General features: G+C 32.6%; 5 protein-coding genes and 1 long non-coding RNA gene across 11 annotated transcripts in view; 3 read left to right on the forward strand and 3 right to left on the reverse strand.

Moving 5' to 3' along the window:
- Positions 1-5,407: 5,407 nt before the first annotated feature.
- Positions 5,408-18,589, reverse strand: LOC127702916 (NADH dehydrogenase [ubiquinone] flavoprotein 2, mitochondrial-like). Its single transcript, XM_052207226.1, has 9 exons — positions 18,487-18,589; positions 16,640-16,696; positions 15,936-15,998; positions 14,983-15,070; positions 13,722-13,821; positions 11,675-11,778; positions 9,959-10,068; positions 8,352-8,428; positions 5,408-5,582 (listed from the first exon to the last, which is right to left on the reverse strand). The coding sequence occupies exons 1-9, from the start codon at positions 18,529-18,531 to the stop codon at positions 5,480-5,482; spliced, it is 747 nt and encodes a 248-aa protein (XP_052063186.1). The 5' UTR covers positions 18,532-18,589; the 3' UTR covers positions 5,408-5,479.
- A 164-nt stretch (positions 18,590-18,753) lies between these two features.
- Positions 18,754-45,871, forward strand: LOC127702912 (ankyrin repeat domain-containing protein 60-like). Of its 4 annotated transcripts, XM_052207218.1 has the most exons (10): positions 18,754-19,054; positions 20,931-21,055; positions 30,673-30,838; positions 35,037-35,135; positions 35,637-36,014; positions 36,733-36,784; positions 37,397-37,423; positions 40,948-41,061; positions 42,645-42,656; positions 45,472-45,871. In XM_052207218.1, exons 1-10 carry the CDS (start codon positions 18,832-18,834, stop codon positions 45,725-45,727), a joined length of 1,452 nt encoding a protein of 483 aa, XP_052063178.1. In that variant the 5' UTR covers positions 18,754-18,831; the 3' UTR covers positions 45,728-45,871. The 4 variants fall into 4 exon arrangements, with proteins under 4 accessions (XP_052063178.1, XP_052063179.1, XP_052063180.1 ...); XM_052207219.1 differs by lacking the exon at positions 42,645-42,656; XM_052207220.1 differs by lacking the exon at positions 37,397-37,423.
- A 1,759-nt stretch (positions 45,872-47,630) lies between these two features.
- On the reverse strand, positions 47,631-51,312 carry LOC127702925 (uncharacterized). Its single transcript, XR_007982572.1, has 2 exons — positions 49,372-51,312; positions 47,631-48,848 (listed from the first exon to the last, which is right to left on the reverse strand). It is a non-coding gene; the product is annotated as an uncharacterized LOC127702925 (long non-coding RNA).
- A 1,055-nt stretch (positions 51,313-52,367) lies between these two features.
- On the reverse strand, positions 52,368-79,128 carry LOC127702909 (protein unc-93 homolog A-like). 3 transcript variants are annotated; one of them, XM_052207212.1, is made up of 5 exons: positions 79,024-79,128; positions 61,634-62,806; positions 60,615-60,750; positions 57,800-57,931; positions 52,368-52,705 (listed from the first exon to the last, which is right to left on the reverse strand). In XM_052207212.1, exons 2-5 carry the CDS (start codon positions 62,750-62,752, stop codon positions 52,479-52,481), a joined length of 1,614 nt encoding a protein of 537 aa, XP_052063172.1. In that variant the 5' UTR covers positions 62,753-62,806; positions 79,024-79,128; the 3' UTR covers positions 52,368-52,478. The 3 variants fall into 3 exon arrangements, with proteins under 3 accessions (XP_052063172.1, XP_052063174.1, XP_052063173.1); XM_052207214.1 differs by lacking the exon at positions 79,024-79,128 and adding an exon at positions 68,196-68,345; XM_052207213.1 differs by lacking the exon at positions 79,024-79,128 and adding an exon at positions 67,429-67,489.
- An 8,272-nt stretch (positions 79,129-87,400) lies between these two features.
- Positions 87,401-125,011, forward strand: LOC127702910 (b(0,+)-type amino acid transporter 1-like). Its single transcript, XM_052207216.1, has 13 exons — positions 87,401-87,486; positions 106,323-106,481; positions 107,126-107,227; positions 108,972-109,211; positions 111,632-111,757; positions 117,363-117,462; positions 119,011-119,055; positions 119,419-119,542; positions 120,177-120,280; positions 120,997-121,093; positions 122,040-122,189; positions 122,556-122,724; positions 123,600-125,011. Exons 1-13 carry the CDS (start codon positions 87,465-87,467, stop codon positions 123,668-123,670), a joined length of 1,509 nt encoding a protein of 502 aa, XP_052063176.1. The 5' UTR covers positions 87,401-87,464; the 3' UTR covers positions 123,671-125,011.
- Positions 125,012-126,398: 1,387 nt separating this feature from the next.
- LOC127702911 (b(0,+)-type amino acid transporter 1-like) overlaps positions 126,399-144,179 on the forward strand; it is a 30,041-nt gene continuing 12,260 nt past the window's right edge. Inside the window, exons 1-6 of the mRNA XM_052207217.1 lie at positions 126,399-126,523; positions 137,596-137,739; positions 139,097-139,198; positions 141,608-141,847; positions 142,258-142,383; positions 143,762-143,861. Of these exons, the coding sequence (XP_052063177.1) occupies positions 126,502-126,523; positions 137,596-137,739; positions 139,097-139,198; positions 141,608-141,847; positions 142,258-142,383; positions 143,762-143,861 (734 nt within the window). The 5' untranslated portion in view covers positions 126,399-126,501. The remainder of the gene's footprint in view (positions 126,524-137,595; positions 137,740-139,096; positions 139,199-141,607; positions 141,848-142,257; positions 142,384-143,761; positions 143,862-144,179) is intronic.

Genomic DNA, 144,179 nt, shown 5'->3' on the forward strand with positions numbered 1-144,179 from the left:
AAGTCATAGTGTCCATTGTGTATCTTCCGCCTCTTTTGTGATATACTGGAACTAGTACTATAAAGATAGTCTATATTGTATTAAAAAAAATAGTTTCTTTTTGAAAAACTTCATTTGGTCCGTGATATCATGAAATCAATATGATCACGGTTTATATAAGAAAATAATACAATAAACACTCAATTGTATACACAGAATAATAAGGAATAGACTGAAACAAATAGAATCTATACATTTTAAACTGTATTGATTGTTGTCTTTTGTATATTTATTGTCACTCCTGATATCTTCATGCAATTCCTGCTCATTTTGCAATTGACGATTTTTGTCGGCACATGTTTCATTGCAATGTTCTCCTGTTAACCCTCTGGGAGGCACAACTTGGTTTTTCTTGCCTTTCCGTTGCTGTTTAGAACATGAATTACGATACGCACAACTCATTTGCAGTAAAAAGTGTGGGAAAATATCATGTGTATAATTTTCGGCGAATCTGTGATGCAAAGATATGCTCCATACTGTGCAAAATGCAATCAAAACGCTGCAAAAGAGTTGAACCTCAAGAAAAATATTGAAATATGAAATTGGTTTGCATGCTGGTAGTATGTCCGTCACCATAGTTATAAAAACAATAAAAGTCAGTAATATTGTAAACGCAAGTGATCCACGTTCGCCAGACGCAACAGGAATACAGAACACCAGTAAATTTGCAAAACTGAGGAGTACAATAGGAAGAACTAGGTTCAAGAATAGAAAACTCGGATTCCTCGATAATGTTATGTTAAATCTAACTACTGAAAAAACGTTTGGAACAATTTCGCCATCTACAGAATTTGCTGTAATGCTCCATTCTGTATTTGATATGGCGAACCTAAGATCGAAAGTTTTCGTTTCTGGTTTAAGAATAACATTGCCATTTGCGTACTCTGGAAAGAGTTGAATGGAGCATGCATGTGAATCAAATGGGAAATACTTCACATCAGACGAGCAAGTTATATCCTGTGCACCACTAACATGGAACTCTGCGAAACCGTTTGCCTGATAGTTGACAAGAGATCTCCTTATTTCCATTTCATTATGATACATAAATAGACTTTTATGACGAACCATATTAATAATACTAATTTTTGGAATCCAAGTGTTTGTAATCGGCAAATTTATTGATGTAACATTTCCATATTCCGAGCTATTCCATCGTCTGACTTCGTCCCTCCAAGTCAATACGTAAGAAACGACTGGTTGTAGTGTCCCGGAAACTTCATTATAATCCAGTATTGCAGTAATATACGCCATTATGGAAACAACAACTGGGACCTTTTGGTTTAATCTCGGATTGAGGTCAGGTGAAAACTGTTTCAGTTGCCTCTCAAGATTAGAAATTTCATCATATGTTTGACCAATTACCAAGTATCTTAATGGTGTACAATAGAGGAAAATGAGTACGCTTTTAATAAAATCCATCTTTAACACAGTTGAGTTGATTTGTGTTGTGATCTAAAAATGTACCACCATTCTGTTAATTTATTTATCTTTCAATAGATTTTTATTGCTTCAAAACAAAACAAACATCGTTAACTTGTAAATGAAACAATCATTGAAATTGTCGTCGCTTTTAAGTGCATATACTGATTGATAAATTAACAGCAACATAATTGATCCGCAATTTAATTGTTATTTAAAAAAACAAATAATAATCTTTCACATAAAACAATGCAATGCTAAATATTAATCTTTTAATTGAATGTGATTATATAATAAGTTTCTATCTTCCTTCTAAAGGAAAGACAAAGTAATGATATGATTCGTGGTCCCATATCTAAATTATACTAGATATTGTTTTCAAAAGTTCTCAAAAACATTATATGCTGCCTTTCGTTAGATAGTATGAATATGTCAATAAAATGCTTTTAATAGTAAACTGGTTTTAGTGATGACAATCGTGATGATATCATTCAATATATATTATATCTCGATAGTGTTGAATCACAGGAGAGAAAAAAACAATTATAATGATGATTATACAACTTATTGAACGTGATGGGTCAAACATTAGAATACTAAAAGGGATCATTCGAATATTGAGAATGTTTATATAGTTTAAGTAATACCGCATTATTGCCACTTGAAACACGGTTTCTTATGGACGTCCGTTCCGCAAATCGACGTCCAACGTAAAGTCACGTTATCGAATTGGTCCATTGATTTTACCCTCTAATCGACGTCCAATGTGACGCCACTTGTGTAATGCTGCTTAAGGAAACCAATTATTTCCATATATCTCTATACTTTAAAAATCATAATGACTTAGTTGACATATATGAGAAGGAACAACAAAGTAGGCAACAACCCTTTCCAAATAATAAAAAAAACGCATACAAGGCTTTGGGGGTCTTGTATGCAATTGTTTTTTTTTTTTATTTTGGTTCAGTTATATGTTTCGGAGTTGAATGTGACCTTCATCTTATCTAAACTATTACACATTTTTGTTTCGGGGCCATCTGAAGCCCGCCTCCGGATGCGGGATTTTCTCGCTGTGTTAAAGACCCATTGGTGGCCTTGGGCTGTTTTCTGCTCTTTGTTCGGGTTGTTGTCTCTTCGGCACTTCCCCGTTTCATTCTAAATTTTAACATATTACATGTACAGGCATATTGATATGTTGGTGAAAGGAGTTAATTCACTCGATCTACGTTGCCTTATTCCTTTCATTATCGTGTGAATAAATGACATGGTGATAAACGACAATGATACAAAAAACCAACAACAAACTTAGGTAATCAAAAGACATCTAGAGACCAATGTATGATGGTTAATCGGGATATACACGTGCTAATACATCAAATGAACACAATTATTTGATAGACAATAATTTTGATATTTGATAGTGTGTTAAAACAAGAATGACTACAATAGCTGTAGTGACCAGATTAGCTTCTATTTTTTATGTTTATGGTAGCACTGTAGCTCAAATTGTATCAAATAAGCTTTAACAAAAACGCACCTTATTAACTAGTATTAAAATTCATATCAAAACAGTCTGATTTAACTCAAAGCAATAAAAATTACTTAGGAACAATTCTTTTAAATTGACTGTCAACACATGCTTGCTTGGGCGTCTTGGGTCGTCCATCATCTTGTCATACTGTTCGATTAAAAAATTTAATGACACACTTTAAAGTGTGCAGGGCTGTGAAAGATTTATGAAGGCAATAGTGGTACATGTGGTATAACGCTGTTCAATAGTCATAAATCGATTAAGCGAAAACAAATCCGGGCTACAAACTAAAACTGAGGGAAATACATCAACTATAAGAGGAAAACTACGGAAAACAGAAACACTGAACTTCAACAAAACCAAATGCCAACATAAATAGAAACAGACTACTTGAAAACAACTGCCCTATTCCTGACTTGGTACAGGACGTTTTAAGACAAAATGGTGGGTTGAACCTGGTTTATAGGCTATCCAAACCTCATCTTCAAACATTAAAACGTCATTCAGGCCACCATGTTCAACTGTTTTCTCTATTGGTGGCCGTCGGCTGTTTTCTGCTTTGGTTGGGTTGTTGTCTCTTTGACTCGTTCCCCATTTCAATTCTCAATTGTTTTTGTAAAATACATGTGATATACCTAAAGATAGCATTTTTGTGTTTGTCAACTAGCCTCTGAACCACGCTTTTAATCATAGGGGATCAAAAACATTTATCGTGTAGATTTTCTCAAAATCTTTATTAAAGCTATTTCAGTCATGACTGTGCAATGGGAACAAGAGGTTAAAATAGTGATTTGCATGACTAAATCATGTTAATTGTCAGGTAAACACATATTGACTGGATATTCCGTATGTGTCTGTCCAAAGTCAGGAGCCTGTAATTCAGTAAGTGTTGTTTGTTGCTGTATATTATATTTGTTTTTCGTGTAATGTGTTCTGCATAAATCAGGCTGTTGGCTTTCTCGATGGAATTGTTTTTTTATTTGTCATTTTGTGGCCTGTTATGTCTTGCTATGCGATATGAGTTTGGCACATTGCTGAAGGCTGTCAGGTGACCTATGGTTGTTACTTTTAACGTTGTTTGGTCTCTGGTGGAGAGTTGCCTCATTGGCAATCCTACCATATACCTTTTTATTCTTTTTCTGCCTTTTTTATCTCAGTTTGTCCATAATTTTATAACTTTCACATTAAATGTTCTTTTGCTACATCAAATAGTTTAGTGGTCATGCCTTTTCCTCCCCTCAAGCTCGATTTGGAAACCCTTCTAAAATTTCTTAATGAAATTATCTATAATTTTGGGACTATATATGATGTGAATATTTATAAGTGTAATTGTTCAATCTATCAAAGGTCATAGCTCGTTAACAAAAAAATTAACCAATACGTTTGGGACTTAATATTGTGTGAACATTTACATGTATAAGTGTTATTGAACAAGCTATTACAGGTCATAACTCCTTAATAGCAAAATAACATTTGTCGACACCAAACATTACCTACATCTTGTTATGAGAAACATCACATTAACATTTGAAAAGATTACTAGTGTTCTAAAGTTATCATACAGATTCGATATAAAGTGTTATTTTCCAGTCAATCAAGGACAATAAATCTTTATTGCAAAAGGGAAACATCTCAATATCAAAATCGACCACTATTTTGTCCTGAGAAAAAACAATCAAAATTTGAAAAAATATCACATCAAGCATTTTCCAACTATGGCATATCAGCCTTAAAGCGTCATTTTTCAATCAATCAAGGACCATAACTCCAACACAGTAAAAGCCAAAATTGTCAATATTGAACTTGACCTCCATTTTGAAATCAAAAACAATACTGTAAACCAACTTATATTTACGGATACTTTATTTCGAGTTTAGCCCTTTAAAGCCAACTTCGCAGCAATTTAATTTCGTGTTTTTCAAATTAACTTGATGTAGAATAGGGAAAGATTCAATAAAGGCAACAGTAGTATACCATTGTTCAAAAGTCATAAATCGATTAAAAGACAACAAATCCGTGTTACAAACTTAAACCGAGGGAAACATATCAACCAAGTTTTACCTGTTTGCGATGATTTATATTCGCATTATCTTTCTTATCGCAAAAGAAAATAAATCGCTGGCGAAAATTAGTTTTTTTACAGTCTATTTGAAAATTTGAAAAAAAACGTTGATTGAAGTGTTCTAAATATTTGGCACAGAAAAAGTCTGATTCTGCACCTTCCACACATATATTAGCATTTTGATTAACCACATGTCCATTGGAAAACACAATTAGAAATTCTTAATTTATTCCAGAGACAAATGGCTGCACATATGCATGAATTCCATTTGAATTTATCAGATTTATCAACAAACCTCAATGTTGACATTTAACCAAAATGTTACTATTATCTACATTTAATTAAAAAAACACAGGTTCTTATCAGCTGACCATTTTATTTTTAAAATACTGTACACAAATTCAACAATCTATTTTATTATATGTCTATTATAAATCACTCCTAACACCAAATCCTGGACCTGTTGGTGGTGTATTTAAGCAAGTTAGGCCACCTTTAGGTTCTGAAGCAAATCTGTTATTTTGGCCGCTTCTGTAAAATAAAAGAACAGTATAAAAACAATTTCATTGGTTCTTACTTAAAGATGTGTATTTTCACTTTTAGGCTAGCAGATGAAGGAAAATAAACTGTCTTTGAGGAGATAGTTGGAAAAGGAATGTGATGTTTTTCAATGTTATAAATGAACAACTGTAAACTCAAGCCCATTATAATTATGTTAAACTTATTGTGCTGAAAAATCAGAATTTATTGATGTATGCTCAAGTTAGGACTGTGTCAGAAGTGAAAATAAAATACTTGATGGTTGGCATCAACAGATGTTTCTTTGAAATATCATACCATAGTCTACAATTTCAATGGGCTTAGTTCACAATTTATATCACACAAATAGCACTTTAACAAAATAGTGTACTTGTAATGCAGTTCTACAAGTTCACAGCAAAATGTGTGAAGGCCCATATTGAGGATCATCATATCTCACTACCAAACATTGTGGAAAAACAGATATGTTTCTAAATCCTGATATAAGGGATTGTGCATTCAAATTTCCAATATTAGATAAAAAAACTGACATAATTTGCGATATTATGATGAAATATCTAAAGAATGAAATGGCAATGAAAAAAAACCCACTTTTCCACTGAGATTTCTAATAAATTCATCTAAGTCAATCGGTAAACATGAAAAATGCAAAAAACATCTATAAATTAATGTTTTGAAACTTCGCCAGTCCACCTTTGACTTTAAATGAACTTGTTCTAAAAAGATTAAACTTAAAAACATAGGAAATTTATCATAGCAGAAGAATCTATTTCATCCAGTTTGACATCAATCTAGGTCACAAATATGGCAGTCTCACTATAGCATAAAAGCAAAAAGCAATTGCCTTAAAAACATGTGCATAAACAAAATTTAGTATTTATTTATTGGTTAAGGAACATATTGAGTAATATCAGTTATGTTTGTTTAAGTAGTGTTTTATGGAATTATACACCGGTGTATTTATTCATTTGCATACCAGAATTTCATTTCACCCCCATCTTAGCAGACGTATATAAATAAAGTTACTTCCCTTTTACTGCCAAAGGCAAGCAAAAACAGATCATTGAAGAAAAAAATTAAAATACTATTTTGTGTACGTTTTTTTAATATAAAGATTAATATACATATTAATGTTTATAATCATGGACATTGATGTAAATATACCATTTCATATTGCTACATGTAGTTTTAAAAAGTTCTTTTTTCCCAGCCTGTGTAAATAGCTAAGATGGGGTTGGGTGTTATTTTCAACAGAGGAATGAAACAATCAATTTATAAGATTTTTGCTTCATGAGTTCATAAGAAATAAAAGTATTTTCACAATATTGAAATTGAAATAAACTACAAATCCGTCTTGGCATTTCAACAATGGCTTTTGTCTGCTAACTAACTAATGCCCAGAGGCTGATTTTTAGTTTTTCTTTTAGGGTTGGCCCAAGGTCCCCCTTAAGGAGCTACATATATGGTTTACATACATAGTGACTTGTGTAATTACAATAATGTGTCAATTAACATATTTAACATAATATATACATATACACCCGACCCAATAGGTCTATAAGTCACCTAAATATTAAAGTTCATATTCGATATTTATATAATATTTTGTGAAATAATTGTGCTTTATATGAGGTATTTGCATATAATATTATGTTTAAATTCATACATGTATAATAACGCAATATAAAATTAGGGGATGTGGTATGAACTGTCACCTAGAGACAAGGAGACCCACTGAACTAGATGTTACGAACTCATTTCTTTCCAAATAAGAACTGAACATACTGTGGATTCATAATTATTCAATGAATACTAATTTTCCTGCATTTTGTGGCTACAGTTGAATATTTAAGTGCCAATCTGCCTAAGAATCAGGCAGTGGTGAAAACATGACAAACAAAAACCCACTCAAGTTGACATTAATCCATGTTCAAATTGTATAATGGTGCACGAATATAACATTCGTTTCCTTTTCCTGTTCTGGTAATTCAAGATATAATTTGGTTGAAATGCACTAGAAATTAACAATTAAGGGGAGCTAACTCTGTAATTTACTATCATTCCAACCAAAAGTTATCAAGAGATTTCCTGAATTACCAGACAAGCAGAAACAAAAGACCTACCATTGCTAACTCAGGATGAGGGTAATTTCAAAATAGGATGGTTAGATCGGTGGGTTTTTTTTTTTGGCCATGTTTTGAAATTTTTCTAAATTGCCTGATTCTTACAAAGACTGGCACTTAAGGTGGTACATAACACTACAGGGAGATAACTCTGAAAAATCAGCGTAACGTTTTAATCACGTTCTATTGTTAAGGAAATATTAAGCTTCTTAATGATCAAAATTAGTGTTTGTCAAACTGCTATATATCCAATGAATTTTTTCTGATAAAGTGTGTGGTTCGAGTTTTTTGAAATTTTTATATTTTGTCAAAGGGTCAAGGTAAATATTTCATCAAAATTTTATGAAAATTAAACGAGCCAAATTAATTTTAGTCAAGGTGTTTGGTACCACTTTAATATATTAACATATTACACATTTTCTTTTGGTTTGTATACAGATTTTGGCAAAACAATGAAATTAAATATCCATGAAAATATAGGTTTTCTTCAATCCACTAAAATTGGTATCCACGTAAATAAATGAATCCACAGTACAATTCATTAGAAATTGAGTAGACAGGAGTTATCTGCCTTAGATGGGCAACGGGCAATGACAAAATCCCCACTAACTAAGTGTATCATTTTCTAATGACATACCTTGGACCTGCCTTTGGAACTTTTCCAGCTTTTAGATCATTTAATATACCATTTATATCATCTACGGTTAAATCTTCCTGAAAATATATAACAAAGACCTGTAAACAAACTGAACAATAAAAAAAATAATTATAGTATTTTCAGAAATAAGGAACATTTTGTGTTAGCACTAAATGCTAAAACAATGGGCATACCTACATGATTGGAAATTACAGGTCTGGTGCTTGTATTATATGCCAGCGAAGCTGGGCTAGCACTTATGGTATATAAATGCAACTAAAATAAATACTCATCCATATTGTACATACTATCAAACAGATTTTTTTCTGTCACTTTGGTTTAGTTAAGTTTTTCTTTAAATTTAAAAAAGGCTGTTATGCTACTAAAAAGACGGAATAGAAAAGCACATTAAAATAAATGGAACAGGGCAAACAGAGTAGCAGTGTTCTGTATTTTCATAGTAAATGAGAAATACAATATAAATTTTATCTGCTTATGAATACAAGAAGAAATAAATTTTGGTAAGTAATGCAGTTCACTTCAACTTTTTTGTACCACTTAATGTTGATGATAACCAAAGCATGGACTATAATAACAAGAACAAGTAACCTTTGACCTATATTACGTAACATGTCCTCTGCTTTCCCTTTCTCTCATAATACAGACAGCAGAAATCATATATCCATATCAAGATTTATCGCTTAAACACTAAATGCTTGCTTCACTAGAATTTTGAATAGCACCTGTCTCATTAAACATTTCCCTACATGTGAAAAATATGTCATCTACTTTTGAGTGATGTATAATTCATATAATGCTCACATATTTTAATATAGTACACAACAAGTTAAAGATGACTCTTTTTTCTTTTATTTTAAATTTACTTCAACACACTGTGGGATTCAGAGCTACAATTTCAAAAATTTGTTTTAAGAACAAGCCAAATCTTGTGTTTCAAATAATATTCTGTTTAAAAGAAATTCATTTTCAACTAAAGAAAAATTATTTTTTCACTCAAAGACATTTCATTCTTTCTTTTAAATGTCAAAGTAATAAATATCATTTTTGCTTCAAATTCATATATCATTATACACTTCCAAATACTGAAATATCTGAATTAACAGTATCCTGCTTAAATATGTTAAATAATAAGTGTGTGTAATCTGAACTAGTGTATCAGAAAATTCATGTACAGTGAGAGTTATAAGGCAAAAATAACATGTTTAATCTAAAAATATAAAGTTTTGGATAAAACAGATTACCATGTCTTTTTTTCAAAAGTCCAACTATCTTCTATTGCTTTAGTAATAAGTAATTTTTTTTTGTAAATGAAGGATGATAATCTAAAACATTTGTTTTTAAGTTTAATAAAACAGTAATCTTCATCTAATTTTTCAAGAAAATTTAACATCCCCCCATCAATACATGCAATATATACTTATCATGCTTATGTTGCATTCTTTGAAATTAATTACAATTAGGTCTGGAAACAGATTAGTATAAGGACAATCTGGTTTCCTTATCCCTTTGTATAATACTGCAATCATATTTTGACTGTCATGTTTTCATATGAAATATGTTTAAACTAAAGTCTTTATTAAACTTACATAATAATTGTCATTAATTTGCACCATGGGAGCATTAACACAGGCACCTAGACATTCTACTTCTATCAATGTAAACATATTGTCTTTACTTGTCTCTCCAACATTAATACCTGAAATAAGTAAAATTCTAATTTTTAACATGTTTAATAAATCATAGTTATTTATATCTAACTTAAATCAAACAAACAAAACATAAATGTATCCATAGTATGCAATTTGCTGATTCTCTGTGAAGTATGCAGTATTTAGGATTGGAAGCACATATTAGTAAGCTTAGAATATGAATAACTGAATAGGTTGTCAGTGGGTTGCTCTAGTACAAAGCAAAAAAAGTGAAAACAAATATACTATATTGATTTATACTAATGGCAATATTTGCTTTCCATTATTTGTAGGTTTTAAATGATATACAAGGTATATAATCAACAAAACTTATTTTAACAAAATGAACAATATCAACATTTAACAACATATATAACATTTGCAATTTGTTTCTTTTGAACAATTTTGAGAATATACAACTGTCATAAATTCCTACCATAAACTCAATTGCATGTCAGCTGTTCCAAAGCAAAATGCAAATATGAACTTTTAATTTGATTTGAGAGTCTATAACCATGATTATATTTGAACTGGTATTTTCTTATTCTTTGACAGTAGTTATTTCTGATCATTAAAAGAGTCAATTAAATTACTAGGAATGGGGAAATTTTCTTGCAAGTCATAATTTGGCATATTTCTTAGTCATGTAAAGTGCATGAAAGAAAACATTTTGTAGAAGGTAGCGGTATTGATGTGAAGTGCCAACTTTGATGTGGAAATTACCGCTGCATTTAAATTTTGAAAATAACCTGGGAAAAATATCAACAATGACAGTATCATATTTGTGGATTGTATTTTCAAAGTGCAACATACAGAACGGCTGATGCATTGCATGAGTGTTGTTTGGGAACTATTAAAGAGGCCTTTGCTTATTTTAGAGGACCCAGCTAACATAGTTATATAGGGTTATACTAAACTTACCCTAAAGATATTGAAAGAATCATATTACTGGACTTTTAGGTTCTTCCATTTCTTTTAAACCAACCAGTGTTTTTTGATGAGTCAATTGCTTTTACATTATAAAAAATCAAATTGTAAAAAGGGGTTATCTTGAGCTTTCATGTAAGAATTTAGAAGCATGAAGTTCCCCGAAGAAAAGTTGAAATTTTTTCAACAATGTATGAAGAAATATAAGAAGATATCAACTAACACTGCCCAGTTGGGATTTTTTCTTTTGAATAACACCCCATAGAACTACTGAGGATTTTTTTTTAGGAGGGGGGAGGGGGGTACCAATTTTCGTGGATTAAGGAAAACTTGCATATTTGTGGATATTTGATATTTGTAGTTTTGCTGAAGTCAGCTTATACATCCACTTCATTTGAACTTAGGTGGATAGTTGTCTCATTGGCAATCATACCAAATTTCCTTATTTTTATATTCCAGTATAACATTTGTTATTCGTTAAACATTTACATTTGTGGTTTCCTGTCCCAACGAAATACATGAAAATTGGTATCAAACGAGTAATAATAATTTCACAATAGGTTTTATAAATGTTGAAATTGAATAGCAGTTTTTACATTTAATTGAATGAGATTCTAATAAAGTATCATTAAATAATATTATAATTTCAAATTTTAGCATTTATCCAATTTATCAGCACTAAATTACCTAAATTCTTCTTAATTGCCTCTAAGATAAGATCTGATCCAATACCTCCTAACATACATGGTGTGGTTGTGCAGATCTGTACAAAGTATTTACCAACAGGTTGCCTGAAATCGTAATACATGTATTATAATTGAATTAAAGACATTATTAGTTTTAGTTTTATATATACATATCATATTTTCAAAACTAATTGTTTGCATTTTATAAGCTTTGTTGGTGTAACTGATTATAACTTGACTTGGATGGAGAGTTGTCTCATTGGCACTCATACCACATCTTCTTATATCTAATTACAGTGCTATAAATACAGGCATTTATTGCTATAGACAGAAGTTCTCCAAAAAACTATGATATAAACTGGTTTTAGGAACATGAAAATTTGATGAAAAAAAGATTTCGACAAATAGAAAATTTTGATAATTTGCCTGTTTCATGGTTTACCAAAATTGTTTATGGTGTAAACTGCACCCTTATGAATGTGAGGTTTTATTATCCTCAGAGACAGTTGGTGTGATCTGAGTGCAATACGAAAGTAAACTACTTCAAATTGAACATATGATATGTCCTTCCCAAGCAATTTTCGTAAAAATATCATGTAGCGTTTAAAAAAAATATTGATTGTTTTACTGTAAAAAGTTTCATATTCCTGTATTTTACACAATTCAAAGTCCCATAACTCTAAAATCTACTGACTATCATTCCTAATAATTTGGTTCAGCTTAATTTAAAATTGATCAAAGGTATACTGACCAGTCATGGGTACATTGTAATACTTAAATAAGTTTTTTTTATATACTTTAAGATGTAAGTAGTATTTATTTGTATAAGTTAATCTTTCAAATTTAAATTGTCTTTTCAATTTTTTAATTATCTCCCCTTAGGGCTATTCCATGTAAAGGGGAAAGGGGGGCAACATTTTTTAATACCCGACAACCTATAATTTTTATTCTTATTTGTAACATTATATTTGCTTCCGCCTTCTTCCCCTATTTTTCGCAGAAAAAAAATGCTGTGTCCAATGCCCCCATAGTGGCTTACATTTTTTTTTTATTTTTCAAGTTTTGGTATAAAGTCAAAATATGCTTGAAACATTTTGTTTTCATGTTTGCCATTTATTTTTTAATTATATTTTAACCATTTATCTCAGGAACTCAGCAAAAACATCTACTATGCGCAGATGTTAAGTAACTGTACAAGGCCTTAAAAATGTGTCCAAATCAGCACTTTGAAAATAACAGAAAATTCACGAGTTTTTCAATCTCCATCAAATTAAAGTTTTATAAAATGTAAAAACAATATGAAAGACAGGCAATGAAAAACTCCATTAGAACAAAGAATACCCTGGTAATTCAAGAAAGCAAGAAAGTATTGTTTTCTTACTTATGAATATTAAAAAGATCTGAATGACTAAGGGAGATAACTATACCTGTAAAATTATTTACCTTTATTATTTATTTACCAGCAAAAAAAAGTAACTTGTATAAGTATTTCTCCTTACTCCTGGAGTAATTGAGTGACATGTGTTTTCCATTTCATATCAATTAAAGTCAGATAATTATTGAACAACAAAATTGAAAATGATACAGAATTGAATAATTTAACATGTTTCATAAGATTTTAAGTAAAAATATGGTATACAATTTATGTTACTAGTACAACTGTACATCATAAATGTAAAGTGTAACAAAACATACATAAAATGAAGGTCACCTAAATACAGAAATGTACATATTTGGTTGTACAACAAACATTTGCCTTTAATTTATTCAAAATTTTGAGAAATGAAAAAAAATGTTTTACAAAGGTTTTTAAAAGTGCAAAATGCAAATGTGGACTAAATCAATTGACACATAAGAAGATTTTTTTAGAAAAGGTTTGAGAAATTTTAAAATAAATTGAGACAAACAAATTGTGAGATTAATTGGATAACAGATGATTCTGATGAATTTAAGATATAAAATCTAGATTTGAGAACTTTCAAGAATTACAGAAAAGGCAACAAATCAGTCCAAATAATATAGCAGTTGTATGGATACATCTTTCTTACCTATTGAACATTGTGTAAAATGTTGCAACTTCATAAACTCTCATTTTTGGCATTTTTAGCATATCACCAACCACATGCATAGCTGAAATGGGTAGCCATCCTAAAATAGATTTAAAAAGATGGAGACTGATACATAATACATAAACAACAATATACTTGTTAAATTATGAAATAACATTTGTAAATGGACTTAATTGTAAATGTATTGTTGGGGTTTTGCTCATTATTGAAGGCTGTACTGTGATATATAGCTAGTTGTTAACTTTTATGTCATTGGTCTCTGGTGGAGGGTTGTCTCATTGGCAATCATACCACATCTTCTTATTTTTATATTAAGAATGATTGTACTTTTTCATTCTAAATTACTGAGGGTTGTCACAGTAATAAATGTGTGATAAAGGAATGCTTTGTCATATTGTAATATGCTTCAATTTTAATCGACAATTCCTTTATTTCTTCAATGAATTCAATGACTGACCTTTAAAGAAACAAATCTCATTACATCAAATTTCTGAAATCCCTTCTAAACTCTATATAAGATTATTTCTGGAAAAGCCCTGCACAGGTGTAGAGGTTTATAACTGCATTTAATGTGAAATAATGTTTCTTATGGATGTTTGCTCCTCTTGTTTTTGAATTTTTGCCAGATATTCAGAATCCTCTGGTTTTATCCATGTAGGGCCATTGAAAAATGTGCCCGTAAACCCCTACTTTTCTTTGCATAGTTTTATTACATAAATTTTAAAAAGCTATTTTTGAAAATTTTATAAAATCCTTGTTATTTTTTCATAATTTTTGAAAGAAAAAAGGTGCCAATGTTAAATGTATGAAAAATCTAGACTAATAGAGAGAATCACTTTCCGCCAAATTTTCAATGGCTTATATCTTGAAAACAAGCACAGGGACCATTCAATTTTTTCTGCTTTTTAAGTTCCTTTATTCACATACTTTCGATTTATAACAGTCTTTTAAAAAGCATGTTATTTTGAAACAGAGTAGCAAACATCCTTAAACAACTTCTTTTTAGTTTTTTATAACCTAAACCTCAGAATATACATTAATGTCAGTCTTAAACTATATAAATTAAATTTAGCGACTTTTATTTAATTCAGGTTAAAAGCAAGAAAGCATTAACTATTTTGATGCACTCCTGAAGAATAAGTTAAATGATAACAATTTCTAGCTGTGCGTGTACTGATTTTGTGTCATGGATGGATACCCCATATCCTTTCTTTTTCTATTCTATATATATAATACTGACCATGTTGTCTCTGGGCCAAGTCTAACAGTGGAATAACTGCTGCAGCTTGATGACCAATTGGGTAATTCTTAATGATCAACTCACATCTCTGAAAAATATAATACACACTAACAGTTCATTCTGGTTAGTCTTACAGTTTAATAAGCATCTAATGTGTGTTACATATTTGGCAATAGATATTACAATTGCATTTCCTGATGAAACAAGCTTTCTTCTTTATCATTGTTGGTAAGAAATATAATCTTTATTTTTCAAAGGTGAAAAATGAATGTTTACAGAGAGAGTTCATTCAAGTCAAAGTTAATCTAGAAAGTTTCAGATCATTTCAATTATGTGCATCTTCCAGTGTCCATCACCATCTTCCGGTAGAAAAATTATAAAATATCAACTCATAAAAGTCCTCTATTAGGTGATATTTCTATCATTGAGCAATCCCTTGATTTATAAGACTCTCTTATGATATATTTCATTCATACATCTCCAAAAGTGTTATTAACTATTGAATAAGGAATGTGATGGATGAGCTCTTGATTTTTGTTTGTTCTGAAAAGTAAGTATTGTGTCCAAATTGGCATTTGGTAGAGGACACAACTCACTTTTGCTGTTGTATTGTGTATCAGACTGAATGTCTTAATATCAGTGTCATTAAATGTTTTATCTAGGAAACAATGCAATGCACATGTTTTTTATTCAATCAAAATGTTTCGTCTCATCCAATAACTTCTTCAATACAATTTAAACTTCAAAAATCACCGATCTTGTACACAGCACTGCATTATAAACTATTATACATGCATTTGTACCCTCTTAGAATAGTCAACTTTATGTTGACTACGATAATTACTTTTTCAAGTTAGACAAATTTTGATTAGAAGATTTTTTTGGTTTGTCTTTCCCTCTCTTGTCCATGATATTGATTGTCTTTCATATCTTCTAACTATTGTATTGCTTACCTTGATATTTTCAGGTGTAAAGGCAAATGGAGTGTCAGCATTGTTTTCTGGTGTATCTCTATGCTGTAAATACATCAGGCATTACAAAATTGCAAGCTAAATATCAATTTCATAAGTTCATGTCAAATAATTTGTTCAGGATCATTTCTATCAGCATTTAGTTTTCATTTAATGATGATTAAGCTCACAGTAATAAAAAGTTGAAATGGCTGTTTTTAAAATCAATCACACTTTGTATTTTTAATAAAGAAAGCAAAATATATAATGCTGACAGACAATTGCAGAAATCAGCTGAAGGGCTAAATCATGCTAAATAGAATCATCCATGTTTTGTTAAAGTTTTAATTAATGGCTGTTTTCATTTGGTCCTGTTTTATGTCACAGGTCTGTTTTAATGGCTTGAGAATGTCTGAAATGGTATGTGGCAACACAGCGGACATTGAAGCATCCGAGGCAATAAATTACTGTTTGAGGACATATAAAAAGGCCATTATATATAAGAACACCCATTACTTGATACATTTCTTAACCAACAAGGGATTACATCCATGACCTCCTGCGCTTAAGATAAGCAAGCTACCAAAAGGCAATGTAGGAGAGTTTTTCCCCTTTGACATGTTTGAGTAATCAAGTTTATGTGCATATAGCAACGAATACAACAACAATCATAACAATGAATTAACGGTTAGTATCTTTATACTTACAACATACAGCTGACCTGAACATAGTGGTGAGGCTCTGTGAAACTGCCTGACTTGAGTCTAAAATTTCAAAGAAAAGAAGTTTGTTAAATAATGTCATTTTAACTATTTTTTTCCTATTTCTAAGATACTTACATTCATGACATTGTACATGTACTTCTGAAAAAAAATTCAGGGAAGAAGAGAACATGTATTTTTGAAAAATAAAATAGTGTCATTGATTACAATATTATACTATTGGCACATGTCTCTATTTTAGGCAATCTAGTATAATAATAATGAGACCTACTTATTTTCTATATTATTGAATAGGATGGGGCAAATAAAAAAATATTTTGGGAAGCAATCTTGCACAACATTGTACAAGGAGTTGTATGCAATGAGTTTGAATGTTACCTGTGTGACAGGATTGCTTCCCTTGAATAGTTAATACTTAGTCAGCCGTAAGTGGTTGAGCTACAATGTAAGGAAGTACTACTTTAGCTCAGTCTGTTAGGGAGCTGCCTTGTAACACAGAGGTCCTGGGTTCAAGTCCGGGTGGAGACAATGTGATTTTGTATTGAAAATCATGCTCTCCAGTTACATTTTATGCCCAACTAAAAAAAACCCGTGGTTAGAGAGGATTTTTAGCCAGGGTATATGGAATTATAGTAATCTTGTACCATTGCAAACTCATACCAATAAAAGCAAACTCAAACCACTTCAAACTTCTACCATGTCTACCACTGCTAACTGGTACCACGGTAAATTTGTACCATTGCAAACTCGTACTAACTTATTTAAATGCATTCAAATGGTGTTAAATGATGAATAAATATTTAAATTTCACTAAATAACTCATAAGCATGATAAGTCTGTAAAAAGTATATTATTTGAAATCACAATGACCAATTTGTAGCTGATTGTTCCTTGGCTAATTGGATGAAGAAAACTGTAGCAGAACAAAGGATTGCATGTATTAATTAGAATGGTAAAGCAATGATACAAAATTAAAATAAAATTAAGAAATTCAAAAAAAAATTTATAAAGATTTGCAAAAACAATTCATAAAACATTCGTATATTGTATATTTTTTCAATCATGTCAATATAAAAATTCAGGAAAATCAATTAACATTTTATAAAGATTTGCAAAAACATTGCATATATATTGTATATTTTTAATGGTCAAGTTTGCAGTGACATGAGTTCGCAATGGTACAACTTTGCAGTGGTACGAGTTGACGTGGTAAGAGTTTGCAATGGTACGAGTTGACTCGCTTCCGGTTATATGTTGTAAGAGTCATAATGGTATGATGACTCTTGAGGTGGGGGAAGTGTGACAGGATTGCTTCCCTTGAATAGTAAATACTAAATATTTAGTCAGCCATAAGCGGTTGAGCTAAGCCTAAGGAAGTACTTCTTTAGCTCAGTCGGTTAGAGCGCTGCCTTGTAACACAGAGGTCCCAGTGGAGACAAAGTGATTTTGCAATAGAATCATGCCATCTGGTTACACCTGTATCATTGAGTTTATTTAACTTTTTGACTGGTCATGTTGGTTGCACACTAAATTATCAGAAACAAAAATGCATTTCTGCCCTCTGAACAGCAGCTAGGTCTAGAAGGAAATGGGAGGTTTGAAGGAGAGGAGGTGTATATTGAAAAGGTTATCAGACAGATCCTTTATATAAAAAAAAAACAGGTTTCTTCAATTGAATCTGCATAATTGCATCTTACATAATGCTAACATAAGAATTTCTGGGAAAGGTCAACTAAAAAAAGATAAAACGTCTAAATGTCAGAAATGCAAAACCCTATTTAGCATCGTCACAAAATTCTTATAATATTAGAAGATAACTTTTTTATGCATACAATTGATTTTTGTGTCAACAGCTTTCTACAGAGAGATCGAATCATGATGTTTGCCGATCACCAAAGTCTTTCTGAAAACCGGAAGTTGGTGAGTTTCATACCGCATCTGTTTATATTTAAATAAAAGTTAATATTTATTAAATATTCAAAATTCAAATTGATATGTAAATAAAAAATAAAGCAATGATATTTAACCCTTTTCTATAATTTTTTTTCGACGTTCTATTCTTATTATTTTCTGCGTATCATACAATTCCATGGTCACTAGTAAACAACATGGCGGCCTCCAGCCCTTTCTATTGTTGTCTACGAATCTCGAATAAATAAAGCCTTTTAAAGGCAAAGATGCGTCCTAAGGCCACACGCCGGGACGCAGGAGACAAGATGGGTGGTCGGGATAAAGATAAATCCAATCCTTCGTTTAATATGCGAATAAAATTGTTTACGGATGAAGTTTTTCCTTTGTATAATATCACTGCAGACATGAAGGTTGCAGATTTGAAGAAATATGTAGAGTTTGCCACTGGCATACCGGTTCATTTGCAGAGAATAAGTTATTTGGACGAAGGTAATATTGATATATTTTCAATGATTATGTACCTTAACACTCTTTTTGCTGAAGGATATCAGGTCCGTTAGCCCTAATTACATGTTCGCCCTGGGTTCTTTTGTCCATAGAGTCTGTTCGCCCTGGGTTCTTTCGCCTTATCTATGTTAAAGAATATATTAACATTTCTAGTATGTAAGTTTTATATACTTATACAGATATTTATTTGGTAAATATTAAAGACAATACATAAATATCTCAAAGTTTCCGATAAAAACGCATAAATAATTTAAAATTAATTGTTAGTTTCCAGCAATGATTGGCTTCATTGTTAAAATACATTCATTTTTCAATACATGTTACTGTTTTAAAAAAATGATGGTTAGCCTTAGGTGTAATTATGATGTCTTTTTTGTATTAATTCTATTATTGTCTTAGGTGCATGGTTAAATATTGAAAATAACATTTTTTAAAGTAAACTGAGATAACTGTAAAACAATCTCAGAAGAAAACTAGCTAGCTTGGAATGTGTAAAAACAATGCATGTAAAAATGTGCAGAATGACTAAAATATGAAAGGGGATTTTTTTTTACAACATAAATATTTAAAATTTTATCAGTCGCTTTATCATTCTCTATTCAAATAAATAAAGGCAACAGTAGTATGCCGCTGATCGAAATTCATAAATCGATTGAGAAAAAACAAATCTGGGTTACAAACTAAAACTGAGGGAAACACATTAAATATAAGAGGAGAACTACGACACAACAGAAACACAACATTAAAATGTAACACACAGAAACGAACTATAATATAACAATGGCCATTTTCCTGACTTGGTACAGGACATTTTAAGAAAAAAATGGTGGGTTGAACCTGGTTTTGTGGCTAGCCAAACCTCCCGCTTTTATGGCAATGTTAAATATAACATTAAAATGACAACATTACATGACAGGACTACAATACAAATAAATGGGAGAACTGTTATACAACCATTATACAACAAGACAACAAAATGAAATAAGAATCAGGGCGAACTGAGGCAGGGTGAACAAGTATTAAGGTAAACAGACCCAGGGTGAACTTAAATCAGGGCAAAATGACCTGGATTCCTGCATAAGGGACACATGTGTCCACAGTGGCTGTGCAGGAGGGTCACATACAATGTATCATGTCCATATATTCAATTTATGCAAGTACTTGTTCATTACGGCATCTCTTTCAAATAAAACAAAGATTATATAGTGTAATATTGTTCTTCAATGGATCTTCACTGTATCATCATCAGGGCGTGACGTCATAGTTGGAAATGTGACGTCACACACATCCAGCTGCTGTATTTCCTGGCATAAGAAATGTAATCACATTAAATTCTTGGCAGCAAGAGGGTTAACAATTTTATACCCAACATTTTCCATTTTGTATCTATGATGAAAACCATTTCGTTACCATAAATTAGGCCAATTGCATAGCCATATACCCTTTTGTACCATATAGACTAAATACAATTTTGCTGTTTTGTATCATACAATTTTAACGGTGATTTTGTAAAATACAGGTTTTTTGATAAAAAAAAAAAAGATCCTTAATGAGTTGCCTACAGTAATATAGTTGTTTTTATATTTAACGGATTACTGGTCCATTCAGCAAGGGAATTGAGATATATCATTGAGTTTTTTAAAATAAAAAAAGTGAATTTTGTGATTAAACATTTTGAGGTGAATTTAATTTTAAAAAGATATATATATATATTATAACATGTTTTCCACTAGTAGAAATTTTTCAAAGACCTATGATTGGTTTATTAATTACCAGTAATGTATCAAACCCTATTTACAAATGAATATTGCCTGATGTAGAAATAATTTATATATATGAACATTCTTTGTCAATTAAGGTGAACTACAAGACAGCGTGGATATAAGAAGTTGTGATATTGTACCAGGGGCTACTCTCCATCTTAGAGTATGGCCAACATGGAAAGAGCTAATTGAAGCAGTTACGGCCAATGATATAGACTGGGTAAGCACAAGAACATCCATTGTTATCTTTTGCAATTAAATTTCCAAGTCTAGCTTAATAAATGCATCGATATCATACAAGATTTGATTGACAATTCCAAGTACTGACTATAACAAATTGATTAAAAATGGAAGCAGTCCACATTTTCAAGGAAAAGACAAAAATTTTAGTCAAAATAATGAAAAAGTTTCCTTAGTTTTCTATGTAATGGTTTGATGAATACCTTATGTGTTTTTGTCGAGCCTTCGACTTTTGTCGAAAAAGCGAGACATAGCGATCCTACATTCCGTCGGCGTCGTCGTCGGCGGCGGCGTCCACAAATATTCACTCTGTGGTTAAAGTTTTTGAAATTTTAATAACTTTCTTAAACTATCCTGGATTTCTACCAAACTTGGACAGAAGCTTGTTTATGATCATAAGATAATATTCAAAAGTAAATTTTGTAAAAAAAAAATTCCCATTTTTTCTTTATTTTACTTATAAATGGACTAAGTTTTTCTGCCAAGAAACATTACATTCACTCTGTGGTTAAAGTTTTTGAAATTTTAATAACTTTCTTAAACTATCTTGGATTTCTACCAAACTTGGAAAGAACCTTGTTTATGATTAAAAGATAGTATCCAGAAGTAAATTTTGTAAAAAAAAAAATCCATTTTTTCCGTATTTTACTTATAAATGGACTTAGTTTTTCTGCCAGTTAACATTACATTCACTCTGTGGTTAAAGTTTTTAAAATTTTAGCAACTTTCTTAAACTATCCTGGATTTGTACCAAACTTTGACAGAAGCTTGTTTATGATTAAAAGCTAGTATCTAGAAGGAAATTTTATTAAAATTTTGTTCAATTTTTTCTGTATTTTACTTATAAATGGTCTTAGTTTTTCTTCCAGTTAACATTAAATACAGTCTGCAGTTTAAGTTTTTAAAACATTTATTAGATTCATAAACTATCCTGGATTTGTACCAAACTTGTACAGAAGCTACTTACAATCAAAAGATGGTATAGAAAGGAATATTTTTATTAATTTTTTTCCTCATTTTTGTTGAGCCTGCGATTAACAGCAAAAGTAGGCGAGACACTGGGTTCCGCGGAACCCTTACGAATTTTTCCTCTTCTTTCTGTTCCCCAGGGATCATTATTGAAATTAAGACTTAATGTGTCGTATTTATTTATGAGATAAAGTCCCAACACTCACAATACAAAACTCAAATCAAGCCATTAATACACAAGTATTCCTTTTCTGTTAAAGTGAAAAGGAGCAAGTATAAAGCTCAGGGTTCTCACTAAGGCGAACTAGTATATGAGTCCTAGACTCATGAAAATCTGTCTGGACTCACCATTTTCAAAACTGGTGAGTCCAAAGATGCATGAAGATTAAAATATTTTGTATATATAAACTTAACATACATATCATCATTTTATAGCAAAAGTATAAAAGTAGTCTGAATTTAATGTCATTTCATTGCTCTATTAGGTCATGGAGACTAACATGATAAATTATATTGCAATAAAATATCTTCTTCTTACTGTTGGACTCACCATGGCTAAAAATGATGAGTCCCTGGACTCGCCTTCAAAAGTTCTTAGTGAGAACCCTGATTTAAGCTCACACCTCTCTGCAAGTTCACAAAGGATGTTTTGAGCGAACTTTTTTGCTATTGGTGTCATTTATAATAATGCTACATTTTGATAGGCAGAACACAGATAATAGGTAAAATCAACAAACCACAGATTCTTACAATAAAATAATATATTATTTAAGAATTACTGTCATAATTTTGGTATGATTAAGTCATAAAAATTTCTATTAACTTCTTACTAAATGCTTTTGGATTAAATATTTTGAAATACATTGTACAGAACTAAAAAATAATTTATGTCGACATCTATAGAGCCTGTGTCGCTCACCTCCATCGTAAACAATGCATGCATGGCCACTTTTTAGTAATTACCTAAAAATCATCATTAAAAGGGATTTCAGTCTTATTGACTTACTGTAAACCAACTTATTTTTCGCGACTTTCGCGAGTAGAAAAATAACACGAATATAAATCCTCATGAATATGTAAAACTTGGATCTTTCCTTATTAAACTACATCAAGTAAATTAGAAAATCACGGAATTAAATAGCCGCGAAGTGGACTAGAAAGGGTAAAACACGAAATAAAGTATCGCGAAAATAAGTTGGTTTACAGTAATTGTAGATCGTGTCTTGCTGATAATTGTTTACCATATAAAGCTTCTGTCTCTCTATTATGATTGTCGTGATATAAGGCAAAAATGAAAAAAAAAATGGTTAAATTTGTCATTTAAGGACAAAACTTCTAAAAGAAGTCATCTGACAGTTTTGAAGTAAAAGAAAAGAAAGAAGATCTCATCATTTTTGTCTCGCTTGACAGAGTCAAAAAGCGAGACATAGGTATGCTGTTTCCGGGGCAGGCAGGGGCGTCAACAATGTATTAGTTTTTAGGTCTAGTTTGTGGTGAACCACAAGTTGTAGGTCAATCGTATTTGGTATACAGTTGTATTAGCATTGGCACATCTCATTTCCATAGAAATTATTTGGCCCTGCCCCCTCAGTCAAGGTCTATTGATTTTGAAACTTTTGCTTATTTTACATGTATTAGTTTGTGATTAGGTCAGTTTATGGGGAACCATAAGTGGTAGGTCAATGATATTTGGTATAAAGTTGTATAGAATTGGCACATCTCATTTCCATGGAGATTATTTGGCCCTGCCCCCTCAGTCATGGTATATTGACTTTTAAACTTTTGCTTATTTTACATGTATTAGTTTGTGATTAGGTCAGTTTATGAGGAACCATTAGTGGTAGGTCAATGATATTTGGTATGCAGTTGTATAAGCATTGGCACATCTCATTTCCATGGAAATTATTTGGCTCAGCCCCCTTAGTCATAGTCTATTGACTTTGAAAATTTTGCTTAGTTAAAATTTTGTTCAATTTTTTCTGTATTTTACTTATAAATGGTCTTAGTTTTTCTTCCAGTTAACATTAAATACAGTCTGCAGTTTAAGTTTTTAAAACATTTATTAGATTCATAAACTATCCTGGATTTGTACCAAACTTGTACAGAAGCTACTTACAATCAAAAGATGGTATAGAAAGGAATATTTTTATTAATTTTTTTCCTCATTTTTGTTGAGCCTGCGATTAACAGCAAAAGTAGGCGAGACACTGGGTTCCGCGGAACCCTTACGAATTTTTCCTCTTCTTTCTGTTCCCCAGGGATCATTATTGAAATTAAGACTTAATGTGTCGTATTTATTTATGAGATAAAGTCCCAACACTCACAATACAAAACTCAAATCAAGCCATTAATACACAAGTATTCCTTTTCTGTTAAAGTGAAAAGGAGCAAGTATAAAGCTCAGGGTTCTCACTAAGGCGAACTAGTATATGAGTCCTAGACTCATGAAAATCTGTCTGGACTCACCATTTTCAAAACTGGTGAGTCCAAAGATGCATGAAGATTAAAATATTTTGTATATATAAACTTAACATACATATCATCATTTTATAGCAAAAGTTTAAAAGTAGTCTGAATTTAATGTCATTTCATTGCTCTATTAGGTCATGGAGACTAACATGATAAATTATATTGCAATAAAATATCTTCTTCTTACTGTTGGACTCACCATGGCTAAAAATGATGAGTCCCTGGACTCGCCTTCAAAAGTTCTTAGTGAGAACCCTGATTTAAGCTCACACCTCTCTGCAAGTTCACAAAGGATGTTTTGAGCGAACTTTTTTGCTATTGGTGTCATTTATAATAATGCTACATTTTGATAGGCAGAACACAGATAATAGGTAAAATCAACAAACCACAGATTCTTACAATAAAATAATATATTATTTAAGAATTACTGTCATAATTTTGGTATGATTAAGTCATAAAAATTTCTATTAACTTCTTACTAAATGCTTTTGGATTAAATATTTTGAAATACATTGTACAGAACTAAAAAATAATTTATGTCGACATCTATAGAGCCTGTGTCGCTCACCTCCATCGTAAACAATGCATGCATGGCCACTTTTTAGTAATTACCTAAAAATCATCATTAAAAGGGATTTCAGTCTTATTGACTTACTGTAAACCAACTTATTTTTCGCGACTTTCGCGAGTAGAAAAATAACACGAATATAAATCCTCATGAATATGTAAAACTTGGATCTTTCCTTATTAAACTACATCAAGTAAATTAGAAAATCACGGAATTAAATAGCCGCGAAGTGGACTAGAAAGGGTAAAACACGAAATAAAGTATCGCGAAAATAAGTTGGTTTACAGTAATTGTAGATCGTGTCTTGCTGATAATTGTTTACCATATAAAGCTTCTGTCTCTCTATTATGATTGTCGTGATATAAGGCAAAAATGAAAAAAAAAATGGTTAAATTTGTCATTTAAGGACAAAACTTCTAAAAGAAGTCATCTGACAGTTTTGAAGTAAAAGAAAAGAAAGAAGATCTCATCATTTTTGTCTCGCTTGACAGAGTCAAAAAGCGAGACATAGGTATGCTGTTTCCGGGGCAGGCAGGGGCGTCAACAATGTATTAGTTTTTAGGTCTAGTTTGTGGTGAACCACAAGTTGTAGGTCAATCGTATTTGGTATACAGTTGTATTAGCATTGGCACATCTCATTTCCATAGAAATTATTTGGCCCTGCCCCCTCAGTCAAGGTCTATTGATTTTGAAACTTTTGCTTATTTTACATGTATTAGTTTGTGATTAGGTCAGTTTATGGGGAACCATAAGTGGTAGGTCAATGATATTTGGTATAAAGTTGTATAGAATTGGCACATCTCATTTCCATGGAGATTATTTGGCCCTGCCCCCTCAGTCATGGTATATTGACTTTTAAACTTTTGCTTATTTTACATGTATTAGTTTGTGATTAGGTCAGTTTATGAGGAACCATTAGTGGTAGGTCAATGATATTTGGTATGCAGTTGTATAAGCATTGGCACATCTCATTTCCATGGAAATTATTTGGCTCAGCCCCCTTAGTCATAGTCTATTGACTTTGAAAATTTTGCTTAGTTAAAATTTTGTTCAATTTTTTCTGTATTTTACTTATAAATGGTCTTAGTTTTTCTTCCAGTTAACATTAAATACAGTCTGCAGTTTAAGTTTTTAAAACATTTATTAGATTCATAAACTATCCTGGATTTGTACCAAACTTGTACAGAAGCTACTTACAATCAAAAGATGGTATAGAAAGGAATATTTTTATTAATTTTTTTCCTCATTTTTGTTGAGCCTGCGATTAACAGCAAAAGTAGGCGAGACACTGGGTTCCGCGGAACCCTTACGAATTTTTCCTCTTCTTTCTGTTCCCCAGGGATCATTATTGAAATTAAGACTTAATGTGTCGTATTTATTTATGAGATAAAGTCCCAACACTCACAATACAAAACTCAAATCAAGCCATTAATACACAAGTATTCCTTTTCTGTTAAAGTGAAAAGGAGCAAGTATAAAGCTCAGGGTTCTCACTAAGGCGAACTAGTATATGAGTCCTAGACTCATGAAAATCTGTCTGGACTCACCATTTTCAAAACTGGTGAGTCCAAAGATGCATGAAGATTAAAATATTTTGTATATATAAACTTAACATACATATCATCATTTTATAGCAAAAGTTTAAAAGTAGTCTGAATTTAATGTCATTTCATTGCTCTATTAGGTCATGGAGACTAACATGATAAATTATATTGCAATAAAATATCTTCTTCTTACTGTTGGACTCACCATGGCTAAAAATGATGAGTCCCTGGACTCGCCTTCAAAAGTTCTTAGTGAGAACCCTGATTTAAGCTCACACCTCTCTGCAAGTTCACAAAGGATGTTTTGAGCGAACTTTTTTGCTATTGGTGTCATTTATAATAATGCTACATTTTGATAGGCAGAACACAGATAATAGGTAAAATCAACAAACCACAGATTCTTACAATAAAATAATATATTATTTAAGAATTACTGTCATAATTTTGGTATGATTAAGTCATAAAAATTTCTATTAACTTCTTACTAAATGCTTTTGGATTAAATATTTTGAAATACATTGTACAGAACTAAAAAATAATTTATGTCGACATCTATAGAGCCTGTGTCGCTCACCTCCATCGTAAACAATGCATGCATGGCCACTTTTTAGTAATTACCTAAAAATCATCATTAAAAGGGATTTCAGTCTTATTGACTTACTGTAAACCAACTTATTTTTCGCGACTTTCGCGAGTAGAAAAATAACACGAATATAAATCCTCATGAATATGTAAAACTTGGATCTTTCCTTATTAAACTACATCAAGTAAATTAGAAAATCACGGAATTAAATAGCCGCGAAGTGGACTAGAAAGGGTAAAACACGAAATAAAGTATCGCGAAAATAAGTTGGTTTACAGTAATTGTAGATCGTGTCTTGCTGATAATTGTTTACCATATAAAGCTTCTGTCTCTCTATTATGATTGTCGTGATATAAGGCAAAAATGAAAAAAAAAATGGTTAAATTTGTCATTTAAGGACAAAACTTCTAAAAGAAGTCATCTGACAGTTTTGAAGTAAAAGAAAAGAAAGAAGATCTCATCATTTTTGTCTCGCTTGACAGAGTCAAAAAGCGAGACATAGGTATGCTGTTTCCGGGGCAGGCAGGGGCGTCAACAATGTATTAGTTTTTAGGTCTAGTTTGTGGTGAACCACAAGTTGTAGGTCAATCGTATTTGGTATACAGTTGTATTAGCATTGGCACATCTCATTTCCATAGAAATTATTTGGCCCTGCCCCCTCAGTCAAGGTCTATTGATTTTGAAACTTTTGCTTATTTTACATGTATTAGTTTGTGATTAGGTCAGTTTATGGGGAACCATAAGTGGTAGGTCAATGATATTTGGTATAAAGTTGTATAGAATTGGCACATCTCATTTCCATGGAGATTATTTGGCCCTGCCCCCTCAGTCATGGTATATTGACTTTTAAACTTTTGCTTATTTTACATGTATTAGTTTGTGATTAGGTCAGTTTATGAGGAACCATTAGTGGTAGGTCAATGATATTTGGTATGCAGTTGTATAAGCATTGGCACATCTCATTTCCATGGAAATTATTTGGCTCAGCCCCCTTAGTCATAGTCTATTGACTTTGAAAATTTTGCTTAGTTAACATGTATTAGTTTGTGATTAGGTCAGTTCAAGGGGAACCATTGGTGGTAGGCCAATATTAATTGGTATTCAGTTGTATAAGCATTAGCACATCTCATTTCAATGGAGAATATTTGGCCCCATCCCCTCAGTCATGGCCTATTGACTTTGAAACTTTTGCTTAGTTTACATGTATTAGTTTGTGATAAGATCAGATTAAGATGAACTACTAATGTTAAGTTAATGATATTTGGTATGCAAATTTATTGGCATTTGTAAGTATCGTTTCCATGGAGATTATATAGCTCCACCCCATCTTCATGGTTCATTGACTTTGAAACTTTTACATAGCTTACAAGTTAATGTTTGTGTTTAGGTTTGTTTAAAGGGAACAACTTATAATAAGTCAATGATATTTGGTATGCAGTTGTATTAGCATTGGCGCATCTCATTTACATGGAGATGGTTTAGCCATGTACCTCAGTCATTGTTCATTGACTTTGAATTTTAGCCTAACTTGTTAAGTATTGCCATTTTAATTTCAGTATTTGCATAATCAAAATTACAAAAAAGCGAGACATATCTCTGTGATAACAGGTTATTAACATATTAACACCTTTCAGATTTTCTCTATCCATAGCACATTTCAAGATAATAGACAAAATTAGCATTTTGCCCCTATATTTGATTTTTAACCATCTTGGCCATGTTTGGCCAAGTAGTTTCAGAGGTCACAATCTATGTAAAAGTTAACAGAGGATGACAACAGATGATGGATGCCAAGTGATGACAAACACTCACACTGGCCCTTTTGGCTGGGTGAGCTTAAACTGCTGCTTTATTTTTTATCTTTTCTTCTAACAACTTTAATATATATAAAAAGAATCCTAATCAGTGCTATATATATATACTTTTTTCAGTGCTTTGAAGTTATGATATAAATAATGTGACAATTAAGTTTCTGTGTTTGTGTTTTCAGTGCCAATACTATTGTTACTCTAAGATTAATATATATTACATTTATATATAGTGTCACAATATGTGTGAGATAGGAGGATTTTACAATTTGCCCTCTTTTCACCCCTTAATGTAATGTTATGTACAAGTAATTCAGTCAGTACAGTTGTGACATACTCTTATAAATGTCCACCATGAAATGGTGGCCATTAATTGGGTGTCATAATACATGGTATATTGGCCAATAAATTTAGTGTTGTCATTAACCATGAACTGGTGGTCATTCTAATTAGATTACCAGGAGAGATGCAATGATTTTTACAACTCATAGGACTACTTCAGGTGTTTAAATAACATCCTGCATCAAAACTTTACCGGTTTAGGTAAATTGTTCTTACATGCATGTATCCCAATTTAATGATAATGAAATGTTTGTTTTGATGTCATTATGTTTAAATTTGTGTATGTGTTGTCTTGTCTCTCTTGGAGAGGGCTAATGCATATATATGCTTAGCCTGTTGCCCAATCCAGTTTTATCTATGTTGAATAAAAAACATTGCTTTGATTAAACTAAATCTTGGTCAAAACCGTTATTTAATATAAAAGTTCACATTGGTTGCTTTTTATCATATTTGTTTTTCTTTAATTGTTTTTAGCATCAAAAAGGTCGCGGAGTTTCTCATTTCTGAATTGATTACAAATAATTAATTCCGAAATATCCCTTCATATAAAAAGCGAATATCTTGTATCCTTTTATTCGCTATCATACTCACTATTAATTACTATATTTTAAGCCCCTCTTAGATGCATCTTTAAGTCAAATATATACATATATTTACTATTTATAACAAAATTAAGAGCAGTAATCACAAACTGTGACAAAGTCGATAAGTAATTTCTGCATATAGTACATTTATTGAGAGATAATCAAAGACTGTCAAAATCAGGTCTAACTATTTTATTTCGATTTAAAGAAACTTATTTTGCATTTATCTCCCTGTAGATCAAACAAGTGAGTCTCTTGTTTTATAATATATATTTTTTTTCAAAATGTTCATTTCGTTTCGTTTTGTTTTTCTTTGTTTCGTTAACGTTTCGTTCCGTTTTTTATTCCGTTTCACACTTAACAGGTACATGAATTACAGTCATCCATGCCATCTTAAAATACAGAACAACCATGCAAATGAATATTTCCAAGTAGTTCCGAAATTATTAATGTTATGAAAAAGAAATTATTTAATCAATTGTGACCAAGCGAATGGAACATTTTCTCTGTTCAGTTTGGATAATTTCTTTCAGTTACAGGCAAAATCGTTTGGGATGGATAAAGCTTGAGCTTGAAATTTATTCTTTGATAAGTAGAAAACAAAAATACAATTTAGATATATACAAAATTTAGTATATAAACAAAGATACAAAACTAATTTTTTACTAAGCTATAGCAAAATGTGCGAGTTTTTTTTCGACTTTTGATTTGATAGACTTTCTTTCTGTAGGTATTCAGTCTAGGCGTTACGGCAAACACTACCTACCATACGCCCCAGAGTGATTACATGACCAAGAAACAAAGACGTCCGTGGATTGAAGAACGAGCATTCATTGCTTTATTTATAGCTAGTCACAGAGGACATGACAAATTGGTAAAAAGACTAATAGATGCTGGTATGCCAAATTTTGTTTATTATTATTGGACACAATACAATTCATAATCCATATTTGAAATTAATCACCAATTTTTTTATTGTATAGTTATACACTATATTACCATGATTATAGTCACTGTATTAGACATTTCCGTAAAATAATGAGTTATATGATAAAAAGGAACGTTAATACAATGCAATTGCAATTGTGATATAGTATGTATAGCTGTATGCACTTGCAGAATAGAATTACACACTATCAGTCGGTAATGGCAAGGCAAACGAAGTGCTTAGCTTGTTGCTATATTATAAACAAAATAGAAATGACGGCCATGCAAACACATAAAAGAAGACAGAAATGAAGATCCTGAGATCATCCCTATATTCCCGACATTCATACTTATATGATGTTTTTATAACTTTATGTGTCGGTTCAAGCTAATGGTTCATATATATCCCAATTTTAGATAAATCTATTATGTCAAATACCATAAGCAGGGAAATATCGATCGATCTGACATTATGTAATTGTCTTGGGAAAGGGGATGCATGCAGTAAACATAAAATATTGTGGTTTGACAAAACATTATGGAAAGCAAGAATTGATTTGTGATACGTAAACCAAGAAATCCAAAAAAAAAATTAATTTTGTATTTAGTTTTTCATTTTCAAAAAAAGATTAGCCTTGTGCATCATTTAACAGAATATTATTGAAATTGGCATCTATTGCAGTAACAGTGGTACCGTTCATGTTGTTACTGCAGCGGTGCCGATAATTCTGAGGGTAGTCTGTACTTCCCGAGGGTATCACCAGCAGTATAGCCAGTACTTCGGTACTGACATTAAAGTACGGATATGGTGTTATTGAAATTGGCTGTCATAGAATATGTCCACCTCGTGCGTATCTCTGTTTCCGTGAATGTCCGTGTTTGACTTTACGTTTGTTACCTTTTGGGTTTTATAAGCTCTATAAAGTTTGTGTCAGGTTTTTGATTTTCAAACTATAATTGGCCTCTTGCATTAATGAAGTGACCATAATTATCGAAATGCGCATCTGGTGTTATTACGATGGATCTGTTAATGTTACTCTTATGCCATTTTAAGCTGAGGAAAGGGGTTCTTTAGCTTTTCACCGTCTTTTGAGTAAATTGATTCTTTAAAGTGGAGGCCGAAAGGAAGATCTATCGATCACCCCACCCCACTCATATAAGCACACGTAATCCATGATCAGCTGGTGGTGATATTAAAGGGCAAACTCACGGGGTTTTTTTGTAACTGGTTTTTATGGACAAATGAATAAAATAGACCCAAATCAAATGAATAAAGAAATAAAGCAATGATGTAAAGAGTCAGTATACGCGGGTAACATACAATGAAGGTTAAACACGACGGGGCCACATGTGGAGCAGAATCTGCTCACCCTTCTGGAGCACCTGAGTACACCTTCGGTTTAAGGTAGGGTTCGTGTTGCTTAGTCTTTAGTTTTCTATGTTGTGTTTTGTGTACTGTTGTATGTCTTTTGGTATTTTGTCATGTCATTGTCAGTTTTTTTTTTCGACTTATGAGTTTGAATGTACCTCTGGTGTCTTTCGCCTCTCTTATGAATGGTAAATGAAAACCCATGCAACATATAACATCAGACCAAAATCATATTAAACTCCTGCCATACCTTCATGACAAATGTGTTGATAACCTCGTGGACGGAAACTCCGACAAATAACGTTTTTATTTTTACATTGTTTATAAATTGCTTGATAAAGGAATTAGGTATTGACAACTAATTTGGAAACCAAATATATACTCCCACGTCACTTAAGAAAGACGAAATCCTGAACTTTTTTTATGTTCATTTAGAAGAACCGAACCTTTCCTCACTATTACGGAATAACTGGATACTAAAATTACATAGGTGTCCTTACAAACAACGCTTTTGTTTCTGGGTCTGCCAATTGCGCAACTAAACCTCTTTTAGAACGATTACAATATTTTGTTAGCAATATTTTCCAGGCAAAAGAGTTACTTTCAAACTGTGAAAACTAACAAATTCCAAAGATCTGTTAGATTAAAAATAATTTAAGGGGCTCGACATGTGCAATAGTTTAAACAATTTTAACTGCCTAAATTTCCTTTTACACAAGTATTCCTCTTTCTAAATGTTTTAACAGATTATTTTGATTCACAAAAAATGGCCTTCATATATAGTTACTAAAAAACATTGTTTTAAGAACGGATAATTACACTTTGTTAAAAAAAATCTGCTTCAAACAAGTTTGAAACTAACATCATCAAGATTCTTTATTTGATTGATGCGATGTTTTCCTGTTTAAAGGCCGTGATTTTCAACCGACAATATCAGGTAACTGTTTCTTTTTGTTTCCTCTCCACACGTGGAGCATGATCTGCTTACCCTTCTGAGCACATGAGATCACCCCCGGTTTTGGTGGGGTTCGTGTTGCTCAGTCTTTATCTATTATGTTGTGTTTTCTTTACCGTTGTTTGTCTTTTTGGTCTCTCTTTTTTTTGCCATGGCGTTGTCACTTCAATTTCGACTTATAATTATGCGTTTGAATGTCCCTTTGGTATCTTTCGTCTCTCTTTTTCTAATTGCTGACCAATTTTTTATTCATATTGGCAGACTGCATACAACAGCTTCTAAAAAGAATGGGAAAACCTAGCATTATCCTTAAAACTTAAAATGTTTCTCTATATAGATGATTTCTTATCACTACCAGTTTATTATTCTGGCTTCTTTGTTTTTTGCCTGTGTCCTAACTTATTTGAAACAAAGGATACAACAGATACAGCGAAGTCTTCTTCTTTGACATTCACCTAGTTTATATATTGACAATGGGGTTCGGTTGAGATCTAAATGTTTACGACAAAAGAGATAATGTCCGTTTTTATTGTTAAATTTCTATTTCTATTTAGTGACATTCATTAAGAGCCTTCATATAGAGTGCACAAAAAAGTCATGTGCTTTTTCAAGTTGAAACGAGAGCTGCCATATCCTATCATGGTTTTCTTGATAGAGGATTGCTGCTTAAAAAGACAATTTTACGGTTACTTGATAGTAATTTTGAAGTCATCTCTTTGAAAGATTTACGGACGCCATCGTCATTGATTGACCATTGTGGAAAATAAGTGTCACGGATGTCCATGCATGAATATATTCCAATTGTCACTTTCCCGTCATCTTTTCTTCGATTGATATATCATCGAATGTGACTTATCACCGCATATATACCGAAGGATTACTAGCCATGAGTAACACGACAGGAGCCATTAGTGGGGCAGACTCTGGTTTTTTCCTGAGCACCAGATATCACCCCAGTTTGTGGCGGGGTTCGTGTTGCTCAGTCTTTAGTTTTCTGAGTAGTGTTTTGTAGACTTGTTTGTCTTTTCGTCAGTTTTCATTTTTGTTATGGTAATGTCTGTTTTCTTTGACTTGTGCCTCTTGATTGTCCCCTTGGTATCGTTTTCCTCTTTTTTAACAAATCCTACAAACCTATTCGATAGTGATGGTTCATAGCAAAGCCTTAATTAGCTGCAAGAATTAAGTGTTGATTATAAATATAGTTACTTTAGCCTTTCCTTCCGTTAGTTAAAGTCCTATGCTAAGGAAGGTTAAATTTGGCTGTGTTGAATAAATAAATACACAAGAACGTCCAGTTGGAATGGGCCCCCGGAGGTTAAGCCTGGTGGCAGTGTTCAGTGAATTAGATGGTCTATTAAAGTTGAAGAACCATTTAAATATTATTTTGGAAGTTCGTAGGTGGCCTGTTGCACGGTTTACTTTTTGTCCAGTACCAGTCAAATTTTTGCATCCATCATCCGTTTCACACTTTTTTCAAACTTTCTCGATATTTTGTTTTATCAAACCGTGTCCTGGATATGCATTAAATATTTGTCAATGGACTTTAAATTATCGCCAATTAATCAACCAATCAATATCTAAATCAGGAAGCACGAATACTAACCATATCTAATAGCTAGTATTGTTTCTAACAGCACAATTGGTTTCCGATAATTTTTAAAAGTATTCTTACTATATGCAATTTAAACTAAAGGAAGTAACCAGACGTCTGAATCTAACGGACATTAAAAAAGAATGGACAATTTCGTTTGCATCTTACTTTCTTAGCTACGTTGATGAAACTTTCAATTTTGAAGGAGTGCTAATAATTTTTTATCTTTATATACTTTTTTTATTTTCACAGGTGCTAGTTTGAGTGCTACAACACCTGCCGGTAGAACGGCTCTCCATGTTGCGTCAGCTCAAGGTCAATCGAAGATTGTCGACGTTCTTTTAGAAAGTGGTATGTGTTCTTAAGAAAGCGACTAATGTTGCTAAACGTTCAGTTGACAACTAATTAGTTATGTCTTGACTATGGAAGTGTGAAATTTGATTGGCGCTTGCTTCTCAAAATTACTAGATTTATTCTGTTAAAGTAGCATGCTAAATTGTTGTATGATAATGTTGCTATTTCGAGCAAAAAGTTCTAGTACATTTATGAACACGAACGGATACGAAAATCGGGAAATCAAGGATTATCAGTCAAAGATTTTATATTTTTCTTTGCAAACTAGATTAAAGATAGTCTTGAGTATGCCTATGGTATTGATAAATGAAAGTTTAACTACTAATTATTTACCAGTTTGTATGGAAGTAATTATAACTTCTTTAACTTTCTGGGGATGTTGGAATGTTCTTTTAACATGTAACTGACGTTGAAAGCCCCTAAGCAGAGTATTTGATATTTGTATTTATACTACTAGTATTTGCACTCTTAAGAAGTTGCAATTTCTTTTGCCAACAGGGTCGGACATCGGAGCAAGAGATGTTGATGGTAACGACGCTTTAGGCATTGCTGCAAAATACAACCAAGACAAAACATGTGAACGTCATTTATTTTTGTTTCGATGGCAACAGAGAGCAAAACAAACGAAAAAGAGCGCAGAACCAGAAAGAATGGCTCACCAATTTAACGATTCAGCTTTCCCAGTTTGGTTAAAGGGACAACAATGTCAGCTTTACTTTTCAAACATCCTGCCACCCTCCGAGTATGAAGGAACAAGGATGAACTCCCCAAGACGAAAAGCACACCCTCGTGAATTAACCAGGGAAAGATTGTATGGTAGCGGAGAACCACAAGAAGAGGAGTATGAAATTGTAGAAGATGAAGATGGCGAAGAAGGTAAACTAAAGCATAGATAAACTTATGATGATATTTTTCAAATGTTGAGGTATATCTAAGCTTATCATTGTAATTTCGCAGGAAGCGTAAAAATGGAGTCTTATAATCCATTATAAACAATAAGTAGAAGCTAGATATTAGACACACTCATAATTGAAGGATTTATATCTGGGCAATATCCAGGAGATCAAAACTCTGTCAAATTCATCGTCAAGAAACCTTGTCAGTTGGCCATGTTTGAAGTCGTCCTCTTTGCTTATTCATGACCAATTATGTAGGTATCATTTGAGATCACCAGGGCACAATTAAGCAGCCACAGTAGACAAAGGAAAGCCAGTAACTTAATACTTTTCCATTGGAATTAAATGTCATTACCAATATCAACCTCTGGATGTTAAGTAACCAATGCATCAGAATCAATTGCATGTATATAAAGAAGAAGAAAAAACCGGCAGTTAAAACATGTATTTTATTATTTTATTTCAGAATAACCATTTTATTTTCAAATTCTTAAAGTGACAATTATGTGTTGTCATATCAGTTTCAAGTAATACAGTTTCACTTATTAAAGGATATACACAATTTACAAAGAAATAAGAACAACTAGCTGTTCTATATGCTTGCATTTACATTTATGTTTATACAAAGTTCTTCAATGTTTATTAAATCTGGAAGTCCTTTAACAAATCTGTATCTTTATGAAATAAAACGTTTTCAGGTTCATTGAGACTGCCAGTTATAAAAGAAGAAAGGGCTAAACCTAGATCTGGGTATGTATTCTACGTTTATATGAATGGAAGAACAGTTAAAGTTACTAGCACTGATTCGATACCACGGAGTCCTCGAGGGTATTATCAGCTTTGATACGGATATGATTTGTAACACACTTTTCTTAAAACTACCTGTTGATAAATTTAGAAATGATTACGAAATGAGGTACAGCTCTCTCGTGTAAAGTTGACCTAAGATGAAGTCCCTTTTGGTCAGCTCGTAGCGTTTCTACAAATATATATGCACACCTTGCTGTACTGTAAATTCAGAAATTATTGCGATGTTTTTATTATTGCGAAAAATGCGACAGGGTTATAATCGCAATAATTTAAACTCGCATTTTGAAATTTTTTATATGAATTAAACAAGATTTTTCTCAATATCGCAAAAATTTAAATCGCATTTTAGTCTAAAATGCCAAAATCGCAATAATAAATGCACGCAATAATTTCTGAATTTACAGTATTTGAGAGCTCATTTACAAAGATACTATGACCTTTGTGTCAGTTCAATACAAATCGGAAGTTCAATACTAAACCAGTATTATTTTTCATGGAATGAATGCTGACCATTATTTTAGAGGTGTATTTTATTAAAATGATATATTTCAGTCATAGACATTCTAGACACAGTAGAAAGTAAGTAGCATGCACAGGGAATTTGGTTCTGATGTTTTTTAGATATTGCATGAAATGTTATTTCAAATTATTTTCCCTGTTTAACTTTATAACCATGAACTTAATGCTCTGTACGACGATATTAATCACTCAGTGCACTTAACTTCTCCCATTTCACAACTTATAAACCCCAATGATGGAGCTCATCAGGACAATTTAGGTGTCCAATTTCACATGGTAGCACACCATGAATGATAGCACTTGAATACATCACTTTTATTGCACATTTGTTTACACAGTAAACGTTTGAATTCAATTTGAAATAGGTATTGTTACTTCCATAGTCAATCTATGTGATACTGGTAATCAATATTGTATTATTTGAATGAAAAAGACAACTAATGTAACCAACTGAAGAATAATCCATTACCTGTCAATTTTACCATGACACTAAACATGCTAAACATATAGATGTATTAGTACAACACGTGACTAAAAAAACACATTTTCCAAATATTATATCACGTTATTATAATTACCTTATCGTTTTTCATTCTAATTTGCTCCAATTACTTTTTCATTACGTAACTTCAATAGGTCAGATTTTATTTTTATTTCATTCAATGGTTCGTTGTATGTACATGGATTTAGTTCATCAAAATAATATATTGTCTTTAATAATACTATAAGAGAGGTTAGTCCAACTTTCTCGGAATTTATTTACATAATGACCATTTCCAATAGTATTTTAACATGAACACAAAAATTCTAGACATATCATCAAATTATAAATACACAACATAACAGTGGCTAAAATCGGCAATTTTGAAAAATGTTCACAAATTGTAAGTATCTATGCCGAAAAAAGTAAATAAGGATATTTTTAACCACACATAAATCCAAATTACTATTGAAATACATGTTGTAGAGAAGACTTGTGATAAATTTTTTGGTTTGGTTTTGGCAACTTTTAAATACAGATTAAGATGATGGTGTCGATATTGTCAAGCTAGGATTTGTCAACTTAGATCGGAGCTCTACCCATTCCAATGCATTATTTGTTTCCTAATTAGCTTAAGTGAATCAACTGTTAGTAATACATTATCAACAAATGTACTTAGTAGCCTGTGGCAAACGCCGTAATAGGGTGCAGTGAAATAATTACCGTTAGGGAGCTACCATTTGATTTTTACGGGGGGGGGGGGGGGGGGGTGAGTAAAAAAAAAGGCAGGATGGATGAGCAACTTGGCCAAAAAAAAGGCAGGATGACAATTTATGTAAAAAAAGGTCAGGATAAACTAATAAAAAAGGCAGGACCGAATAGCGTGAAAAATAAAAAGGCAGGACAGAGATTACAACTAAAAAAAAATGCATGACAAAAATTTTCATCCTAGCCCCCCTCCCTTCATGTTACTACAAGGTATAACTTATCTAAAAGATATTGAGGAAAGAATCAGTATATATTTCAAATAGTAATTTTAATTTGACGAAATATGACATGTTTAACAGGAAAGATTTAGTAAGATCAAATGTGTCTACTTAGATTCAATACTCATACTGTTCAGACAAATCACTTGTTTGATAGGTCATACACTGACAATCACTTTTCAGAACATTTATCATGTAGATGTAAGGCTTATGTTGATTGATTAATTTCTTTTCTCGTTAAATAATCACGAAAAATTAATGATCTGATTTTAACTGCAAGTATAATGATATTTTATTCAGCGGAAATATCCGAACATCGTAGATTGCTTTCTCTTTTTAAGTATGTATGCTGTTCGTGTTGGTCGTCCTGATTTCATTATTTGAAATTCTTTAATTTTTAGGATGTAATAGCAAACGAAATTTTATTGATTAACCCTACTTTTCCGTTTATAATTTCATTAAATACATCTGAAACTACATTACTTCAAAGGATGGAATAATCCATGTTATTCCTAAAAGATTTTTACAGTGCAAATAACTTGCATTGGACACAAATCCTTGGTACAAGCTTTCTTCTTTATCATTTCTTGCGTTGCAGTAAGCGAACTTTTAACAGACGTAAATCCTGATTATAAGCTTTACTTGGTTTTCAAAAATCAAGATAATGTTTTTAAATTTTAAAGTGCAATACCAAACTAATCGTGTCCAGTTGCATTAAAGATCATCTGAAAGTTGTTTTGAAATCTTTGTATTTTGAGTCAGTTGTACACACTTTGTGGATGCACAGCACTTCTTTTCTGTGGAAATTTGCATAATTGTTAATTTTACTGGAATATGATAACATGAACAAATGTGAAAAATATGTTTATGGCAATATACTATAAAACCTTGTTGAACTCGCACAAAATATGTTAAGTGGTAAAATAGTGCACTTAATAGGTAAATTGTGAGCTTAATATGTTAAGTTTTTCTTTAGAGACGTAAAATGGTTTCTCAAAATGAAGTCATTTCGAAATTTGGGTCTTCAATGCTCTTCAACTTTGTTCTTTGTTTGGCCTTTCTTATTTTTTTTTATTTGCGCGTCAATGACGAGTCTCGCAGAAGAAACGCTCGTCTGGCGTACACGATTTTAAGCCTGGTATCTTTGATAAGTTTATATACACCTGGAACCCTTCGGTAATATAATCTTTCCAAAATCATTGTCCCTGGAGAATATGCGTAAATGAGGTGTATTATAATGCAACATTAAAGATTTTAAGTTTTGCGGATGAGATCAAGATTAGCACTCACTCGGTATTTAAAGTCGTTTGCTCGATATTTCATGTCATAGTCTCCAGATCTTATATCATTAGGTTTAGATATAAAGTTGTACATACGTTTAAATGTAACGAGACTCCTGCTTTCAACACATGGAATTGTAGTGGGGTGCCTGACATATAAAGACATGTCAGATTTTTCACACTGATACACAAAATAGATCGTGTGATTAAGATCTTGAGTTTCCATCATCACAACATATTGTCTACAACCGTCATAGGGAATAGGAAATAGAAAACCTGCATTTAAACGATAAGTCTTTCACCTTGTACTCAGTCATGACAAGAGTGGGTTATTATGCGACAATGCAGTAACGAAAAAAACCTATGCGTACAGTAGTAGAACTTGGAGCTTAAAATTTACGGTGAGGGCGTTTGACACACAACATGAATTTACAATGCACAGCTTTACAGCTCTAGCATGTCTAGTGTACGTCTTAACGACAATCGATCTCATTCGCATACAGGACTTTACATTTTGTATTTGTAAATTCCAACTTTTAATGAGGTTATTTGTTAAATACTGTTTTTTTGAAATTTAAATATGAAAACATGATATAATGAACTGATATGGTAAGATTACTCATTCCAACAAATCGTATTGGTAGTAGTATACATTTGCTAAATATCATTTTCAGTATTTGTTGCTATATCTTAAGTCTTTACAATTATGTTAGAACTGTTCTTTCGGCTGTTGTCTGCTCTATGGTCGGGTCGTTGTCTCTTTGACAAATTCCCCATTTCCATTCTCAATTTTATTTATATTCCAATGGATCAGTATCATTTTCTTATGTATTGTAGTAAACAGCCTTTCTCCTATGATGAATGGATTGGGAAAAAGAAAGCACGGGAACAAAAATCATTAGACGTAGTAAAGGCAAAGAAAGAGAAAGAAAAGGCGGAGGAAAACGAAAGGTAATGTATTTTACTTTCTAAAATTCTTTTTTTCGGAGTTGGAAATTATGAGTGACAGTATAATAGAAATGAAATAAACTATTAAAATAATTGCATGATGTTAAATTATATATTTCTAGTTCCTATTCATGAACTCTTCTGGCTGAAAAACGTAATTTAAAAACAAAGTTTTGATTCGGGTTATATAGTACTTCAATTAAATTGAATGCTCATGCAATTCTCTTATATCCCTATGTCGAAAGAGGGAGCTAAACTATTTTATCCCTTTATGTCCGTTCACCCCACCGTCCGTCTAATGAAATTTATGTTATTCTCAGTAACTACAAACTCTTTTTGTCGAATACTTATATTATCGTACACACAAAGGCCATGTATGAAATTTTCTGAAGTTTGGTATCAAGCTTCTTGTGAACATGTTATATCTTTTGATGTTTTCATTGTCCTCGCTCATCAACTTCCTCATTGCCTTTTCCTTTAATATTCTTACACAAAATGGCCATTTATGAAATTCGCAGGAATAATGAATCAGAACACCCTGAAATTTTGTATCAAACTTCATTTGACCATATTTTACCCTGTGGTGCGTTTTCACCATGGCCATGGCGTTGTCAGTTTATTTTCGATCTATGAGTTTGACTGTCCCTCTGGTATCTTTCGTCCCTCTTTCACATTAATTGCTCATTGACTCCATGATAAATGAATACTTATAGCGAGGTTATCATGGAAAGTTGTCTCATTGGCACTCATACCACATCTTCTTATATCTAATAAGTGAGCAATTAATCACAATTCAACTTGTTACCTCTTTGAAGTTGATGAGCTTACTATTTCTTCAGAGAGAAAAAGAAAGGTCTTGGGTAAGTTGTGCCTCATATGTTTGTTGTTGCATTATATTTTATTGTTTAATTATATAACGTATACAAATGTTTTATTTTAGATCAAAAGAGTAAACATAGTCCTTTAAAAACATTTTATAACAGAAGTTTTAATATAAACATAGTTCATATAAATCCCTGTTGTTTTCTTTGTGTTTATTTGTCATTTTAGACCTTAACTGAATCAAGAATTATCTTGTTTAAAATTACGTAGACTTAATAGCCTATATTGCATTTTCAGCCTTGCAGACAGGAATGTAAATCTTTATTGAACTGTCACAAATAGTCTTAGATCTAGTTTTCATACATGGTGATAGGTAAACTCCATTTGTGACAGTAATAACTACAAATTTACTACTGGAAAGCTTAAAATAAAGTTATATCCTACATATTTTACTGTTGGTACATTTTTACTCTCAGACTTTTTAAGAAAACAAACATAATTTAGTCTGACAGGACAACTGATTATTATTAAGAATCATAGCAGAAGACTTTGTAAATCTAGCATTCAGTTTGATTGGATAAAGGCAAAATTTTCAGAGCATCAATTCCACGATTGATGATATATATATTTTTTGTTGCGTAGACATCATTTTAAAAGATAATTAAATAATACATTCAAAAGATCCAGTAATTCTATTCTTAAAAGGTCAGCTTTGAACACTTTTTATGCTAAATGTTTTGTTTCTATATTTCATGCCTACACAGAAAATTGGATGAGTAAGTAATTTCATGGTTCTCATCCTTCATCTTTTATTCACCATTTATCTTTCTTTTTTAGCTTATTTACATACTAAATTTCTTATTTGTCTAACCGTAACCATGGTAACCCATACGCTCAATTACATAGTACTTTTAAATTTATACAAATTCTTGACATCTCTTCTAATATTATTTACCTAACATATTAGATATATATTAACTTCTATCAAAATGCATGTAAAAGACAAGAAAGAAGTTCTCCTTTTTATGAATGGGTGAATTCTGTCATTATTGTAAGACTTGGTACGATTATCACAATTATACCTAAGTAATCAGCTTTCATTGGGAGGTTTATAAATGAGTTGCCTATGATTAAAGGAAATTTCATAATGCATAGTTCATTGCAAAATTGATGCAATAACTTCAAATTAACTGAATGGGGTCTCAAAACACAAAGGAACAAATTATGTAACATTAACATTTTAAGTTAAACTTTTAAATTCTGAATTTTGGGAGAAACCACCAAATGAAGATCAACATTTTGCAATATAGATAGTTTTAAAAAACGGTAGAAAAATCATGATTTAAGTGAGAAGAATAAATCATTTCTAACAATATTATACTGACCACTTAATTAACTGGTATTACAAATTTAGACTTAGAATATACACATGTTTGCAAAAACGACTGTTGCTAGTTGCTTTTATAACAAATATAGTTCTTCATATTATATTTTTAGTTTTATGCTGAAACCTTGTTAAGAAAGAAAGGAAATAAAAAAAACAAAACAAATACGTACACATTTATATTCATGTAGATGGATACACTTGTTTTACTCTTTGGTGGCCTTTCGTTAACTTTATTCATGGAATTGTGTATGCTTATGGTGATTTAGAGAATGACTAATAGATTTCAATATTGTTAAGACACTTTTCTTTTCTTAAAGATGGTATGTTGACCTCTAGATGTCGTTTTGTTTTTGCGTTTAGTATTGTAACATTGACATATACCCCTAATTTCCTTTAATTCATACTAATATCTTATTTCTATATCGTAAATGCCTGTCAATCCTTCAATTTTTTTAAATGTCTATATTGGTATAAACAAACATTGTATTAGACCGTTGGTTTAACCGTTTGAATGGTTTTACACTAGTAATTTTTTGGGGCCCTTTATAGCTTGCTGTCCGGTGTGAGCAAATGCTCCGTATTGAAGGCCGTACCTTGACCTATAATGGTTTACTTTTATAAATTGTAACTTGGATGGAGAGTTGTCTCATTGGCACTCATACCACATCTTCCTATATCTATTGTCCTTATATTATTTGTGTACAACACTTTGTTCTGACATTCTATTTCCCCTACATATAGTTAACACACTATGTATTCAGACTTATTCAATGTTAAAGTCATTCGCATTTAATGTTGAACAAAGGACAGGCTTTCCTTGGTTAAATTTAATTGTAAACGCTCGGAGAAGAAATTTAAGAGAAAGGAAGAAGTATGTTTTTTTTTACAAAATTATTGAAAGGGATATTAGAAAATATATAACGTAATCTATTGTCGCCTTTGTGTTAAAAATTGTTGAAACTGATTTTGGTTAAATAAAAATTGTGAAATGAGAGTTTATCAAAATGAACCTTACATGATTAAGAATTCATAAAATATAGCTTTTGTAAAGCAGAACAATTTAAAGTGTGAAATGACAGTTCATCAACATAAAACTAAGAATTCATGATGAATTAAACTTTATGGGTTTTCTTATAGAAAGTTGGTGTTTATGTCTTCGATATTTGTAAATAAAAGGTTGGGTGTTTCTGAGATAAGAGTTAAAAGATTACTTACTCTAAGGGAATGAATATTTTTTACATGCATAAATAAGGCTTTTTTTTCTCTTAGATTATTAGTGTTTTATGATATTTCTAAACGCAATTAACATGCTTAAAACTCTAACGTAATATGCCAGAGTGTATTAGTCATTTTAAAACGTTCATGTCTGTATTATTAATGCCATCACTTTATATTAGCATACATAGAAAGTAACGCTAGGTCTGTTTTATGACACGCCAAGGCCCAAAAAGTCAACATAAACCTTTTTCTGTAACATTCTGATATAGATTAGGGTAAGATCAGAAACCATGTCTTGATTTGACTTTTTAAATTTTTTTTTTTTGTTTGAGCGTCACTGATGAGTCTTTTGTAGACAAAACACGCATCTGGCGTACACAATTATAAGCCTGGTACCTTTAAAGACTTTTTAATCACATGTATTCATGCATACTATCGTGTTAGCTAGATAAAATTAAGTCTGACTGTGAGCTTGCTGTCTGCTAATCAAATTGAAAGCAAAACATATATCGCTTCCATGAATCCAAATGTTTATATTTTTCAACACATCACAGATCAATATTTTTAACTTATAAATTTGCTCGTTTGTCACTCACAAAGATCGATATCAAATCTGATTTCCGTAATTAAATTGTCTCTCTGTGTGCTCTTTCATTTTGTTTTTGTAGATCTGTGTTTTCATTGAGTGAACAGTCTCATAGAAGCTTTTTATGAATATAATATGTCTCTTTGTAGTGAATATTCTATTTAATTTTCTGATATTTTTTTGTCATTGATGAAGTTAAAAGACATAGATTAGTCATTGGTAATTTAGCATCTACCTTACAGGTATTTTCATAAATTTAGGTGATGATGAATGCGTCTTTTCTTTTTTAATTTCTGTATATTTCTAATTCTAGATACATTAAGAACATTCTTAATGACTAATTTTCGTTTGTGAATTGTTCTGGTATTGTTGCATTTAATACGTCGTTGTTTTTTTTCAGAAAACGTGCCGAGATAGAAAAAAGCCAATCATATGAAACATGGCTAGAGAACCGAGAATTCGAAAAGAAGAAAACGGACATCCATAGACCACAAGAGGAAGTAAGAAGAATAGAAAGAGGACCTAGTGCCTTTAGACTTTACCTGCGTTCTCTTGGAAGAACAAGGGATGGTGAGACTTATGAAGACTGGTTAGACCAAAAAGAAGAAGAACTGGGGATTGACCGGTCTAATAAAAAGGCACTGGTTGGACATTGATGGGAGCTGCATGCTCTGAATCCCAGTCAAGTAGTTTCAAATAAACAGATATGTAATCCAGTCATTTTCATATATTTGAAATTCAGTCTGCTGATTGAAAGTGAAATAAAGCGGACGTTAAAATATGTATGAATAATAAAGAACATATACTTTTAGAAAGAAAATCCTTTATTCCACCTTTGTATAGAAAGCAAAGTTTATTATGTGCTATAAAATTAATTCCCTCAGCATTTTCTATTCCCTTTTCATTGTACTGTTTAATCAGAAATAGTGCACAAGTTCTTTACATTTTGAATAACTGTATATGTATACTGTATCTGTTCATTATTTTCTACATTCTGTAAAAGTATAATTATTGTTCAGTGTAGAGTAGTGATCTCAAGGAATTATTTTCTAGAGGATTAGAAGTTGGTATTATATCTGTATTTTACATGATTTTAAATTTGTAGAAATGCTTAAAACTATTTTTATAGTGTTATTAAATGACATATTGTATTATATACATGTAGATTCTGTGATATTTTTTAAGTTAATACTGCTGCAATTGAGATCATACATTACTGCCTTCTTATCATATAGTTTTTAAAATGATTTATATGTACCATTGCTTTGTTGATTTATTTTTGAATAAATTTATGAAAAAATATTTGCTTTGATGCTACTTTATAAACAAAGATGTGGAACGGAGAGCGAGAAAAAGATTTAACAAAATTACCTAACTCCAATGTAGATTCAAAAAGGAAGAAGTCCATCAAAACTATCGAAATCAAAAATTAGACTATTATCAATCAACGGAATTTGTCATTTCCTAACACAGCTTGAGATTAAAAAAAATTAGGCTAGTCTACCTAGATATATATGTATTCAATAAACATAAATAAAGGCAACAGTAGTATACTGGTGTTCAAACATTGTATGAAACTTATATATTTTTGTAAAAGCTTGCAAAATTGAAAGAATAGCGAGGCTTTTCGCCTGAATTTTGACTAGTACAATTAAATTTAATTTAGTCCTACACCTTTAGTGCAGGATTGAGTTTTCACTGATTCATATGCTCTTTGGACAATCTGACATGTACTACATGCAAAGCGAAATGTATCTATTTATGGAGTGGCTCATATTTAGCATATTTTTTATGTTTGATGTACAAGCCGAGCATCAATTTTCACTGTGTTTTAATTTGTTGGTGTATGTATGTTTTGATAATATGGATCATGTCATGATTTCAAAAAAGAAAAAAATTGGTGGGACCTCTTAAGCTTGATTTGTCCAATGGACAGTTGGCATTTTGTTGTAATAACGTATTTGCATGGGTTGTCTTCTAGTTAACATCTTTTATATAAAAATCAGAAGATGTTGTATAATTACCAATGAGAAAACTCTCCACCAGAGACCAAATGACATAGAGGTTAACAATTATAGGTCACCGTACGGCAAAAACCATACTGCATAGTCAGCTATAAAAGGCGTTGAAAAAAAACAAATGTAAAACGATTCAAACGAGAAAACTAATGGTCTTATTTATGTACAAAATTATGAACGAAAAACAAATATGATATACAGCAACAAACGACAACCACTGAATTACAGGTTCCTCACTTTGGACAGGCACATACAGAATGTAGCGGTGTTAAACTTGTTTGAAGGCACCAACCATCCCCTAACCTGGGACAGTTGTGTAACAGTACAACATAAGAACAAACTATAAAAATTAGTTGAAAAGGGCTTAACTCGTCAGATCGATACACGTTGCAGAAACTACATTTTACAGAAAATAAATTTTGCTTTGGCAAAAAAATCCTGGTAACCAGCAACTCTATGCGTCATTAATTTTTGCATTCTATATATTAACATTAAGATTTATTTTACTTTGCCATATTTAGGTTAATTACAGAACACAAAATACTTCTAATATTTTATTTCACTTGTACATAATAAGCAAAAACAAGAAATTACAAGAAAAAATTATAAAATTATTATAAAAAATCATGTAAAAATATAAGCTGGAATGAAATTAAATGTGACCTTTCAAAATTAGTTTCAACGGACAAATACGCTGTGTGGGTACACTTTAAGTAGAAAGTGGCCATACGTATTAAATTTATTTTGAGATATTGGTGCAATAAATACCTACAGTAAATCTAGATATCACTACATGTGACACAATAGTTACAATGCTTAAACTTTTGACAATATGTTACATAATTTGAAGGTAATAACATAATTTCATATCTTGTTTTCTATTTTTTCAAATATTTTCATATTGTGTCAGAGTCTACACAAAAATTGGTTTGAATAATATGAAAAGTCAGAAATAGATTAAGCAATGGAATTTCATATTACATAATTAAAATTATAAATATTTATCATGTAGACTTAAATACGGTATAGGAATATTGTAGGACGGTAGTTTTTTGTTGTGCATTTTCAGGTACATGTACATGTACATGCAATTAAAACAATGCAACAAAAACTGTACAACTAGTTAATGAACATACTTATAAATATTTTAATATGCGTTCCAATTAAATAGCTTTTTAATAAGTATAAAAGCATCACATAGACAGCTGAACTTTAAACATTTACTTGTCATAAAAATCTGTAACAATTCACAATGCTTCATAGAGTTAGAAGAACAAGTTATTTGACATTTAAATCTATTACAAATAAAATGCTCCGCAGGGCGCAGCTTGATACGACCGCAGAGGTCGAACCCTGAACAGTTGGGGCAAGTATGGACACAACATTCAAGCTTGATACAGCTCTGAATTTGGATTGTGATTAAATATTTGACACAGCATAGGTTTCTGACACAGAATGAATGTGGTCTAAGAACTTAAAAATTTTAAATTGGACATTCACCTATTATGGTCCAATATCCAAAATCTAAATACATGGTTAGATTCAGCATATCAAAGAACCCCAAGAATTCAATTTTTGATGAAATCAAACAAAGTTTAATTTTGGACCCTTTTGATCTCAATATGGACAAAAATGATAACAGGGCCCAAAAATCAAAAATCTAAATACATGGTTAGATTCAGCATATCAAAGAACCCCATATATTCAATTTTTGTTGAAATCAAACAAAGTTTAATTTTGGACCCCGATTTGGACCAACCTGAAAACTGGGCCCATAATCAAAAATCTAAATACATGTTTAGATTCAGCATATCAAAGAACCCTAAAAATTCAATTTTTGTTAAAATCAAACTAAGTTTAATTTTGGACCCTTTGGACCTTTATGTAGACCAATTTGAAAACGGAACCAAAAATTAAGAATCTAAATACACGGTTAGATTTGGCATATCAAAGAACCCCAATAATTCAATTTTTGATGAAATCAAACAAAGTTTAATTTTGGACCCTTTGGACTTCAATGTGGACCAATTTAAAAACGGGGCCCAAAATCCAAAAACTTAATACACGGTTAGATTCAGCATATTACAGAACCCCATATATTCAATTTTTGTTGAAATCAAACAAAGTTTAATTTTGGACCCCGATTTGGACCAACTTGAAAACTGGGCCCATAATCAAAAATCTAAATACATGGTTAGATTCAGCATATCAAAGAACCCCATATATTCAATTTTTGTTGAAATCAAACAAAAGTTTAATTTTGGACCCCGATTTGGACCAACTTGAAAACTGGGCCCATAATCAAAAATCTAAATACATGGTTAGATTCAGCATATCAAAGAACCCCATATATTCAATTTTTGATGAAATCAAACAAAGTTTAATTTTGGACCCTTTTGATCTCAATGTGGACAAAGTTGATAACGGGGCCCAACAATCAAAAATCTAAATACATGGTTAGATTCAGCATATCAAACAACCCCATATATTCAATTTTTGTTGAAATAAAACAAAGTTTAATTTTGGACCCCGATTTGGACCAACTTGAAAACTGGGCCCATAATCAAAAATCTAAATACATGGTTAGATTCAGCATATCAAAGAACCCCATATATTCAATTTTTGTTGAAATCAAACAAAGTTTAATTTTGGACCCCGATTTGGACCAACTTGAAAACTGGGCCCATAATCAAAAATCTAAATACATGGTTAGATTCAGCATATCAAAGAACCCCATATATTCAATTTTTGCTAAAATCAAACAAAGTTTAATTTTGGACCCTTTGGACCTTTATGTAGACCAATTTGAAAACGGAACCAAAAATTAAGAATCTAAATACACGGTTAGATTCGGCATATCAAAGAACCCCAATAATTCAATTTTTGATGAAATCCAACAAAGTTAAATTTTGGACCCTTTGGACCTCAATGTGGACCAATTTAAAAACGGGGCCCAAAATCCAAAAACTTAATACACGGTTAGATTCAGCATATTAAAGAACCCCAAGAATTCAAGAATAAAACCCCATTGAAATTGATCAAGAAATAAGCAATTTATACGAAGTATCTTCTTTTGCACAATACTGTGCAATTGATTATTTCTTGCTATTGCGCAATACTGTACAATTGACAATTTCTTGCTATTGCGCAATATTGTGCTATTGGATATTTCTTGCTATTGCGCAATACTGTGCAATTGAAGATTTCTTGCTATTGCGCAATACTGTGCAATTGAAGATTTCTTGCTATTGTGCAATACTGTGCAATTGAAAATTTCTTGCTATTGCACAATACTTATTATATAATAATTTACACATCCTGTTTGGTGTGTATCTCCTTCCATATCATTATTATTTGCTTTTAAATATAAATCAGAAATAACCAACTTAAAATGGAAAATTTTAAAAGAAAAAAAAAAGGGAAAAAAGAAAAAAAAAAGAAAAAAAAAAATCCCCCCCCAAAATTTTTTGAACCCCCTTATGATTCATCACCCCCAAACTCAATCTCAGCCTTCCCTTTGTGGTATGGTACCTTGCAGTACAATTTCAGAGAGATCCATACACTTGAACACAAGTTATTGTCTGGAAACTAGAAAAATGCTTATTTTTGGCCCCTTTTTGGCCCCCAATTCCTAAACATTTCGGGCAATTACCCCCAAACTCAATTCCAGCTTTCCCTTTGTGATATGGAACCTTGTAGTACAATTTCATAAATATCCAAACACTTACACACAAGTTATTGTCATGAAACTAGAAAAATGCTTGTTTTTTGCCCTTTTTTTGGCCCCTAATTCCTAACATTTTGAGGCAATTACCCCCAAAATCAATCCCAGCATTCCTTTTGTGATATGGAACCTTGTGGTACAATGTCAGAGAGATCCATACACTTACACACAAGTTATTGTCTGGAAGTTACAAAAATGCTTATTGTTGGCCCCTTTTTGGCCCCTAATTCCTTAACTGTTGGTACCATAACCCCCAAAATCAATCCCAACCTTCCTTTCATGGTATTGAACCTTATGGTAAAATTTCATGGAGATCCATTCACTTAAACTAAAGTTAGAGTGCGAAAACCAATGTGTCTTCGGACGACGCCAGACGACGCCGGACGACGACGACGACGACGACGACGACGACGACAACGACGACGACGACGACGACGACGACGCCAACGTCATACCAATATACGACCAAAAAATTTTCAATTTTTGCGGTCGTATAAAAAGTGAGAAACCACTTTTTTTTTCTTTAGAAAAAATGAATTTAAGTTTTTAAATAAATCATATAATAACTGCAATGGTCTCTTTTTGACTTGTTTTAAATTAGGAAAATTTTATCAAGGTTTAATGAAATGTATATTTGGATTTACTCAAAGGCTTTCTGTTTTCTTGCAATTCTAGACACAAAAAAACATGAATTTCCGTAGTTTGACAAAGGAACAATATCATAAACAATGCAGACATATTCTCAAATCTCATTAATATCAAACATATATTTAAAATGTCTTAGCACTACTGTCTAATAATATATTTAACATGATTACAATGGACATTTAGAAACACGACAAATACTTGAATCAACCAAATTCGTTGCATTAAATTTATAGTTGAATTATTACTTTGGTTTTACACAATATTTTACTCAATGAATTAAACTGTGCAATATAAAATAATACGGTATAAACAAATATGATCTAGAATCAAGCAGCATTTATTATGTTAATCTGTCTCCAAACAATTGAAATATCAAAAGACATGTGGCTTGGCACAAAAGTATTTTTTTTATATTATCAGTTGAAAAATGAATACCAATGAAAATTCAGATACATGTAACACATCAATGTGGTTTTACATAATGTACAACTCATTCCCACAAGACAATTGATCGATTGTTTTGTTGTCTGCAGATTTCCATAGAGTTCGATTTCATTTGGATTTTTAGGTGGTTACCCCATAGTGACAGTGCATGCATTGGCTACACTGTATGTTTAAATGGAACACACCTCATTTTGTCATGAAAATAAATGCTCAGATAATGAAAAATACAATAAATCACATGGTTTAACAAATAGTTTCATAATTTTTCCCCAGTTACTTAAGTAACAATGTAATCATCCGATGGTATTGCATCTACATGAGGGTCTGGATGGGGACTGCATTTCTGTATTCTTTAATTTTACGTCCAATGTTCTGTAATTTTTATTTTTCAGCACACTATTATTCTCATTTATATGAATTTTAGAACACTACTATTCTCTATTCTTTTTTTTTTTTTTGGGGGGGGGGGGGCAATTTTTATGCAGTATTGGTCCTGTAGTATCTATTCTCTAAATTCCATCTAGACCCTTATGTAATATGTGATTACATTGACGCACTTAGACAAAGCTATTTTTACAACGGGAATGGTTCTGGATCTAAAGGTGTGACTGGATTGTTAGTAACTTCTAGCAGCATGTATCCCATAACTCCAAAAACAAGAGTTGCTCCAACCATACACACTTTATAAAGTAAAGACAACCAAAGGGAGGACAAAAATACTACGGTCAAACCAAAGCCCTGGCATATTCGGAAACACACAACTGCTGATTCCCGCTTTGTTGTAGATGTGATCAAAATATCTGCAATTAGAACATATTTAATTAATAAACAAGAATGTGTCCATAGTACACGGATGCCCCACTCGCACTATCATTTTCTATGTTCAGTAGACCGTTAAATTGGGGTCAAAGCTCTAATATTGCATTAAAATTAGAAAGATCATATCATATGGAACATGTGTACTAAGTTTCAAGTTGATCAGATTTCAACTTCATCAAAAACAACCTTGACCAAAAACTTTAACCTGAAGCAGGACAGACGGACGAACGGACGCACAGACCGAAAAACATAATGCCCCTAAGTGGGGCATAAAAAGCACAAGATACACAGTACTATTTAATTGTAAGCCAACTGAATGATATATCCTTTGCACGCACTATTATACCGTGTTGCCTGTGATCTAGATCTTCAAGAGAGCCAATCCAACCTAATTAAAACATACATATACCCATTGCTGGTGAATACCAATTATTGGTAAACTCTAAAAGCATTAGAAAGATTTGAACTGCAATTGACTAATGAACTTGAATATGATATGAAAAAGCGCAGCTTGTATATATATGATTGCCAATGAGACAACTCTCCACAAGAGACCAAATGACACAGAAATTAACAACTAAAGGTCACCGTACGGCCATCAACAATGAGCAAAGCCCACACCGCACAGTCAGCTATAAAAGGCCCCGAAATGACAATGTGAAACAATTCAAACGAGAAAACTAACGGCCTAATTTATGTACAAAAAATGAACGAAAAACAAATATGTAACACATAAACAAACGACAACCACTGAATTACAGGCTCCTGACTTGGAACAGGCACATACATACATAATGTGGCGGGGTTAAACGTGTTAGCGGGATCCCAACCCTCCCCGTAACCTGGGACAGTGGTGTAACAGTACAACATAAGAACGAACTATAAAAATCAGTTGAAAGAGGCTTAACTCATCAGATGGATAAAAATACAAATACTACAATTACAAGTGGACGTGGCCGGTTACTTGTACATCCAAACAACAAAAAGACACTCAGTACAGATCTGAGAGTACTCGCAGTTACTGACAGCTAGTTCAACGTACACATCCAACATCCAATGAATTTAGTGTAAAGACGTCATAAAAATTCAGAGAAAAACATGACCTTGTGCAATGCCAAGATACAGGTATCGACAGATTGTAGATCCATGAATGTGTATATGTATATAACAATAATATTTAGTTTGCTTTTAATTTACTGATAACAAAATCAATATCAGTACCAATAAAAATAATATTTAATGATCTTATTACAGTGTTGAATTGGTAACCTTTTAGAATAACTTTATTTAAAGGATCGATAAGTTTACCATCGTTTCTAAATTTCCAGGCACGGTAAACAATATTGCCGTAAAAATGAGGATGTGCAATCCCGTTTGAAATAAGTTTTCTACAGGTACAACCAAACTTCAAAACCAAATCTATATATCTGTGGAAGAATTGATTAAAGGTTTTAAGTAATTTGTGGTAACGAAATCCCTGGCTTAATAATTTACCAGTAATACATAGATTACGTTCGTTAAAATCAAAAACGTCACAACAGACACGGGCATGTGTATATACGATGACTTCATATATATTTGAATAAATATTTAACGAAGTAAATAAAGATTAATTTTTATACCCGAAATCATGTATTTGCGACATAATGTTTTGTATCGTGGTCGGCAAGAATATTGCATAGCATTATTGATATACTTCAATGATTCAAGCAGTTCGTGTATGAGTTGAACATTATACAAAGTTACATTTTATCGATTTTATCGAAGTATGTTATAATGAAATGTATACTATATAACAGTTGTCTCATCATGCTCATTGGCAATTGTACCACATTTTCTTATTTTTATATAAGATATAAGAGTTGACGGAACAGATTTTACGGAAATTGGAATCCTACATTTAACGTACTACTACTGGGTCACGGTATGCCACTGCTGGTGGACTGTCGGTTCCCGCGGGTACCGTCCGCAATAATACAGTAAAGTATAATAAATATTCTAAGATTTTAAGTATGCTAATATTGTGCGGAAATATGAAATGGACAGACAGAAGGGCAGAAAAAAAAATCATATTGTTTGTAAATTGTAAACACAGACAAAAATTTCGCTTGTATAACCTTATCACAGACTTTAACAAACAGCACGTCTCGTACTTGTTTTGGGGTCTGCTCACTTTGATGGTTAAAATAGTTTTTTTTTTATGCTCAAGTTAGGTATCGTGAAAAGATAACTGTTTGATATAAACGCATGTCGAAAATATCGCATTGCCATATGAAACTCAAAATAACTTCGTACAAATGCTACAAATGAAAATTCAAATTGTTCCTTTTATTAAATTAATAGGTATCATCACTTTCCGAATTTCTATCTTTCCTACAAATCAATGTTTAATTCTCACAATGTAATTGCATGTCTCATTATGTATATATATATATATATATAACCAGATAGTCTAAATATGTTATTTTACTACATTAATCGCTGATTGAAAAGCATTGGATTTTGAAATTCAATCATAGAGCCGGATTACTCTAATTGTGTAATCTTCAATTGTTATTCGTTGTGTATAAGGGAAATGAACATCGCATGACGCAATTAAATATATATTTGAATTCTAATAGTGGATACCAAAATAACTCTAACATACTTTTCATGACATTACTGATTTAAAACAATAACATTGAAATGAAAGTTATTTGTTGATTACAAACGAAGAAAATATGTAATTTGCTTCAGTATGCAATATCAATCGGGCAGAGTATATACTTCTCAAGCAAGAAAATGTAAAGAATGAACAAAACGAACCGAATGAAAACGGACTCTTGAAAGTTCACAGATACCAGGCTTAGGATTTAATTAGTACACCAAAAGCGCTTTTTGTCTACAAAAGACTCAGTAGTGGCGCTTAAAATCAAAAACAAAAACAAAAACCCAAATATATTACGATCTTGGAGAACACTGAAAACCAAAATATCCTAATAAAAAGTGCCAAATCTGGATAAGATATATATGTGTGAAAATAGATTATTGTACATCCGATTGTTTTGAACGGATTTTAGATTTGACGCACGTACAGTTCCAATTTGTCGCGACGATATAGCAGTTTGCGTTCAGGCAACGTAAAACGTTCAATAATCAATCCAACTGTTCTACGGTCATAAGTAAACTTATTTGATGTTCTGTAATATACAACAGTTGTAAAATAATCTTGCTCCATGTTTGACAACCGATAAATAATTTATCCATTTCAAAACGCAAGAAATATGGAAGCGATTTGTTCTTGAACAAATATATGTCGGTATACAATCAATCAATATAAAAAAAAGCGACTTTCACAACCTTTTATATTTTTTGACAATAAAATCTATATTTCAAGCATGAGAATATGTTTCTAATTAATTAAACTGGCAACCTGTCAATTATTATATGGATAGATCACACAATTCAATTATTTCTGAATAATAAAAATGGATTAGAATTAGATTTAATTGTAGTTGATTTGATAAATTATTTGTTTGTCCAAACATTTTTTCCTTAAAAGTTGCAAGTTTTGGAAATGTACTGAAACATATTTTGTCAAATATATAATAATAGAAAAATATAGATATATGCAACACTGTAATAACTTCATACCGAGTGTAACTTGATTGAAATTTATACATGGTGTAAAATCTAAAATTATAATTTGAATTTGAATTTTTTCGAAGAGTCTATATCATACTTAAAAAAATTCAAAAATTGGTTGCTGTTGAAGATATTCTGATACAAAATTTTTTAAAATTACATGTTTTTTAGTAAAATTTTGTATGGCAGGACTTTTCTAACGAAATTAATTAATCTGTAGGCGAAGAAAATATTCCATAGCTTTACTTTCAATAAACGTTAACTTTCCCTTTAATTCAGGACGTCTTTCTTAAATAATTCAATTTGCAAATATCTGTCAAAATTGTAAGTTTTTGCTATCTTTAGGCCTGCGTTTATCATGTTTATATTTTAGTGATTGTTCAGAAATAAGCCGTATTGTTTGAATCCCGAAGTGTTCACATGGAACTTTGATATTGCGAATTTGAGCAAAGATAAAAGACATTTTGAAAATTGGCCTTGTGTGAAAATTGTTTAGGGGAATTCAAACAAACAACTATTTCGACTCGAGTCGATTTAGAGCAAATGACATAGAAGTAAGCATGCTGATTTCTAGAATTCTCAAGTTTTGTGTGTCGATCGGTCGCTGTCTCATCGACGCATGCAAAACACTGATAATTTTATCTAGAAAGCTAATTTATACTGTTATCCGACGGATAAAGGAAATCAAACGACTTCAATTCGCAGACGATCCTTCAGTTCAATTCCTTCGGGTTGTTTTCTTTCTTATAATTTACGGGAAATCTATTCCAACTATAAATAGAATTGCTATGTCACATGCAATATGATGTGATACAACTACATATAATTATAAAGTAAAATGTCATAAGCATGTCTACTAGTATTTTCAATCCTAATGTTCTTTGAGCTAAATTGCAACTATTCTGATATCGATGTTGTGAATCAGAAAACGTAGGAACGTTGTGGATTATGTTTTCTTCTTTTTAAAATTTCGGAATTTTTATCTCGCTTAATTGTAGATAACATATATGTATGGGCAACTATATCTAAAATACACCTTGATAAGTTTTACATTCAAACATTGATCCCAACAAGTTTTACGAGTGAAGGATTTTCCTTTACAAATATTTATTGTATATGGAACTGGTGCCATATTAAATTCTTTTTTTTTTTATTTTTCAAGCCATTTGAGAGTTTGTTCCAATTCTATCAGTGTGTTTCCTCGTTGTACTTGAAACAACGGCTAAATATATATAAGAACATGTATATATGTATATCGAGCAAATTGTACCAAAATAAATATACATCTTAGCCAATTCGTTATCTATAGCAATTCAATAATACTTGACTATTTATTTGTTATGACTAAATGTCAAAGACGGACAGAAATTAACGTCTGCCAAACATTATGTAATCATCAAAATACAAAGATGAAAAAGTAGACATTGCACATATTATGCCAATAGACTTACTTTGAATTTGGGATTGCCATACAGCATCCGTAGCTCCCCAGAGAGCCATGAATCCGAAAATAGTTAGAACAGAGTTATCACGTGGTTCCCAAACATACAATAAAATAAGCAAACCCAGTGTAATTAGAAAACCTGCAATAAAATATAGATAAGATTACTTTCATCACTTGGTTATTCTGTTAGAAAGCAACATATGAGTTATAATTGCATTTTCCGACTTGATAGAATAAATAGTAGATAGAACTCAAAGGTATAGTCCTATATTTCGTATGATCTATTGTCATGATAACCTTACTGTCCTTTTTTAAATAGAGGTTTGTATTCTGTTTTCAAAATTTTCTCTGGTGTAACCCGATATATTATATAATTGTATGTATATGTGATGGTCTTGTATATCTTTTGTTCTAAATAAAGAATGTATGGTTTTGGGGGGGGGGGGGGGGGGGGGGGGGTATAAAACAAAAATGCAGGATGAGCAACTTGGCAAAAAAAAAAGTCAGGATAACATTTTATGTAAAAAAAAGTCAGGATAGACTAATTAGAAAAAAAAGGCAGGACCGAATAGAGTGAAAAATAAAAAGGCAGGACAGAGATTACAACTAAAAAAAAAATGCAGGACACAATTTTTCATCCTACCCCCCATAAAAATCAAATGGTAGCTCCCTAAATAAAATAAGAGACATTTACCAATGCGCATTTATAGGATGTCTATTCACCGGTTACGACATATCGTTGGATTTAACTAGTGGGTTAGAAATGCTGTTCCTTTCAGGACACCTGCCTGAGTGGATTTCTACTGTATATCACCCTGTATGATCACGAGATTCTCGTTTCTTAATCTTTAGTTTTCTGGTGTAGTGGTATTCTGGAATGCTTTTTGTCCATCTTTTTCGTTACGTCATGGTGTTGTCTATCGTTTTTCGACTCATGGTTTTTGATTGACTTTTGGTATCTTCCGCCATTTTTTAAGAAGGACGGACAGGAGGTATCTGATTCCCACTTTTCTACCCCAACTCCCACTTCCATCCCCCTACTCCCAATTCCATTCCTTCTAATCATACTTCGCTCCTCCCTTACTCCCACACAAAAATCGGTCAAAACATTTTTCTCAGATTATCCCTAATTTTACTCCCCTTACTCCGGCTTCCCTTCCCTTGACTTCCGCTCTCTGTCGCCTTATTCCCATGTTGCCTTACTCCTGTCTATCTGCTCTTTTAAACCAAATAATTCAATCAAAATATAATGTATACTATTTAATTATTTGCTGATTTTATGTATGTTAACCAGAAATATAATTCTATTTGTTTATAAAAATGGAATTTAAGGTGGTACCTAACACTACAGGGAGATAACTCTGTAAAAATCAGCTAAACGTTTTAATTACGTTGTATTGTTAAGGAAATATTAAGCTTCTTAATGATCAAAATTAGTGTTTGTCAAACTGCTATATTACCAATGAAATTTTTCTGATAAAGTGGTTGGTTCAAATTTTTTGAAATTTTTATATTTTTGTCAAAGGGTCAAAGTTAACATTTTGTCAAAATTTTATGAAAATTAAACGAGCCAAATTAATACTAGTCAAGGTGTTGGGTACCACCTTAAGGAAAACAAACATAATGTATATACATACAGCATTTTTAGTGTCTATGTAAATTAAGGAAGTATTTGTATTGCTATCATATTTCGTGAAATACTACATGTATCTATTATAATCATTCTAGTATATACATTTAATACTTTATTAATAATTGTACATTTAAACCGTGACGGGTTGATGGGATATCAACAAAACAAATAACACAAAAGCATATGAACATAAAAGAAACATGTTCAAACAATGAAATATTTGCCACTGGATGTTAAGCAACCAACAATCAATCAATCAATGTTCAAACAGTACAAAGGTTCTTCTAGAAAATTTATATAATGCAGGTGTTAAGTCAGACAATATCAGTGCCAATGACCTTTGAATGTATGGCACGCAGCTGTTTTTTTCATATGAGGACAATTGATAATAACTCTTGTAATGTAAGTTTTCGTTTTTCCTTCAAATCAAAGTAAGAGAAAGTTTCTTTTTCTAAAAAAAACCTGATTCAATTCTAAAGTAAGCAGATGTGGTATGATTTCAGCAACTATAGGTCACCGTACGGCCTTCAACAAAGAGCAAATCCTTTACCGTATAGTCATCTTTAAAAGGCACTGACATGACAAAATGTGAAACAATTCATACGAAAAACTATTCTTTTTTATTTTAACTACAGAACGCATAATACACAACTGCTGTTGTATGAAATTGGTATTGTTGTTTATACATCTAAAATATTAGTATGCATTTTTTCTATTATGAATTAAAAAGTATTGACGTTTCCGTTGAAGCTATCTTGCATCTTAACTGAGTCTCACATTTTGAACAATAAAATTGATTGATAAGCGACCGACTGGTTAACGTCAGGCGGCAAATATTACATACATATTCAGATATGTTAAAATGAGATATATACACTGCTTTGTACCATACCGATATACTGAATGGAATTTTTAACATATTAGATGTAGCTCACATGATAGCCCGATATAATGAGTCGGATTTTTAACATACTAAATGTAGCTCACATAGAACCAGTCTGCATGCAGGAAGACGCATCACTTTACACTTAAATGTTGTATGTTCGGCACAGAAGCAGCAATTATAAATTAAAGACAAAAACTCTTCGTTTTGACTAAGCCAGTAATTAAACATTCTTACTCCCGCAATCGAGACGAGTGCACATCCAAGTAACCACAGAGGGCGTGTAAACAGTAAGAATTTGCAAACCTTTCAGTATGAAGACAATAGGGCGGAACCTTCTTTGCATTCTCTCAAGCAATAAAAGAGTAGCTAGTTGACAGGTCCCATAACACATCATCATATAGCCTACTGTAGACAGACCTAGCTTCTCTGTACCATATACCTGCAATACATTTATCGTTAATAATACAACCTTCTAGTATATGTAATAAAAGATATTTATACAATTTTGATTTTTCTGGTTTTCAATAAACCTGACGCTTTGGCGGCTACGTGCTTTTGTTTTTTTTTTATGCCCCACCTACGATAGTAGAGGGGCATTATGTTTTTTGGTCTATGCGTCCGTTCGTTCGTCCGTCCTTCCGTCAGCCCGTTCGTCAGTCTGTCCCGCTTCAGGTTAAAGTTTTTGGTCAAGGTAGTTTTTGATGAAGTTGAAGTCCAATCGACTTGAGACTTAGTACACATGTTCCCTATGATATGATCTTTCTAATTTTAATGCCAAATTAGAGTATTGACCCCCAATTTCACGGTCCACTGAAGAATAGAAAATGATAGTGCGAGTGGGGCATCCGTGTACTATGGACACATTCTTGTTTTTATTTGGACAAAATACGTTTTAGTCGACATGCATACATAGCAAATATGTCTGTTTCTCGTGAAAATAACATTGTTTTGTAAGTAATGTGAATAGAAATAAAGTTTTTTTTATGATTACTATAATTTGTTGTATGAATCCAACCATCCATTTGTCACGTCACTGATAGTGATAACGTCTGCATGATGCACGAACACTTCTAGTTAGAATACTAGTACCACATCTTATTGTATATTCACCACTTCGTTCCCATAGTGACATACATATAGTTGTTTCTACAACTTTTTTTAACTTGCCATAATCTAGCTATTGTCAATCCCATGGCGTTTAATTAGCTACCCAAAGTCACATTCCCGATTGCTAGAGCTTGCTGCATGTATTCCAGATACCTACTATAGGAGCATTGCTTGTTATTACTTCCTACAGATCGTATGTTTTCAAAATTACCTACCATAGTGACATCGCTGATAACTACAGCTTGCTGCATGCCAGTAAACACCATCAGCAGTCCTATCATAGCGCAACTTTTAGTTCTAAAGAAGCTCAAAACATCTCCAAGCTTTTCAAGCAAACTCATCTTTCTTTTATTCAATATTATGTCAGGTTTTCGTAAACAAAAGCCAATCAAAATCATGGCAAAGCACGAGAAAGCAAGATAAATAAATTTTAGAATTTCCAGGTAGTCTATTTGTTCTTCTATTTCATTTGGCCGTTTCATATGATATCCAAACTTGCCTACGCAATTTTCTGAACAGTTATCATGGTTTAGAGAGTAATACGTTTTATTCAAAATATGCTTATTTTCAACTGTACCATAATTTAAAACTAGCGATTCGATTAAGTTTCCTAGAATCTGAGCACAATGACAAAATATGACAAAGACGCTCTGAAATTGTCTAATGGATCTATCTACCCTGATTCCAGTTATGGCTGAGTAACTAGAACCATAGCTACCTATAAGTAGCTCTTGAACGGACCACAACGGTGCTTGTAAAAAGCCAAAAATAACTGAGGCAGGAATAAGTGTCAAATACGATGGATACAAGTTAGCTGCCACATAGAACACGTGACTTGCTACAGCCAATAATATCAAACCTTTAGGTCTGGCATTTTGAACTAACCATGGTGAGATCGTACATCCAACGATAAAAGCAGCATACATCGAAGATAAACAGATCGTTCCAAGATTATCTATAGGGTAAATACTACTTTGAATATTTCTAAGAGGCAAGAACGACATAAAAGCTAACATAAGTCCACCACATAACGACAAGAAATTTTTCCAAATTGATCGTCTACTTTGTAAATTCTGTGTATGCGGTAGTAGTGTTTCAGTAATAGGATTTTTAGTCATTTTTATCTTCTGCAGTTCTTTCCATTCGTCGCTAAGACTTGTAGGTCTTTTCATTTTACCAAAACCTGTTTCATGTTCGGTGAATTCACTAACTCGCTGGGGGTCACTCTGAGAACGAGACAACTGTCGACCCCAAAGAATCGCACGCATCTCAGAATGTGATACGTTTTCGCTGTTTGGCTCACTCTCCATTTTCGGATCCTCCTCATCCATCATAAGAATATGAGTATTGCTGGAAAAGCTAGTAAACTGATATCAACTTCTTTACATCTACAAAAGATAAAACTAAGATTATTCTTTTTGAAATTATAGATCGATAGATTTTGGGCAAATTTAATTTAACTTTTTAATCTATATGCATTTATAATTTCATCTTGGTGTTACCCTAGCTTAAGTATCCTTGTCAAGATTAAGTTTGTCTTTAATAAGATGACTGAAATAAAATTGAGAATGGAAATGGGGAATGTGTCAAAGAGACAACAACCCGACCACAGAACAGACAACAGCAGAAGGCCACCAACAGGTCTTCAATGCAGCGAGAAATTGAAAGTGGTATCTAATTTAAAACATTATGTTCTATTGGTCAGTAACTAGCTATGTATCCAGTCTGATTTTGTGACTAGTGATAACCAATCACCAACAGTTGCTATTCATTATGTATATTCGCATACCCTTCCCCTATATTCTTTTTTATTCAGCTTGTCCATTAACTGTTAAAACCGATCCATGACGCTCACAATATTTGTATATTACGTTTTATAGTATCTGTTTCAATTTTCTGGCAAAGACTGGGAGTTGTTTTGAAAGACATCACTTCACAAATATTAATACTGTAAACCGACTCATTCTCGCGGATACTTTATTTTGCGATTAGCCCTTTCTAGCCGATTTCCAGGCGATTTAATTTCGCGATTCTCAAATTTACTTGATGTAGTTAGATAAGGAAAATCCAAGTTTTACATATTCGCGACAAATCATATTCGCGACAATTTATATTCACGTTATTTTTCTTAAGTCGCGAAAATAAGTTGGTTTACAGTACAAGAACTTGCTATACTAAGAGCATATCAACCTATTGAATAGCGATAAAAGAAGTCCTTACATTTGACATTTGTATACAGTATAAACTGTATTTGAATCCCTATTACGAAGCGTTTAAGAATACGATTGAAAGTTGTTTGTAGATAGTGTAATTAGATTTCACGATTGCCTTTAAATAAAGCGAATGTTCATTCCGATAAATTTGTTGATTGATTGATTGTTTGTCATTCTATTGACCAATGTTAAAAGAGGTCAACAACGGGCAAAAGAAACTCACTCATCCCTCGTAATTAGTGATAAAAAGTACAACCATTTAGTACACGGATCTGTATTATATACGAAAATTCAATGGTAGTTTAAACGTCTTGTTTTTTGGCTTGTTTTGATCAGTCAACAGAAAAAGCAGCACCAAAACTGTAACTGATTTTTTGTTCTTATTTAGTTGCATTGTATATGAATTCTAAAGTATGCATTACCCATGTTACCAGAGACTGAATGAGAGGTGGTTAATGAACCTCAAATTTTGTTTTTTGTTCTTCTTGTATGGTTTGACTTTTATAGAATTTTATTCTTTGTGGGGTCTCGTATCCTTTCTAAATGTATACATGAGCACGTACAGTAAATAATAAGTTACTTAAGCTCTAGTGAGGAATACATATCGACAGACTCTGCATGGTCACTTTTCTAGCATACGAAGAATTGTGTTTGAAATATATAATTGTAAAATATAATAAAAATGAATATAAAGAACAAAAGAAAAATGCACAATTCCTTGTTTTGACAACGACTCTTATTTTGTGCCTTACTATCATGATTAGATTAAACATTCATCTGAGCTATAATACATTGAAATTAACATTATCATTTTCAGTTTGGTTTAGCTATAGTCATGTCCGAAGTAAACCATTATCCAATATAACAACATTATACTGAAAAGTCAATAGTATTCATCGAACTGGTTCTAATTAAAACTAATCACTGTCAAAATATAGAGACAATCTCATCAAATCTGCTATATTTTTCACGTAAACGGAAACATCTTCCATTGATCCGCCATGATCCTCTGTGTAGGATCATGGAACTGAAATAAATCTCTAGTTTTGTTGTAATTATAGTTCCATGTTCATTGCTGAATTAATTACACGAAACCGACATTTCTTTGCGTAATAGCACAGCTGATTACAAAATCAATTTAAAAAGTAAGAGAAACATGAAAAGCAGAAAGAGCCATACGGTGTAATTGTGACAAGAAGTCATTATAAATTTAAAAAAAAACTTAATTTATTTGACAAGTAAATTATAAATGAATTTTTTAAATGCATATAACATATTGTCTTTGTATTTCTCTTCTAAACATGAAACAGATACCGAATTAATCATTCCCGTATTTTGATTGTACATTTTATATAATTAAAACCCTACATCTCGAGTCCATTAACTAATAAAACATAGCGTTCAATTATATTTGACGCCAATGAAAAATTATACATTAGACATAGGATTATATGACAGAAGAAAAATCAATCTGATTCAAATGCACAAACATATAAAAATAAGAAGATGTGAAATGGTTGCCAATGAGACAAGTTGAACTCTCCACCAGAGACCAAATGACATAGAAGTTTACAACTATAGGTCGCTGACGGCCTGCCACAATGAGCAAAACACATACCGCATACTAGTCAGTTATAAAAGACCCCGAAACGACAAATGTAAAACAATTCAAACGAGAAAACTAACGGCATGATTTGTGTACTAAACAATGAACGAAAAACAAATATGATATATATACAGCAACAAACGACAACCATTGAATTACAGATTCCTGACTTTGGACATGCACATATACAGAATGTCCTTTTATAGCTTACTATACGTTTTGTGTTTTGCTCATTGTTGAAGGTTGTCTTGAGTATATATATATAGTTGTCCCATTGACAATAATACCAAAACTCCTTCTTTTTATATAAGTACATTATTCATTATAAACCTTCGTGTATAAATTATGTTTATCTGTGTACTGCACAAATGTCGTCGCTTTTTATAGCCAACTATACGATATCGGTTTTTTCTCATTGTTGAAGGCCTTATTGTTGCCTATAATTGCTTACATCCACTTCATTTGAATTTTGGTGGATAGTTAGTTATCTCATTGGCACTCTTAACATATTTCCTTATTTTTATAAACATAGAGACACCTAATTAAATGCATTATAATAAAGTGAAAATAATCAACTGTCACTTTATAAAAAAATTAAAACTCAGTTTGGATACAAAATGATATTTTGCTTCTCATGACTTTTCTATAAGAAAATAGTTCACTAAACTGAGTTTCGGTGACCATAATCTGGAAAGGTCGCGAAAGGATCCGAATTCGGAGCAATTACACTTCTGTTAGTGCAATTCGTAAAGCTCCGTGGAAATCGGATTCAAATTGTACTTACGAATTGGACTAAATAAATTGTAATTGCCCCTCGGGATTCGGGTCCCTCCACGGATTTCGGATCGGGTCCCTCCGCGGATTTCGGATCGGGATACACGGTGTGTTGAATGTAAAATAAACGAAGATCTTAGAGAAATCTATTTGATAATTATTTACATTGTACCTACTGACAATTTTGTGTCTTCCACTATAGAACAAAAAATCAAAGAAAATACCCAACCCTACTATTATAGAACATGTAACAGATATTGGCTCTTTTTTTTTAAACAGTCCTTATATATAGAAGTGAGGTAAAGGTTCTCATAATTGTTATTTTCAATATAATTTCTATGTATTACTTTTTTCTTTGTCACAAACAATTATTTTCTCGTTTGACTATAAATAAAATTGAGAATGGAAATGGGGAATGTGTCAAAGAGCCAACAACCCGACCATAGGGCAGACAACATATTAATATTAATAAAAGCAAATCATTGGACTTTAAGAAGTCACGTGAGGTTTATATTTTATCAGATTGCAGGAAAGCAACAGAGTGACACAAAACACCAAAATTAACCCATTGATCATTTCAAATGAATTCTTATTCGATGTTTTACCACTCGACTGTCTAGTAAATCTGTCATGGAGACATACTTGTACTTATTTTATTTGAAAACATTATTGTGCAGGTTACATTTAATTAACGTTTACATTTTGTACAGGATATAAAACAAAGACGTATGTCCGAGTTGTTATATCCTTTTGAAAGTAGTCCACTCAGTTTGATGCAGTGTTCCTCATCACTGAATTATATCACATATATATGAACAATTATTGTATTGCTAGTCATTAAGGGACGACATTCTTTATTTTAGGGAAAAAAGGGGGGCAGGATTATATGGTTTTTTTTGCAAATTCACTATTCATTTTCATCTGTTGCTGTGCATGCTTACTTTTTCCCGCACAAAACAAATATTTTTACTTAAGTATTACAAATATATAACTTACAATTATTTCTGCACATTTTTTTTTTGTTTCAGAATATTCATTTCCATCCTGTGTTATGCAAGGTTATTTTTCAGCTCAGGCCAGGATATTCAATTTCAACTTGCATCACCCCCCCCCCCCCCCCCCTCCCCCCCCCCCCCCAAAAAAAAAAAGTAAATTCAAATGGTCGTATATATACTAAGTACATGTATATAATTATAGTTTTAAAGATATATCAGGGTGTCAAATATCACTGTTATCATGTTACTGTAAATGTAATGACACTCAGTGTGACAATGTTAAATGTATTAATTATTTACCACATGACAAATTGCATGTTAAATGCATAATTTATTTACCCCTCTACTTTATTCATTGAGATTTCATGTTTTATCATCATTTTGCATCATATATTTATATAGAAAACATGCACATTACTTACAATATATCGCAGTCACAAATGCAATGCCTGTGCTTATTCATTTTATAATTATGAATATAGGACAAGGTCACGAAAAATTTGACATCCTATGACAATTTATCTTTATGTTCTCATTCACGTGCATATTGTATGCATTTACTACTCGCATGATAAGGCAAATTATGAAGGATTTTTTAATATACATAGTAATCGAAATTAATAACATATATCTTGATATATATATAATATAAATCACACAATATTAAGTTCTCAATTCTCCATCTATTGTATGAAATGTTTACTTGATCGATACCTCAAAAGTTGCATGGCTTACTAGATTGAATTTAATGTACTGTATAATATCATGAAAGATTATACCTTTACGAAAGAAGTATAATGACTCTTAATCGTATGCATTTGTACGAATAATTGTCTAGATAAAATAATACAAATAAAAGAGTCCGCTTTATGTAACAGCAATATATGCATTTAAAAGCATGTTGATGTCTGCCTGAAGCATTTCAGATGTGTTTTATTGATCAAATGTATTGAAACAATATGCAAACATTAAGTAGAATTGCACTTTATAGGAATTGTTTATTTGTCATTTTGTTAGGTAACCCTAAAAAAGAACAGAGAAACGGAGACGATGTAGTATTTCTGCAAGTTTAGGATCGCGTCAAAGAAGGATGTATTTCTTGTCCCTTAGGATTAAAAAAAAATATAAAGTAAGTATTAAAATTGAATTTGTTTTACATATTTTTCTTTAAGGCCTTCAAATTGCTTACCTTAAAGAAATGTGCAAAATGTTCCGCCAAATTGCCGTATTTTATTTCCTAGTTATTAGTATTTAGACATATAATCGTGTTTGGACACTATACCTTACATCATATGACAAACCATTGATGTAAGTCCAGGCATGTTCCTCGTTTTACCAACAACTATGTATTAAATGGTCATTTTGGATATTATATGTCAGTTTTACATGTAACATGTAACACGTTTATTACATCAGAAATGACATTTCAGTACTTCAGTGACCGAAATGTATTATTTCATTCATTATCATCATAATTCTGAGAAGAATTTAACTAATTTTGCAATTTCATTGGTTCTAACCATACATTCTGGGTTTTTTGCCAGACATTCTTAGGAAACTATCCTAAATGATTCACTTTGTAACATTTTGCATACAATTACTGCGCTGACATCAAAATATAACATTTGAATTCAGTAACAGAAACTTAAGACTGGGTCGATACCGTTGCTGGTGAACTATTAGTCCCCGAGGGTATCATCAGCTCAGAAGTCTGCTCACGTCTTAAATTCAATGAAATATTTGTCGCTGGATGTTAAGCAAACATAATCAAGTAACAAATCTAACAAATATTGTCAGTACATTAGATTCGTGAATCACGGTTTTTTTATACGAATCGTGCAGCTTTTATTTGATACATTCATAACGAGGCTTTAATATCAAATCAATGACATAACACACAGTGTTTCGTTTAGAGATTATTCGACTCTATGTTTCATACCTAATATCAAATCAATGACACAACACACTGTGTTTCGTTTAGAGATTATTCGACTCTATGTTTCATACCAGACTATCCTACCAGGCAATAGGAAATTAAACATGTTTCACCATTAAATTATTTTATGTGGGTCTGGATGGGGTTTAAAGAATGGAAAATAACGGACAAAAGGTGCAGAATAAAGGACAAATATATAAAGAATAGAGAATGATGGGTTGTTAAAATATCAAAAATGGAGAATAATGACCCCAATAATGGCAAAAATTTATAACGAATAAAGATGTACGGCTAACATACAGATATGAAGACCGCCCATCCAGACCCTCTCTAACAGAACTATCGGATTATTTAAAAGTCTTAACTACAACAACTGATCAAAACTACAAAGCTTTATGAAATTGCTGATCGGGCGTGACAATACTGCCACATTCTATAAAAGGTGAATTCAATAGTAATTTCTTATCGTTCGATCAACATGTCCTCACATATGTATTACATATGAAAATAAGGAGGTGTGATACGGTTGCTGAGACAACTATAAACCAGAGTCAAATGAAGTGAATGTAAGCAACTAAAGTTAACTGTACGGTTTTCAAAAACCCATACCATAAGGCCCCAACATAATAAAATGCGAAACAATTCAAACATGAAAAAATGTCTAGATTGATGACAAACAATCAACGAACATATATTAAGACAGTTAGAAACCAGCGACAATCACTGAATTACAGGCATCTTGACTTGGGACAGGCACATACATATGTTAATGAACATTTCTATCATAAAAGGACTCGAAGATAACCTTTTATAAAGAAAAATTTCTCAAATTATAACGTATTGCCAATGTTCGATGTATTAGCTTCAAATGGTGGGTCGAAATCACAAGCCTGATGGATACTCATGAGTGCGTATATTTAAAATGTATAAATTGCATGTTTTTTTCAACACTTTGACATTCGTCCATATTTTTTTCTGCGCTTTACATATACACCTTTTGAAGACGATTCTAATATTTTGTTGCAAACATGTTTTTGTAAATTTTGTCTCGCTCCTAACCAAGAGGTATACGTTAGTATATAAAGGCAATTATTACATATTACATACGATAACATCGAGTGTAATTTTCGTTTAGAATGTCCGTCTTATTATTCATTGTTTTCCTGATGAAAAATCAAAACTTGATCTCGCTTCATTTATTCATTGAAAAAAACATATGCGGGTATCGATATAGAATAACAACAGAAGAGAATCATGTTTGTTCTTAAGCTTGGTTACGACTACATTTAAAATAATCAAACTAGTTATCAGCATGATAAGTCGTTCCAAATAGAGAAAAATTAAAAATCGTTATATTTACCATTTCCAGCGTTTTTGATTTTGAGATACAAGTTACATAAGAAGCACATTCGATTTCCTTTAGTGCTATGTACCTGCTTATTTTTGAACTAAAAGCATCATGTTTTCTTCTTTTAAATTTAAAATAACGGAATTTTCAAAAACGACATGGGTTATTGATAGATATAAATGTACAAAAAATTTAAATCATATATAAAAATAAAGATAGGTCTGAGCACTTGTTTTTGAGTAAATATATCAAGAAAAATTACAAATAATGGCGGAAAATAGATGTCTATGGATCCGATGTGTCTTATGCAAAGGCACTGGTGTTTGAAACAAAATTCCTCATACCTTTATGTTAACATAGATAGCATTATTTTGAATTAAAAAGAAGAAACAGAGGTAGCAGGAACATTTTCTCACTGCATTTTACCAGTAGTTTATTTCAGATATTAGTTAAAAAAGAATTGAGAAAAATTTGGATTATAGGGTTACATTTCTCAATGCATTGCATAGAAATTTCAGAAGGGTTAGAGAATATTAAGGAAGAGTTGAAAATGAGCGAATCGAGAATCGTTAAGAAAAAAGTAAAATAACACAAATACCAAACTCCAAGGAAAATTCAAATCGAAAAGTTCCTTATCAAATGGTAAAATCAAAAGCTTAAACACACCAAACGAATGGAAAACAACTGTCATATTCCGGACTTGGTATAGGCATTTCCTCATGTAGAAAATGGTGGATTAAAACCGGTTTTATAGCTAGCTTAACCTCTCACTTGTATGACAGTCGCATAAAATTCCATTATATTGACAACAGTGTGTGAACAAAACAAACATAATAAGGTGTATGTAAGGAATGATGATGATGAGGGATTGGTATCGAACATTCAGTGCAAATATTACATGCATATCAGGACGGGAGCACTCTATTGATATATGAATATGATCACTGCTTTGGAAACAAACACCGAGCTGAACCGGATTTGTGTAGGAAGCTAGTACACAAGGTGCCTTTGTAATACTCCGAAGGAAGACATATCACAATATCTTCCCATACATTATTCTGACTTCGAGCTAACCAGTATTCTCTTACTCTTCTGAATCCACTTACTAAGCGGATAATGTACTAGATTTAAGCACTCTACCAAGAGACCATCGAGGAAGTTTTTATGTTCTTGACAAATGTCAAGAAAGAAATTACCATATGCAATAATTTCAATATGAATACTTAACTTTTGTGTCTGTCATACGAAATTAACAATATAACATCATATATCCCAAAAGGTATCAACTATGTTGTCTAAATATCGAGACAGAAAAGTAATTACATACTTAAAAGCTAAGCCGTGACATTAATATCTTTTTCAAGACATCTATATATTGGCTAAAGACTTTCGGTTGTTTTTGTCTGTATAAATCTTTAAGTAGACTCCTACACTTTCTATATCCTAAGATATAATTTACTACTCATTACGAATTCAAACTTGATATATCTATCTTTTACATATATATTCCCACACTTAAATTTGTATTAGAGAGGCGAAAGATACCAAAGGGACATTCAAACTCATAAGTCGAAAATAAACTGACAACGCCATGGCTAAAAAAGAAAAAAGACAAACAGACGAACAGACGAACAACAGTACACAAAAAAAAAACATAGAAAACTGAAGACTGATCAACACGATTCCCACCAAAAACTGGGGTTGATTACATGCAAACGCGTTTTCATATCAAATATATGTTTAGTCAAACAATTGTTTCAGGTTTTATTGTTCGCATTTTAAAACATAAAATTTACGTTAATTAGGTTTTAGTTTGATGTTTAGTATGGTACTTAAATCTGCCAATTTATGATTATTTTAGATGCAAAATTAAATGCAGTTTTACGTAACATAGGAATAGCTATAATATCAGATCAATGTTGCAACATACTGTGTTTCATTATTGGAAAAAATCAAAACCTTTCCTGCATGCTAGGTTGTTTATCTAGGATTGAAATAAAAATCCCAGGATATTAAATTCAAAAATGCCAATACATTTCCATTATGTTATAAAAAAGTAAATATGTTTAATAACACATTTTCATTAATTATAGAAGTCAAACGAATTAAGCTAGGAATCTTTGGAATTAAGTTTATCCTGTGTTCTGTAGTTTATTTATTATACAGTCATTATTAACAAATTTGGCTGTTTTTTTTTCCAAATGAGTTTCGAATTCACCTCTGGCCAGGACATTTTTAAAATACCATTCGTTTGGTTTTCGGTGCCGCTGCACTCAAAAATATTCACTTAGTATGCGATGCCACAGCATCGAAAATATACACATGCTAAACAATAGACAAATGTGGGAAATCTTGATAATTCTAAGAAGTTGTGATAAGATAGAAAATAACCCAGAAGTAATCATCCAAAGAAATAATGGCAATCAAAAGTCCCGTGTTTTGTAGTAAAACCAAAGTCCCGTAGATTACGCGTTTTAATATCCCTTGACACACATATGATAGATTGCTCAAATTCTCCTTATTCTTTTTAATATGCGTGGTTTCTTTACACTAACCTTCACCACCAAGAATGTGTTGAGGATAATAAGCGAAACTGGAACGAGGAACAAGGATACAATTCACTCTCAAATGCAAAAACGGAGGTTGTAAGACTATGTGTTTATAAAAGTAACGAGATGTGGTATGTTTGCCAATGAGACAACTTTCCACTAGAAAACAAATGACTTAGGACCTAGCAACTACAGCTCCCCTTATTTTCAGTCAAAACGTTTTTAAAACAAAAATTCTGAAACTGCCATCACATTTAGTGCGGTCACATTTTGTGATAGTTTTCAATTGTAAAGATAGAGTATATGAATTATGTAATTGTTCTAAAATATATAGGAGTTCCAATTCCATCGGGTAATATTGATTATAGCTAGCTTACATAACACCTTTATTGACACTCCGAGATATTTAAAAACATTTTCGTAGTGAAGCTTCAAAATTGTTCGCATCATATTAATTGGCGTACTTGGTTATTCCTGCGCATTTTGATGACATACTTTCAGAATATGTTTGAACTCTTGAACTTATGATGTTGGTTAAAAACGAACAGTTCTTCGGCCTTTATTACTCGTCTGTCGAAACGACGCATACAGCGTTTTTTCAGCTTTAGATAACACCGTTAACATTTTCTAATTATACATTTTGCCTTGCGACATGAATTTTTTGTCTTAAAAAAAAACAATATATGCACAATCTAGATACCTACAAAAGTATGGTTTGGAAATTATAGCGGTTGACAAAGTGATGTCTGAAATTAGATACAGTAAGACACGTCGAGAAAAATCAATAGAAAAACGTTATCCTGTGTTAGCAGCCAATCGATCAAACAACATTCTGAATAAAGACAAGATTTTATTCTGAAGGAAAGATTTTTTTTTCCATTGGCAACATTTCTTTATCATCTTGGAACAAAGCATGAGATAGGTGAATTGGATTTTTATTTGTCGATATGTCTTTATTTGCTCGTAGAGTGATTATAGAAGCCTAATGAATATAGTATTTGTGACACATCTTTTTTCGTCTTGAAGAATAATATTTATAATGGTCTGGCTAGGGTACACATAAAAGCAAATAGTAGGCAAAGAATAAGTAATAGAGACAAATGGGTACAAAAACTAAATCATGGAGAAAAGTGAGCTTCAGAAATGTACAGAGAATGACCTACAAAATAAACAATACAGAAATGAAAACCCCCCTTACATAACCTCGTTCATAAAATCACCCTCTCCTTACATACCCTCATTCAAAACATCAATTTTTTCTGATTACCATTCTTGATTAATTTGATCTTGATCTATCGAAAACAATGTCTTTATTAATTTATTAATACAAGAAGGGTTGAGTTATATTACATATTACTTTGCTTATTAATAACAAAATAAGATGTGGTATGGTTGCCAATGAGAAAACTACATTGTATATATCCACCAGTGTTCAAATGACGAAGATAAAAGCAATTTGAAGTCACCATACGGCCTTCAACAATGAGAAAATCACAAACAGTATAGTCATGTAGCTATAAAAAGCCCCGACAAGCATAATGTGAAACAAAATGTGAAAAAAAATGTGAAACAATTCAAACGAGAAAACTAATCTGTTACTGGTGAATCGAGAGAAATGTGAGCTTCTTTTATCTTCGACGACCCGATTACAATTCACTTACAGAAACAATATAGAGAAAAAGTATAATATGCCCAGTTTTGCAATTTTGTTAGTTATGTTTTACTATTAAAAATAAACTAATATAATCCCATAGCTCAGTAATGTTTTTTTAGACGTATGCACATTTCAAATTAAACTACATGCATCTATAATATTATAAATGAAATAAATATTGTTCGCCTCACCCTCCTGTTACATATGAAACCGGTATGAAATTGTTGACATAACACGCGTTCAGACAACTCTGTCAGGTGATCGTCCTGTGATATGTGTTTTATTATGCAACATTCAGATGTACTATTACTTAATTAATAACACCTTAATAAACAAATCAAAGGACATTCTATGATCTATTTCGAGATGGTCAAGGATCGATGCAATAGTCATTTGTCATTTCATATAAATTGATTCAAGAGATTTAGAAGTTAATTATGATCATTATAGAAACCAATAGACAAATACTTCTAAACATTACCTTTTCTTGAAGGTGTAATATTCCTTAATTACGTACGTATATGTAGATATTTTAAGGCATGCCCGCTCAAGTGAAAGTATCATAACAGAATAGTACACTTTGTCACAACGAAAGGTGTATGCAAACTCATTCTGCAACAACCCAATCAATCATACGAACTAAATTACTATCAGCGAAAATAGAGAAAAATAAATAAATAAAAACAACACAAAACAAGAGCTGCTTGCATGGTTTTCTCTGTCACTGGGGGAGGACTCCCAAGCTATTTCACTATAACAAATGCAGCAAGATGACTTACAAATTATGATGTGCTCATTTAGTAAGAAACAACTTGCAAACCAACTGATGTTTAACAAGGAAGGAATATGTCATGTAATGTTAAAACCATACATGCTGTCTAATAGTCTTTTTTCATTTGCCGAATAAGTTTCCAATTAAATGTATTACAAAGGGACACAGTTCTTAGGTATGACAATATATGTTGAAAGATCTTGCAAAGCAACCGACATGAGCCTTCTGTGTTGTGCTCAGAACTAGATTTGACAATAATTTTGATCTTGTAAGTGCACTTTTAAAAATTTATAGACAATTTTCAAATACTAGTAGGTGATTACGAAATGTCATTCTTCAGGGCTTTTGTACCCTTCCATAATTTTACATTATAAAAAACAGTGTATCATACTTAAAGAGCGGTTTTCCTTTGCTGCCAAATTTGAAACTTAGCCGGCATAATGGACTATTGAGAATATAGATACTACTTAACACCATTGTATTGGTAAATTAACAAACATTCTTTACAAAAACAAATAGGGGTATAGGGGGAGGGTTGAGATCTCACAAAACATGTTTAACCCCGCCGCATTTTTGCGCTTGTCCCAAGTCAGGAGCCTCTGGCCTTTGTTAATCTTGTGTATGTTTTTTAATTTTAGTTCATTTATATGTTTTGGAGTTTATTGTGACGTCCATTTTCACTGAACTAGTACACAATTTTATTTAGGGGCCAGCTGAGGACCACCTTCGGGTGCGGGATTTTCTCGCTGCGTTGAAGACCCATTGGTGGCCTTCGGCTGTTGTCTGCTCTTTGGTCGGGTTGTTGTCTCTTTGACATATTCCCCATTTCCATTCTCAATTTTAAATCGAAGTATAACTTGATGATAATGAATGTGCGATAAATGATATAGATTCACATACAGGAGTGGAGGGACTCTTCCCCAATGAAAAGAAGAAAAAGAAAACAGAAAAAATAGCTTGAATGGTGGGAAAATAATCTTCCATTTTGGATTTAAAAAGGTTACAGAGGAATAATTAAAAAACAGTCATTTAGGCAGGTTCTCTCTCTTGCAACATAGGGGTATCTGAGTCAAACAGATACAGTCACAGGGAACCAGTCTCAACAGACATCATTCCACCAGATACTTCCTGCACAATAAGAAATAAATGATGCACGACGGAAACAAGTTTAAATTTATTGATTCTACCTCTGAATCATTAATTGTCAGTAATAAATCAAGATTTCTATTAAAGAACTATATTGAAGGAATCGTAGATCATCGTCTGATATTTTTCAACGACAACAACAAAAAAGATCAGATGATTAAAAGGGCTAAAACATTATTGATTTAATGGATGTTAAAAGGGCTAAAACATTATTGATTTAATGGATGTTATCTACTTCTACTTCTACCATATAGTGACCGCCTTCAATAAATTGAAGAGTATGTCACAGGAGGAAACTTACAACAAGACATAGATTTATATATACAGAATTAGAAAAACTTTTTTTTTTATATCTTGTGGTTTGAAAACAAAGTGTGTTTACGTGCAGTAGCAAATATCACACATATCTTTATTTAAGATGAATACAGCCTGAAACAATTGGTAAGCGTGAATTTGTATAAATGTCATGTAACATTTTAAGATAGGCGAAGCCAAAAATATAAACAAATTTTAACATGAATTTGACTAAATATGGAAAACAATTAAAGCAACTAATTTTTGTTGCAATGGTTTGCAATGTCGTGCAAGACAGCATGAGACTCTTCCAAGAATGAACTGCGGCTTTATCTTAAATCTTTTTGAGTTGAGTTTTTACACAGACTTTAATTTTATCGTATTTTTTGAAACATTGCATGAAAGCGATGTGTGTTCCGTGTGCAATTAGAGTTGTGTTCCCATTGTCTTACATTTTGGTTTAAACCTTTTGCTATCCACTTATGTCATATTCTATGAATAAAATTAAACGGTGGATATAAGTCAAATGGTCAGCAATCAATACAAAACACCTTTTTTTTTAGAACAAACAAACAGTCGTTAACAATAAATACATGTCTCTACAATATTGCAAGGTCTTCATCGATTCAAGTTCTACAAAACAAATTGTAAATAAATTAAACTGAAACTATTAAAGATCTACCTTTAATCCATCAAACAAATTCTCCAAATAGAATTTAAAAGTTAAGATACGACAAAAATGTAAGAATACTACACGCTAGGTTCTGGACTTGTTTCGTCATCCCTACAGGTACTTTTGAGTCGACTCGATTGAGTCTTGATTTCTGATGCATGATTAACCGGTGTATTTTGCCTACTATTACACATACAGAGGCGAATTTAGAAAAAGGGGGGGGGGGGGTGCCCATGCTCCCTTTCTGGAGCTTCATTTATGGTTAATCGAGACTTTTTTCCGGTTCTACTTCAAATTTTGTCTAGTTTGGGGACCCGTGCCCCCCCCCCCCTTCCCCCCCCCCCCTCCCCTTTTCTCCCTTTTTCAAAACCCTTGATCTGCATCTGATATATTTAGGCCTAGTTCGGATATAGAGTGCGCAGTCTGACGATGTTAATAGAAAACAAAAAGTACCATGTCAACACAAAAGACAACAAGAGATGAAAAACCTGTTTACCTGTGTAGTATGAATAGTAAAATACGGGGTTGTTTTAGAGTTGATATATTCACTCAAAAATAGGCGAGACAAGGGCGGAATAATTGGGTTTGTGGAATACTGATAGACAATAGAATATCGGAATGGAGATAGACATGTGAATATTAGTATTATGTGCAAACAATGACAAATACAATATCGATATCCTGTTCCAAAGCACAGGTTTCCTGGGTTTGGATTAATTGATATAATATGTATATATTTTTAATGTAATTTCTTTTATCATAATTTGTTTATATTTTGTCACAATATATTTTTTCGTGGTTTTTGCCGAAACATATGCATTCATCAAGGAGAAGATTGATTATTAAATGCAACTGCTAACATCTTTTATATCCAAAAAAGCGCTTCTGACGTATACATTTATAATGTGTTATATCTTAATATTGTTTAAAAAGTCGAGATAATAATGAAATTAATTTTCGAATATTTGATTTAACAAACTCTATTGAAATTCATTGTAATTAAATTAAGAAGGCGTATTGGTGAAAATACCAGTTTTGAAAAGAACGAAGGAACGTCTAGAGCTCATGAACATTTTCCTTATAAAATGTAAAATGTAGCAAATACCCCTGCTGAACACAAACAGAACAAGTTTTAATCTGTTCAAAATCTTACAAAAAAAACTTCTCTCAGGTTATGGACCATGTCAATACAATTCATTACTAATTTTAGTCGTAAGATTCGAGCTACTTAACGGAAATTTTTCATTGCATTTTTTGTGTGACTTATCGGCAAAATGATTCATGTTGAACTCATAAACATGCATCATATATGAATTATAAAATATTTGGAATAAGTATGACAGTGTGAATACATGCACCCTTTTAGGACAAGTTTGAATCCATTTTATCTTTTTTTTAATGTATTACATAATAAATATTATGCACTTGCATACTTTAATTTCATTAAAGTTATAGTTAAACTACCAGAACGTTCTCATTGACAGGATTATTATAATAATCACATTTACTAAATATAGAATTTAGTGTATTGTAAATCAGAAAACCACATCGTGACTGCACATAAATATACATGTACTTGTAATTAAATGTCAAGCACGTAAGATTTATTATTACTACATAAATTTAACAAAAATCTAAACCTTACCATTTGTGACTTTAGTAGCAAGAACTCCAGACTGATATGGAAGAAACCGATCAATGCTACATTGCTTTGTCAGAAAATATCAATAATTAAAAATAACTTTCAACACGCTTGTTTCATTGGCTAGTGTGAGGGTATTGGTGTTTTTATTAATTAGGTCTAGGTCGATATTTAATGAGTCAAGTAGTGTTACAAAGTTAAATAATAGATTTATTCAATGTATGAACAATCATAACATGTAAACAAATATAATATATCAATCGACCATAGAAGTAAGTAAAATGCATGTGAAGTTCAATGCCCAGTGTCGGCCAGTGGCTAATTAAAGAATTCATTAAATGATCGATATCCAATGAAAAGAAAACTAGAAAATGGAATCTATTACTAGGTCCAAGCAATGGATTTCTGTTAGAAAAGAACTTTTGATGGTATGATATATGCGAACGTAAAAGAACTTACGGAATATACAAAAAGATCAGGCAGCACAAATGAGAAAACTGTCATGAAACAAAAGCTCCTTTGTAATATTAGTTCCTTACGGAATAAATATTCTTGAATATTAATTCCACTGGAACAGATGTTACAGTATTTGTTCCGAACGGAATAAAGGGTAAATAATATTCGTTCAACAGGAAAAAATATTATGGCATTGTTTATAACAAAGCTTCAAGGAGAACTTTTGTTAGGCGGCACAAATATACGTTGACAAATAGATTGGGTTTACCGAGCATTTCTCTGTTTCAGACTGCATAATAAGATACACGGTAAAAAGTTATATTTTGTTGAATATATATTTCTTGCATTTTCAAAATTAAAATCAAACGTACATGTTGCAACGAATATTGTGCTTTCGAAACGCTATTCTTTATTGACATTTCTAAAAGCGGGGTCATTCAGATGTTGAAAAGTTCGCCAAATCAGAATGTACCTGCACAGGGAGATCGCCGCAAGAAAAAACAGTCTGAAAAAAGACGTTTAATGCCATCTTTGTATTAGGAAATGGCAAACTTAATTCAAAATATTGTCTGGTGGTTTATAAAAATACATATAAAATGAACCATTAATACTCGTCGAGACGATAGTACAGTGGGGTGCCTCGGTGGCCGAGTGGTCTAAGTAGTTGAACTACTGTATTACTAGCCAGACAACACTGAGGTTGCGAGTTTACACACGGAGCAGGTGCACTCGACTCTACTCTTATTTGACTAGGATTATCAGTTTTTCTACCGAAGGTCGGTGGTTCTCTCCGGGCACTCCGGCTTCCTCCGCCAATCAAAACTGACCGCCACGAAATAGCACAATAGTGTTGAAATTGGCGTTAAACACCAATCAACCAATCAATCAATGGTACAGTGAAAACACCAAACGGTAACAATTGACTGCACCAGAAGCGACAAACAATGTCTCTTCAATGATACTTGCAGAGACCATAAAATTGGAAATTTAAAATATTATACAAAAAAAAAACAAAAAACGCCGAAGACCTGATATATAAGGACAGAAACTATTAATAGCCAAACCCGGACAAGTAACGAGAGCTATGCAAGAGGGAGATATCTTCCTCTGGTTTCTTACGTTTTCTATCTGAAAAGACATTTAGCTGGCAATTTGATGCGTATAGTTCATAGAATTAGCTAACCCGAATAATGTCAGTCGTTATATTCCGCCGATCTCCGACTAATCTCCGATTGCTACATTAGGCTGAAGGCCGCTAGAGGGCGCAGAATTATTCGAGTTTAGAATTAGTATCATAATTTAATGGTTATCTTTAATATCAGAGGCCATTAGTGAAACATTAACTTCTTCTTCCGGTGCACATGGGTTAATCTGAGTTTTAGTTGGGTTGTCGTAGCATTCAAATAGCTTTCAGTGGTAGTGTTTCGTAGACTTGTTTGTATTTCGTCTTTTTGGTTTTTGGTCATGGTGTTCTCTGCCGTCTTTAGATGATAACTTGTATAGCCGGCCAATTTTGTATCTTTATAATTTTTTAGTCAACATAATTCCAGTTACTGATTTAGTATACCTGAAATATTTTTATAACTTCATAATACTTCGGGTACAATGCCGTTTTCTTATTGACATATGACATGTTTACGTCCGTCTTGAACGTTTGTCAAATGGAAGGTTTTAAGCGTTTTTATTTGCCCGTTCATTTGCTGCCAATAACATGAATATCAGATGTAGACTTTGTAAAATCATCGCCGTGTCTAGAGGACGGCTTTTTGTCATTAACAATTATTCGAATTTAACCGAATCTTTGTGAACCATTCATTCTCCTTACTGCTTCACAAATCTGAACAACATGGATCATAACTGTGACGTAATCTTATATTGAACCATACGTTTGAATAGCTATCTTTTAAGTTTATTTTACACGTTTCATCCATTTCAAGATGATATAATAGAAAGATAATCTTTCTTCCAATCGACCATTCTCATTGAAAAAGAAATCACAAAAATATCCTACGAAATACTAATAAGTCTATAAAATAGCAAACTATATGTCAATATGATGGTTGTTGTATAGATATTTACCTAGCATTTATGTTGAATAAAACATTGTCATTTATTTTAGAATTAGACATTGATGTCCGATCTTTGGTCATTTCCATTGAACTTGTGTTCACCTTATCTTGAGTCAGAAGCGATCAGAAATGTGTTTTTAATTTTTCGTTCACTATTTAAAAAGCATTTTGACCTCTAAGGGAGCTACCATTTGATTTTTATGGGGGAGGGGGCTAGTATGAAATTTGAACAAAATAGGCAGGACAGGAGTTTTGAGTTAAAAAAAGGCAGGATGAGACACTTTGCAAAAAAAATGGCAGGATGACAATTTTTGTAAAAAAAAGGCAGGATAAACTAAAACAAAAAAAAAAGGCAGGACCGAATAATGTAAAATAAAAAGGCAGGACAGAGATTACAACTAAAATAAATGCAGGACAAAATTTTTCATCCTAGCCCCCCACCTCACCCCACCCCACCCAATAAAAATCAAATGGCAGCTCCCTAAAAGTGTTTATTAACTTCTGTTTTTATGTTGCTGAATTGACTTATACTCCTTCACCCCCAGTTATTTATAGACATTAATTTTGACGTTAAAGTAATTAAAGAAGTAGGCATACAAGATGTACATGTACTATAATAAAAGTCAATGACGTAGTATATTTAAAATCATTGCCTCTGTTTACAGGTCAATTTCAGGATAAATCTCTTCAAATGACTATCATTATAATGACTTATATTCCTGATTTTATACATGCACTTTGCAAATGAAAGCTATAAAACAAGGTTCTACGGCCTACCACACTTACTCCTTTGATGGCAACCATTTTCAGTAACAATTCATCTTTGCTTCATTTGCGAATTCACTCGACTTGTAAAAAGCACCCACATAATTATTATGACACGACTAACCCCTTTATTATGACACGACTAACCCCTTTATTATGACACGACTAACCCCTTTATTTTGACACGACTAACCCCTTTATTTTGGCACGACTAACCCCTTTCAATGATAACAAGAGTAAATATTCTGTGTAACAGATACAATTCGGCGAATAAAAAAAAACCCAAAGTATTGATCCTCATGGGAACGAACCAATGTGAATGATACTCCACCGGAAAAGAAAAGGAAGATTATTACTCATTTTTAGAGTAAATTCCATGTTAAATGGCGTACTTAAAAGAGATATATGTAAGGGGTTTTGAGCAGTAAACAACAAATCATATATGTAAGGCCCAAAAACCGTATATAACGATCTAAAAAAATGCCAAGCTATAAATCTGGTTTGTAGACGTAACTTGCAATTTTCTATGTACGAAAAGGTATGATAAAATAATTTATTAATTAGTTGAATGATTATTACTTGTTAAACGTCCAGTGGCAAATGTTTCATGTATACTAAGGACGAAAACAAATAAATGATTAATACAATGAAAGTTCGACGCGGGCGGTCGTCCAGAATGAAAGACGGGGAAATGAACTGTTGTGGTAAATGAGTGTAGGTTGGGTAGCGGCAGACGTTTTTCCTTGCAACTGACCACCGACAGACCGATCAGAGAAATGTTGCAATGGCTCTTAAATGGCAAAGAGCACATCACTCACCCCACATGAGTCCTCGGTTTAATGTCCCCATTTCGATCGAATGTGGCGGCCTCTTTATACATCCCACACTGAAAAACAGACGCTCTACTTAAGCAAGGGTTATATTGCCGGACGGGAGTCTAAAAATTATCATATTGATTTGTCCCACGTCAACCCTTTAGAATTAATTTTGAAAAGAAAGGTTGAACTTCATACATTATGGCAAACAAACACAAGTACGATGACCTATAACTGTTAACGTTTATGTCATTTTGTTCTGGTGGAGAGGTGTCTCATTGGCATTTATATCACATCTTCTTATTTAACGTAAGGTGACCTATAGCTGTTAACGTCTATGTCATTTGGTTCTGGTGGAGAGGTGTCTCATTGGCATTTATATCACATCTTCTTATTTAACGTAAGGTGATCAATAGCTGTTAACTTCTATGTCATTTGGTTCTGGTGGAGAGGTGTCTCATTGACATTTGTATCACATCTTCTTATCTAACGTAAGGTGACCTATAACTGTTAACTTCTATGTCATTTGGTTCTGGTGGAGAGGTGTCTCATTGGCATTTATATCACATCTTCTTATTTAACGTAAGGTGACCTATAGCTGTTAACGTCTATGTCATTTGGTTCTGGTGGAAAGGTGTCTCATTGGCATTTATATCACATCTTCTTATTTAACGTAAGGTGATCAATATCTGTTAACTTCTATGTCATTTGGTTCTGGTGGAGAGGTGTCTCATTGACATTTGTATCACATCTTCTTATTTAACGTAAGGTGACCTATAACTGTTAACTTCTATGTCATTTGGTTCTGGTGGAGAGGTGTCTCATTGGCATTTATATCACATATACTTATTTAACGTAAGGTGACCTATAGCTGTTAACGTCTATGTCATTTGCTTCTGGTGGAGAGGTGTTTCATTGGCATTTATATCACATCTTCTTATTTAACGTAAGGTGACCTATAGCTGTTAACGTCTATGTCATTTGGTTCTGGTGGAGAGGTGTCTCATTGGCATTTATATCACATCTTCTTATTTAACGTAAGGTGACCTATAGCTATTTACGTCTATGTCATTTGGTTCTGGTGGAAAGGTGTCTCATTGGCATTTATATCACATCTTCTTATTTAACGTAAGGTGACCTATAGCTGTTATCTTCTATGTCATTTGGTTCTGATGGAGAGGTGTCTCATTGGCATTTATATCACATCTTCTTATTTAACGTAAGGTGACCTATAGCTGTTAACTTCTATGTCATTTGGTTCTGGTGGAGAGGTGTCTCATTGGCATTTATATCACATCTTCTTATTTAACGTAAGGTGACCTATAGCTGTTAACGTCTATGTCATTTGGTTCTGGTGGAAAGGTGTCTCATTGGCATTTATATCACATCTTCTTATTTAACGTAAGGTGATCAATAGCTGTTAACTTCTATGTCATTTGGTTCTGGTGGAGAGGTGTCTCATTGACATTTGTATCACATCTTCTTATTTAACGTAAGGTGACCTATAACTGTTAACTTCTATGTCATTTGGTTCTGGTGGAGAGGTGTCTCATTGGCATTTATATCACATATACTTATTTAACGTAAGGTGACCTATAGCTGTTAACGTCTATGTCATTTGCTTCTGGTGGAGAGGTGTCTCATTGGCATTTATATCACATTTCTTATTTAACGTAAGGTGACCTATAGCTGTTAACGTCTATGTCATTTGGTTCTGGTGAAGAGGTGTCTCATTGGCATTTATATCACATCTTCTTATTTAACGTAAGGTGACCTATAGCTATTTACGTCTATGTCATTTGGTTCTGATGGAAAGGTGTCTCATTGGCATTTATATCACATCTTCTTATTTAACGTAAGGTGACCTATAGCTGTTAACTTCTATGTCATTTGGTTCTGGTGGAGAGGTGTCTCATTGGCATTTATATCACATCTTCTTATTTAACGTAAGGTGACCTATAGCTGTTAACTTCTATGTCATTTGGTTCTGGTGGAGAGGTGTCTCATTGACATTTGTATCACATCTTCTTATTTAACGTAAGGTGACCTATAACTGTTAACTTCTATGTCATTTGGTTCTGGTGGAGAGTTGTCTCATTGGCAATCATACCACATCTTCTTATTTAACGTAAGGTGACCTATAGTTGTTAACTTCTATGTCATTTGCTTCTGGTGGAGAGGTGTCTCATTGGCATTTATATCACATATACTTATTTAACGTAAGGTGACCTATAGCTGTTAACGTCTATGTCATTTGCTTCTGGTGAAGAGGTGTCTCATTGGCATTTATATCACATCTTCTTATTTAACGTAAGGTGACCTATAGCTGTTAACGTCTATGTCATTTGGTTCTGGTGGAGAGGTGTCTCATTGGCATTTATATCACATCTTCTTATTTAACGTAAGGTGACCTATAGCTATTTACGTCTATGTCATTTGGTTCTGATGGAAAGGTGTCTCATTGGCATTTATATCACATCTTCTTATTTAACGTAAGGTGACCTATAGCTGTTAACTTCTATGTCATTTGGTTCTGGTGGAGAGGTGTCTCATTGGCATTTATATCACATCTTCTTATTTAACGTAAGGTGACCTATAGCTGTTAACTTCTATGTCATTTGGTTCTGGTGGAGAGGTGTCTCATTGACATTTGTATCACATCTTCTTATTTAACGTAAGGTGACCTATAGCTGTTAACTTCTATGTCATTTGGTTCTGGTGGAGAGGTGTCTCATTGACATTTATATCACATCTTCTTATTTAACGTAAGGTGACCTATAGCTATTTACGTCTATGTCATTTGGTTCTGGTGGAAAGGTGTCTCATTGGCATTTATATCACATCTTCTTATTTAACGTAAGGTGACCTATAGCTGTTAACTTCTATGTCATTTGGTTCTGGTGGAGAGGTGTCTCATTGGCATTTATATCACATCTTCTTATTTAACGTAAGGTGACCTATAGCTGTTAACTTCTATGTCATTTGGTTCTGGTGGAGAGGTGTCTCATTGACATTTGTATCACATCTTCTTATTTAACGTAAGGTGACCTATAACTGTTAACTTCTATGTCATTTGGTTCTGGTGGAGAGTTGTCTCATTGGCAATCATACCACATCTTCTTATTTAACGTAAGGTGACCTATAGTTGTTAACTTCTATGTCATTTGGTTCTGGTGGAGAGTTGTCTCATTGGCATTTATATCACATATACTTACTTAACGTAAGGTGACCTATAGCTGTTAACGTCTATGTCATTTGCTTCTGGTGAAGAGGTGTCTCATTGGCATTTATATCACATCTTCTTATTTAACGTAAGGTGACCTATAGCTGTTAACGTCTATGTCATTTGGTTCTGGTGGAGAGGTGTCTCATTGGCATTTATATCACATCTTCTTATTTAACGTAAGGTGACCTATAGCTATTTACGTCTATGTCATTTGGTTCTGATGGAAAGGTGTCTCATTGGCATTTATATCACATCTTCTTATTTAACGTAAGGTGACCTATAGCTGTTAACTTCTATGTCATTTGGTTCTGGTGGAGAGGTGTCTCATTGGCATTTATATCACATCTTCTTATTTAACGTAAGGTGACCTATAGCTGTTAACTTCTATGTCATTTGGTTCTGGTGGAGAGGTGTCTCATTGACATTTGTATCACATCTTCTTATTTAACGTAAGGTGACCTATAACTGTTAACTTCTATGTCATTTGGTTCTGGTGGAGAGTTGTCTCATTGGCAATCATACCACATCTTCTTATTTAACGTAAGGTGACCTATAGTTGTTAACTTCTATGTCATTTGGTTCTGGTGGAGAGTTGTCTCATTGGCATTTATATCACATATACTTATTTTTATTCAAACATAATTTGGAAAAAGAAATTTCATACAGGAAGGCATTTACAAATTGAATTGTAAAAAGATGGTTCACAAAGTTTGTTCTTATTTCATTTAAACGCGTTTGTAAATAAACTCCTGCTAGAATACCGTAAAGTGTACGTAGTAATGAATTTAGACCATAAATATTAATAAATACAATTGAAAACAATAGTTTTAGTCGTTGATATTTACATAGACGATATATGAATACATTGTACATATTTGTACAGTGCGATGAACGGCTCCGCATACCTATACACTGATTTATAGAAGGAGTAAAAATAACAATCTCTCCCTATACAGGTAAACCGTTAATGCATTTGAATAAGAAACAAATTTACATCCTTAAACCAATCAATGTGAATCATCTATCGAAATATTAAGAGGTGAATCGGATCAATTTTACAATGACAAACATTTAGAAAACGTTAAAGTTTTCGATTTATTATTCCTTCTAAAAATGGAAAATGCTGGATACAAAGGTAGGTATTATGACAGATATAATTTGAAACACGAAAATTATTCTAATTTATTCATGAATTGTTTTATTTATTTTCCTTTAACAATAAAAACTAGTACGTATGTTCTCTGTCTTACAAATATAATCATGTTAATTTTTCTTCATCTATGAATTCTAACAGGAGGAGGACAATGATAGATGGCTGTTTAACGTCCAGCGAAAAATTTAATGCATATTCATGACGAGAACATGTTTATGTGATATCCTTTATGAATAAGAACCCTGCTTGATACTAGACACTCTGAGTAGGTTTGTTAACGTGCTAGTTCACCGCGATCCGCCGCCGATGTCACCCTTCAAAACTGACATGGTATTCTTACTCTATGCCAACCAATCGTTGCTCTTACTAGCTCATAAAAGCCGTCTGCTTATCGAAGAAGCAGCAAATATCAGTTGTCAAGTTTTTGAATTGACATGGGCGGGGATCGAACATTTGACCTCTCGCAATTAAGGCTAGCAACGTACCACCACCGATTGGGTAATTCTATTATTATAGGAAGTTTCTTTTCATTCAACTGGATTCGATCGCTAGGCCTAGCAGAGTAACGTGCAATAAATAAAGTGAAAACATACACATGAAGAAAATAGATCGTACTTTCCTGTAGCCCTTTTCACAAAAAATCTTAAGTGTAAAATTAATCTTACGATAAAAATATTTAGTTGAATTGTTAAGGAATATTTTAGACTTACGATAAATTTTACACTTAAGATTTTTTGTGAAAAGGGCTACTGATTCTTACAGTTTTCTAATTGACATCAGTATATTCCCAAAGCATTTTTCATTTCCGTTTCAAATACATTGTAACTGAACATTCAGGGTGTTTTGCGATGTTATTATTGTAGGATAAGCAAAAGCTCGCAATTTAAATAGTGGTAGCATTATTTGCATGCAATATTTTTATTTATTTTGATTTTTGCAAAAGTTAATTTAGCATGTTTGTCTATTTTCAACAATGGTAATAATATTAAATGCATGTGTGAATTTCTGAATTTACAATAATTTACAGTAATTTACTGTTTTGCATATTAACAACATGCTGTGTAAACCAACATTTAGTACAGAATTACTATCATATGAGTATGTTAGGATTTTCTGTTATTTCTTTTTTTTTTCTTAGTCTATTGATCGAAATTAAAAGGGGTGGTTGAGAACTTCCCCCTCCCCTTACAAAAAAAATATAATACTAGTATAACCCCGTCTCTTCCTATCATAAGTCAATAACATCGCTAGTGGTTATCTGATGTCATTTTTGTTTATTGGCGGTTTTGTTGTTGTTGGTAGATCTTTGAAATTTTCGGTTGAATTATTTTATAGTTTCCGGACGTATTTGACATATTTTACAGACACTTGTTTATTGTGTGTTGAAGACTGGATATTGGGCAAAATATGTTTTGTTGTTATTTGTAAAGATGGGTTGTTGTTTCATTGACTTACAACCGGTATCTCCATTCATCTATATAACCTATCATACATGTAATAAGGGTATGAAAATGGATGGTGAAAGACGAGCCATACATTTATAAATTGGATTGTTCTGGAAAAATAGATTATATTAAGTGTACCACGTTTGCTTGCGAGAACTTTTAACTGTTTAACAATAGTATTGTAAATATAATATGTCAAACTGAAACTGTAAATGATCAAATACAGTATCGTTTTTAGTACTTGCAAATTAGCGTACTTTTGATAAAGAAATAGACATATAAAATAGTTACTTCAAGATTAGAACTGTAAAATTATGAAACCTAACTTAAATTCATTTAGAGAATTACCAAAAATGACTCTAAAGGATTTGGTCCATTTTTAATATTCCAAAGGTACTCAAGTCTTTACTATTATCAAAATGACTGGATGCAAAATGTGAAGTGTACGTCTATGGACCCTTTCGAAATGTTAACCGCGTTGATTGATTTCTTGAAATTACAAAATGTGTGGCATTTCCTAATATAATTATGTCTGGTTAACGTATAAAATTAGATTAACGGGACTGCGCATTTGTATTTACACTCCCTACACAGCCCAAAAGCCCACTCAGGTAAATAGCACGTGACTTATCCGCCGACAAATAAAATCCAGGAAACCATACGTCTATTCACCACTCTACCTGCATGCGAGTACTGTAAAAGTATGGAGCATGTGCCTTAATGATAGCGCCCTATAAGGGCTTCCAAATGTGTGTTCAATTTCAGTAATACATATTAAGGTACAAGTATTTTAAAGTTGCATTGCATATCAAAAACCACCGTAAAATAAATGTAAAATTAATATTAAACTAAATTGACCCAGAAACCGCAAAAAAAAAGATAAGAGAATAACAAGGTCACATACTAGTATATGGGTGTGGAAAGGTCACCTCAGGGGCGGATCCAGGATTTTGGAAAGGGGGGCGTAGTATGTAAAAATCGCCGAGCGGAGCGAGGTGAAAATTTTTTTGGACCTTTTTTGGGCTACAAAACAAAAAATATGTGTAAAATGCACATTTTTAGTGACGGTTCCTAACGTGGGGTATGTATATTTTATAGTTAAAGTGTAAGCTTGGGTTGGACATTTTTGATGCCGCATCCTCCCAATTAGTTGTCTATTATAAAATGATTGAATGGATCTAAAGCTATGTACTAATATATTTGATGTGGGATTTGTCAGTAAAAAATGGACATGGAAAATTCTCGTTTGTTGTATGGTTAGTTAGCATAACCTCACAGATTACTTGTTGTAAACATGATATACGGCTATTCAATGAAGTTTATAATACGACCGACACGAACAAAGACAAACAAGCAATTTTTATCCAAATGTTTGGTTGAAATGTTTCACTCAACAAGGGAAGTGAGGGGTTCCAAATCAACCAACGGCTACGAATGAGTCTGAAAATCAAATGACAACGAAGTTGTGAATGACGGTCGACAAATGGAGACATAAAGGCCACACCCAGCAGGCAGGTTGCAGTTGGGCCTTGAAAAAAGTATTCAGTATATCAGTTCGGCGAAACAGACATTCCGGTCAGATATGGGATTTACATGCAAACCCCTCAAAAAAAATTACGCATGTTTTTTATTCACCATGTTCATTTAATGCTGAATAATTCTGTTGGATTTTTTTTTCTTATAGCAAAAAGGGGACACGATAATTGTTTTCATTACAGATACGGCCAGAATTTTTGTTTAAGGCAAAAATCAGGGTCAGAATTTTTTCTCTAAGATATCTCAGACTGCCCTATCAAATCAAATGGTCCGTACCTTAGACTTTAAACATATCTAGAGCTTACTGACTGGGGATCATTATTCAGCAATGTTATTAATTGGCTGGGGCGTGTGGGGTTAAACATATTTTCGTAGGTAAATAATATTGCCGTGGAACTTTTTTTTTTCATGAGAGTGTAATAGAGTATTACTTTCTGTTGAGTGGAAATATGAAATAGAAGTCAATACGTTCTTGCTCAATCCTTTGTCGCTTTGAAGGTGTCATGCTTGTCATCCTCCGCCTAAGCAATGTGTTGCTGTTATTTGAATTTCAAAATGACTGAGTGACGTTTCAAACGTACTGATCAACTCCACCGTAGCGAAACACATGACTGACATAATCAATAATATATTACAGTAAATACGAGCGAAAAATATCATTATAAGTAAAGAATTGTCGCTTAAAAATTAAATACACGACCGGGAAATGGCAAAGTTCACGAAGTCAAGTCTGATTCATCATTTTACAAAAAAAAAAAAAAAAAAAGTTCAAGCAAAGGGGGGGGGGGGGCGTACGCCCTCTACGCCCCCCTCTGGATCCGCCACTGCACCTAGCTACTTATACGTATAAGGAATTTGAATAAATAAGTGATTAATAAAAAAAGACAAAAAGATATACAATGTATAAATCTTGACAACTTGGTAAATATTTGCAAAGTCAATAAATGCTCTTCTGTATAGAACATGTAGTTCAATATATCTGTATGTAGGTTATCTACAAAAGAGCCTTAATAAGAAAGGTTTAAAGATATGTTTCATAATGAGGTCGTTTATCGGTAACAATATGCGTAAAATGTAAAATCGGGAAAACTTCAAAGAAAAACACTCTTAGTACACTTATCGAGATTAAAAAAGAGTGGGCATTCAGATGGTCTCAGATGTAAAAAAAGTTTGCTTTCGCCATGCACATGTATGAGGGTTTGGATGGGGATTTACAAAATAGAGAAAAATGGGCGAAAAATATAAACAATAGAGAAAATGGACCAAAAACGTAAAGAATAGAGAATAATGGGCAAACATATATAAGAATAGAAAAAAATTGCTTAAAAAAATAAAGAATACTGATATGAAGGACCTCCCATCCGCACCCTCGTGTGTATTTGTCTGTCTCGCGTCAATAACCTTTTCAGTGGTTGTATTTTAATCGTAATTGTCTTTATAATTTTGCTCTTTAGAAATTTTGGTTTTTATGGTTTTGTTATGAAATATTCACGTTTATATTCGACTCGTTCCGATTCAGAGCTTGGTTTGTTGTGTAAACACCAGGCCCTGTCTATAACTGTTATACTATTATATTATATTGACTTTACATTGGTTTGATTTGATTTTATTTTTGGTGTTTTAACGCCACTTTTAAGCACCGCTTTTGGGTTATTTCATGGCGGCCAGTTTTTATTGGTGGAGGAAACCGGAGTGCCCAGAGAAAACCACCGACCTTCGATAGAAAAACTGACAATCCTAGTCAAATAAGATTGAAGTCGAGTACACCCGCACGAGCGGGGTTCGAACTCACAACCTCAGTGTTGACTGGCTAGTGATTACAGTAGTAACTACTTAGACCACTAGGCCACCGAGCCCCCCCAACTTTACATTGGATTACTTTCTCATTGTCGTATATCCTATATACATGTACATGTATCAATTATTCGCATTGATAACCTGCATGTACATTAATTAAAACCATTTTATTTAAATCATTTTCAATTATCCAAATACCAATTAACATGTAAAAAGTAAAATAACAAAAATACCAAACTCCAAGGAAAATTCAAAAAGGAAAGTCGCCTATCAAATGGCAAAATCGAAAGCTGAAACACACAACAAACGAATGAAAAACAACTGTCATATTATCAGAGCATTTTTAAAAATCAAATGTCAATAATATAAACAAAATATTAAAAAATTAAAGTCTTATTTTATGCAATATCACACATTTCCCGACCAATAGGAGATTTTAAAATTGTTCTTATATTTTTATTTAAAGATACAGATGTCAATATATATTTATTTATATTTATTCAACTGACAATTCTTCATACTACTGAATTTGCCTGATTGTTATACCCCCCCTAAAAAAAGGTTTTTAAGAAATGCAAGAAGAAACAACGGTGACAGTCAAAAACTTTTAGTCAGAAAGAGAGATAACACTGGTACCCTGGCCAAATGAATAAAAACTTGACTCGTGCCGAAACAATAACAAATCATCTACATGTAACAACACGCGCACGAGAAATGTCTGGGCAACACGAACCCTTAAACAAGCGTGTGTGAAATCGGGAGCTTATGTAGTTACTGACCAAAGAGCGTCGTCCATGTTACACTTTATAAATTTTTATCAAATTGTAGTTTCGAGCCTCTGTTAACACGTGTTTAGATTAATAAATGTCCCGATAGATGGGATACAGTTAACAGAAACTAAAAGGAAACAAATAAGCTGTTGTACTTGCAAGCTTAGTAAAGATTTTGATACAAATTACCCTGCTTGTGAACTAAAACAAGTTTTCCAACCTTTTTGTATATGAAAGGATGTCTATATGTTAGTACGTAAAAAAAGTCCGATTGACGTGTGTTGTGAATCACCAACCATTCTTTTAAAGGGGAAAATGGTATGAAGATGAGGGTATATCAAACGGACTATAAAACATATACGTACTATTAACACTGACGTAGTTTTAAGTCCATGAACGCATCTATCATAGACATTTTTTGTAATTGGTTGGTCAACTATTTTTGTCAAACAGTTCATATATAATCTGTTTATCTATTTTAACAATAAATCATTTATGTAAGTTTTGCAAAGTAGTCGACCGGTTGACAACAAATGTTGACTGCCACTCCAAAAAGAGGATATATTGTAAGGTGCAGAAATTTTGCCTTACTAATATAGTTATTTAAAGGGGAATTTTAGCGAGTAGGGGTTAGTAAACACGAGGCATTAGATTTAATGTCCTTTTTCTAGAATGACGTGGTTTTGTATTAACACAAACCACGGAGTCAAAAAGTTTTCCCTGCCTCCTCAGGAAGGACCATCCTATAGAAAAGGGAAAGTACAGGTATGCATGATTCTATACCATGTACAAAGTCAACACGTGGTACCCTCGTAATTAATGTAAGAATATTTTGGTATACAGTAAAGCTAAGCAGACGAATATACATTGATAAATGACAATTATTAAAATGTTCAGAACTGTTGCTTTGTGAAAATCTTTTTTGATTTGAAATGTTTAGCAATTAATGCATTGATTACACCTTATATAAGAATGCCGGATTTTGATTGGTTGTTAGCCAGTGTATTTTTCGCATATTCTAACATTTTTTCCTCATTTCAAACGAATTTTCCTGTTTTTTCACCACTGCCGGTGAATTTGCCTCAAATTCCCCTCTCTGCCGTGGTATTTGCCATTTTGGATATTCCTTTTTTACCCTCGCGAGCCTGTTCCCGCCAAAATTATTCGGAACCTTTCTCACGTTATCCCGACAACATGGTTAAGCACTATTGACTGAGTTAAACGGAAAACTGTCAGAAATATACATATAGGAGAGGGGAAAAACATGTCTATACAAATGAACGATTTAATGATGGAATAACAATGACGATTACACATATAGATACCATGACTTTACAAAAAGACAGCACTAACGCATATAAGTACATATATATTTCCCGCGGTACTACGATTTCCCTTCACATGTACAGACAGTTTCAATCAAAATCTATTCGGTGTAATTAAACAGATTTATCATGTTATGGAGGGGTATTTGCGAAAAATGCCAATCTTGGGACCAAATTTCCCTCGTCTAGCGGCTTTGGAAATTTCACCGTCCCTTGACTGGTATTTTTCGCAAATACCCCTCCATAACATGATATATCTGTTCATAATTACACCTTATGTAAGAATCCTGGGTTTTGATTGGTTGATAGCCAGTGTATTTTTCACCAATTTACTGTTATCAAATGAATATCGTTCATTTTTTAACGCCGCCGGGGTATATGCAAAAAGGATATGCCTTTTTTACCCTCTCTGCGGTGGTATTTGCCAAAAAATACTCTATCCGACTGGACGCTTGTAACGTCACGATCATCAATGCGTTTTTGAACGTTAACATTCGGTGTAATTAAATAGATATAGCATGTTCTTGAGGGGTATTTGCGAAAAATACCAGTCTTGAGAATGAATTTCCCTCGCCTTACGGCTCGCGAAATTTAACATTCTCTCGACTGGTATTTTTTGCAAATACCCCTCCTTAACATGATATATCTGTTCAATATTCACTACAGAAAAATTGGTATATGCCTTTTGAAACGAGTCATTGAAATTGTGGTTACATTCTTCAAATGAATTACATAAGTATTTTAAACTAAATGAATTACATAAGTATTTTAAACTAGCAGTGAATATAAAATAAATGTAAAACTACCTGTAAATATAAAACTAGGTTCTATCTAAAAATCAAAAAGAGAATATACATGATCGGACTGGGTCACCTAGCTACTAATATACGTGTGAGAAATTTGTAGCTTATTTTACATAAATAAGCGAAGAAAAAATATACAATGTATAAATCTTGTCATACTGTACCTAGTAAATATTTGTTAAGTCAATAAATACTCTTATTCTAGTTCAGTGTACATATAGGTTATCTGCACAAGAGCAAACTAACAGATATAAAACTAGAGGCTCTAAAGAGCCTGTGTCGCTCACCTTGGTCTATGTGCATATCAAACAAAGGACACAGATGGATTCATGACAAAATTGTGTTTCGGTGATGGTGATGTGTTTGTAGATCTTACTTTACTGAACATTCTTGCTCCTTACTATTATCTTTATCTATAATGAACTTGGCCCAGTAGTTACAGTGGAAAATATTATGTAAAAATTTACAAAAATTTACAAAATTTATAAAAATTGTAAAAAATTGACTATAAAGGGCAATAACTCCTTAAGGGGACAATTGACAATTTTGATCATTTGACTTTTTTGTAGATCTTACTTTGTTGTACATTATTGCCGTTTACAGTTTATCTCTATCTATAATAATATTCAAGATAATAACCATAAGCTGCAAAATTTTCTTAAAATGACCAATTCAGGGGCAGCAACCCAACAACGTGTTGCCTGATTGGTCTGAAATTTTCAGGGCAGATAGATCTTGACCTAATGAACAAATTTATTCTCGTCAGATTTGCTCTAAATGCTTTGGTTTCAGAGATATAAGCCAAAATCTACATTTTACCCCTATGTTCTTTTTTTAGCCATGGCGGCCATCTTGATTGGTTGGCCGGGTCACCGGACACATTTTTTTAAACTAAATACCCCAATGATGATTGTGGCCAAGTTTGGACAAATTTGGCCAAGTAGTTTCAGAGGAGAAGATTTTTTTAAAGATTACAAAAATTTACGAAAAATGGTTAAAAATCAACTGTAAAGGGCAATAACTCCTTAAGGGGTCAACTGACTATTTTGGTCAAGTTGACTTATTTGTAGATCTTACTTTGCTGAACATTATTGCTGTTTATAGTTTATCTCTATCTATAATAATATTCAAGATAATAACCAAAAACGGCAAAATTTCCTTAAAATTACCAATTCAGGGGCAGCAACCAAACAACGGAATGTCCGATTCATCTGAAAATTTTAGGGCAGATAGATCTTGACCTGATAAACAATTTTAGCCCTGTCAGATTTGCTCTAAATGCTTTGGTTTCAGAGATATAAGCCAAAATCTACATTTTACCCCTATGTTCTATTTTTAGCCATGGCGGCCATCTTGGTTGGTTGGCCGGGTCACTGGACACATTTTTAAACTAAATACCCCAATGATGATTGAGGCCAAGTTTTGTTAAATTTGGCCAAGTAGTTTAAGAGGAGAAGATTTTTTTAAAAGATTACAAAAATTTACGAAAAATGGTTAAAAATTGACTATAAAGGGCAATAACTCCTTAAGGGATCAACTGACCATTTTGGTCAAGTTGACTTATTTGTAGATCTTACTTTGCTGAACATTATGATGTTTACAGTTTATCTCTATCTATAATAATATTCAAAATAATAACCAAAAACTGCAAAATTTTCTTAAAATTACCAATTTAGTGACAGCAACCCAACAACAGGTTCTCCGATCCATCTGAAAATTTCAGGGCAGATAGATCTTAACCTGATAAACAATTTTACCATGTCAGATTTGCTCTAAATGCTTTGGTTTCAGAGATATAAGCCAAAATCTACATTTTACCCCTATGTTCTTTTTTTAGCCATGGCGGCCATCTTCGTTGGTTGACCGGATCACCGGACACATTTTTAAACTAGATACCCCAATGATGATTGTGACCAAGTTTGGTTAAATTTGACCCAGTAGTTTCAGAGGAGAAGATTTTTGTAAAAGTTAACAGACGACGCCGGACGACGACGACGACGACGACGACGGACGACGGACGCAAAGTGATGAGAAAAGCTCACTTGGCCCTTCGGGCCAGGTGAGCTAAAAAAACAGGTTAAAAGATAATGTTTTGTTTCACAGAGGTCGTTTTATCGTTTATATTAAAAAGGGTGAGGGTGATAGTTTCACTTCACCACGTGTTCGGACTCTCGTCAGTGGTTTGTCTTTTGTCATATCTTAATGGTTTTGCTGTTTTGAAATGATGGTGTTTATGGAAGGTCTTTGATTATTTAGTTTTAGAATATTTTGTTCACATTTCTTTTCGACTCGTTACGACTAAAAGCTTGACATGGTGTGTAGAAACCCTATCAATTGATGACGACTATAAATTGATCTTTAGCTGTCGTTTAACTATTTTTTACATACTTCATGACCGACCGTGCGACAGTTCTCGTTACGTTAGAATGCCAGATTTTAATTGGCTTATACGAGGGAGATGAATTTACTTTGTTATACTTCATGTCAAAATGCAATATTTTGATTTTTTAATACGAGGGTGACCATTTTTTTCATAGACTGTCAAAATAAAAAATACTTCTTGCTTCACTTTTGTTGTTTTTTCTTATAATGGTAACGTTGTCATGTACATGACGTCATAGTAAAGTACTTTCAATTTAAAATTTAAAAGACAATACATATATAAATATGAATTATAACAGAACATTCAGTATAATAAATTAAATAACACATAGCTGAGAGAGTGATAGAGCAGATTGTTATCCCTTGAAAATGGTATAATTTTTCATTCAAATGGTATAATTTTCATTCAAATGGTATAATTTTTCATTCAAATGCAATAGTTTTTATTCAATTAGTATAAAATGTCATTTGAATGCAATATTTTTTATTCAATTGGTATAGTAGTTTTTTATTTATATGCAATGATTGCATTATGGGAAATTCTTTGACGTCATAAGGTCAAATTGCAACAACGTTTGTGATTGGTCGGAAATTGTTTGGATTTCTCCCCTTTCTTCCTAAACATGGGTGACCAAGAATTAACAGACGCGTCAGAATATCGCCCCTCTAACTAAATCTTACGTTCGTGCGAGTCCTGCACTGGCTATTAAAATCTTGTGGTCATAACTAGTATTTCTATTGCAAAATTTCGATGGTCAAAACGTTCGGTCCACTTTTCAAAAACCGTTTCATTGTATATTGATTTATATGCAAGTATATCGGTTTTTTAAATAGATTAGACACCGTTGGTTTTCCCGTTTGAATGGTTTTACACTACTAATTTTTTGGGGCCCTTTATAGCTTGCTTTTCGGTTTGAGCCAAGGCTCCGTGTTGAAGACCGTACGCTGACCTTTAATGGTTTACATTTACAAATTATGACTTGGATGGAGAGTTGTCTCATCGGCACTCATACCACATCTTCTTATATCTATATACAACGTAAACCAGACGTTTCTCAGACTGTTTTCTTTTTTTGATAAATCCTTTGCCGCGCGTTGTGTACTGATTGATAACTCAGTCTGGGAGAACAAGATTTATTTCAGTACCAGTTGTAATTAGGTTTGAGCAAACTTCCAGTAATTGCAAATACTCTTATGTCGGTGCTTTGTGTCTATTGTCTTAAAGTAAGTTTGTTTGTGTTACTCGTACCGATCTTTTGAGTTAATTTGCTGATTTGTGCAGGATGTTATTTTCTCGATCATTTATACCGAAGTAACTATTAACCATTGTTTTACGTGGTTTCATGTGAAAGACAACTGTGTTCTTATGAACTGATTTTTACACCCCCAGGTATGAATTGGGGAGTATCACTCGAATATATTGGCCTGTTTGAAGGCAGGAGTCTTTAATTCTCACGGCTGTCTATCGGTATATCGAGAGAAATTATCGTGAAAGAATACCTTACGGTGGTCAAGCATTGCGATCGGATCGTGAAAGATCTGGACGTTTGTGCGCATTTAATAAATAATATAAATTGCGATTCAATTTTTTTTTCAGTTTTTGAGATTCATCATGATAACATTGTAGTATTATACTGTCCCAGCTTCGGGATGGGTTGCTCACAAACATGTTGTTGTACTGTTACAATGCTGTCCCAGATTAGGGGGAGGATTGGGATTCCGCTAACATGTTTAACCCCGCCACATTCTGTATGTATGTGCTTGTCCCAAATCAGGAGCCTGTAATTCAGTGGTTGCCGTTTGTTGCTTTGTTATACATATTTGTGTTTCGTTCATTTTATTGTACATTAATTTCGGCCGTTAGTTTTCTCGATTGAATTGTTTTACATTTTTGATTTCGGGGCCTTTTATAGCTGACTATGCGGTGTAGGCTTTGCTTATTGTCGAATGCCGTACGGTGACTTATAGCTGTTGATTTCTGTGTCATTTGATCTCTTGTGGAGAGTTGTCTCATTTGCAATCATACCACATCTTCGTTTTTATATCCACCCTGCCATATTCTTTATTTGCCTGTCCCAGGGATGGAGCCTGTAGTTTAATGGTTGTCGTTGGTTCCTGTCTCGACTCATATTTGGTATTTTGTAAATTGTTTTGTTATGTATAATTAGGCTGTTAGTTTTTTCGTTTGAATGGTCACACTTTTCATGTCGGGCCTTTTATAGACGACTTTACAGTATCAGGTTTTTGTCATTGCTGAAGGCCTTACGATTGTCTACAAAAAGCATTTGTCTACATGACGGCAAAAAGCTCTACAGAGCTTATGTTTGTAGTATTTCATGTAATCCGACTTTTATGATTTATGTTTGTAGTATTTCGTGTAACCCGAACCATTACTGCCAATACTCGCATATATACATCTCTATACAAATATCTAAATTTGAACCTATATAATTTGTTGGATACTTAATTATATTATATAATGTGTCACAGAATAAACTTGTATACCCCACTTCCCAATGCAGTATTGAAAAGTAAATCATCAAGTTAAAAGTCCTGAAGATAAAATATGTTTTCAAATATGCCCTGCATACTTATTTATGCAAAAACATATAGCAATTATTGAACTACTGTGGAGCTTGAAAAAAAATCTATTTAAGGGATTCGGAGACGAGAACAGAAAAAAAAAGCTCAGCAACGAATTCTAAATGTAAAATGATTTGCAGCATAAGACATGAGAGCACATATTATAGATAGTATTAAATATGAAGTTCACGCCTCATATAGTGAAGTCCTTTGTCATATGACTATTGTTGTAACATGGGTTAGTAACTGGTTCCAATTTATCCTGAATTGTCTTTATTAAAGAATTAGTTCCGGACTATAAGAGCTTATGTCTCTACTTGTGGGTTTCTGGTTCTGCTGTCGTAATTAGGTGGGGTTTATTTCTACATGTAGTAAAACAGAGGGGGCTTAGTCCAAATAGTTGTAACGTCCTGGATGCTTTTTATTCTTTTTTCATGTGTGCCTTCCTGCAACATCTCTGAGGATCAAGAAAAGTAAAAAATGATATAGCACTAAAGAACGTCATGATTACATGTATCTGGACTTAGAAGGGGGAGGGGGGCTAGCTTTGTATATTTTTTTTTCATTTCAGTGTGTAGACTGTAGGAGAGTTTCTTCAGAAAAGGTTTTCATTGGAGGTGTTTTTGCCATGCACGCAGGCATCTGTTTCTATCCATGAACAAGTTGTGTGTCAAATTAATTATTATTACTTGTCATTCGCATTTTTTGCTCGTCCTGGCCATTATTGGCATTAACAGCCAGTGCACGAACTCGCACGAACGCCAAATTTAGTTAGAGGGGTGATATTCTGACGCGTTTTTTAATTCTTGGTCGCTCAAGTTTAGAAAGAAAGGGGAAAAATCCAAACAATTACCGACCAATCACAAACGTTGTTGCAAATTTGACCTTATGACGTCAAAGAATTTCCCATAATGCAATTATTGCATATAAATAAAAAAAACCTACTATTATACCAATTGAATAAAAAATATTGCATTCAAATGACATATTATACCAATTGAATAAAAAATATTGCATTTGTACGAAAATTATACCATTTGAATGAAAATTATACCATTTGAATGAAAAATTATACCAATGAATAATTATACCATTTGAATGAAAAATTATACCATCTGAATAAAAAATATTGCATTTAAATGAAAAAATATACCATTCAAATAAAAAAATATTGCATTTAAAAGAAGAAATATACCAATTAAATAAGAAATATTGCATTTAAATGAAAAATATCAAATTTTTGCAACCAATACCATGCCATAATAATGCTCACGTTCTACGTTTTGGCCTCAGACTCTTTCATAGACTGTCAAAATAAAAACTTCATATCGCTTCACTTTTGTTGTTTTTCTAATGACTGTAACGTTGTTATGTTCATGACGTCATAGTAAAGTAATTTAAATTTAAAATTTAACTTAAAAGACAATAATGATAGAACATTCAGTATGATAAATTAAATAACACATAGCTGAGACGGTGATAGAGAAGAGTGCTTGCCTCGGTTGACAATGTTTTCTCGGAGTAAAACTCTTGGGTTCCTATCTCATTGTCGTATACCTATCATTCACATTTATAACCTGTATGTTCATTAAAACTATTTTTATGACATTTTCATATACCCATATAACAATCTACATACAACTATTAGAGCATTGAAATCACATGTCAACAATATGTATAAAAGATTCTAAAGATGAAATTCCAATTTATGCAATATCACATGTTTCCCGTTCTATAGGATATTTTCAATTTTATTTAAAGATACAAATGTCAATAATTTAATTTTGGATACAGTAACACGTCTTTAACGCGGGTTATTCAGTGTGCACCACATTTTTTATGTTATTTCGTCATAGGCAGAAAACATATTTCAGTCATTCCTTAAATATATATGTATTTCCATATTCAGCTGACAATTCATCATACTGCTAAATATGTCTGATTTAGAAAAAAAAGTGTTTAGAAATGTACACTGAATGAAAACATAACGAAACATAACAGTAAACAACACACGCCAGATCAATCTAATGACTGGGTTACACAAACCCCTTAAAACAGTGAAATCATGTGCGCAGTGTCATCTCCAATATTAAACCCCAGTTCTATTGTTATACTTCATAATTTCTATTTCTGAAACAAGTGTAAATTGAATAGATCTATTGTTACGAATAACAATTGATTTTGACCACAGGTTGTGACGAGCGGGGTTTCTGGAAACCCCTGTTTCTACATCCCGAAAACACAGTCCATTGTTATTCATAACAATAGAAATTGTTTTTAATAACACGAACAAACGAGATTACTAATAGTGTTCACTACAAATTGTTTCAAGACATATTAAAAAACATATTTCAGGAAATTCCAATAGCGAAAAAAATATTTAGCATCTATTTTGAATAAAAAAAAAATCATTTAAATACTCCATTGCTTGAAGCTAAAATTTTAATCCCATATGGCAATGACTTAAAGAACATACATGTATGTTCCTACATATGCAATATGTTAATTAAGCGTGTCCGGTCGTCGGGTTTCTAATCCAGTTACATTTTTTGATAAAACCGTAGCATGTAAAATACATTTATGATTACCTCCATTAAACTGATACATGTTAGTACTTTGGGTTATAAATATTGCGTTATCTTCAGTCTCTTCTGCCAAATCCAAAGCCTCAAAATGTCGTCCGTCTTATACCCGTCCATATTGACAACTGCATACAAGGAACATGATATATTTTTTTGTAATAAAAATGCACGATACGGCCAACCTTGACCTGCAGTTCCATATTATCACATGCATTTAACGGGAATATGCAAAAACAGCAACTTTGACATTTGTAAAATCTACTCACTTGTCAAAGTATGAATGAAGATCGTCAAAGAAAGGTTACTAGTGGGGTTTTTCCTTATTATTATTTATCATGGTTTGATATTGTCAATAAAAATGCTATCCGTTCTTCTTCATTTAAAATTCAATATAAACAAATATAGTGTTTAGTATCGGGTGTAAGTTAGTTATACGCTTCGGGATACGGTGTGTCTGGATAAGAAACCTCTTCCGCCTCCGGCCGTCGGGGTTTCTTATCCAGACACACCTATCCCTCAGTGTATAACTATTACGTCATACAAAAACTCACCAACGATTCCAGGCTTATACTATTATTGTACGCTAAACGCGCGTATTGTATACAAAAGGCTCATCAGTGTCGCTCGATTCATAAATAAAAGAACAAATAAACACGAAGCTGAACTTGAAGAGCATTTTGAGCCATCAAATGCTGTGGTCCATATCAAAATTGACCAACGCCTTTTCAAATTGTAGTTTTGAGCCGTTTGTTAATAGCATAGTTTACATTTTAAATGTTGAGAAAGATGAGATTTAATTTACAAAAACTCAAAAGGGCACAAACAAGCTCTTATACTATATATATATATAAGCAGCTTAGTAAAGATTTGGATATATTTTTTTTAAATTACTCTGCGTACTCTTAATAGTGTTATATGCATATCATATCAAGAAAGTCATGTGAAGTGGTCGACCATATGAAATTGTTTTTTTATTGTTCCTGGAAAAATAAGATATTTCTATATCTCGGTTTGGATTAGAAAGTTTTTCTTGAAATAAGTGACACACGGCCGTCAACTAAAAGATTTATTCAAAAGTGGTTCCTTTTGTCTAACTTTGCATCTCCAACGCTCGACTAAACATCCTCAGCGATGGTCATTAAATCTACAGCGCTTGACTTTATATCTCCATCGCTAAATATTTTATATATCTTTAGCGCTTGACTTTATATCTCCTACGCTGTAGTTTAAATCTACAGCGCTGGCCTTTACATCTCCAGCGCTGGTCTTTAAATCTACAGCGCTAGACTTAGATCTGCAGCGCTGGACTTTGGACCGTCAGCGCTTGACTTTAGATCTCGAGTGCTGGATTTGATATCTCAAGCACTTGCCTTCAAAACACAACTCTTTATTTGTATGATACCAACAGGGCTCCGTACTTTCTCTTTTCCCACAAGTACTTACTAATAGCATATTCGACCAATAAACTTTAAAGGTCAACGTTCGTCTTGACCGATTTACATACAGCCGAGGGGCATTGAATAACATAAGCGAGATGGAGACTATTTGTCTTTTCATTTGCTGTAAACGAGTTATAACATTGATGTAACATAAGACATTAAGGGAGCTACCATTTGATTTTTATGGGAGGGGGGCTAGGATGAAATTTGAAAAAAAGCAGGACAGGAGTTTTAAGTAAAAAAAAAGGCAGGATGAGACACTTTGCAAAAAAAAAAAAGGCAGGATGACAATTATGGTAAAAAAAAGTCAGGATAAACAAAAAAAAAACAAAAAAGGCAGGACCGAATAGAGTGAAAAATAAAAAGGCAGGACAGAGATTACAACTAAAAAAAAAATGCAGGACAAAATTTTTCATCCTAGGCCACCTACGCTCTATGGGTCTTGACTATATCAAGAAAAGAAGGTGTGGTATGTTTGCCAGTGTGATAACGTCCAACCAGAGACCAAATGAGGTAGATGTAAACAACTTTAGGTCACCGTACGACTTTAACAATAAGCAAAAACCCATACAGTATAGTAATTTATATTAACTTGACAAAATGTAAAACAATTCAAACAAGAAAAACCAACGACTTTATTTATAAATCAGGCATTCCCAATGCAACGGTATAGGTTTTGATGGATTTGTGAAGTCCTGGTGACCATATTTCTATAACACAGTCTACACTTTTGGTAAGATTGTACGAATACTTTTACTTTTAAAATGAAACTAAAATGTAGTACTTAAGATACTGGTATAAATGGTTAGAAGTGAATGTTTATAGCCTTGGTGTTCTTACATGAGGCAAACTTGTTTTAAGAGGGGAAAGAAGGATCCTTTTTCTTTCTTTTCTTTCTTTTCTTCTAGTTGTTTTATTTGTTTTTCGATCCGCGCGTTTTAAAAAAAATATAGAAAGTTTATCATCTGATAAAAAAAAACATATTGTTCTCTTGATAAAAACTTTATGGTAGTGCAGAACAAATTTTTATTGTTTATATAATTTATAGACACTTGTCAGATGTTTGATTAAAACAACCGACGTAGAACGTAACGAATTACGAACAACCGAGAAATGCCGTGGGAGCATTTGCTGAGAAGTACAACATGTAAAACCACACGCACTGATCATGACATCATAATCGGTTATCAGAAAATTACCTTTTAATGATATTTTAAACGAGAAGTAGTCTAAACTTTTGACATGGAGTATAAAGGATACAGGGAGGATCAAATTAAACAAAAATGACATCAAAACCGACAAATAACAACGAATCATGTTTACAACTCCTGTAATTATCTTGTTAATGGTAATGTTATGAGAAAAACCGTGTTGACATACCAGTACTACGTTCCTTACATTTCACGAAAGCATGTAATTTAAAATTAATTTATCCATAGACTCTTTGTATCCCACTTTTAAATCATTGATACGACGCATGCATTAGTTTTAAATAACAGTTATATATATATACATATCTTTTTAACTCCCCTTTCTTTATTTAATTTACTATCAATTTGTTTATTAGTTACAAGGGTCCTCTTAAAGTTTTACACATTACAGTTAAGAAGAGGACAGCACAATCAACGGTTATTTTGTGTAGATATATTTTTGCAGTTAGTCTAAAGTACTTTTATCATCCATGGGTCTTTTATAGATTCATATATATAATGTGTTTTGCTCATTGTAAAAGACATGAAATTGTTCGGATCTTTTTCCTATCGTTTTTATCTATAGTTGTCTCACTGGCAATCATATAATATCTCCTGATTTTATCTATGAAAACCACTGTTATAACAAATAAACTTTCATTTCAATCAGAGGACGTTTTTGATTTTTTTTATCATATATATCTGCAGTTAAGAAGAGAATTAACATATCACCTTGTATACCAGTGCTTTGATTTTCTTTTATATTTTCAAATGTGTCTGACACAATGTATTAAAAGGTATGCTATTCTGGCATGGTGTTGAACCGATCTTAATTGATTTGTGTTGTTCGATCAAATGCGTTGTTCTTAAGTTACTCATGCGCAAAGAAACACGTTGCTGTCTTATTAACACATTTATTATTCCTTTTTTTTAGTATAAAATGATAAAATATTAATTATATTTTAGGAGATCCCAATGACGAGTATGAACTTCGGAAGCGACCTATAAATGGAGATGCAGATAGAAACAGCGATAATGGTGGTGTGGTGATCGAAAATACAGTAAATCTTAAAAAAACAGTCGGTCTTATCAGTGGTACATCTTTCATCGTTGGAACTGTCATAGGTACATTTTGTGCATCAAAATATAAAAACAAATGAAGCAAATGCACATGAGAAAAAACTTTCAAAAATATAGAAAAAAGTAAACTCTCGTGTAGTATTCAACTAAAATCTAGTTTATGCGGCGCGTATACTATAATAGTATGTCATAGGTATATGAACAAATGTTCTTATCTTTAATTAAAGTACACCTTATATTAAGCATTCGTAATATATAACACATTGACAAAAGGGGAAAAATAAATTACAAAAGCAAAGCTTCAAGAGATATATGTATAACATAATGATTGAGACGCATCTATATATAACAGTGAGAAAATGTGGTATGATTGTCAATGTGACAACTATCCACTACAGATCAGAGGAAGAAGTTGTATGCAATTATATGTCACCCCATGGACTTCACCAATGAGCAAAATCAATCCTGTATGGTAAGTTATAAAATGCCCGGGCAATAGAAAATGTGAAACATTTCAAAAGAGAAAACCAACGACTTGATTTATGCTAAATATGATAAACGAAAACATATCGTAGCAGATAGCAACCAACGATAATAATGTTCAAGATTAACTATGAATTAATAAGTAACCTATGTTAAATGTCAATTACTCGATTCATACAAGAAAAAAACATATTATCTTTTATCAGGATCCGGAATTTTCATCTCACCAAAAGGTGTTCTTTCGGAGACTGGCTCAGTCGGACTGAGTTTAATAGTATGGGGTGTAGGAGGTATTCTTTCTTTACTTGGTGAGTTTACTTTACAATATTTCGCATAGAAGAAAATGTAAAATGACTCGTCATGATTGCGTTAATAGTTAGTAGATATACGAATTGTTCGCTGTTGTCCTGTAAATGTTCGTTTAGCAAATACAATGTAACAATTATTTATATATCTCTAAAATAATTATGTCCATTCTTTAGACTATCCCCTCGTTACATATGCTAATAAAAAAATTAAATTCATACCTTTAAATATAATTGTATTTATAAAATCATATAAATTGCAGACTACGAAATCGTCGTACATGAATATTTATTGCCGGTACAAAAGACCATTGTGTGTAATCTGTACATTTCACGCTTCATAATCGGTTTCCTAGTCATTATAATCAATATAAAAATCGCTCATCAGACAACACAAGTCTGTGTCCACACTTGTTATCAATATCAAAAAGAACATGTTGCCTATACCTCAGACGGAAACCCATCCTAAAAATAAAAGACAAAACAAAACAAAAAACAGTAAAAGACATCTTTAAGTCAACATAGCGTCTGTCGTTACCAAATACATGCATATACACAAATTTACTACAAATTGTTTTTGCTATCGTCGATGAGATTGTGGTTGGGATTTTGTTTGGTATGGGTTTTCTGTTTCACAAAGTCAATCGGAATAAATACAAGTACGGCAGTGTTTGAAGTTTAAGCACATTTTTTCTACAACATTATTCTTTCTTTAAGCTTCTACTAAAAAGTGAAACAGATAACAAATTGATTTCCTATCTAGATCTGAACTATTTTTATGCCCCCGTTATTGCTTTACCCCTGTCCGTCCGTCCTTCCGTCCGTCCTACCGTCCGTCCCTCCGTTTGTCCCATTATAGGTGTATAGCTATTCAACACAACTCCTCCTACAGTTTGAATGTTAGGAAGTTTCACTTTGCTGGCTGTTTGTACATGTATTGAAGGTGTGCACGTGGTCAGGGTTATGATTTTTATTGATATTTGCTCTTTTGGGAGATAGTTGAACTTTGCCATTTTTGGAGTATATACTTGCATAAGAGGTGCATAGGTATTCCAGATAACTCCTCCTACAGTTTGAATGATAGGAAGTTTTCACTTTGATGGCTGTTTGTACATATATTGAAGGTGTGCATGCGGTCAGGGTTTTGATTTTTATTGATATTTGCTCTTTTATGAGATAGTTGAACCTTGTCATTTTTGGAGTATATACTTGCAAAAGAGATGCATAGCTAATTCTAGATAACTCCTCCTACAGTTTGAATGATAGGAAGTTTTCACTTTGCTGGCTGTTTGTACGTATATTGAAGGTGTGCATGCAGTCAGGGTTTTGATTTTTATTAATATTTGCTCTTTTGGGAGATAATTGAACTTTGTCATTTTTGGAGTACCAGGTATATACTTGCATAAGAAGTGCATAACGTTTCCGGATAACTCCTCCTACAGTGAACCATAGACCTATGTGCTCCTATGCTCATCTTTGTGTATTTTAAAATAACACTTTGCATCTGCGGGGGCATCATTTGTGTCTCCCAGACACAATGATATCTCAAAGAAAGTCATACATTGACTTTGTTATAATACAGTTACTTCAGAGTAGAGTGCGGGGGCATCACTTAATCTAGTTTCTCATTAACACCGGGTTTATAACTATTTCTTCTAAAATTAATTATAAATGGAAAAATTTCGAAGAAAATCACAGTGACAGTTATTGTATTGAGGTTAAGCTTGTTTTTTCTTTGTTTGTTTAGGGTCTTTGTCTTATGCCGAGTTAGGATGCATAATAAGGAAGTCAGGAGGAGAATATGCATACATAGGCGCAGCTATGGGACGTGTGCTAGCTTTTCTCTTTGCTTGGACAAAAGTCATAGTGTTAACGCCATCGAGTGTAGCTATCATTACTTTAACGTTTGCTCAATATTTTATTACATTTTTCCCATACTGTGGAATACCGGCTGTGCCTCTTAAGATTATAGCGGCAACTACGATAGGCAAGTATTTTTAAGACATTGATATTTTTATAATCAGTCAACGATTTTTAAACTATATATTTTGTGTACTATTCCATGTATCTAAGTGGACACACATTTTTTCCATGTATATATAATGATGACCGTGTAGGTTCTTTTTAAAGTCAATGTAAATATAAAACAATTGCTTACATGGTTTACCTAATTTCAAAACATATCTAATTTATCAAAAATTTACATGTCAAAGATGCAGTTTTGCCTTCCTTCGAGGCAGGTCCTTAGCCATCTATAAAAAGGACCCGTAAAAAAGCATCAGAAGAGGTGTAAACAAGGACAAACTCGGTTTGTTAAAAGTATCAATGATAATTCATCAGATAACCAACTACCAGGCTATAAAATATTCCTATCGATTGATTCTTATAACTTTGTTCATACCTGAACGAAAATCCCCCACCAAAAAAGATAAGTAAACTTGTAAACGTCACAAAATATAACTAGTAGCCAAACAGGTCTGGAGATGTTTCCTATTTTCGAAAACTTTGGTCTATTCAGATAGCATGCTTTAATTCTTAAATGCTTTAGAAATACTGTTGTTTTTAAGAGGTTTATCCTTTAAATAACAAAACAGAGAAGCAGGGCTTTTTTGCCTTCGTTTAAGGATAAGTATAGTTTTCTATAATTTCTCAAAGACTTAAGTTTGGATTTTCCGTTTTTTATTGCTTTTAACACTAATTCTTGTTAAATTTGTTAAGTTGTATAGATATATCAGAGCAGAGACAGAAGTAACGAAATAAATTTTTGTCTAGTTTGTCCAATTTCACAAAAAATCAATTTAAAAGTCGATTGCCAATTAATGTTTCTACTTGTTAACATGCACATTGTCAATACCAAGTTTTGCTTCACTACTTTGTTTTAATTTTTATATTATTGAATGATTGGTTTTTTATATGCTTTAGTACTAGTCCAGTTGTAAATTAAATATCAGTAGGATGAAATTTATTGATGTTCGCAAACACAATCCATCAAGCACACACTCGTCTGAAATGTAAATACTTCAGTTATATTATGTAGATAAAATATAACAATACTGTGTAACTGTATTTACACTAGGAGGTTATATAATGTTTACACTTCTAGATTAAAGGATACTTTGTTTTAAAAAAAAATATTCATATTTTGTCCAAGTACATTTAGTGCGTTTAATCCTGCACACATAACACTAAAATTAGTTGAACACAAGAGAATGAAAAGAGCTCAGTAAACATTTAAAATCTAGTATCATCATATTTCTCCATTGAGCACGTCACCAATCTTTGGTTTGCAAGTGTAATATAATAATACTTGAAATGGCGTCGTGCACTATAGCAAAACATGGTATTCTTGTCGTGCTTAAAGTTTTGCATGCACGAAAAGGTTATTTCACATGTATTGACTTTTTTTGGCAAAGTTGCTCATTCTGGCTTTTTTTTACTCAAAACTCCTGTCCTGCCTTTTTTCAAATTTCATCCTAGCCCCCATCCCCATAGAAATCAAATGGTAGCTCCCTTAACAGACATGGATGGGTATTTGCAAAAAGTAGCAGTCGAGATACGGTAAAAATTGGCATTTTTCGCAAATACTTCTTTTTGGCATGATATATATTTTTAATTACACCAAATAACTTTCAATAGATCATAGTTAAGTTAAAAAAATCCAAATTCAATTTCGTTATTATTCTGCTTCAAGACGTAAGCAAAAACAACCGCTTTTAAATAAAGCACACACAATGTTCAAACGTCTCCGTGAAGGGTAAAAAAAGCATTCTACTACACGTTTTGGCAAAAACCACGACACAGGGTGTAAAAAAGTATATCATACTACATATATCCCATCGGTGATGAAACATAAACAGTACACAGTTTATTGAAGAAAATACACAAGCTATCAATTCATGATACTAGGTGTATTTATAACTTGTGTAAGTTCAATAAACCTGTAGAGTATGAAAAAAAGACATGTTAATCTAATTGTAGACTACTACTAGTACTAAGTATAATATTGCTGTTCAGTCATCAACGAATATTTCAACATTCTTATGTTCTAATCTTTGTTTATATTTTTGCTGGCTTTTAATTCTTCCTGTTAAGTAAAATGAAAGATAAATTCATAGCAATGCAAACAAACATAATAATAATAAACAACCTTGCGTGCGTTGTACTTTTTTTTCAAGTTCGTAGTAAAAGAGAGGCGAAAGATTCAAGAGAGATTCAATCTCATAAGTCGAAAATAAACTGACAACGCCATGGCAAAAAAGAAAAAGACCGACAAACAAACAGCAGTACAAAAAACACAAAATGGAAAACCAAAGACTGAGCAACACGAACCCCACCAAAATGTTTGTAAATGTTTCTGTTTTCTTGTAGAGCACTTTTTGTTTATAAATAATTCTGTCATTCTTTCAGTTACTCTGACCATCATCAACTGTTATGATACAAGAGCAGGGGCCAGTGTTCAAGTATTCTTCACAGCAGCAAAGCTTATTGCTCTAGTCATTATTGTTATAGGAGGCCTTGTTAAACTAGGCCAAGGTAAACATACAACAATCATTTCAAAAGAAGCAAAATCAATATGAATATAGAGAGTTGTCTCGGAAATTTCGCATCAAAATTTAATAAAAAAATCTCACCATATCTAATTTTCAAAAAATAAAGAAGATCACAATCCTTATATCACACAGAGTTGGAAAAACATGTGAAAAAATTCAACAAAGCCGACTATATATAATATATATATATATATAGAAGTCTATAAAAAGGACCAACCAGCAAATTTACTATGTACCGGATCGTCTAGAATAGACGATACTGTGCAGGTAAGGAAAAAATTATATAAGTCTAGAGATTTGCGCAACGATACTAATATAAGATGGTATTATACGAAGATGTTGCAAATAAATCGTGTTGACAAATATTTCGGCTTAACAAATAGCCTTCTTCAGTGTCAATTATTTTAACAATACTGATTATATGTATAAAAATAGCTCAATAATACAGGTAAGTTTTGGTCTATTGATTTAATCCAAAATCCTGAACATCATAATATAAAACAAAACTCAATACTCAAATATACGTGACTGTGTATATTTACATCCCAAAATGAGTGAAAAATAAAACTCAGTATTTTTTATTGATGCCGTTTGGATGATGTACATTTAGTTCCTTTATCCAAAAGTTTTCCCGAACCTGTCGCTGAGCATCACTCCAGTGTATGTTCTGTTCAATCACTAGGATCTTCATGCGGTTAAAGTCATCAAGTTTGTGACCAGACTGTCTGAAATGCTGAGAAACTGGCTTCTTAGAGATATCACTCCTATGGCCATTGAGGCGTTTGTGGAAAGGCTGCTTTGACTCACCAACATATTGGAGGCCACAAACCGAACATTTTAGAATGTAAACAACATTCATACTTTTGCATTTAACATTGCAAAATATCTTATAGTTATTTTCGGTTGCCTTACTGTGAAAAGTTGATGAGTGATGCATCTGTAGGCAGCATTTGCAGCGTTTTTCATCACACGAACGACATTCTCCAGAAGTACTTCTATTATCAGACACTTCAGCCCGCACCAGCAGGTTACGCAGACTATTGGGTTGCCTAAAAGCTATCATGGGAGGCTCGGGAAAAATCTTGGATAGTTTGGAATTCTTTTCAACTGTTTTCCAATGCTCACGAATGACACCGAAGCTGTTTTTGAGAGATGGGTGGTAAGTAAGACCACATGGACTCCTTTTATTTTTCTTTTTATATTTGTATTCTAACAGTTTACTCCTTGGAATAGTTTCCGCTTTCTGAAAGCCTTTTTGGATAGTTCTGTGTTTGTAGCCCCTTCTCTTCAAGCGGGTTTCGAGTTGACGTAGTTGTTTTTTAGTTGTTTCTATGTTGGAACATATTCGCTTGACTCTGAGTGCCTGACTGTACGGGATGCTCTTAGTACAATAAGCAGGATGGCAACTTTTAGGGGACAGATATTGGTGAGTGTCGCGTCGAAGGAGAATAACAACAGATGCTCGGATAGCGACTCAGAAATTTCAGAAGACGAGAACAACTACAAATTTATAAAAAAGAGTACTTGGATCCCTAAACCGAGCGGTTATTCTCCTTCGACGCGAACCCAGGAAGACCTATAGTTTCAGCGAACGGTCATCCGACGGAAAAAATATCGGAATTCTTTGACTTCCATCTTCGTCAACATGTTGAAGATACTACCGATTATCTTAGAAAATTGCAGGCCTTAAATCCACTCCCCTCCGACACGACACTTGCCTCTATGGACGTCACCTCCCTCTACACGAATATTCCACATGCAGATGGCATTGATGCATGTAAAGAAGTTTGGAATTCCCGACCAGTGAAATATCCACCTACTGAATGCCTGGTCAAAATGCTCACGCTGGTACTCAAAAACAACAACTTCACTTTTGATGGAGATCATTATCTGCAAGTTAATGGAACTGCTATGGGCACCAAAATGGCTCCATCATATGCCAACATATTTATGGGCAAATTAGAAAAACAACTCCTTGAATATTCCATCGAAAAACCGCTTTCCTGGTTTAGATTTATAGATGATGTGGATATGAAATGGAATAAAAGTGACGAGGATTTAGATACATTCATCACTCATGCCAACAACATACATCCAAGTATCAAATTTACTCATGAGAAATCTAAATCCAAAATCACCTTCCTCGATACCTCCAGCTCGCTCACAGATGGCATCATATCCACTGATCTTTATTCTAAGCCTACTGACACTCACCAATATCTGTCCCCTAAAAGTTGCCATCCTGCTCATTGTACTAAGAGCATCCCGTACAGTCAGGCACTCAGAGTCAAGCGAATATGTTCCAACATAGAAACAACTAAAAAACAACTACGTCAACTCGAAACCCGCTTGAAGAGAAGGAGCTACAAACACAGAACTATCCAAAAAGGCTTTCAGAAAACGGAAACTATTCCAAGGAGTAAACTGTTAGAATACAAATATAAAAAGAAAAATAAAAGGACTCCATGTGTTCTTACTTACCACCCATCTCTCAAAAACAGCTTCGGTGTTATTCGTGAGCATTGGAAAACAGTTGAAAAGAATTCCAAACTATCCAAGATTTTTCCCGAGCCTCCCATGATAGCTTTTAGGTAACCCAATAGTCTGCGTAACCTGCTGGTGCGGGCTGAAGTGTCTGATAATAGAAGTACTTCTGGAGAATGTCGTTCGTGTGATGAAAAACGCTGCAGATGCTGCCTACTGCATCACTCATCAACTTTTCACAGTAAGGCAACCGAAAATAACTATAAGATATTTTGCAATGTTAACTGCAAAAGTATGAATGTTATTTACGTTCTGGAATGTTCGGTTTGTGGCCTCCAATATGTTGGTGAGTCAAAGCAGCCTTTCCACAAACGCCTCAATGGCCATAGGAGTGATATCTCTAAGAAGCCACTTTTCCCAGTTTCTCAGCATTTCAGACAGTCTGGTCACAAACTTGATGACTTTAACCGCATGAAGATCCTAGTGATTGAACAGAACATGCACTGGAGTGATGCTCAGCGACAGGTTCGGGAAGGCTTTTGGATAAAGGAACTAAATGTACATCATCCAAACGGCATCAATAAAAAATACTAAGGTTTATTTTTCACTCATTTTGGGATGTAAATATACACAGTCACGTATATTTGAGTATTGAATTTTGTTTTATATTATGATGTTCAGGATTTTGTATTAAATCAATAGACCAAAACTTACCTGTATTATTGAGCTATTTGTATACTAGTACATATAATCAGTATGGTTAAAATAATTGACACTAAAGAAAGCTATTTGTTAAGCCGAAATATTTGTCAACACGATTTATTAACAAAATCTTCGTATAATACCATCTTATATTAGTATCGTTGTGCAAATCTCTAGACTTATATATATATATATATACAAGTCTAAATTGAAAACAACGTTCAAACCTATGATTGCGTTGGATAAAAACCGCAATTTGTATACGTGTGCATGCAAAAACAAATTTCTTGTTAGAGGGGTCTAAATACAGCACAAACAACATTTTCCAAAAGACCAAAAAAGTGAAAAAGTATATTTTAACAAAACGCATTTGACTAACAGGTCGAACAACAAATGTTCTTAAACCCTGCTGACTGCCATTGGCGATTGCCAAATAAACGGATCACAAGGTGTAATAAATGGATCTTAATTAAAAATTTAATACCAAACAGAAAACAATAAACTTGCGGCAAAGATGGTATACCGCAAACAAAGGTGCAAAGATTTTTGTACACCATATCCGGATTTCGACAATTAATGTCTCTTCAGTGATGTTAGGAATCGAAACAGTATTTGGAAGGCCATGTAATTTACCTCAATTAAGGATAGACTCTCGAATTTTGAGGAGTCAAATTAGGATGAACGGATCATATAAACCCGAAGGCAAATATAATACAAGCCCAAACGAAAAAATATACACAAGTCTAAATTGAAAACAACGTTCAAACCTATGATTGCGTTGGATAAAAACCGCAATTTTTATACTTGTGCATGCAAAAACAAATTTCTTGTTAGAGGGGTCTAAATACAGCACAAACAACATTTTCCAAAAGACCAAAAAAGTGAAAAAGTATATTTTAACAAAACGCATTGGACTAACAGGTCGAACAACAAATGTTCTTAAACCCTGCTGACTGCCATTGGCGATTTCCAAATAAACGGATCACAAGGTGTAATAAATGGATCTTAATTAAAAATTTAACACCAAACAGAAAACAATAAACTTGCGGCAAAGATGGTATACCGCAAACAAAGGTGCAAAGATTTTTGTACACCATATCCGGATTTCGACAATTAATGTCTCTCCAGTGATATTAGGAATCGAAACAGTCTTTGGAAGGCCATGTAATTTGCCTCAATTTAGGATAGACTCTCGAATTTTGAGGAGTCAAATTAGGATGAACGGATCATATAAACCCGAAGGCAAATATAATACAAGCCCAAACGAAAAAATATAAACAAGTTTAAATTGAAAACAACGTTCAAACCTATGATTGCGTTGGATAAAAACCGCAATTTTTATACGTGTGCATGCAAAAACAAATTTCTTGTTAGAGGGGTCTAAATACAGCAGAAACAACATTTTCCAAAAGATCAAAAAAGTGAAAAAGTATATTTTAACAAAACACATTTGACTAACAGGTCGAACAACAAATGTTCTTAAACCCTGCTGACTGCCATTGGCGATTGCCAAATAAACGGATCACAAGGTGTAATAAATGGATCTTAATTAAAAATTTAATACCAAACAGAAAACAATAAACTTGCGGCAAAGATGGTATACCGCAAACAAAGGTGCAAAGATTTTTGTACACCATATCCGGATTTCGACAATTAATGTCTCTTCAGTGATGTTAGGAATCGAAACAGTATTTGGAAGGCCATATAATTTACCTCAATTTAGGATAGACTCTCGAATTTTGAGGAGTCAAATTAGGATGAACGGATCGTATAAACCCGAAGGCAAATATAATACAAGCCCAAACGAAACAATATAAACAAGTCTATATATATATAGTATGTACTACTAGTATACAATCACCGACGAGATTAGATAAGAAAATTAAAATTAAAATGCATTAAAAGAAACAACGAAACAGTCAAACGAACAAACAAAACAAACATAAAGAAATAGGGACAGGAGAGTTGGTATTTTTTATTGGATTTGCAGGTAACTACACGTTTGATAACTTGTTAAGAGATCTACTATCAGGAGTTGTCTCATGGTAATGTGCTAACCTTGGGTGTGTTATATCACTGGTTCGATCCCCGGCTTAGTCTGACTAAATAGATATACATGTACTTTAAAATTATAAATGTTGATTTCCATATAAACAAATCCATCCATTAGAGGTTGTTATATATATTTTGAAATGTATCACATTACCACGGTTATTTTGAACATGGAAGAAGATGCCGGTTTTAAACCATCCATGTATCCATCTGACTCCAGGAATGAAATACTTGTCCTTTGGTTCCATCTTTTTAAGATATTTTGTTCAATTGATCGTAAGAAAATTTTTAGTTCTAAATTAAAATATTCTTTTAAATCACAACATATTTGTGTATTCTGTTATCTATAGGACATACAGCTACAATGAAGACAGGCTTTGATGGAACTGTCGGGTCGGCGTCGGGTGTTGCATTGGCATTTTATGATGCACTATGGGCTTACGACGGTTGGTAAGAATTCCATTTTTTCAACGCTAGTTTTAGTCTTTTATTAATGGTAGTTCATCGTAAATGGTAATGTGTAAAACAATGTTTACTACTGAAAGAAATAGATGGAAATCTACTATATATATGCCATATTGTATCACATTCATGAGCTGTTTTATAGTTCATTGATAAATACATATATACACATCCTTATTTTTTTTAAAGCTATTGCATTTTTTTTTAATTAGAATTTGTAGTCTTGTTGTTGAATGAAAAAAGTATACAAGAGGTGGACGATACCGAAGGGACAACCAAAAGTCATAAGTCGATTAAAACTGACAAAATCTTGACAAAAAAAAGAAGGACAAAAATATAAACAAGTTCACAAAATACTACATAGAAAACTAAATATAGAGCATCATGAATCCCACCAAAAACTTGGGGTGATCTCATGCGTTCTGGAAGGATATGCAGGTCCTGCTTCATCTGTGGCACCCGCCGTACTGCCCAAGGCAAGTAATCATTCCGTAACGAGTCTCATTCGCTGTTGTTATAATCGAACAAAAGAAAACGGGATGGTGGTTACGACTTTTGGAACGTACCTGCAATCATCTGTGACACCAATATTCCATAACGGTCAACTAACTCGTGATGGAGTACGCAAAAATTTCGATGGAACTGCTTCAACTTTATCACCTAGAACCCACGGTTTAATAGTTTCCTTGTAAGCAGCAACTCTCCTTTAAGGAAGTCCTGATAGGAAACGATAACTATTGAATATTGTATCAACTGGGAGATATATATTCATATGTAGGCGGTGCTGGAATGTTGCTGGATGGAAATGGCAAAATCACAATTTGGAAGCTAGAATCATACCTTTTGTTGATAAGTTTTGTTCTAAACCGTTCCTCAGTGTAAAAATCTAATATCTAGATATGAGGCACACCCACCTTGCATCTGTGGTATCATTTATTTCAAGTTCGATGGGATAGATGCGTTTAACGATGTTACCAAACTTTGAATTTATTAGTGAGAGGACATTATCTATATAGCAAATTAGTGAGAGGACATTATCTATATAGCAGAACGTGAAGTTAAAGGATACTAGGATAATGCTAGCTACCTCTCATTTTCCGTGAAAGCTTGACAAATTGTATTGACAATTGTCTACAGATAAAGACCGTACTTCTTGTTTATGTCTTTGTGTTACTTTCTTAAGTTCATTTTATTCCTACACAAAACTAGATTTACCAAAAAAAAAAAAATTGAACATAATCAAAATTTATATGATGGTCTAAGATACCAATTTAAGTGTGCGTTAACAGTGGCGGATCCAGAACTTTTCATAAGGGGGGGGGGGGGCGCTGACTGACCTAAGAGGGGGGGGCTCCAGTCATGCTTCAGAGATTCCCTATATAATCAACCAAATTTTTCCCACGAAAGGGGGGCCAGGGCCCCCAAAATCCCCCCCCCCCCTGGATCCTATGGCGTAGATAGAACGAAATAAATAACATTTTTGTATGTTTCAATGCCATTTGCTCATATACAATTTTTACTTATCTTTCTTTGTAGGAATAATTTGAATTATATAACAGAAGAACTCAAGAATCCATATGTGTAAGACTAAAATGATATTATTATAATGAAAATTCAATGTTCTGTAACATTCTGCAAATATTATACTCAGTGTGATCTCCTAGAATTGGTTTGGATATGTTTCAATCTAAATATGAAAGCTCAGTTAATAATAAGAAATAGAAAATATTATATGTATTATATCGTTTTCACATGTACTATTCTAATTTTTTTTTAAGTATTACAAAAAGTTATAGTGTTATTTTTCTTTATTTATTAATATGGTACATCTTGCTGAATTGCACAAAAGAGTTTTGTATATCGGGTAAGTATTGTTGCCTCTTAATTATATGTCGTTGAGTATTTATTTACAGTTTAGTAGCACATTTTTTGTCTAACTTGTAGAAATCTTCCTAGAGCTAACATTATTGGTGTACTGCTAGTGACCGTTCTCTACGTTTTAGCAAATATTTCATATCTTGTTGTGTTAGGAACAGATGGTTTGTTGGATTCTGATGCTGTTGCAGTGGTAATGTTTCTATGACAATGACATTAACGAAATGTGTACTGAAATATAATTATTTTAAATGAACTCTGTTGCAGTTCGTCAACTAAAAAGTTACAATTATTTTTTTGATAAATTTATATATTCGATTTAAAAAATATATTCATTAGACTTGATGGATATTTTAACACTTCTGCTTCTTGCAACATATTTTTATATAAGATGTCGGAAAACAACAGTGAGTTGTTTTTAGTAGGATTAGTATAATTTTACAATTTATTTTCATTTTCTTAATGTGATATCAAAATATTATAACACAAGACAGATTAAAAAAAAAAAAACCTCATCAATGATACCAGGTTTATAATTTTGAACGCCAGACGCTCGTTTTATCTTTAAAGACTCATCAGTGATGCTTGAATAAAAAAAAGTTAAACTGCCATATCAAGTACAAAGTTGAAGAGCATATATCGAGGACCCCAAATTCCAAAAATGTTTATTACTTTAAGTCTTCAATAAAATATCAGATGATGAAGTATGAAAATTGAAAGTGTACTACATGTAATTACACATTTTCCCCAACAGTCAAATATTGCTGAATTCAAATAAAGTTTTCTTAAATCATATGTATACTACTTATCATCATTTTAAATTTCAGACATGGGGAGAGCAAGTACTTGGATCTGCTGGTATAATAATGCCAATATTTGTTTTGTGTTCAACATTCGGTGCCGCAAATGGATCCTTATTTGCAGGAGTCAGGTAAATTAACCTTTTTCGGTATTTCAATCTTTTGTTAGCTGGTTAATAAGCAATTGACAGTGAATATTTTACTACCAATGGTAAAGTCCATCTTAGACTGATTCTTCCGGCTTTAAGGCTGCTTATGCCTTTTTACTTTCGTTGTAATTTTCTTTGCCGTTCTTGAGCTTCGAACGTCGAAACATTTGGTGTCGTTACTGCTGTGATTCCTAACTGGTTCATTCACAACATAGTAAGTGTTTTAGAATAATTTTGATATATTATTAATAGTAAAACTTTTAAGATTAATTTGATTTTGATTAATTATGTATTTTTTTTGGGAGAAACCTACGGCTCTAAACTCAACAAGGCTTAGTTGACAATAAAAGGTTTGGAATAGCTTTTCTGGACCCTTTTGTGTGCATTGCCCACAAGAAGAAATGCATTTCATTGCGTATAAAAACGTTTGGTTCTTTTTTTTTTATTGAAGAATAGACAATATGAAACAATACCAAACTCCGAAAAACAAAAGTTCAAAATCATTGGCCAAAGAAATGCGGTTTTATCAGCGATAGAAAGAAATAGCAGCATTTCTAACTCGCATTTTCTATGAAAAAGTGGTGGGACGGACAAGATTCATTTCATATCCAACAATCTATGGTTGTTATTGCCATAATTATTATAACTTTAACTTGCAATTTCGACGTAAAACGATACAATATCTTTGTTGATTTCAGAACACTATACTCTGCTGCAAGAGATGAACAATTTCCGGAAATATTGTCATATGTAAACTGTCGGAGGTATACACCAATCCCATGCCTAATATTTACAGTAAGTGCAGGTATAATAGATCAACTACTTTTCATTCCTTATAAACTTGCATTCGAGTGATGTTGTATAATTTATAAATACCTAAGTGTGGACGCAGATCAGTGTGGATATTAGGTCATGGTACTTTGGGACTTTCATACTGAATTTGGTTAATACATGAACTACCGGGGCGACTTGTTCACAATTGGTATTGATTTAAACTATTACTCAAATTTTAATATTATTAAATATTTCTATATCATACGCCCTAAGCTCGAGGGTTCCTTAAACTATTTTTCGCAGTCTAAATGGCAGTTTCTTCCGTTTGACTGCGGGGGGGTGTATAACAAGAACAATACCCGGTCTGGACTTGCGTCGCTGCATGCAGATGATTAAAGTAACATGTTTACCGGAGCATAACTTATCATTCCCAGAACAAATATTAAAATCATTCACTTCAATAGGAGACAAGAAAACTTTAATGAAATTTTTCCTTGAACAATGAGTATTGTAAAATTTCAAACTATCGTCAAACAGGAAGTGACGAACGGACGGACGGACGGAGTCACGCGGTTACTAGACCTGCTTCCGACTTCGGCGACGCAAGTAAAAACGCAGACATGGCACGGCTAATTGGAAATTTGGCATCAAATCACATACCCTTTAAATATTAAATATAAACTTGGAACAATTCTTTGAGGGGTATATGAAGAATGGGAATACAAGATCCCTCTTTGAGACCTTTGAATATTTGATTATTTGGAATTGTATATGCAGGCTATCTTTATCATGAATTTTGAAGTTATTATCCAAATATGATATCTTCAATATCGCTTTTTATGCAAAAATAATTCATTGATCTTGCTTTTACTGCTCGAAACATAGAAATGTTTTGTGATATAATTGCTTATCCAAAGCTGGACTTTGTGCTGCAGAGGAAACTTGCCTATTTTCTTTATCTTTGCAGGCAACCTTATCTTTATTAATGTTGATTCCCGGTGATATTGGACAATTAATCGATTTCTTTAGTTTTGCTGCATGGCTGTTTTATGCACTGGCTATCGTTAGTTTGTTTATTTTACGATGGAAAATGAAAGATGCTCATAGACCAATAAAAGTGAGTATTATTTTTAATTAGTTACACACTTTAAAGTCCAATGATCTATATATACATGTACAAAAGGTGTGCAAATTCCTCATAATAGAGGCCTACGGATACGAAGAACTACACCAAAAAGACGTAGAATACATTTGAAATGAGCGATATAGGTATGTGCTTAACATTTAGGCAATTTTCAATATGAGATTTTTTTTTGGCAAACAGGAGTTACTTTTTTTGCAGAACAATTGATTATTCTTCAAAAGAAGAAATGTTAAAAGACTGTTAAAAGTTATACTGTTTTCAAAATTAATTACGGAAAGTCTTTATCGACTTGTTATTAAACAAAAACATCAATTTATGACAAAGTTCAATTTTTTTCAGGTGTTTTTATTGCTGCCAGTAATATTTTTAGCCTGTTCTATTTACCTAGTTATTGCACCAATAATTCAAGATCCAAGAATAGAATTTCTTTATGCTGCTATTTTTATGGTCGGTGGTCTAGTGTTTTATATTCCGTTGGTACATTTCCAACTGATGACAGGGCGATTTGGTAAGTAAGTTTCAAAATTTAAGATAACACATCAAGTATTATCAAATACTTTTAAATTATTAGAAAGCAATGTTTTATAGCAAGATTCTATTAGTGACGACCGAACTAGAGAATTAATGAACAAAAGATAACATATACATGTTTATTTTCTTTATAAATAGGACAACGACACTACAACACGAAAAGTTTAAGTACAATTGCATAATAAGGTCTTCAGATACAATAAGAGATAATTAATCAACCATAAATAATTTCAAAATAAAAATCAGAAGATGTGGTATAATTTTCAATTAGACAACCATAACAGTCTGAAAAAAAGCTAAACAACATGCAATGCCAAAACTATGCATCGACTGGATGTAGAACCATTATTTCTCACAACTGTAAAGCAAAACACTTATACCCCGCTCAAAAAGTTGATGTGTATTGCATTCACCTCGTCCGTCTACTCGTAAGGCCGCCCAACCATATACATTCGTTCGTGTAATAAAAAATAATTTCCATCACATATTTGTAAGGTTTTGCACAGAATTATAAAAATAAGATGTGGTATAATTGCCAATGAGACAACTCCCCAACAGAGACCAAATGACATAGAAGTTTACAACTATAGGTCACCGTACGGCCTTCAACAATGAGCAAAACTCATACTTTCATATTTGATCAGCAGCTTGATAGTAATGAGTTTTAACGTGTGAGCCCTATCAGATACCTATTTCCAGCTTGTCGGTACATTGATGTATTTTCTGCTAATTATACATGCTATGTTTTACATGTGATCAACTGGTCATTGTCCATACTTTGGTATATTAGGGTTATGAAAATTTTTGAAATATAAACTTGAACTATTTTAGATTTATATTTTATTCTTTTAGACACAGTCACTCGGTTTTTACAGAAACTTATGGAAGTTGCTCCAAGCCCTTATGTTCCAGACTTTGACTGAAAATAGAAAAAAAATACAAGGAAACAAATACAAATACGTTTGAATAATATCATAGCATGTATATTTCATTAGAATCCGTAATTTTAATTGGCTGACAACAATCGTGATGCACACCAATTCCATATAAAATACAACAGCTATGACTGCACGTGCTATCCGTGACATTGTTAACAATGCATAGAAGAAAAATTAAACCCCAGAAACTTGAAAATACTCTCAATTCCATGTTACTAGTATAACAATGTAATTATAAGAATTGAATACTTCTTTTAATTTTATAATTTTATAGGGTTGTAAAAGCTTTGATCGTGCGCATATTTTTAGAATGAACCGATTCTGCGCCTTATACAATATGTGTTTCGGTCAACGCTTTAATTTACACCCCAATAAAGTTATAAAAAGAAGCATTCATTTTTTTTTATTTGAGAAAAAAATGCATATTCGCACACGCCATATAATTAGAGTTTTGTGTTGTCAGATACAATCAATTCCATTGCATTATTCTTAAAATTGTATACGGAACATGATACATTTTTGTTGTCTTGGGTGATGTATACATAATGTGTATTGTACTTCAACTATGTATTGTATTACATTTCAATTTATTGTTGTAAAAATTTAATTGTAAGCTTTAATAATTGTTTATTTTAACTATATTCTAGAAATAGCAACATCGGAAATATGTTAAGGCTGTTTACATGTAACATTTCAGAGATATACGTTTTTAGTTTTTAGGTAATAACATATTATTTACTTTTGTACAGCTTAGCAACAACTTTTAAAAAAGTAATATATCAGAGATATACGTTTTTAGTTTTTAGATTATAACATATTTTTCACTTTTGTACAGCTTTACAACAACTTTTATGAAAGAAATATGTCAGAGATATTCGCTTTAAGTTTTTAGGTAATAACATATTATTACTAACTTTTGTACAACTTAGCAACAACTTTTAAAAAGCTTAGTATTATAAAGAAACATATGTTAAGGCTGTTTACATGTAACATTTCAGAGATATACATTTTTAGTTTTTAGGTAATAACAAAGTATTTACTTTTGTACAGCTTAGCAACAACTTTTGAAAAAGTAACATATCAGAGATATACGTTTTTAGTTTTTAGGTAATAACATATTTTTCACTTTTGTACAGCTTTACAACAACTTTTATAAAAGTAATATGTCAGAGATATTCGCTTTAAGTTTTTAGGTAATAACATATTATTCACTTTTGTACAGCTTAGCAACAACTTTTAAAAAGCTTAGTATTATAAAGAAACATAAATTGCATTGAAGTGAGTTACAAACCAATAATATTATTAATATAATAATGTTATTATCATAGAATACATGTAGCATCACCCCAAAAAAAGTTAATAATTGATTTAATTTTAATAGTTTCATACATTTCGTCTTATGGTTCGATTTAATCTTTTAAAATCATACTCAATTTTTAAAAAAGCAAAACCTTCCGTTATTAGAAATGTTTCTTTTTCATTGGAATTTAAAAATGATAGTTAAATTTGCTACTAAATGGGCAATTACACTTTAAAAATTTGACGCGTTCGAAGCGCTTTTCTGGAACTATTATAATTAAAAATATATCAGGTATTTGTTGTATATATTGTTTTGTATTTTATGAAAATAAATTAACATTGCTGAACCTATGAGGTACATCAAAAATAAATGATAGATTCATATAAGTATGTTATTGATGTATTTGAACTTCAGCAATTTCAGACTTGACAAAGGGGGAGTACGAATACATAACATTGTCGTACAATTTACAATATATGACATGTAGCGTTGTCGCTCCCCCCCCTGCATCCTTTATTGCAAGAAAAATAAATAGTATAACTTATCTGCAATTTACATATTATAAGTATAAAATAAAATCTTCCATCACTGTTTCCATATTGACTGTTTCACAAATGTACCTGACTGTAACATGTACTTGCTTTTCGTTCTGCATGTACTTTTTTCCATTTAATGTGTTTAGTGTAGGAGACTTGTGTACAAAAAGTATCCCAAAAACATTAAAACGGAACAAATAGCACTCTTCGTGTTGCTCAAAGAAACACAACTCCGGTGAGTTCATGCAATGTACGAATCACCGCTTTAAATTTTTCTAGATATATACGGTTTTAAGTGACTTAAGTACATGTAAGTTATGTATAAACATAATTGTCGATGAGTACGGGAACGTTTAAGCGTAACTATTATGTGCCGCCACCACAAACTGTCTACGTAGAATATTGTAACTTGTTTTTGCTTATGTTTGAATAGAATATTGAACTGTACAGTATTATTTTGTTAAGAATCAAAACGCGAAATACACAACTCAAAACCTAACAATAATCATGGAAAGCAAAATATACATAGACACACATCAGAATAATCAAAATCATTTAACGTTTATCGTACTAAGATCTACTACGGTATTTGATCTTTCAACAATACATACAAACGATTTAAGTTGAGAATGTGTTAATGCGTTCGTCATACCTCATGAACATTGTAGAAACAGATACTACAAGGCAAACGAGTCCCTAGTGCTAAAAGCCAGCCGTTAGTGAAGTCCCTCCATTGGTAATAAATCAAATCTGTTCAAAGTAGTCCTAAAAGTTTCAAAGTTCGCTTGGATATACATATGTATAATACATATATTACATATTTATGCAATTTTAAAGTCTTTACGGTTCATTAGAGCAGAACGTCCTGTTTCTTTTTATAAGTTTAAAATTAAATCCAGTTAATTTGTAAACACCTACACCTCACAATCGTGCGTTTAAACTATTCTGTCAATGCAGTTCTTTTATGCGCCGTGTACAAGATGGAAAATAAATCGTATTCAGGTAAGAAACCTACAGAAATACTGGTCCGAGACAAAGTAAACAAACTTTGAAAGTTATAAATAAAAAGTATATGTTATAATTATGCGCTAAAGAACTTTCACTATACAAACTTAACAGGTGTGATACGATATGCTTTTATTTTAGTTACAGATACACATGCAGTGTTATATTTTGCAGTTATGAACACACAATCGTCCGAATGTACTAACACATTATCAATCAATGCGTTCCGTCTCCGTTTTTGTGAAATTAACGTACATAATCAAACGATACGGAAGTGTTATATACATTGAATGAACTTAAGGTCAAGGATCAATATCAAATTGGGCGATGTCACATATATGTTTGTTAGTCAACTTTTTCGATCCTGTTTGCATTATTGTGAATTCTATATACAATTGTACTAATTTTTGCGGATTTAAGGAAAACTCATCTTTCCGAACGGTGGATTCTTTCATTTCGTTGATATTACAAATTACAAATTCTTCCAACAAGTCTATAGACTAAGGCTACTTGTATTTTGTTTAACAAAGAAGTTTGGGGTTTCACCTATTCCTATGAAATGAAAGAAAAATAGTATCTACGAACAATACTGAACCATAGTGTGTTTTATATAGATGCAGAGTCACATAGCAGTCACCAGGGTATATTTTTTTCGCCAATGTGTGGACAATTTCTTGACAAAAAACCGCAATAATTAGTTTCAAATAAAAAAATTAGGAAATCTTTCAACTATGTGTACTGTTAGTGTTACAGTTTACGTCCATGTACGACTTCAAATAAATCTTATCGATAAAGTGAGAGGACGCCACTAATGTTGTTATAACTTGTGTCCAATCCCTTTTGCTACTTTTGCAAATAAAATATGTTTAAACTAAACTATCGATAAAGTGTGGAATGGAGGCCTTTTTAATTTCATGCTCTGTTCATGATAACTGTACGTCAGTGTTAAAATATTACATATGGTGACAATGGTATTATTTTCAAGCCAAGTTATAAAAAAACCTCATTAATGTTAGAAACATTATTAAGCCGGTGGCGTGGTTTTGCAGGATTTATCTTTTTGCTTCAATAATGACAAATAAGTTGGCAGGTCTGTGTAACAAGACATTACTCAAAATACGTTGTGTCATCATATAAAAAAAATATGATAAATACCTTAGTTTAGAAATCAGATCAACTACATTGCGCTTTTAGTTGTACCGAAAACACTTTAAGAACAACAGATTTACATCACTGTGTGCAATTTTTACTAGTGTATTTGAAGATTTCAAAATAAGACGCAGGTGTCATTTATTTCCTTGAATATATATAGTTGGAAGGAAGAAAAAAATCGCCAACAATTTTATTAAATAGTGTGAAAAATTTTTGTTGTTGAAGTGATTTGTTAATACCGAAATTTAGGCTTAATTTAGAAATTCTTAATTTCTAAAATCAGTGCTTTTAACTTTGAAAATTAATATCCATATGAATATCAATATTGTTTTTTGACATATCAATAACTGTAACCTGTCTTTTGTTATATACATGTATTGAGAAAAGTGCGTTTAAGTCGAACACAATCCAGCAGGTTTAAGAAACCAATAGTACATTGACCCCAGGCTGTATACATGTTCCGGTTCTGCGCGTTTATATCTATAATTATTTATCCAAAAAATCAAACTCTGTAAAATCTTATCGACTGTAAAACAACTTTTCATAACAAATAAATGTAAACCGTTTCTTACCACTTTGATCTCGTATATATAAAAATTTGTGTGGGAATATCACAATACCGAACTAATTATTATATCCTTATAATAGTGAAAAATACGTGGGAAAGATTTGATATTCAGAGAATATAGCGAACGTCGTATGACATTTGCGCCGATTTATAAATTTTCAATCTTTCATTTGCACCGATTTGGTTGTTTCATTTGCGCCGATTCAATCATTTCAAGTTCCATTTGCTCCTTTTTGCATTTTCGTGCTGTGCTTTTTTCATGGCGTAAAGAGTTTTTTATTGTCCTTTTATATTTCAAAGGCTGTAACTAGATTTTATATCATTTAATATTTAATTGCTATACTCAGTTATTTTAGTGGATGTAAACAGAGTGCTTTTAACCTTAAAATTGACTTGTTTTGCTCGAAATCCTGCTTCCACCTCCCCATTGTGGGCAGGGGCAACAGGTATATGCATGTTTTAATTGATGATTCATAACATGTATAACTGGCTAGCGGAAGAGGTTTATAATAATAAATAAAAATAGTTTTCATCTGTAATTTACCTGTAAAACAATCGGCGCAAATGAACGAAATAATCAGCGCAAGTGAAAGAAAAAATCGGCGCAGGTGAAATGCAGATCGGCGCAAATGCAAAACGCCGAGCGAAAGTGCTAAGATTTTGGAACAACAAGACCATACTGGTTGATTGTGTGTCATTTCTTAACAACTAACTCTAAACGTATATTCATATATTAATTAAAAAAAAAAAAAAAAAAAAATAGGACTTAATATATTTTGCACTTATGTGGCTCAAAATTGTTTAGGTGAGATTCAATCAGGACTATTTTTTGCAAAATAATAATGAAGATTTAGAGAACTTCTTCAAATTTGCACAAAGTATAGGGAAAATTCAAATGCTTAAACCAAGAAATATAAAGAAATAAGACACACGTAATACTGGTGTAGCTACTCCCTTACCAGGTTTACCATTCTATACCATAACTAGGTGTCTGGATGCACTGTGTTTACTGAATAAAGAGAAGAATGTGCAGAAAATAAAGAAAAGAGAAGACTGCTAAAGTATTAAGAATAGAAAAAAAAAAAATGCCCCCTCCCCCCCCCCAAAAAAAAGAAAAAAAAAGAGAGAGAATTTGAATAAATAATACATGATACAGCAATGTGAACCCCTATCCACAACCTTACACCTTACAATTATTATAAACAAAAGTATAGTACAATGTAGTTACTGACCATGAAACTAAATAAATGGTGACACTAGTAAACAATGTATATATTGTATAAAACACAATTTTATTTACGCATACAGAAACTGATTTAAAAGTAGATTTTGACTTGCACAATTTGTAACATCGTTACATGTATAAATCATTTCAACTTCGTGTCGTCTTAATGTTTATCTTTTAGTATATAAGTTATTGAGCCTGCTAGGGATCACGAGTGAATCACTCGTGGTCCACGGGGTTCTCCATCGAGACTATTATAACCTTGGGTAGTAACAAACGTATCGGATCTATCAACATTGTATTATAAGTATATTGCTATTTATATTAAATTAAATCCTCCTCTAACGGAGCAAATCAAAGAACTGAAGTACTGAACATCGGATGACTGCAAGTTCTCGTGGATGGTCACAAGCACTTGTCTCAGAAAAAAAATCACATCTCTATACCTGAACTTGAGTGAGGTTAATGTACAGATATAAATTTTTTTTTCTTAGACAAGTTCGTGCGTGGATGATAAATAAATGACAGGGAATTCAACCTCACCGTAATAAATATGACATTGAAGCAAGGATTTGCAAATCCTTGATTGAAGTGATACAAATCAGTATACTCTGCATGGTTTGTTGTTATATGTTATATTAATATTTGTATACTATAGTTACATGTATATATAATTTTCATCCATTTGTGTATCATTCTATTCTACTATATTAATAATAGTGCAGTGCAAGTGCACGGTGGACACTCTTCTGTAATAATTCGATTTTTCTAATAGATTGGATTTGAGAAGGCATTCATGTTTTCCCGCCAAACTTTCAATCTCCCATGCAGAGTTATCGGTCCTTAAGAGAGAGCGAGGACCGTTAACTCTGCATGGGAGATTGCAAACGTTCTTGTGATATTCTTCCACATGCGTTAACACACATTTTCTGTACGTGTGCATAGATATTAAAGATTTTTTACTTATATCTGGGAACAGTATATCTAATAACGGAAAATTAAAACTATAAGAAGAAGGCCACATTTAATACAGTTTTGAGTTAATACAATATAAGGTAAATTTTCTTACATTACCATGATTACCATCCATCTCGATATTTTCTAATGACAAAACAGGGGCGTATCCAGGATTTTAGGTAAGGGGGCGCAAACTTAAATTTTTTGCCGAGGGGAGCGAGGGAAAAATTTTTTTGAGGTAAAATTATCGGAATATTCTTTATTAAGCTGAGAACAACCTTGCTTTGCAAATTTTAGGGGGGGGGGGGGGGGGCACGCCCTCCAAGCCCCAGCCTGAATCCGCCCCTGCAAAATATAAAATATGAAAAATAAAATAAAATAGATAAAACAAGATAAAATAAAAATAAAATAAAATCGTAAAATAAAATAAAATCAAGTAAAACAAATAAATGCAATACAATAAAATCGAGTGAAATAAAATTAAATAAAATTAAATAAAATTAAAAAAAAATAACATAATTCTATCCATTATCCAACTTTTGGTTGGACGCTATCGATAATTATCTCTGAATATGCAGAAAATGCTAACCCGTTCCCATGCGTTCATGTTCTCTGTCTTTAATGTCTGTACTTCTGAGATTGTTTAATCAAGGTGTTATCTTGTATTTCCCAAGTCAATTGTATTGCTTATTTTGTATCTGTTATGTCTTTTGTACAAAAACACATAAGGGAGAACCTATCAAATTGTTATTAATATCATGAATTCGATTGCAAAATGCCAGAATTGACTATCTGATATTTTGAATTTTGAGAGAGAGAGAGAGATAAAGAGAGAGAGAGAGAGAGAGAGAGAGAGAGAGAGAGATGTCTTTCTGGATTTATGTCATTGATGTATTTCGTACTCTTCTTCCAAAATACCCTTAACCTGAGATTCAAATGTCCAAAAAATATTTAACAACAGGTTAAATCCCAAATAGACCGACATACATTGTTTGCGCTATATAAATGTAGTCTGTTAAAAGGTTGACATGTAAAAAGGACAATATTGCTTATGAACACACCACGCCCGGATCAACTTTACAAAACTTTGAATTTTTGAAATACTAAGGCTTTTCTACCTCAGGAATAGACAACCTTAGCTGTATTTGGCAAAACTTCTAGGAATTTTTGGTCCTCAATGCTCTTCAACTTCGTACTTTATTTGGCCTTTTTAACTTTTTTTGATTCGAGCGTCAATGATGAGCCTTTTTTGTGGACGAAACGCGCGTCTGGCGCAGATGCAAAATTTCAGTCCTGGTATCTATGATGAGTTTATTTACTAACTCCTTGCATAAACCGAGTTCAAAGATCTTTACACAGTGTATTAAAATAATTATTTGCAGATCTAAAGTAATCTACTGATAAAAAAAAAATTTTTTCAACTTTTACTTAAGGTGGTACCCAACACCTTGACTAATATTAATTTGGGTCGTTTAATTTTCTTAAAATTTTGACAAAATGTTTACTTTGACCCTTTGACAAAAATATAAAAATTTCAAAAAATTTGAACCAACCACTTTATCAGAAAAATTTCATTGGTTACATAGCAGTTTGACAAACACTAATTTTGATCATTGAGAAGCTTAATATTTCCTTAACAATACAACGTGATTAAAACGTTTAGCTGATTTTTACAGAGTTATCTCCCTGTAGTGTTAGGTACCACCTTAAGAAATGATGCAAAACGGTTCGCAATTATTATCTTAAAAGTCAACTGGTAAACAAAAGTGGCAATTTCCAACCACAAAAATACCTAACAGAGTAATTTAACTCTTCCATGATAATAAAATTTTACAGCAATGAAAGTTCATTTAATTTTGAGAATGCACCAATTATAAATTAGATGTAAAATAACCCCGGGAAAGGTAATAAATTTGCAATAAAGCAAGCGTTTTAATTTTACATTTACTTACCTAACAATGAACAACTCACCTGGTTATTATGACACCTGATTTGAAGAAAATGAATGAAATGAGAAATAACATTTAATTTGTAACGTATTTGCTCGACTGGTCTATTTCAATGCATCATTTTTAGCTTATGATAAACAGTAGTACCGAACCAATTGCCCTCCTCTGTATACCCAATACAACTTATGTGAAAACCGATAGGGCTACATTGTATACTTCCATATAGACTTCTCGTTTGTAATGTTTTACTTTTTTTTTTATGTCAGTGCCTTTTATAATAGCTTGCTATGCAGTATGGGTTTTGCTGTTAGTTGACGGCCGTACGGTAGTCTACAGTTGCTAACTTCTACGTCATTTGGTCTCTGGTGGAAAGTTTTCGCATTGACAACCATCCCACATCATCTCATTTTTATATGGTATATTTTTTGAAAGCACCACTCAAGGAATTACGTAACTATAGGATAAAAGAAAATATGTCTCATCATTCGATACAATCTCCGGCGCAGTGTCACGTAGTACCCGTCATTTCAATAGAAGCAGTGAAATATGTATATACATACCGACCGTGCGAGACCCTCCTGGGTAGTCAAGGTCGTTAAACACCCCTTAGTATGCAGTTGTATACATTCACATTGATAGTGTCAATATTTGATCGATTGTTGCTTGCTTAACTCTCATACGCAAATAGTTTCAGTGCGCAAACATTGTCAAATTAACAGTTGATGCAACATTGTGCAATAGGCAGGTTCAGTCTACAATGTTGGTAGACCTGGATCTCCAAAGGGTTAGACATGTTGGCAGCACATAGAAAATGACGGAATGTTGCATACGGATCACTCGTATAGTTGTAGGAAGGTTTATTTAACGTGTAGATAGTCTAACAATCGGTCTACACGAGACGTCAGAATTATGAATCGTCCTAATTCGACTGAGCGTGGCTGCGTATTTATACATCCCGCAAAGTGAGACGGCCACTGAGATTTACTGTCGGACTGGAAATAGTGAATGTGACCATTAACTGAAATTACTGTCGTGATATGAATAAAACTGTTTAACTTAAAGGGTTATATTTTAACGAGACAGCTACCCTGGCAAACGACACAAATAACCACACATACACTTTAAGGTCACAATAGGCCGAGCTTTTTGAAAAGTTCTGAATTTTCGCCAATATATTATTGATTCATGGATCCTGGTCTTAAAAGAGTGTAACATTTTGGAAAATTTCGTCTCTAAATTTTACGATTACATGTAACAAAATGGCATGCATGTTGGGTTCTCATGTTTTTTAGCTTGTTCTTAAAATATTTGGTAAGGAACATCTTTGGATTTTCCCTTAGCCATTTATTTAAAATTTGCCTAGAAACCAATATTTTTGTTTCTTTAAAACTTACATCTCAAATACAAATCTTGTAAAGTGTTTTGACATTCTTATTACTAGTATTTGTAAAATATTTTCAAGTTTGATATTCATTTTTTCCATTACACGTATAAGACAAATCCAGACATTTTACTTACCGAATGTATCTCAAAAACAACTACAGGAGCGGACATTTATCTATATCTATATCAAATATTTTTATTTCATGACGTTTACGGTTTAATCTTTTATGAATCAACATGAGATAATGTAGTACTGAGCTTTAAGTTTAAAAAGCAACAAATAAAAGTTTGTATACAGTGGTGAATCACTTATAAAAAGTTGTTTTTTTTTTTATTTGGGTAAATATTTAGGTTAAAATCGGGGAGAAGTGACCCTCCTTTACTAAAAGAGTAATTTCTCGTAAGAAACGTACGTCACATACCAGGCTTATATTGTGTACGCAAGACGTGTGTTTCGTCTATATATAAGATTCATTAGTGGCGCTTGAATTTAAACTGTTGGTAGGCAGAGCTATAAAGCCAAATCTCATAACTCTGTCGATGCTATCGTATGGAACGCCATGACTGTCTCCTGATGTTGATAGTTTAATATGTTCGGTGCTTTATGTATTATGTTCAGTAGTATTTATATTATGTTCAGCAGTTTTCATATTCTGTTCAGTAGTTTTGACATTATGTTCAGTAGATTTGACATTATGTTCGGTGCTTTGGTTATTATGTTCAGTAGTTTCATTATTATATGCAGTGGTATTTTAATTATGTTCGGTACTTCTGACGTTATATTGAGTGCATTTTTCATTATGTTCAGTACCTTCGACATTATGTTCAGTAGATTCAATATTATTTGCAGTACATTATGTATTACCTTCAGTGGTCCCGGTTTCTTTATATTCGGTAGATTATTCATTATGTTCAGTAAAAGCATCAGTATTACACTCGGATCAATGAACTATATGTTCAGTAGTTGTATCATTATGATGATGCAGTAAAACTTGGGGAATCAATAACGGAAATTGTCGGAAAAAAACGAACGCGGACATTTTTGACGGACGTTTTCTTCATGGACACTTTTACGGGATGGAACGAAAATGGAAGAAATGGAAGTAGTATTAAATTGGTTTGGTTTACGTTCCCACGTTGGCAATTTTCACAATCACAAGGAAAAAATTACTCCTGACTTAATTTGTATGATGTCATGATTGATTGATTGTTGTTTTCTGAACGTATAGTGGCAAATATTTCACGCATATTTATGACGGAGAGAAGAATTTTTAAACAAAAAATAAGAAGTTGCATGCGTTGTCGTTGATACACCATGACCATAGATAGACGACAAAAAGACAAACAGCAAAAAAGTGTCGTTGATACACCTTGACCATAGAGAGACGACAAAAAGACAAACAGCAAAAAAATATAAAAACATATTCTATAGCTTTTGTATTCCTAGAAGGTAACCCTTTTTGTTGGTTGGTTGTAGCATATTAATCTCATGCACCGACTTACCGACTTTTAAGAGACCACCAAAAATCTCCTTCTGGATATTCTTATTGTATTCTGCATCCTACCCCGCTAATAGGCGCTTAAATATCAGATATTTATTTGAAATAACCCAAGGTATATGAGGTTGTGGAATGAATAATGTCCATACCCACCCCCCCCCCCCCCCCCCTCCCAAAAAAAAAAAAGGTGGGCAAAAAATAAAGAATAGAGAATAAAAGGGTGCTTTAAAAAAATGTTTAAAACTTTGGAAAAAGGTAAAAAAAAAAAATGATTACAGAATTAAATGATTAACAGAATAACTAAACTTTTTCTGCATACCGAATTTATTATTGATATGGAATGAAATGTTGAACTGGTCGTAATCAGAACTGGTTAATTGATGTTACCATGCAAATTATGTACATTCGATATTTTCCTCGAAAATCACGATCCTGCACGAGTTAACAAATCTTGACGTACTATTTCGTCCACTATCGCATACAAGGATAATCTTACATTCCTCTCCTGCATTGTGTCAGAAATTATTACAACAATGATAAAACAGTTCGTGATAGAGTTCAGACAAAAATGACAGCAAAAAGCTCTGCAACAGCAGAAAAACCAGAAAACAACTAGTCATAAATTTCATACATTCAAAGAGCTACATTGAAATTTATGCTGGTATGCAAGGGTATAGAATGAAATATTGTACAAAGTGCTACATTTAACAATGAACATTAAGTATCAGTATGATTGTCATTTTAAAATCATTTATTAAGATCTTCCAAATTCAAGCTGTATACACAAAAACTAACTAGGTCTAAGTGTAAATATGATTACCATAGACTGTCTATTAGACAGGTAATGAATATCAAATTACAAAGTGCAAAACTTTAATTGTGTGCAAATTTTCACCATTTCTGTTCAGTTATGGTTCTTATTATTTTAAAGTAATGCATAAAACATGACCCCTTTTGTTTAATAAGAGACTAGAAACTACCCAAACCAATAACTTAATATCTGTTCTTGAACAGAGCGTTTAAAAACATATTTCTAGATTTAGTCTCTAGATCCACCAAAGATAACCAGAATGAAGAGGAATAGATTGACTATATCCAGATACAGGTTCAAGGCTAATCCGTGTTACCATGAATTATCATTGATATGGTCATATTTATGAATCAACTTTCTCTATTCTGTAAACCTCATCCACAACCTCATTTATCTTGGGTTATTTCAAATAAATATCTGATATTTAAGCGCCTATTAGCGGGGTAGGATGCAGAATACTATTGGAGTATCTCCAAGGAGATTTTTCATGGTCTCTTAAAAGTCGGTGCATGAGATAAATACGCTACAACCAACCAACAAAAAGGATTACCTACTAGGAATACAAAAGCTATATAATATATTTTTATATTTTATTTTTTTTGCTGTTTGTCTTTTTGTCGTCTCTCTATGGTCATGGTGTATCAACGACAACACATGCAACTTCTTATTTCTTGTTTAAAAATTCTTCTCTCCGTCATAAATATGCGTGAAATATTTGCCACTGTACGTTCAGAAAACAACAAACAATCAATCAATCATGACATTTTACAAATTAAGTCAGGAGTATTTTTTTTCCTTGTGAAAATTGCATACGTGTCAACGTAAACCAAACCAATTTAATACTGCTTCCATTTCTTCCATTTTCATTCCTGATCCCGTTAAAGTGTCCATAAAGAAAACGTCCGTCGAAAATATCCGCGTTCGTTTTTTTCTGAAAATTTCCGTTATTGATTTCCCGACTTTCACTGCATCATCATAATGAAACAACTACTGCACATATAGTTCATTGAACCGAGTATAATACTGATGCTTTTACTGAACATAATGAATAATCTACCGAATATAAAGAAACCGGGACCACTGAAGGTAATACATAATGTACTGCAAATAATATTGAATCTACTGAACATAATGTTGATGGTACTGAACATAATGAAAAATGCACTGAATATAACGTCAGAAGTACCGAACATAATTTAAATACCACTGCATATAATAATGAAACTACTGAACATAATAACCAAAGCACCGAACATAATGTCAAATCTACTGAACATAATGTGAAAACTACTGAGCATAATATGAAAACTACTGAACAAAATATAAATACTACTGAACGTAATGCATAAAGCACCGAACATATTTAACAGTCAACATCAGAAGACAGTCATGGCGTTCCATACTATCGGTCTTGCTCCTTTTGAAGTTCATGCCTTTAATTAACTACATAAGATGAACTAGTAAACCAATTTAAACTATTTTCGTCTTTAAAATTATTATAATTTATGTTGTCCTTTTCATACAGATGATGACGTTGAATTACGAAAGAGACCAATCAATGGGAATGCCACAGATGAACCTAGAGTCGTCATAGTAGAAGATACAGCAAAGTTAAAGAAAAGCGTTGGGATAATAAGCGGAATCTCTTTTATTGTTGGGAGTGTGATAGGTTAGCCACCTTTTATTTCTAAATGGCAATATCTTCCATAAAAAAATCTGAAGTTTCAAGGGGGTGGGGCATTGAAATCATAAGTTGATGACAGTTTAATATAATCAGTGACAAAAAAAAAAGAAGAAAAATGAGACAGAAAGACAAGATTAATCACTCCGGAACTCCGGAAGGGTGAGCATCATTATCCTGCCATGGTGCTCATTCCCAGTATAGGTCCGTTGGTAGGAAATGAACGCTCAATCACGACGGGTTTTTATCAATAAAGATACAGTTTCTAGTACTTGGACGATAAACCAAGCCTAACTTTCAAGATTTTATATCATGTTAAACTTTGTGTTTTTTATTTGTTTTCTGCGAATGTACTTAAAAATGTATATGCCATAATGGCTCTAGCTTCAGATAAATTCGCAGATTCAGACCAATTCAACTATGACAGCAATAGCCCAAAAACGCCACAACTATTTATTACAGCAACGTGATCTATATTATATTTTGTTCCGAATGATATTGTTTGGTTTCTGTCTTATTTACTTTTAAACCGAAATGTCATTTTATTTAAAGTTTAGGGTCCATAATTGAAAATTTGATTACATACATGTTATGCATTTATATGCGTTTGCATTGATGGTTACGTTTATATTTCTTATATAAATGCTTATTTCTTAAGAAGAAAGATTTTTTTTAAAATCTGACTGATGTTAATAACACCCCACTCCAGTTCAACTATTTACACCAAATAGAATTTTACTAAAATTTTTAAAATAAAAATTTTGCCTAAATTACAAAAAAAATATTTTTTTAGCCAAAATACAAAACGTAATAATTGTGCCAAATATAAAAAAAAAATGTAATTTTATACCGGTCTTAAACATCTTGTTACCAAAAAAAAATACAAAACATTTGTGCCAAAAATAAATAAACAAAGTAATCTTTTACCGGTCTTAATCATCCCATACATCCCTGATTAGTGTAAATATAAAAAGAAGATGTGGTATGATTGCCAATGAGACAACTCTCCACAAGAGACCAAATGACACAGAAATTAACAACTATAGGTCACCGTACGGCCTTCAACAATGAGCAAAGCCCATACCGCACGGTCAGCTATAAAAGGCTCCGAAATGACAATGTAAAACAATTCAAACGAGAAACTAAACATGTTTTATTAAATAATTTGCTATGTATAGCTACAAGAATAAATACATAAATACAAAAAGTAATTCGATAAGTGCGATTTGGGAAAAAAAGAGCAGTGCTCTATATATAAATCCGTCTCCTCTGATTACACAAAGATAACTAATAGTATTTTGGAATTGATGAACTCGTACATTGTTTTTACGTTATACACTTTCAGGTTCAGGAATATTTATATCACCAAAAGGAGTATTGCAAGAAACAGGATCTGTAGGATTAAGCCTTATAGTATGGGGATCTGCAGGAATCCTGTCTCTTTTAGGTAAATACGAGTAAGGCCGTTGGTTCAGACAATGCCTGCGTGAAATTGTTTTTTTTACTGCTTCTTCATCAAGCAAATAGTATTTGTGAGTTTAAATAGTTTTTTTACGATGTCTGAGTATGATGGTCGTCTTCCTTAGAGCTGCTACTTCTTGCAATGACGGCAAAAGTAAGCCTGATAGGAATCATTCTGTTATGCTTTTGTCTTTCATTTCATTGTTGTCTTAAAGATACTGAGTAGGAATACATGTTGCTTCATAGGCGTATATGCTACGTCCAATTATATATCAGCTGATACACTTCCTGTTTTATCAAGGAATTTACTCTTTTGATTATCATATCGGAAAAATACCTTAATTTGGAGATACACGTGTGATCATGGTTTATACTGCAACTAGTTGTGTTTATTTCCTAAATATAGTAACACAGCTATATTTTGTGCAATGTCAATTTCGTCATAGAACACATTTTCCACAATCAGTGGTTCATTAAGGGATGAAAATATGTTTGAAATTTGTGTTACAATTTAAATAGCTATCAATGTATTAATTTGAGTTGAAGAATAAAAACAATATTAGGTCAATGTCATAAAAATATAAATTATTAGGTCTTTCCACTTTTCTGTAACAAAAAAAGATATCGACAAAATTCTTTTTCTAAATTGTTCGTTACATCCTCAGGAATTTTTGGCTAATTTGGATCGAAGCGATTCGATGAAATTTTATAGGAGTTATCTACCTTTATCAAATAAATTTGTCGTTATGTTTTTGTTACTCATAAACTGTAAGCCGTATAAACCTATAGTCTTTTTATTTAAGGTCCTTGGATCCTAACTTCGAAAATGAGGTCAAGGTCAAAGGTCAAGGTCATGTTCTGAATTTTGTCTTTTGCTTGTTTTTGCATTTTCTCCGATATTTTTAATGTTATATATTAAAGAACAAGTGCAAAATGTTTGTTATATTGTGATGAAGATATGATACATTTGGTCTGAGACAATCCAGCGACATCTTATTGGAGTTATTGCCCCCGAAATGTTTTATTTTAAGGTAAATTGATTATTACTTCATATTGGTACATGATAAAGCCATAAGATCTTTTGCAAAATGTTGGGTGACATATGACCTTGAAAAATGTCAACCGGAAGTGACCTTGAGTGAACCGGAAGTAGTTATTTTTGCACTTATTTCATGTAGAAGTACATAGAAACCATATATTTTTTGAATGGTCATACATTAATCTATCATTTGAGACAGGAAGTGATATTTTATAAACCGGAAGTAGCATATTATCTCCCTTATTACAGGCATAAGTATATATAAACCACATATTTTTGGAATCAGTGTAAATAAATCTATCATATGAGACCGGAAGTGACATTTTCTAAACCGGAAGTAGCCAATTATCTCCCTTTTTACAGGCAAAAGTATATATAAACCATATATTTTTGGAATCAGTGTAAATAAATCTATCATATGAGACCGGAAGTGACATTTTCTAAACCGGAAGTAGCCAATTATCTCCCTTTTTACAGGCAAAAGTATATATAAACCATATATTTTTGGAATCAGTGTAAATAAAACTATCATATGAGACCGGAAGTGACATTGTCTAAACTGGATGTTGACAATTGTCTCCCTTATTTTAGGCAAAAGTCTATAGAAACCATATGTTTATTGAATAAGTAAGAAGAAACCTATGATTGGACGCCAATAGTAGCTTTGAGTAAATCAGAATTAGCTTCTCATCAATTATTTAGAAAATTGATGTGGAAAGACCTTCAATTGTTTTTTGAACAATTGGTTTTTAATTATATATATATTTGATCGATTCTTAACATATATAATATAAGATTGGAAAAATAAACATTTGGTATAAGTTTCAGTTGACTCAATACGTACGTCTGGAATAAAGTTTTATCGATAACGCACAAAAAAAGTACAAACAAGATTGCCCTGAATAAGTTTTTTTTTTTATAATTTGCCACTACCGAAGAAACTGTCAATCAACCAACCCTTTCCACTTGAATCTGCAAAATTCCGAACATATTAATAAACAAGGGGTCTATGCTGATCCATATTTGTTTCATCAGTCAAAAACATACATACAAAATATACAGATTTATAAAAATATTATGGTTGTTATTTATACTTTATCTTTAAATATGAATTTAGAAAAGAGAGGCGAAAGATACCAAAGGGACATTCAAACTCACAAGTCGAAAATAATAGTAAACTGACAACGCCATGGCAAACCAAAGGTGGGGTATAGCTTAATCTGTAGATATTTAGAAACTGGGAACACGCCAATGAGACATCAACACATACACACACAAACAAACACATGGACAGAGAAGACATCTAAAAATAGAATTTGAATCGCATGACTTTATTGTGTTTTGGTATCTTTTAAGGTTCGTTGTCGTATGCTGAAATCGGATGTGTGGTAAAGAAGTCAGGAGGAGAATATGCTTACATTGACGCTGCTATGGGTCGTCTGATGGCTTTCATGTTTGCTTGGACAAAAATTATCGTATTAACACCATCTAGTGTAGCTGTGATTTCAATGACGTTTGCGTCGTACTGCGTAACATTTTTCCCGTACTGTGGAGAACCTCAAGTTCCCCTGAAAGTGATTGCAGCATTAGCCATCGGTATGTTTGTTGAAAATGAATAGTAAAAAATTCAATTGAGTCTATTCAACAGTACACTATATAACAAACACACAACCAAACCAAACCAAAAATGTAAACACGAAATGACTTATCATTCATTATCAAACACCATGTGAATATTTATTTGGTCATCGGGTTACTTGTGTGTTAAAATCAGATAACTATTATTGATCTAGTCCGTTGAGAAGTTATTGAGGTAAACTTTATTTGTTTTGAGATAAAAGTATTTTGATGAACGAAGGGTACTTTTTTCATCCCCGCTCATATATCTTAGCGTTTTAAAAAGAAGCAATATAAAAAAGTGCAAATGAATTTCAAAAGTTGTGATGGAATTAAACGAGTAATTCGTTTATTATAAACATAATTATACCGTTTTTCTGTTTGATTAGTGACTTTGACTATCATAAATTGTTATGATACGAGAGCTGGAGCCAGCGTCCAAGTGTTCTTTACAGCAGCTAAGTTGTTAGCACTGGTAATCATCATCGTAGGAGGTCTTGTTAGACTTGGACAAGGTATTTGATCATTTTAAATCATAGTATAGTCTTGATGTTTCAAGTATTCGTTTTCTTTTATTTGTTACTTTTATGATAGCTAAGTTATTCTTTAATATAATCTGATCTTTTGGATTAATCAATCAACTCCCCAAACCCCTAACTTCTATTAAGAAAAAAACACAATTTATAAACTGTTAAATAGTGTTATAGACAATGGTTGCCTTTTTAAAAGGTTTTGGGAATATTTACCATTGGACTTCGTAAACTACATGTATGAATCAGTCGAACAGTTCTTTACGGTATATTTTGTGGTTCATAGTGAGAGGTGTTTTATTATAATATATTATATGTAAATTGTCGGAAAATATAAAAAAAAAAATTGTTACAGTACGACCTTTAGAAACAGGACGAAAAGCTAGACTCACCGAGCTGTTCTACTGTTTCGTATCGAGTATGCAAATACATTTTATATTTCCAACAATGTACATATACCCGGCAACTTACACCCGGCTATATATGTAAGGTTTAACTGTTAAAATCCAAATAGTTGTCTCTGATTTTTCAAAGAAATCGACATAGTTTAAACGCGGACCACGAAGAGGACCCACAAAATGAACTTGCACACAAAAAGAAATATTTACATTACCGTTAAGGAAGCGGAGTAAAAAGAGACTTTATTTGTACAAGTACAAATAAAGCAAAATTATTTGTGTACAATGGTTGGCTGATAGCAGGATATACATAGTGTGGCGTTAATTGCATAACTAATATCAAATGTGTAAAGAGAAATACACGATATAAAAATAAGGTGGTGTGGTGTGATTCAAATGAGACAACTATCCACAAAAATTCAAATGAAGTGGATGTAAGCAATTATAGGCTATCGTACAGCCTTCAACAATGCGGAAACCCCGTACCGTATAGTCCGCTATAAAAGGACAGGACATGAAAAATATGAAACAATTTAATTATGAAAATTAACGGCATAATTTATAACACAACATTTTACGAAAAATAAATATGACAGACATGAGCCAACGACAACTTTTGAACTACGACCGCCTGACTTGGGACAGAAACATACAGAATGTGGCGAGTTAAATATGTTTCAAGGCATCAATCCTCCCGTAACAAGAACAAACTGTAAAAATCATTGAAAATGGCTTAACTCATTATTTTGTTACAAGCTATATATTAGCAAGATTACATGTGACGTGTCCGCATAAAATTATATTATGCACACAGCAGTATAAAAATACAAGAACAGTCAAAATTTAAAAAAAAACATGTAGACAATTTTAACAGATTAATAAAAACTTGTGTTTGAGCTTAAACACATTAAATTGATACATTTCATTGGTTTTCATGATATGTAACCTATTTTTACCATATTCAGGCAATACAGCTACAATGAAATCTGGTTTTGATGGGACTATCGGCACTGCATCAGGTGTTGCTTTGGCATTTTATGACGCACTATGGGCGTATGATGGATGGTAAGTTTGACAATTCAAGTTGTTTAAGTTATTTCAAATTTGTTTGCGGTTTCCACTAGTGGGTTTTTTGTATCTTCTAGCGTAATTTTGTTGTCTTCTGGTGTTCAGGCTGTTTTTTGTTGTGTTTTTTGCGTTTCAATATTTATATATTGGCATTTCTTCCATTTAACATGATTTACAAGTTGGACGTTATTTAGGAATCGAACCGATGTACAATGACCATCAACTAGAATAAAGGATATGATTGATGCATGAACAATGCAGCCCATATTGACTTAGAGAGAAACTACCTTTTTCACACCTGCAATGCAATATGAA

The sequence above is a fragment of the Mytilus californianus genome, unplaced genomic scaffold (assembly GCF_021869535.1).
Source record: "Mytilus californianus isolate M0D057914Y unplaced genomic scaffold, xbMytCali1.0.p SCAF_5, whole genome shotgun sequence".
Taxonomy (NCBI): domain Eukaryota; kingdom Metazoa; phylum Mollusca; class Bivalvia; order Mytilida; family Mytilidae; genus Mytilus; species Mytilus californianus.

Excerpts from the sequence above, each read along its gene's own strand:
- LOC127702916 (XM_052207226.1), bottom strand. The coding sequence starts at position 18,531 with ATGATTCGATCTCTCTGTAGAAAGCTGTTGACACAAAAATCAATT. Across the intron at positions 15,999-16,639 it reads GTTCAGGTCAGCTGTATGTT|CATAGAGATACACCAGAAAA; the intron begins GTAAGTATAAAG and ends ATGTATTTACAG. Across the intron at positions 10,069-11,674 it reads GGCAATTAAGAAGAATTTAG|GTATTAATGTTGGAGAGACA; the intron begins GTAATTTAGTGC and ends TACTTATTTCAG.
- LOC127702909 (XM_052207212.1), bottom strand. The coding sequence starts at position 62,752 with ATGATGGATGAGGAGGATCCGAAAATGGAGAGTGAGCCAAACAGCGAA. Across the intron at positions 57,932-60,614 it reads TATTGTCTTCATACTGAAAG|GTTTTCTAATTACACTGGGT; the intron begins GTTTGCAAATTC and ends ATTTTATTGCAG. Across the intron at positions 52,706-57,799 it reads ATGGCAATCCCAAATTCAAA|ATATTTTGATCACATCTACA; the intron begins GTAAGTCTATTG and ends TTCTAATTGCAG.
- LOC127702912 (XM_052207218.1), top strand. The coding sequence starts at position 18,832 with ATGCGTCCTAAGGCCACACGCCGGGACGCAGGAGACAAGATGGGTGGT. Across the intron at positions 21,056-30,672 it reads CGGCCAATGATATAGACTGG|GTATTCAGTCTAGGCGTTAC; the intron begins GTAAGCACAAGA and ends TTCTTTCTGTAG. Across the intron at positions 30,839-35,036 it reads AAAAAGACTAATAGATGCTG|GTGCTAGTTTGAGTGCTACA; the intron begins GTATGCCAAATT and ends TTATTTTCACAG.
- LOC127702910 (XM_052207216.1), top strand. The coding sequence starts at position 87,465 with ATGGAAAATGCTGGATACAAAG. Across the intron at positions 119,056-119,418 it reads GAACTCAAGAATCCATATGT|AAATCTTCCTAGAGCTAACA; the intron begins GTAAGACTAAAA and ends TCTAACTTGTAG. Across the intron at positions 122,190-122,555 it reads ATGCTCATAGACCAATAAAA|GTGTTTTTATTGCTGCCAGT; the intron begins GTGAGTATTATT and ends AATTTTTTTCAG.